We start from the raw sequence: 144,179 nt of genomic DNA, 5'->3' as shown, positions 1-144,179 counted from the left end.
CTTTATATAACTATAGAAGGCCTTGTGGTTGTCTTTACTCTCTGCTGCAATTCTCTTTTCATAGCTAGCTTTAGAGGAGTTGATGAGGGATCTCAACTTTTTGTTGAGGCTGATAAGGGAATTTTTTCAGTCTTGGGACTTCACCTTATTCCACATTAGTTTCTTCCTTCTGTTGGAGAGTTTGTTTATAGCAGGTGTCCACCAGAGTGGCTTCCTTTTATTTTTGGAGGAGAGCATCTTGATTCTATTGGGTATGGCAAGACCCATGCATTTGTGTACATGTTCATACAGTGCATTGCTGCATGATTCGGCAGCCATGCAACTATTCTCCATTTGCTTGGGTGCCGTGAAGTTAGCCACCTCTGTTTTTAGGAGTCCAAAGTTAGTTTTGGAAAAGTTTTTCATGGTGGTTACCTTTGTGGGGGGGGGGGGGGGGGTGGATTTCCAAGGTGATTAGTTTGTGGTCTGATCTAACCAGGGGAGGAGTTGACTATTGGTGTAGAGCAACGTTTTCCCATGTTAGTAATGACCAGGTCAAGGATGTTGCTATCTCTAGTGGGGGTAAGAACGAGCTGGTCCAGGGCATTGGAATTAATGAATTCCAGGAAACATTGGGCAAGTGTATTGGTACATGAGCAGTTTTCCCAGTTATTGCAGGGGTAGTTGAAGTCGCCGAGCATGAGAGTGTTAGGTTGGACCATAATATTCTCCAGGGTGCTTAGGAACATAGAGTGTGAGTCTTGGGACATGAATCGCTGTCTTACCCAATGTTAGCTGCACCTGAAGTATCTCTGATGTGTTATGTTGGGCTACCAGTCTGGAGGTGTGTGCATCCTTTATGAATATGGAAACAGCACCACCTTTGGTGCTTCAGTCCAAGTTCTGGGGCTGAAAGGTGTGGAATAAGTTATAGTCTGGTAGTGCAGGGGTGCTTTCTGCTGCCTTGAACCAGGTCTCTGTTATAGCACAAATGTCGATGTTCTCCATTTTAAGGAGTGTTTCGAGTGAGTACATTTTGAGATTTAGACTTCTAGCATTGAGCAGCATAACCCTCAGATTGCATTTGTTTTAGCTGTTATGTTGGTAATTTGTTCTTTGGAATACTGCCGAAAAAAGGCACTATAGGGGTGGCAAGAGCCTTGGCCAGTATCTGGAAGCCCAGGAGTGACAGATGCAGGCCATTTCTGGCAAAGCATCGAGGTCTGTCATTCATCTCATCCCAGGTAGACAGATACTCTATCCCCTTAGAATGACACCAGAAAAGTACAGTTTTGTACCTACCATAAATGTAGATGTTCGAAGATCCACATTGCTGCAGTCCTTACACTTGGGTAGTCCACTGTCCTCGGTCGGCCCGAATATCAAAGTATTAGGCTGACGTCGGTCAAGGCGCTTAAGACTGACATCAGGATGTCAGGGTACAAATGCGCATGACCGACGTCATATCCTCAGTCTTTTCTTGCCCCAGATGTCAGAAGACCCTAAAAAGAAAGGTCAAAACCAAAAGACAGCAAAACCAACCAACCACCCTTGCACTAATTATATGTACAATATATACAATATACACAAAATGTACAACCCAAGCCATACAACCGCCTCTAACTACAGAGGGGAAGGAGGGAGGGTAAATTGGACTGCAGCAATGTGGATCTTCGAACATCTACATTTATGGTAGGTACAAAACTGTACTATGTTCTTCATCTCACATTGCTGCAGTCCTTACACTTGGGTAGAATCCCAAAGCAGAGGTAAGGGAGGATGGCAAAACTATAAAGCAGTAGGAGCTGCCAAAATGCCCTGTAAAATAGCAGTGGCAAAACCAGCCCTAGATTTAGAGTAAAGTGGAAGGTGATAATGCTTAGAGAAAGTATGCACTGAACTCCAAGTAGCTGCCTCCAAAATATCTTTAGTTGCCACCCCCCTTAAAAGGCTGTAGAAGTGGCAGTAGCCCTAGTGGAATGAGGCCTAATCCCAGCTGGAATCTCCTTACCATGATGGGAATAACAGAAAGCAATACAAAACCCAATCCACTTAGAAATAGTTTGTTTTGACACAGGCTTGCCCTGAGAACCCAAAGCAAATGAAACAAATAACTGCTGAGACTGCCTGAACCCTTTAGTTCTGCTCAAATAATATCGCAACTGCCTGTGTACATCCAAAGTGTGCAAAATCTTTTCCCCTTTATTTTGGGGATTTGCATAAAAAGTAGGCAAATGAATAGTTTGGTTTAAAGCCACACTAGAAACCACTTTAGGCATAAAGGAAGGATTAGTACGGAAAGATAGCCTATCCTTATGGAAAATTAAGAAAGGCTCAACCGCCATAAGGGCCTGTAATTCAGATACCCTTCTTGCAGAGGTTTTGGCCAACAATAAAGCAGTCTTCCATGATAAATATTTCAACTCGGCAGTAGCTGCAGGCTCAAAAGGTTGTAGAGTAAGTTTCTCCAACACAAAATTGAGATCCCAAGCAGGAGTAGGAGCTCTACGTGGGGGTCTTATATTCTTTGCCCCTCTAAGGAATTGCTTAAACAAAGGATGAGAAAACAATGGTGGGTCACAGTCATAGTGAGCAGAAATTGCTGCAGCATGAACCTTAATAGAAGAGAAGGACAAACCTTTGTCCAGTAACTCAGTAAGATATTGAAGAGCCACACTTAAATTAGGCTCAGAAACATCAAATCCCTTTGCTGTACTCCAAAATAAGAATCTCTTCCATTTATCTGCGTACACTTTCCTTGTACTAGGCCTTCTGGCCTCCAAAATAACATTCAAAACTTGCTGTGGAAGCTGAGACCCTCCAGGGTTCAAAACAGAATATGCCAGGCTGTTAGGTGAAGAGAGTGAAGTTTGATATTGAGTAAATGACTGTTCTCCTGAGACAGCAGGTGTGGAATCGAAGGCAAAGGCCATGGAGGCTCCCGTACCAGACTTCTCAGTAATGGGTACCAGTGCTGTCGAGGCCAATCTGGAGCTATTAAAATCATCTTTGGCTTGTCCTGTCTGACCTTTAGGAGTACCTTTGGGAGGAGAGGCAGAGGTGGAAAGGCATACACATGAAGATTGCTCCAATTGAAAGAAAGAGCATCCACTTTCCAGGCTGTGGGATGAAACCTTTTGTGCAAAACTTTGGCAGCTGGTGGTTTAGTGGAGAAGCGAACAGATCTATGTCTGGAGTTCCCCATGACACTGTCAATTTCTGAAATACATGAGGATCCAATTTCCACTCGTGGGGATCCATAATTCGTCTGCTCAACACATCTGCTAAGGAGTTCTGTGCTCCGGCAGAAACCTTGCCTGAAGATTTAGCTGTAAACTGAGAGCAGTCTCCCACAAAATCATTGCTTGCCTGCATAGAGGATAAGAATACGTTCCCCCTTGCTTGTTGATGTACCACATGACAGTTGTGTTGTCTGTTAGAATCAACACCTGCCCTGGAAGAAGTAAATCCTTGAAAGCTATTAATGCAAATTGGACTGCTAACATCTCCTTCAAGTTGATATGTAGATGTTGTAGTCTGGCAGGCCACGTGTCTTGTATCCACTTTCCATTTAGATGAGCTCCCCAAGCTCTGTCTGAGGCATCTGTCGTTAGAATCTGACTTGCCTCTGGCCGGGTCACAGAGAGTCCCTTGTTTAGGTGACATTCCTGAGCCCACCACAAAAATTCCTTTTGAATGCAAGATATTATCTGAATGACAGTGTCCATATCCTGGCAGTGCTGTGTCCATACATTTTTGAAATACCATTGTAGCTTCCTCATATGCAGTTTGGCATTGGGAAGCACCAGAATACAAGATGCCATGAACCCCAAGGCTTGAAGGACTGTCCTTGCAGTCAGCCTGGACTGATGAGACAATTGATGGAAGTAAAGGGAAAGATTCTTTTGTTTGTCCGGGGTCAAAAAGGCCATCTGGGATGCTGTATTCAGTCTCACACCCAGAAAGCACATGTCCTGAGAGGGTACTAGACTGGACTTTATTTCGTTCACAGAATACCCCAGGCATCTTAGCACTGCTATCACATATTGCAAATGATGAAGAAGCTCGTCCCTTCCTTGAGCCAGAATCAGGCAATCATCCAAATAAGGATAGATCTGTATTCCTTTTAGCCTGAAGAAAGCTATCACTGGAGCCAGAACTTTCGTGAACACTCTGGGCGCAGTAGATAAGCCAAAGGGCAATGCAGAGAACTGATAATGAGAAGTCCCAGCTCGAAAACGCAGATACTTCCTGCAACTTAGCCTGATAGGAACATGAAGGTAAGCCTCCTTGAGATCCAGAGTCACCATCCAGTGATCTTTGCCCAGCAGAGGTAAAAGCTGTTGTAGCGTCAACATTTTGAACTTGGGAATGTCCAGATAAGTGTTGAGGATAGATAAATCCAAAATTGGTCTCCACGTGTTCCCCTTCTTTGGTACTAGGAACAGGCGAGAATAAAATCCTAGGCCCACTTCTGGCAGAGGGACCGGCTGTATGGCCCCTATTTGAAGCAGCAGAGAAATTTGTTTGTGAGCCTCTATTCTTTGCTGAGGAGGAACGTCTGGCATGCCTTTGAAAGGAGGCAAGGTATGGAAATAAAACTTGTAACCTTGGTGTATGATATCTAAAACCCATCTGTCTTGGGTAATTAAACTCCAATTTTCCTTGAAGAGTGCCAACCTTCCTCCCAAAGGTGCTGCCAGACGAGAAGGCTCTGGCAGCTGAAAAGGTAGGTCATTGGGCCTGTTTACGAAAGGACTGGCCCCTGCCCTCACTCGAAGACTGTGCAGGTGAACTCCCTGTTCTAGGCCTAAAAGAGCCCTGAGCTCTGCCCCTACCACGTCTAGATCTACCCCTAGACTGTGAATCATAAGAAGGGTACGTCCACCCCTTAGCAGGCCAATTCCTACTAAACTTCGGAGGCTGAACTTGCAAAAAATCTTTAACAGTCTGCATAGACTTAGCCTTGTCTTCCATTTTCTTTAAGACTGCCTCCACAGGTGCACCAAACAACACATCAGACTGTAAAGGAGCATCTAAAATCCTTGTCTTAACATGGTCAGATTAATTCTGATCCCTCAGCCAGGCGTGCCTGCAAAGAACTGACCCAGTGGCAGCCACCCTAGACGAGGCCTGTACAGCATCAAAACCACATTGTAAAGAATGCTTACCCACCTGTTCAGAAACATGCACCAAATCTTGTAATTCTTTACACTCAATACCTTCCGCCAGAGCAACTACCTTAGACTTCAATTGAGAAAGTAGATAGTTTTGATATTTCAACATGTGAAACTGGCAATTCAAAGCCCTCATAGCTAAGGTGGAAGAAGTATAGACTTTCTTTCCCCATCTATCCAAAGCCCTGGCTTCTTTATCTGGAGGAACCGGATTTTTTACAACAGAGGCCTTGACACCTTTAGGTCCCTGACTAACAGTTTCTGGGTCCGCCCTAGGACTCTTATAAAGAAATTTATGAGCTTCAGGCACCCTGTAATACCTATCCGGTTTAACAGGAGCAGGAGGCAAAGAATCAGGATTAAGTGAAGCCTCTGCAAACACATCTTCCACAACATCCAGAACAGGAGGTATAGCCAAAGGCCTATGCTGGGGTAAAAACAAAAATTCCCTAAGCCTTTTCCTGGAATCAGAGAAGTCCTGACCTTCCCACTTAAAATGTTCCCTCATGGAATGAAGAGTCTCTGAAAAAGAAAAATCCTCTGGAGGAGAAGCAGAAGGAGTAGAATCATCCACATCAGAATCAGAATAAGGAGAATACTCCTGCAAGTCTTCAGCCGAAGACTCTGAAACATCCGAAGCCTGCTCAAAACTCCCCAACTCTGGTTCCACCCTAGGCCTCTTATCAGGAGGGGGCAAAGAACCTCTAATCAAAGTAATTAAATCTTCTGCCATTTTAAGCATGTGCTTCTTGGGCACAGACCCTGATGAACTAGGAGTGACACCAACAGAAGCTAAACCTGGCCTGCCTCTGGGAGAGGCCTTGGAAACAGAAGGAGAGGTCCTAACCACCCTAGGAAGGGAGGGGAGTACAGTAACCTGAGAAGCCCCCTCAGCCTGACCTGCCTCCTGAGAGGCCACATCCTGCAATAACAAAGTCTCCCCCTGGGACTCCAGAGAAACCTCCTGCGGAACCACCGGTTCCACTGGCACCTCTAAAGAACCGGCGTCCGGTACGGACGACTCTTCTTGCCTGGGTTTAGCTGCTTTGTCTTTGCGCTTCTTCGAAGAAGCGGGCCGGAGCATCCGGCGGCATATTATAATTGCACCGCTTCCCAAAGACCAACCTGGCACAATCTAACCTTCGCAATAGTGCGCTTATTGAACCTAGCACAAAAGCGACACCCAACAACGCCGTGCTCAGGCCCCAAACAAGGAATACACAAAGTATGATAATCTCTATGCGGTATCTGTTTCCCACAAGAAATACAGTTATTCACTTTTTCTGACATCCGGTAAACCACTGAGGCAAGAAAAACTAAAATATTCCCCAACGGGTACTTAGCCAACTTTGACTCGGTCTGAAACTCGAATTCGAAAATTTCAGAACGCCGAACGGCACTTGCAACGCTGCTTCTGCATCGGACCATGCGGCAAAAAAGACTGAGGATATGACGTCGGTCATGCGCATTTGTACCCTGACGTCCTGATGTCAGTCTTAAGCGCCTTGACCGACGTCAGCCTAATACTTTGATATTCGGGCCGACCGAGGACAGCGGACTACCCAAGTGTAAGGACTGCAGCAATGTGAGATGAAGAACATCTTAGCCAGTTGTTGAAATCAGTCATTTTATGTTTGTACTGTGGTATCATTCTGGGTGAATGTAGGATGCTGCTCAGGGCTCATATAAAAGCTTGATGAATTCCAAATGGTTGAATAAACAACATTACTGAGGGAACAAATAAAGCAAGAGCTTCAAAAGTAATCCCATGTTTTCACAAAAGAAAGGAGTGAAAATTTGATCTGGATTAGAATTGCTTCATTTACTGCAAGATTTCATACCCCTTTTCTTAGGAAGTGTTCCCTTACCATAGTATATTCTAGCATACACTTGATATTAAATTTGTTTTTATTAATAGAAATGTGACAACTTCTTATAACATTATTGGCAGTCTGATCTGCTTGCAAAATTCTCCACTGTCTACTAATGCTATATATAATAGCTTCCAGAGTCCAAACTGAGTGTCAGTGTAAAAATCAAAACATTTTTTTGTCTAACATCATTAGCTGCAGAAATAAAATGGTCTTTGCCACAGTGTTGCATCCTTTAAAAAGCTCTTCTTTAACCCAAAATAGCAAACCCAGTCGTTACTCCCTTTCTAAAAATTTACAGATTAAACTGATGCATCTTTTTGAAGCAGCGTAGTGTCCACTGTTAGGTGGATAAACTTAATTAGTTGCCTCTTGAATATGTTCCTTTTTAAATACATAGAGTGCTTACTTTGTATCTTAAGTACTGTATTACTGGTAACTTCCATTCTAAGAGTCGCAGTAACTAAATTACAATAATTGCTAAAGCTAACTTTTTTTTTTCATCCAGGATGACAACCCCTATTTTGCTGTAATGGAAATTAAGAAGGATACAGGTAGTGTTTAAATGGTTCAGAAAAAATAATAATACATCAATATATTGAAAGTATCATTCTACCTATTCAGACCACTCATTTGTTTAAACATTTAATACTTCACACTGACCATAAGTGAGGTTGGAAAGATGATAAAATCAGCAAGAAAAGGAGAGTAGGATTGTTGGAATTGAATCCATCCTCAAGTCTTAGTGAGAACCTTCATGAGGTGGACCCAGTTTTTATAAAATCTCACCAAGATAACACTGATATATAGACTGTATTGATATAGCATATACAATGGACAGAAGTAGATTAAAATTAAAAAAAAAAAAAACAAACAGCTGAGTGCACAAGTTCCAGGGCAAAAAAGTATTCAAACCTGGTAAGTATATTGGTGCCACGACCAGAAAAAAAGATAATGTAGAATTCTCAAGGCATAGAAACATTCCTATAATGGGGACAGGCCAGGGTCAGGGGGAGGATGCCGCAACCCTTTTAGAAGGAAGAAGTAGCCTACATAAACCACAAAAACTGACAGGCCAAAACAGCTATAAAGATGATACAGTGGACTACTCAGGATAAGAAAGAAATTATGTATTATTACTATTATGCAAGAAGCTGAGAATTTCCAGACAAAAGATATTTAAAAAGATTAAGAGTGGGATTAGAGGAAAGAAAAATACGCACACAATAAACACTATCAAAAGCTTCAAATGCCAATTTGTGTTTGTGAATACAACAAATTCATGAAAAACATTATAGAGACCGAGAAACCTTGGGCCAATGGCAAAAAAGAAGCGAGTGAGGAAGTGTGAAAATATAATGAACAAAACCTATAGATTTTTGAAAACTATAAAAAAAGAAACATTGATATGGGAAGGAAAGAGAGATCTGATATGGCATAATATTTATGCAAAGGTGAAAGCCAAACTAATCAATACAAAAAAGCAGCTCCAAAGATATTTGAAGAGAAATACAGGTGAACTCAACCATATATAGAAAGTTTCACAATACAAAAAAATAAAATCACGATGGGTAATGCAGAACAGAAGATTAGTAAAGTAGAAGTTAAACAAATAGAAGCTGAAGTCATGGAATATCTGCAAAGTGAAGGATTTGTTGGAGAAAGTGTAACACGGGTTATGCCATAGCATGATGGAACAATGAGTCTCCAAAGTATGGAAAAAACAGGTGGAGTGGGAGACATCTGAAGAAGAAGAAGAGGAAATATGGACATGGGGAAAAAAGAGATTTAATATTGTGCAATATTTATGCAAACGAGAAAACAAAACTAATCAATACAAAAGAAGCAGTACTAGAGATATTTGAAGAGAAATATAGGCAAAGGTATCTGAATTTGGAAAATTTTACAATATAAAAATAAGAAAACAAAGAGGGAAGTAGATAAAAGGATTAGTAATGGAGAAGTTAAAGAAATAGACACTGATGTGATAGATTACCCGTGAAGGATTTTGTGTAGAAATTCCAACTCTGGTAATGTCACAGTATGATGGTATAGTGTGTCCCAAAACTAAGGGAGAACAGGTGGAATTGGAAGCATCTAATCAGTTGTCACATGAAGATACTCTGGAGCCTTCATTAGTGCACTAGTACAAAAGTTCAGTTGGAGTTGCATGGCAAGGGAATGAGAAGGAAATGGGGGCAATTCAGATGTAGCTAATGTTGTGGAGTGATAGACCAGCGAGTTCCCATATGAAAAAGCAACATATGATGCAGGAGGGTCCCTATTGCATTGTTGAAGAATTGGATCATTGAATGGCATTTTGGATGCCATTTTATCGAACATGCCATTCATCAAACCATTCTGACTGAGATTATCTTATGGAGGAGATTTGGAAATTTGCCCTTTCCCCACTGATATCTATGAGTTGGTATATATATATATATATATATATATTCCACAAGATGGGGTTCTATGAACAGTATTTCTGATGAAATGCTGTTCGATGATCCATTTCTTCAATGTAATAATATAGACCCGATGCAGGATGCTAGTGAAGAGAATATGTTATTGGAAGATGCTTGGGAACCTTCTGTAGAATGCCTGCAAGAAACAAAGAATAAAGAATGTGCCTTCAGTTTAGAAGAAAAAAAATTAATGGAAGAGTTGTTTGATTTAATAGATATGGAAAAAATTATTAAGATTGGTGAAAGATATAGATTACAGAAAGTCAATAAGACCCCACCACATTAGGAGTCTGATAAAATAAATGAATACAGTACCCAAGACTAGTTACAGAAATTCATGTAATATAACAGAAGTAAATATGATATATTACTGTGCAGGTAAATTAATAACAGATAAAGTCTTACCGCAAAAATACAGGATAATAAGGAAAAGGAAGATACCAAATGCCATCACAGAAGTTTCGAATACAGAAAACTATAAAGTAATTAAGGCATGAAGTGTCACTGTTAAAGAGTATAGAAGAGGGATCAGATCATCAAAAATACTTAGAAGGATATACATGATATAAGCTGCAAGCAGTATTAGAACAGACCAGGATCTATCGTGCACTATTGCAAATAATAAACTAAAGATATCAGCACAGGCGGAAAAACGTAAAAGATATGCAGATAAATATAAAGGAAAAGTACGAAACAAGCATTTATTTGATGACCCAGAAAAGGTTTATAGAGAATTGGGAAACAAAGCAAGAGGAACAGAAGCTCCACCAAAAAAAAAAGAAGAAGAAGAAGAAGAAATAGACACATTTTGGAGAAATATCTATGAATACTCTGTGGAACATAACAAAGATGCTGAATGGATAGAAGAATTAAAAGAAACAGTAAGAAGTTCATATGTACAGGATATGAAATGGGATGAAGTATCAGCCAGAGAAATTGAAACAAAATTAAGAAAAGCTCCTAAATGGAAAACCCCAGGTCCTGATGCAGCAGCTAACATCAGGCTAATAGTATTATTTTCTTTGCAGAAACATTTAGCCCTGAGTAAGAACTTCTTATATGCACACCTCAAGTACATTCCAAGCTGGTTAGCAACAGGAAAAACGAAACTCCTCCTTAATGGTGAACATGCAAGCTAAACTAAAAACTAAAGACCAATTATGTGCTTTCAACACCATCCCCCATTCTGGAATTATAGCTAAACTCACTAAACTAGGTATAAATCCCTATGTCACAAGATGGGTTGCTAACTGGCTCAATGACAGAACCCACACTGTGAAAGTAACAGACTCCAAATCTGACCTCAAAGCAGTGACAAGTGGAGTACCACAGGGTTCCGTCCTGTGACCTCTCCTGTTTGGTATCTACTTCTCTGAAGTACAGGCTAACACAGAAGGCCTCTGGCTAACGAAGTTTGCAGATGACTGCAAACTAGGAGCCATAGTCAAGTCCCCGAATGATGTGGACATCCTACAGAAGGGCCTCACTGAGACAGATGCCTGGTGTCAGAGCCATGGCCTCAAGCTCAATGCCAAAAAGTGCAGTGTCATCCCCTTTGGAAAAAACTCTGTACCCATGAACTACCACATAGGCAGCAATCTACTTAACACTGAATGTGTGATAAGAGACCTTGGGACCCAGGTGAACAGTAGTCTCTCCTTTGATAGTCACGTCGCCACAGTAGTCAAGAAGTCCTTCTACATAGCACACCTCATCATAAAATGGTTCTCATCCAGGAAAAAAGAGGTCATTGTTCCCCACTACTCGTCACTCATTAGACCCATTATAGGGTACAGCGCCCCTTTTGGAATGTACCTCACAAGACATCTGCAGCAGCTGGAAAGCCACAGAAGTACCTCACAAAGAGGATTACTGGCCTCAAACAAATGCCCTACACTGACTGCCTCAAAAAACTCCAGCTTTATTCCATAACATATCACCTACTCCGAGGTGATCTCTGCCTAACATATAAAGCTATGTCAAACCCAGAGCTGTTGGACATGCTACACCTAAAGAAATCCCAATCCCTCCAAGCTACATGCTCTAGGGACCTAAACCTTGTCACCACAATAAACAAGACATGTTGGAGGGATAGATTCCTGTCCCAGAGACTTCATATACTCTGGAACAAGCTACCCATCTATGTCAAGCAAATTCTTCATTAACACTCTTCAAAAAAAATCTTGATGAGTGGATGGGAAATATGAAATACACCCCGGGGATCACTTCTGTGTCTCTGCTCGACAGTGGCACAGGAAAATAACTTTCTTTGGTGGCATAAGCCATGGAACCTTGCTGGCTAGGCTTACGTAGACCCTTGGGCTGATAGCCTAGTACCTACCTATGAACCTATGAACCTATATAAACTATATACAGGAACTGATGCCGACAGAGTTTATAGCCATTTAGAAGAAAACTCAGTCATGGAAATAGATCATAAGGGTAACAAAAGAAAGTCATATGGAATAAAGGATCATTTGTTAAATAAAGTCATATGGAGAACTGTAAAAAGGGGAAGAATCTAAGTATGGCATGGATAGATTACAAAAAAAAAGCATTTGACAGATTCCCACACTCATGGGTAAAGGAGTGCTTACAGATGTATAAGATACAACCTACATTGATCAATTGCATGACAGTGAGCATGAAACAGTGACAAATCACTTTGTAGCTAAGCCCTGATAAAGGACAAATTATTATCCCAAGGATAAACATTCAAAGGGGGATATTCCAGGGTAACTTTGTCACCACTGCTCTTTTGTCTTTCCCTTAGTCCATTAAGCTGTCTACATAACAGATTAGGTCATGTTACAATTTGGCTCCCAAAATACAGCTAAGTGTAAACCTCATCTTTTTGTGGATGATTTAAAACTGTATATTTCATCAGACTAGTTGCTGGAAGCACAACTAGAAGTGGCCAAAACTTTCTCAGATGATAAGAATGTCACTTGGTCTTGATAAATGTACAATAGCAACATTGAAAGCAAGAAAGCTGCAGCACCAAAAAAAAATCAGTCTGGAAAAGGAATGTGATATAAAGGAACTTGAGCAGGAGGAAGTGTACAAGTATTTGGGAACTGATAAAAGATTGACAATAAAACATGAATAAATGTGAACAAAACTTAGCAAGAAATATTTGGAGGACTAAAATTAATACTGGAAGCAGTTTTCACATCTAGGAACAAAGTACAAGCTATAAACCAATTTGCTCTTCCTGTTCTAACTTACAGTTTTGGGGTGACTGGCCCCAAACTGTATTAGATCATTTGTACAGAAAAACAAGAAAAATGTTTCCAACTTATCAAATAATATATACAAATCAGTATATACCATGATTATATATTTCTCATTCTGAAGAAGGTATAGGCCTCTTTAAAATTGGCATGTATAGATCTGAGGTCATAGGACTGCATGCATATTTGCTGACCTCACCAGATCCAAACATAGTGAAAGTTTTAAAACATGAAGAGAACAAATCTAAGAGTTCCTTGCTTAGTTTAGCAGAAGCATATCAGTGTCAAGTGGGAATGGAAACCAAACCAGAAGTAGACAAAAAGCAGGCAGCAAGAGAATGCAGCAAAAATGCAAGAAATAATTAAGGAGTAGGATTGGATAAGAAGGCAAGAAATGTGGAAAAGCCATAAATATAGTTGCAACAACAGAAAACTCCATGAAGAGCCTTATGGCAATCAGGATCTGACACAGGAATGGTTAAGGAGAGGTGCATTTATTCCAAAAGTTTAAAGGTTAATATTAGCAGCTCAGGATGGTGGACTACATATATTATGGTTTACAAAGTCCATGTGGGAGGAACAGACACATGCAGGTTTTGTAAAAAAAAAACTGGAAACAGTTACACATATTGTTGCTGGGTGTGATTCACTAATGGCAGGCATAATGTATACTGAAAGGCATAATAATGTGGCAAGACTGTTTTATTGGAGATTGTGCAAACATTATAATATTGAAGTAGCTGAGAAGTATTGCAAATATGAGCTACAAAGCATTATAGAGAATTATGAAGTTTATATCACATGGGGTTGCTCATTACCAGCAGTTCAAAAATAAAAGTGAGAAAATCAGACATAAAAAGAAGACAAAGGTAACACTGACTATTGAATTGTTACACCCAACAATTACAGTGTCTTATTCCACCAGGATTTTCAGGCAGAAACAAGAGCAAACTGAAAGGATATCCATACAATACCAATAGCAGTAGCAGCAATGGGTCTCATAAAAAAGAATTTTCAGCCTTATTCAGGTATGCTACCAATACATGTAATGCTGTATGAGATGCAGAAGGAGTCACTTCTGGGCATATTGGGGGTGCTTTTGGTTAACATCAAAGAATGAAACAATACTAATTTCACAAACTTTAATCATACTTTGATTTAGGAATGGGGTGCATTCCCATAATTGTATTAGAAACCCAAAAGGCTTGGGGAAAGTAAGACAAAGCATAACTAAATTAGCATAGCTTGGGACCATAGTTGATACCATAGCCATGCCATATTGAAATAATTTATCCAGAAACACAAATTGTTTTCTCAAAATCAGTGATCCTGACTCTCCATTTTTCTTTGAAAAGTATTTGTGAATCCCAAATTTGGATTGAGTGCCAGAAAAGCATGATATTTTCATGGAATTTAACATCTTAGGCCAAAGCATTCATTACTAGCAACATGCATTTCTTCTCACATTTGCTACTTATTTCATGGTTGGCTTATTTTATTGAGTGTACTGGGGACAAAAATGGCTTTTCTTTTTTGCAAATATACAGATGCACTACAAAATTATAATGATTTATACTGAAGGATCAGGGAATCATGTTAAATGAAAGAACTACATCTGCATATAAATAATACAATTTCACATGATGCATTCATATCCTAATGTACTCCTCCACCTCTGGAACAAGCTTCCACTACAAATCAAGCAGAGCAGTATCCTTACTGCCATCAAGGTAAACCTAGATAATTGGATGGGCAGTCTCAATCTCTCCTGTGGTCTTCCCCTGAGATTGGAGCAAACAACAGGTCATTGGCTATTCTTGTAATCATCTGCAAACTGATTGCCTACTACTGACCTATGACCTTTTGAAACACACAACGGCCAGCAAATGATGTCCCAAAAATATTTATTTAACAAAATCACATAGGATAAAAATATCCCAAGCTCCAAACCGGTTTCGGTTACCCCTTCTTCAGTGGAGCATATAGATTAAACAGAGAGCCACCAGAAACACATGATACTATAAATAGTATCTGTTGGTCCAAGACTAACCAATCAGAGTATTGTATTGTGGTCTAATAAGACCTTAAACACCAAAAGGTTACATGTATGCATTCAAGAATGAAAATAAAAATAAAAATAAAAATAAAAATAGAAAAAACATTATTCAGAGTTAGAAGTCCTGCACATAATATTAGATAAATAACATGTGACACTACATAATATATGTATATGTATGTGCGTGTGGACACTCATTAATCAGCAAAATACCATAAATGTATAAATAGGTTAGAGATGATCATTAATACCTGGGGGAAATAATGCACCCAAATGTATAATCCAGTATTTCTCCTTTCGTGTCAAAATGTTCTCCCATCCTAGTTGGTGGCTTCTATCGCCAACAACCTGATCTATGATAGTAAACCTAAATTTGGCCGTAGGATGTTTAACTGTATGTTGGTAGAGGGCATTGGTTACTTTCTTATTTCTAATGTTACTTCTGTGTTCCCCAATCCTGATTTTTAGTGGACGAGAAGTTTTCCCTACATAAAAAGCGGAGCATTGACAGGTGGCAAGATATATGACCCAACTCATGGAACAATTCCCAAAAAACTTTAAATCATATACCTTACTGGTATTGGCACTGCTAAAAGATTTTGTTTTATTTATTTCACTGCATGACATACAATTCCCGCAAGGAAAAGTACCAATCAATTCCTTACCCGTCATTGTTAATTGTTTGTACCTGGCACCTCCACTACCATGATGTTTGTAATGTGAGAAAATGGAACTAAGAGTTTTACCCCTTCTATAAGAAAATTGACAACGTGTCCCAAGATGTTGTCTAAGAAACTCATTGGCCATCAAGATATTCCAATTTCTTTCCACAATTCCTCTGATTATCTGATTGTTTCTGCCATATGTGGTAACTAATCTTAGGACCATATCACCTTTTTTGTTCTTCTGACGGTCCTGGTATTCAAGAAGCTGGTCCCTAGTTAAATTGTCAGACCCATATTTAGCAGATCTAATATCAAACTCTGAATAGCCTCTATCAAGGAATCTATTCACAAGATCAAAACTGGCTAGCTCATAATCCTCTTTACTGGAATTAATTCTTTTGATACGGCAAAACTGAGATTTAGGGATGTTCCAGACTGTGTGGCGGGGGTGCATACTTGAGGCATGTAGCAATGTATTATACTCAGGATATTTCCTATATATTTTAGTGCCTAGTGTATTATCAGGCTTTCTATAAACATTGACACCTAAAAATTCAATGGTAGTTATGTTGCTATTAACTGTAAATTCAATGCCCCAAATATTACTGTTCAGATAATCAACAAATTCTTTAAGATATTCCGTATCTGCCCGCCACACCATCCAACAATCATCAAGATATCTACGCCAGATATCCATTTCTACAATGTAAATGTTATGAGATGTATCATATATAAGATATTCCTCCAAGTAAGCCATAAAGAGGTCTGCATATATAGGGGCAAAGGATGCCCCCATTGCAGTACCTTGTAGCTGCCAATAGCATGCACCTTGGAAAAAGAATATGTTTTTATTCAAAACATGTTCACACATGCAAATCAAAAGTGTATTAAATCCAGGAGGATATAAATTAGATTTTTCAAGCCAAAACTGAAGTGCTTGAAGACCAGCCCAATGTGGGATACTGGTGTATAATGATTTTACATCTAATGTACAGAGCAGCCAGTCAGATTCAATCTCAGTTTCTGCTATAATTTGTAAAAATTGTGTAGTGTCCTTGATTCTAGCTCTCACATGGACCAACAGTGGTTTCAAATGTTCTGTCAAAAAAGCTGAAAGTGGTTCAGTAAGTGAACCATGACCAGACACTATAGGTCGACCAGGTGGGGAGGTCAAAGATTTGTGTATTTTAGGAAGTAAATATAATATCTGTTTATTTGGATCTTTAACCGTCAAATGTTTGACAATAGTAGTGGATAGAATGCCATTCTCTACTGCACTACCCAAGAAATTATCAATCTCTTTTTTAAAGGTAGGAGTGGGGTCAATATCCATTTTCATATAGCATTTTTTATCTGATAGTTGTCGTAATCCTTCCTGTGTATAATAATCCATATCCAAAACCACTACCACCCCACCTTTGTCTGCCTTCAAAATCGCTATATCATTGTTGTTTTTCAATTCTTCAAGCGCCTGCCTTTCAGTTCCATGAACATTATCTTTGAGAATGTTGAAACCATATGGTGGAAAATGTAGGTCCCTGAGTACAGCCTGTTGAAAAGCTGTAACATGCGTATTAGCAGGAGGTTGAAATGTAGATTTTAAAAATCTAAACTCAGTAGATCTTTGAGCAGTATTATTAACATTTTCAGAAAAAAATATCTTTAAGTTCAAACTGCGACAAAAATCCAAAACATCATTGACTGTTTGGTATTGATCACAAAAGAAACCAGGTACAAACCCTAAGCCTTTATTTAGGATTGCTTCTTGTTCCAGAGTGAGCTCAGCCTTAGACAAATTAAGGACATTATGAAATACAGTGTCATCTATTTTAGAAATGCTTGAACTATTCCATCCATTGATTCCAAATCTGGACCTATTATGGTGTTTCCTCCCACCGCGTCGTTTCTTCTTACCCCAAAAGGGGTAGGTATATTACTTCTTTTTTTGTAGGGTGAGTGATCAGATGTGATACCCTCACTGTCAGTGGAAGAAGACTCATCCCCCGAGGTACTGGTATATATATGCTCTTTGTTTTTGAGAATGGGTCTGGGTCGTTTCCTTGATCTGGCACCACCCCTACCCATAGTCATATCCTTAAATCTGACTGACTTTTGTAATTCAAAAGGGCGTCCCCTAGCATAGTCATTGACGTCCCGACTTGAACTTTTTAATTTTCCTTTCTTTCGTCAGTTTATCATACTGGGTCAGTTCCTTAGATAAATTTGCTACCAAGGTACTGTAGTTGCTATTGGATTCAAATTGTTTGCAAATAATGCTAAGATCTTTGATCTCAGCAATGTTTGAATCTATTGTCCTTTCATAATATTCTGACAATATTTGCACAAACCTCATAGATCCTTCTTGAGCTGCCTCAAACCACTCATTGGTCAACCTCTCTTCAGATCTGCTGACCATGGGTTTTAACTTAATTCTAAGACCCCTAGGGACTAATTTTTTATATGAATAGGCCTTAAAAAGCCGTAAGTGCCAAATGTTAGCTCTTAGCCCTTTAAGGGCTTTCTCTAGATTGAAAAAGGCAGATTGGCATCCATTGCTTAAAGAGGCAGCTTGTTGATCATTGATATTGTTGCTTGAGATAGATTCCAGTCCAAACACCTGGATATCCTCCCTATTAGCACACATACCCTGTAAAATATTGTCGAGATTCATATTACCACAATGAACCGACCCAGTATGACAAAATAAAGATGATAAAATAAAGGTCATTTGCGTGTTGCTGTACAAACAATTGGGTCGGAAGCTGGTGTGGCGTATTTTTGGACTACATTCATCATTTGGGTCAAGCGAACTAGGACATTAGTTTTTTTACATTTGAATTCTTGGACTTGGTTGGTTGGAATTGGACATTTCTACATTTCCACCTTTCAGGTACTTTATATGGGGATACACCTAATCGTTGGTCGCTAAAGTGTTACTTGCTATATTGGGGCTTTCTTTTCATCCTGGGGCTTGGTCGATTTGATCGCTGGATGTGACTGTGTTGAACGGACATATTTTTATCTGTGAAAACAATATGGTACGAACTTTCAGGTGCTAGCACAGTGGTCTATTGGAATGGGACCATGATGGGCGTAATGAGTGGAAGAACCAGAGACTGATTTAGTACATTTTTACATTTTTGTTAAACGTGTAGTGCAAAAGTGTATTTTGGACAAGATATTAATGTGTGTCTAACATCATATGGCAGCGCATTTAGGCCAAATATCATTTGTGGTTAACTGGGTACATATGGAAAGTGCAAATTTATTATGTGATTGAGGCCTTTGTTTTGGTTCTATTACCATTTATATTTGCATTCTTTTTCATACAGTGGCCTTTGGGCGTGTATATGATTCAAACTATTAGGATTGTGGATCCACCTTTTGGTGCCTATTGAATTTTAGAGGGACATTAAGGTGTTTGGTGTTTTGCATCTACTGTCGCTAATCCTATGGAAGTATATCCTGGATTTTCATGGGTTTTATGCTATAGTAGCACATGTTTCAACAGACCATTGTATGTTAACTTGTTTATATGTGCAACTTTTCTTTATTGATTTCCATTTTCAGAGGGGCCTAGACTACTTAAACTGGATGCATCAAGATAAATGTGTTTCATATCATAATGCATTTTTGTGTAACTGTGCAAATAATATTGTATGCTTATCTCAGGCCACATTTGGTTATGCCATCTAGTTAGCTTGTTAGCCATTTTTATCTGGCCATGTTATATAATTAAGGGGTCCCTATATATCTAAGGTTTATATGTGGAAGGGGCCTTTTTTGATTTATGTATGGTTTTCCTTCTAATGTTTTTTGTACTTAACATTTATGTTTCACTATTTAAGTGGATACATAAATTCTGATACATACTTAGATATTGGGGAGAATATTGGCATTATAAAGTGTCTTACATAGGCTATTGTTTCCACATTGAATAAGTTCTCTATCATATTTTTGATCAGATCAATGATGTGACATTCTATACACTAATTAGTGTATTTGTTTGCCTTTTGGCTAAGTTTAGGATATTTTTTCCAAAACACAATTGATTTATATTTTGGTAGAGATTATCTAACTAGCTATTGCATGTCTACTTTATGCCATTTTGATATGCTATTCTATTAGCAAATAGGTGGATGACAATATTTATGTGTTGCATTATTATGCAATTAAGGTGCTCCTATACATTTATGTTTAGGATGTTCAAAGGGCTTTATTATCTGTGAAAGAATTTCCGTAATATGTTTTTTGTATTTAAGGCTTATGTTTCACTATTTGGTGGATACATAAGAAACTGGTGTTAGACATTGGTCATTATATTGGTACTCATTCAGCTATTTTGTGGTTGATTTATCTACGATATATGGGATTGATGGGTTCTCTAAAACACTATTGGATTTGACCTAGTATATTCCACATACAGTTTAGTGGATTTTTGCCATTAGATGTTTAAGGATATTTTTCCTTAACATAAGGTTGAATACCATCACTGTTTAACTATTAGTACCACTGACCCACTACTTTGGCTAACACATTTATGATTTTATATTCACTATTTATAGTGAATATAGGACTTCCTTCATACAGCTTTTTTGGGTGGAACACAGTTTTATAATTTTGGAACACATTTGGCTTCTGACATATTTGTTACTTTCCCTAAGATATTGGTATTTAATAACTAAATTGGATTTATATTAATCCTATCATTTTTTGGATAGGGTATTTGATTGGGTCCCTTTTCTCGGTTCTGGCATCGGACCACCTTTATTTTGTCATACTGGGTCGGTTCATTGTGGTAATATGAATCTCGACAATATTTTACAGGGTATGTGTGCTGATAGGGAGGATATCCAGGTGTTTGGACTGGAATCTATCTCAAGCAACAATATCAATGATCAACAAGCTGCCTCTTTAAGCAATGGATGCCAATCTGCCTTTTTCAATCTAGAGAAAGCCCTTAAAGGGCTAAGAGCTAACATTTGGCACTTACGGCTTTTTAAGGCCTATTCATATAAAAAATTAGTCCCTAGGGGTCTTAGAATTAAGTTAAAACCCATGGTCAGCAGATCTGAAGAGAGGTTGACCAATGAGTGGTTTGAGGCAGCTCAAGAAGGATCTATGAAGTTTGTGCAAATATTGTCAGAATATTATGAAAGGACAATAGATTCAAACATTGCTGAGATCAAAGATCTTAGCATTATTTGCAAACAATTTGAATCCAGTAGCAACTACAGTACCTTGGTAGCAAATTTATCTAAGGAACTGACCCAGTATGATAAACTGACGAAAGAAAGGAAAATTAAAAAGTTCAATCGGGACGTCAATGACTATGCTAGGGGACGCCCTTTTGAATTACAAAAGTCAGTCAGATTTAAGGATATGACTATGGGTAGGGGCGGTGCCAGATCAAGGAAACGACCCAGACCCATTCTCAAAAACAAAGAGCATATATATACCAGTACCTCGGGGGATGAGTCTTCTCCCACTGACAGTGAGGGTATCACATCTGATCACTCACCCTACAAAAAAAGAAGTAATATACCTACCCCTTTTGGGGTAAGAAGAAACGACGCGGGGGGAGGAAACACCATAATAGGTCCAGATTTGGAATCAATGGATGGAATAGTTCAAGCATTTCTAAAATAGATGACACTGTATTTCATAATGTCCTTAATTTGTCTAAGGCTGAGCTCACTCTGGAACAAGAAGCAATCCTAAATAAAGGCTTAGGGTTTGTACCTGGTTTCTTTTGTGATCAATACCAAACAGTCAATGATGTTTTGGATTTTTGTCGCAGTTTGAACTTAAAGATATTTTTTTCTGAAAATGTTAATAATACTGCTCAAAGATCTACTGAGTTTAGATTTTTAAAATCTACATTTCAACCTCCTGCTAATACGCATGTTACAGCTTTTCAACAGGCTGTACTCAGGGACCTACATTTTCCACCATATGGTTTCAACATTCTCAAAGATAATGTTCATGGAACTGAAAGGCAGGCACTTGAAGAATTGAAAAACAACAATGATATAGCGATTTTGAAGGCAGACAAAGGTGGGGCGGTAGTGGTTTTGGATATGGATTATTATACACAGGAAGGATTACGACAACTATCAGATAAAAAATGCTATATGAAAATGGATATTGATCCCACTCCTACCTTTAAAAAAGAGATTGATAATTTCTTGGGTAGTGCAGTAGAGAATGGCATTCTATCCACTACTATTGTCAAACATTTGACGGTTAAAGATCCAAATAAACAGATATTATATTTACTTCCTAAAATACACAAATCTTTGACCTCCCCACCTGGTCGACCTATAGTGTCTGGTCATGGTTCACTTACTGAACCACTTTCAGCTTTTTTGACAGAACATTTGAAACCACTGTTGGTCCATGTGAGAGCTAGAATCAAGGACACTACACAATTTTTACAAATTATAGCAGAAACTGAGATTGAATCTGACTGGCTGCTCTGTACATTAGATGTAAAATCATTATACACCAGTATCCCACATTGGGCTGGTCTTCAAGCACTTCAGTTTTGGCTTGAAAAATCTAATTTATATCCTCCTGGATTTAATACACTTTTGATTTGCATGTGTGAACATGTTTTGAATAAAAACATATTCTTTTTCCAAGGTGAATGCTATTGGCAGCTACAAGGTACTGCAATGGGGGCATCCTTTGCCCCTATATATGCAGACCTCTTTATGGCTTACTTGGAGGAATATCTTATATATGATACATCTCATAACATTTACATTGTAGAAATGGATATCTGGCGTAGATATCTTGATGATTGTTGGATGGTGTGGCGGGCAGATACGGAATATCTTAAAGAATGTGTTGATTATCTGAACAGTAATATTTGGGGCATTGAATTTACAGTTAATAGCAACATGACTACCATTGAATTTTTAGATGTCAATGTTTATAGAAAGCCTGATAATACACTAGGCACTAAAATATATAGGAAATATCCTGAGTATAATACATTGCTACATGCCTCAAGTATGCACCCCCCGCCACACAGTCCGGAACATCCCTAAATCTCAGTTTTGCCGTATCAAAAGAATTAATTCCAGTAAGGAGGATTATGAGCTAGCCAGTTTTGATCTTGTGAATAGATTCCTTGATAGAGGCTATTCGGAGTTTGATATTAGATCTGCTAAATATGGGTCTGACAATTTAACTAGGGACCAGCTTCTTGAATACCGGGACCGTCAGAAGAACAAAAAAGGTGATATGGTCCTAAGATTAGTTACCACATATGGCAGAAACAATCAGATAATCAGAGGAATTGTGGAAAGAAATTGGAATATCTTGATGGCCAATGAGTTTCTTAGACAACATCTTGGGACACGTTGTCAATTTTCTTATAGAAGGGGTAAAACTCTTAGTTCCATTTTCTCACATTACAAACATCATGGTAGTGGAGGTGCCAGGTACAAACAATTAACAATGACGGGTAAGGAATTGATTGGTACTTTTCCTTGCGGGCATTGTATGTCATGCAGTGAAATAAATAAAACAAAATCTTTTAGCAGTGCCAATACCAGTAAGGTATATGATTTAAAGTTTTTTGGGAATTGTTCCATGAGTTGGGTCATATATCTTGCCACCTGTCAATGCTCCGCTTTTTATGTAGGGAAAACTTCTCGTCCACTAAAAATCAGGATTGGGGAACACAGAAGTAACATTAGAAATAAGAAAGTAACCAATGCCCTCTACCAACATACAGTTAAACATCCTACGGCCAAATTTAGGTTTACTATCATAGATCGGGTTGTTGGCGATAGAAGCCACCAACTAGGATGGGAGAACATTTTGACACGAAAGGAGAAATACTGGATTATACATTTGGGTGCATTATTTCCCCCAGGTATTAATGATCATCTCTAACCTATTTATACATTTATGGTATTTTGCTGATTAATGAGTGTCCACACGCACATACATATACATATATTATGTAGTGTCACATGTTATTTATCTAATATTATGTGCAGGTCTTCTAACTTTGAATAATGTTTTTTCTATTTTTATTTTTATTTTTATTTTTATTTTCATTCTTGAATGCATACATGTAACCTTTTGGTGTTTAAGGTCTTATTAGACCACAATACAATACTCTGATTGGTTAGTCTTGGACCAACAGATACTATTTATAGTATCATGTGTTTCTGGTGGCTCTCTGTTTAATCTATATGCTCCACTGAAGAAGGGGTAACGGAAACCGGTTTGGAGCTTGGGATATTTTTATCCTATCTGATTTTGTTAAATAAATATTTTTGGGACATCATTTGCTGGCCGTTGTGTGTTTTGATAGTTTGGTTGGCCGAGCAAAGCTCTACGTGAGAGGTTTGGTGTGGTCCTATGACCTTTTGAACCTATCTGAGTAACTGAATGCAAGTAAGGATCAGGTGGAGAAAGAGGAAGTATTTAGGGATTATGAATTACTCACCCTCTTTTTCCTGTATGTGTTGTTTTGGTTTCTATATCCATATTACTTCTGTCAGTTGGATTTCAAATAATTATTCGCAAAATGTAGACATTGGAATGATGACAGGAAGAAAAGGATCATAAGGAAGAAGATGACAGAGACTCTCTGATAGGCTTATGTGAAAAGAAATAAGCAAAGATGAATGAGTTCTACAGTTTTATGTTCAATTATCTAAAGTGAATGAGCAAAATATTGGGGAAACTATGTAAGATTTTTGTAGTATTTCTCTGTTTAAAAATTACAGCCTCCAAGAAGTCATCTCTGTTATGGTTAATAGATGACTGGCGATGAAAAAAGATATTGGACTTGTATTATTCTATTCTATTTTATATGTCATTACATAAAATAAGAATTTTTTTTAATTAATGCTGGTTAATACTTAACATGTGAGGGTGTAGAGCCAAAGAAAATGCTTTCAAGAAAATGTAAGCTTATATTGAAAGTAAAGATTAAATGGTCATATTGAAAGTTATATTTGAAATGTTAGCCAAAGCCTGACAAATTTGTAGCACATGTTAATGTGGGTGGGATGGGGGATTTTAAATGTTTTTCATTAATATGTTTTTAAGCAAGCTGTAGGCAAATGCCATAGCAAAACAATCTCAGTGGTAAATGTTTGGGGATTAAAGGGTGATTTGGGGTAGTCATAACATTAACACAAGTGGAGAAAAAAATTGAAGAAAGGTAAGGTTCCTCTATGAGATTTAGGAATACTAGAAACTTGTACAGTGACTTTGACTCATAAGACATTAAAGTTATATTACTTTTTTGTGTCCTGAATGTAGTGGACAGCCTTTGATCAGTTATGGGGGTGAAGACAGTTCACTACTGTGATGAATAGCCAACAAATACTAGGGCCATCTGTTGCCAAGAGATATTATTTTTAGGACATTTTTACCTACCCAAAGACTGTTGACTCTAGTTCTTCTGGAGTAGCAGGGAGGGCAAAACAGGAGGATGGAATGGAAATAATTAAAGTATAGCAGCATGAAATGTGGAAGGAATCAACAGTCCTATTAAGAAGGAGTGCATGCCAGCAAAACTATGAAAATTCAGAATTCTAATGGGTAGGAGTACTTTTGCAGGGATAGGAAAGAAAAGTGTGTTTGTTGGGTTAGTTTTGGATCATACTATGGTAATAGACTGCCTGGAGTTGGACAGAGAACAAGGTAGGTTTGGAGATGGAATCTGATTAAGTGAGAAATGAAAATCTGTCTTAAGGAAATAGTAAATAAGTGGTGAAGGAGAATGAGGTGAAACAAGGAGGGTGGAGCTGGAAGGTATGGGGCAGTGTTAAAGGGTATGGTGAGGAAGGATATTGAGCTATTTAGGTATGCTTAACAAAATTATTAAGGGCAAGTTCAGCAGTTGGAAGGGGAATTAGGTATTCCACAGAGGAAGTTAATAAAGGGACAAAATGGAAGCAGAAAGGTGATGATTAGAGCATTAAACTCGATTAATGGATTTAGAAGAAAGGCCCATAGATGTGAAATTGGGCACAAAGAGCATAGCAAGGTAGGATTAAGGTAAATATGACATAAAAATACTAATGTGGATAAATAAGGATCAAGGGAAATTGGCCTGCATGAGGTGCAGTTAAATAGGTTTAGTGGAAAATATTTCCCACAGAAAGGATAATTTACAAGAGTTTTGTGTTTTCTGTAGTTTGCTTTATAAGATAGTAAGAGAAGAAGGGGTGTTTGTTTTAGATGATGGGATGGTCAGCAGCTTCCATTCATGAACCAAAAGCTATTAAACACTTGAAGGGGATTAAGGCAGGAAGGTCAGATGAGTACCATACTGAATTTTATAAGGTGAAAGAACAGAGGAAAATCAGTATACCCAGTGTGGTAGAAAACAGCATTATACATGCACCATATCAGAAGGAATGGTTATGGTGCTGATCATAGCAAATATTGCTCCTGATTCCTCCCATAATTGTAAAACTATTTCACTGTGTAATGTAGATACAGCCATTTTGTTAAGAATACTAACATTGAGAACTGAAAAGATATCATTAGTAGTGATAGGTCTAGAGCAAGCAGGTTTTGACAATAGACTGTCATTGTTATTTAATGTTGAATTTCATGTGCACGTCAGATCCATTTTTAACATGTACAGAGCTTTGGGATGGATGGTGAAACCATGCATCCCAAACTGAGTTCTCTGATTCTATTGTATCCACAAGAAATTTAATTTACTGCACAAATTAGTGACACACATATTCCATTTGCTATGTTTTCCCTGCTTTCTTAAGTATGAATTATTGCTTTTACTCGTTCACATTGACTTCAATGGACTGTGGTATTTGTTAAACTGTCTTTTGAATAGGGTTAAATAGTTTGTACAGGCCTTCACAAAAGGAATGCCATATGTGTGTTTTTCTATCTAACTGTGAGATAGTTTATAATGAATGTTTATAATTTAGGTCCATAGTAATTAATGTTTTAAGACTGGCTATTTTTTTAATTTAGTTATTTTTATCATTCATTTAATGTTAGTTGTTTTTTAAGCAAGAGTATCAGCTTTGCTAGTAATGCCATTTTCTTACTGACATGGTTCTGATCAGTGTTTCATTTTATAGTTTATATATTTTTCAAAATGTTTCCATTATGGTATGAATGTGTTTTATTTCATGGAGGTTGATTTAGGACAGCCATGTTCTTTTTGTGAGTTGGGTATATGTTTTATGCGTGCAGTATGTGGAGTTACTTTTTATTTTTTTATTGATGTGAATGGGAGATGCGGCCCATATTGTAATTTATATTTATCCATCCATCCACAACCCCTTCTTCCCATTTTTGCACATGGGGGTCAGTCTGTCACTTTGTTGGTGACAATAATCTAGAGCCTCACTGCCAGGTTTTCTTTTTAACAGTTTATATTTATGTTTTATTTTATTTTAAATTTGTAAATAATGTAAGGATACAATTTGGTTTTGAGGTTGGGGGGGGGGCTTTTTTACTTAAGTTATGGTGTTTCTGTGTATGGTGTAAACTTCTGACTTTAATTTTTAGTAAGACGCTTAAATATGCAAGTTTTTTGGGACTTACATTAAAAGTAATGATGCACTAAAGATGGTAATGAATGTGCAATTATTTGCCTATGATACCAAATGCTTTATGGCATAGAAAGAATGGTAATTAATAAAATGTATCTACACAGTGGACCAGATAAACATTGTTATCCTACTCCTTTATCTGAGTCTACTGTTAGGTTAAATTATTTACATGAACATCTACTGGTTTGAAATGACCTACAATTTTATCATGACATCTATAACCAATACTACTTAGACCATGAATTTCAGGTTTTGAGAGGTGTTGTACACTGTTTGTCTTTTTGGCTTTTCCCAGTTAGGGGTCACCACAGTGGAACTCCAGTCCGCTAATGACTGGCAGTAGATTTTTATGGTGCCAAGTTGCCAGCCCAACGCCCAACCTTCAGCGAAGACACTCCCATTCACGCATGTCTTTCATAGGCCACTCGACTATGAGGAGGACATGCAGACTCCATACAGAAGGCACTCCAACCGAGAATTGAACAGGAGAATCTCTTGCTGTAAGGCAACAACACTACCACTGCACCACCGCGGCTTACTACAATACAAAAAGGGTATTTATTTCAGCATTCTGGGATGACCTAGTAATGCTGAGTGGTACCTGGGCAGATGCATGGGAAGGGTCCAAAATATACAATCAAGGATATGTTCAAGCTTTAATATATAAAATTATAGAAGATAAAGCAACAACATTAGAAATGCGTAATAGTAGAATAACCCAACTGGACACAGATTACATAAGGACAGGAAGGAGATCTATAGTCAAGACGGAACACATCATGACTTTGGGAAACAAATTTAGAGACACTTGGTTTAACTCCATAGCCATGAGGTGGGAAACCATGGAAAAACTTTTACTGTGCCAGCAGTATGACAATCCCCAATCTCTTTGCATATAAACATAAAGCCAGACAGAGAGAAATGCAAATACTTATAATGACAAACAGAACGGGGTGTCTGCAAACTAGACCTCACACTATAAATCAAATTCTGGTTGATACATTTACAAAGCTATTTCAGAATAAACTCACTTATAAACGAAAGGATAAGTCTGCTTTTATTTATTTATTTATTTTACATTTGTTGACCAGGAAAGTCCAACTGGGTATATGCCCATTTTCAGTGGAGACCCGGGAGAAAAGCTCCATATATTCAGACATATGAGATTTACATAATATAAGAGTACAATCTAGCATATCAGATTATAAAAGAAAGTATAATTATAGTAAAGACACAGTTCAACAGGAGAAATGACCTAAGGGAATTTGAGTGAGTTTCCAGAGTTGTATCACTGTTTAAATAATTCTAAGTATTCAAACACTAAATGCTGGGAAATTCTACAAATAAGATTCACACACATCCTAAAAGAACACTAATTTTATTAGGAGCTGCTATCCTTAAAATGTTGGCTAAAGGAATAGTCAGATAAAGGAATAGTCAGAAAAGGAACTACTGTCAAACTTTACTGGTCACTAATTAGCAAGGTGAAGCAAGCTAGTTTAAACTGCAAAAAGGTAGAACTCACAGCCAGGCAGAGAGATAGCATTACATGCCTAGGAAAAGAACCATGGACAGTGGAAAATGTTTCAACCAATCCCCCAGATGGCATTCACATGTTACATCTATGGCAAAATTACCCTGTTAGACTAGATAACAGAGGAGGTATAGTTAGCAACAGATGCCAGAGATGCTCTGTAAATAATGCAGATTATTTGCACATGGTATGGATTCGTCACATGATTAGTGAACTCTGGATTCTAGTCATTGAAGCCACTTCATGGGTGAGCAGGAAAACAATATTGGGCCTTCATCTCCTGGAATATAGGTTACTTGGGCTAGAAATTAGAACTTTCAGACCTAACAAGGCAGAAAAACAATGGTTTAGAATTGTTAATCTGATTATGGTTGCTGTTATTGCTGCTAACTGGAAATCTGACTCCACAGACTTTGTCAATCTTTTTGGTGTGTATGAACAGAGTTTGAGCTAAACTATAGAATCATAAAAACAAACAAGCAAAAAACATATCACTTTTAAAGACTTTCACAAAATGTTTTATTTGTCTTGGTACAATATCATAGAGGATTACTAAAGGCAAATATAGATGCTATGTAACGTAAATGATTATCTTTGTATTTTTGAAGTATGTACCATTATTGGTCATACAATTTGTTGGTAGTTTAAATAAAGAAGTTGTTGCAAAAAATAGCATCACATGAATGAATAAATAAATCTATCTTTCTGCCATGGGTCTTTCATCTCAACCATATAATTATCTATTATCATATTTCCTTCTAGCTAGCTGTACCGTCACATTCATCTTTCTCTTTTCTTAATAATATCACCTCTCACTTTTCTTTTTTTTTTTTTAAACAAGTTTATTGTTTTTAACATACAAAATAAATATCATAACAATTTTATACAAGCAATTAAAATAGAAATAGTTATAACATTCAATAAAATAACCAAAGTATTTACAAAGACATCCACTACAAATCAAATCAATTGATTAAACTATAATGTCATGCTATTGAGACTAAGATTTCTTTAACAGGTTTTGTAAAGTATCCCATATAATATAATAAGATGTTTTTCTAGTAGTTCTTGATTTTATTGTCATCAATTCCATATGACACACTTCAGTCATAACATTTTTAAATTCATTAAATGAAGGAGGGGTATCTGAAATCCAATTTCTGGTTATTATTTTTCTAGCCACTGCTAGAATAGAACATAATAAGAGAAGTTTAACTTTTTTAACACTTTTAGGAACAGGTGTGTTAAATAATATAAGTGATTTAGAAACAATGAAATTATCTGTGAAAAGGGCCTGCAAAAAATCATTGATTAACTTCCAATATTCCTTCAATTTTATACAGTCATAAAACATGTGCCCAATCAGCATTTATTTCTACATTACATCTTTTACATAAGTTGTCTTTATTATTTATTTTATTCATCATTAAAGGTGTATAGAAGGATCTATGTAAAAATGTCCAAGTAAAAAGTCTCCAATTAATGGAAGAAGTAGTTTTATAAGCAGATTCCAATATATATTGTTTATCTTGTTGTTTTGGTGATTCACCATTAATGGAAATGAAATAATTCCAACAGGTATCTGAACTGTAATGAGTTTCTTCTCTGATAATTTTATGTATGTATGAGAGCTTACCTTTATCAGAAACTCTATGTTGTAAATTTAATATCAAGTAATCAATCAGTATTGGAACAGATTCTTTAACTGTTAAAGACATTAAATCAATTTTATTAATAAGATGTCTAAAAGTCTGAATTTCTAACCAACATGTTTCTCTCAAATCAAATTCTTGCTTTAAGAAGTCTAAATTTTTTACCTTATTATCAGACAGCAACTGATACCAATACTTTAGATCATTCTCTGTGACTAAAAGAGTTCTTTCAGAGGTGGTTGACAAAAGCATACCTTGTGTATACATTATAGGGAATAGAATAAAATTCCATTCCTTATACTTAGGATGCATGAATATAAAATTACGATAACTTATAATAATGTTTAATGGGTAACTAACTATATATTTTGGTGTAATGGATGAAGTACAAAATTCGTTTAGTAACCATAACATGGGGTTATTTACAATAATATTTTTATGTATTAAAGAGATTTTTATGAAGTGAATGCTAATTAGTTCCCAGTAATCTTTCCATCTTGCAACATATGACTGATCTATTAACAAAGTAATAACTTTTATACTAGAAGAGATAGTATATAAATTAAATCAAATTAAATTAAATTAAATTAAATCAAGATGCCTTCTCTACCACTGAGCAATGGATGCTAAGTAACCATCTAGCTCTTAATGCTTCCAAGACCAAACTAATGATATTTACTCCTTCTAAAGTTACTCCTTTTGATATGAATACATTCTCAATCACTAGTCAAAACAACTCACCTCTAGAAATAGTGTCACAGACTAAGTTACTTGGGGTCCAAATTGACAACCAACTTAAATTTAACTCCCACCTACAACTAAATATCAAAAAACATCAAAAACTAGGCATGCTTTACAGACAGAATCCCTACCTCACTCCTGCCACTAAAATCACTCTCTACTTCCTTCCTTATCCCCTCCCTTCTCTATGGTGCACCACTCCTAACTAATCTTCAGTCCTCTTTAAAAACACAGCTTTCCTGCTGCTATAACAAAATCGCAAAATTCGCCACTAGCCATAAGTCCTCCACCCATCATTGTTCCTCCCTCCAGAAACTTCAATGGCTAGAACTTCCAAATCAACTAACCTACACCCAACTAACTCTAGCCCATAAGCTTATTCTCAACCCTCCCTCTGTCCATCCCTTTCATCAGCCTTTAAAATGCACCAACCCAATAGAGTATTAAGGTCAAACAATCAAAACCTACTAGAAGTGCATAAACCTACACATCCCCCAGGCAAAAACCTTCTATCCTTCAGCCTAGCTTGACACTGGAACTCCCTACCACCATCCATTCGCACCACCATTAACCACTCTACCTTCAAAAAATCTCTTCACTCACATCTAACATCACAGTGGGAATGCTCTTGCTCCCAGCCTACATAACTAACTCTGTCTTCTCACCTCCCCTGCTTCTTCCTGCTTCTACTCTACTCTTCCTATATAATTGTATAGAATGGACTAGACAAGCTTTTAGTTTACTTCCCCCACTATGCAACATCCTTTAGTATGACGTTGTGCCTTTCCACAGTGTGAATGATTCCTCTCGAATTGTGTAATTGCTTTATTTGCTGTAGTATTGTTGTATATCCTTATCAATCTGTATTAATTGTTGTATTTGGACTATTTTATTTTAAATATTTTCCTTTCTCATTTGTATAACTATCATTACTACCTGCTGTACCTATATTGCTACTGTTTCATGTATATTTTTGCTTGTTTTGGAGCTTTTCTCCCCATGACTCCATTGAAAACGGGTTCTTTATGGCCCAATGGACTATCCTGGTAAACCAACTGCAATAAATAAAATAAATAAAATAAATAAATTAAAGTCTGGAAATGAAATGCCCCCTTGAGACCAGCTATTAATGCAATCCTAGGTCTATTAGGTGCCCATAAGAAATTTAACATTAGTGAATTCAATTTCTTAATAATTATTTTTGTAGGTGGGAGTATTATTGATTGTATTAAGTATAATATCTTAGGGAATACTATCATTTTAATAATTGTGAGTCTCTCTTCCATGGTAAAAAACATATTGTTCCAGCTATTGAAAAGATTTTGTATATTAAGAAGACAGGTATTATAATTATTATGTATAATAGATTTGATATCTTTAGTTAATATTATACCTAAGTAAGTTATCTGACCTGAGTTGGGTATATATTTGTTAAAATCATTAATGAGGACATTTTTTCGAGTGTATATTGGTAATATTTTAGTTTTTTCTTCATTGAATATTAAACCAGAGATATTTTTAAAATCCATCATTTTATCAAATAAGGACTGCATAGAAGAGTTAGATCCAGCTGATGTAATTAGAACATCATCTGCAAAAAGTTGAATTTTAGATATTGTATTTTCATCTATATCAAATCCTTCTATATCAGTACTGTTTCTGATCAAATTAGCCCAAGGCTGCATTATTAAAGTAAATAATAGTGGAGAGAGTGGACACCCTTGTTTTGTACCTTTTAAAATGGGTATTTTTGTGAGACATATGTTCCTATCTTAATGTAAGCCAATGCTCCTTTATATAGATGTTCAATTAGATTTACAAATGCATCTGAGAAGTTTGTGCACTTCAGTAAGATAAACAAGTAGTCCCAACTTACTGAATCAAATGCTGAACTTATATCGAGACTAATAAGTGTTAAATCTTTCTTTTTCCTATTTGCAAAATCAATTAACGTTAAAGTTCTCCTTATATTATCAAAAGTATTTCTATTTACAATAAAGCCTGTCTGGTCTATATCTATAATGCCTGGGATGATTGTCTTTAATCTATCAGCAAAAATACTCATAAACATTTTATAGTCAACATTAAGTAATGAAATAGGTCTATATGCATCTGGTTGGGTCTTTATTGGGTTTTAAAATTGGTGAAATAAATGTGTATTGCCAAGATGGGGGAGTTGTTAACTCATTTTGGGCCAAAATAAAAACCTTATGTATTAATGAGTAAGTACTTTTGGGAAGAATTTTATAGATCTCTGGTATAATACCATCATTACCCGGTGCTTTGTTTGATTTAAGCTTGTTTATTTGTGTAATAACCTCTGTATATGAAATATTTTTATCCATTAGTTTAGTCTGTTGTTTATTAAGTTTTTTATTCATGTTTGTAGCTATAAATTTCTTTATTTTATCTTTAGGCTCCATGTTAATGTTATTATGATTAATTTTGTGAAAGTGATTTCTAAATTCATCTAATATTTCTGGTAAACTAGAAACATTCTTCTTTTTCCTTGGAGAGAAAATTTCTTTGATATGATTTTGTTTATTCAACCTTTTTGTTTTATTTTTAAGTCTATGTAAGTATTTGGGACTTATTGAGTAAGACAAAAACTTATATTTCTCTAATGTTATTTTAACTTTATGAGTTAAAATTTCTTTGTATTTCTCATTTAATTTATTTATTTCTTCAATTACTTTTTTGTCCATAATATTTTCTTTATTATTATGTTTGTATGAGTCTAATTTGCTTTGAATATCTAGTAATTCCTTGCCCCAAGATTTCCTTTTATTATTATACCATCTGATACTTTGTCCATATAAATATGATTTTAAAGCATCCCAAACATAAACAATGGAGACTTCAGGTGTATTGTTTAAGTCTAAAAAATGTTGCACTTCTGAAAGTATATAATCTTTATAGTCTTTTAGTTGAGTTAAGTATGCTGGTATCCTTTTGATCTGAACATTGTAAGTACTTTTTATCATAAACTCAAAGACAATTGAATTATGTTCTGATATAGGACACAAAATGATTTTAGAATTAATTAAGTCTGTTACCATCTGGTTAGAAATAAAGACTCTTATCTATTTTTGAATAAGTTTCATATCTGTTAGAAAAAAAAGTATATGGTAATGATTTTGAATCTATCTGATTATTAATATCATTCAAATGATATAAATTAACAAAATCCTTTAAATGTTTTGCATTAGATGTAATTTTCCTTTTTCCTATAGTAGTAGTATCTTTTTCATGTAGGATACAATTGAAGTCACCTGCTAAAATAATATCTCCTATAGAAAATGATATGATCTTATTGAGATGGTGTTTCACTGTATTAATGCCAATTCCTGGTATCCAATATACATTGATTAATGTATATGTATTTCCATTAATCTGTATTATAACCATACAAAACATTCCTTTATCATCTTTATAAGACTTAATAGTTTTAGGTATGGGCATACTTTTATTCCATAAAATAGCCACTCCTCTTTTTTCTGAGTGTGTTCTGAACTAACCAAGACTGTATATTTATTAGTGGCTAATTTATCAATATCCTTTTTCAGGAGATGTGTTTCTTGAAGGAATACTAAGTTGGCCCTATGCAAATTAATGTATCTCATTAAACTTGCCCTTTTACATGGGTTATTCAGTCCATTAATGTTTAAAGAAATTCCTTTTAGAGAAATCATTTAGCTTTTATAAACATATAAAACATATAATCAGAATAACAATTAACAAAATAAATGATATTATACCTCCTCCTTTAGGTGTACCATTAATTATAGCTGTATTTATTGAAAATCTTATGGGATTTTGTATAAGCTTCACTTTTATTTGTAGTGACAATGAGTTTATAAAATGTGTTGTGGATGTCAGAACTATATACAAACAACAATAAACAGGTGAAAAATAATATTAGGATTAAACATTGCACCCAGCCTGGAGTTAAGAACTCCAACTTTGAGTAGCACATACCACTCAAGTTATCCCCTATCCTAAGCAGCAGTACCTCAGCTGCCACCATATCAATTCAATACTAACTATTATTAACTAAAGTTAATCTCATTTAATTAGATTATCTAGTAAGACAAAGCTAAACAATTTATAAATCAGCTTCATATAAACAAATAAGAACATTTAGAAACAGATCATATTACTATGTACATCTATTTTGTAAAATACACTCATAATCAAAATAGCATTCTAATAAACTTGATAATGGGAACCGAGAAGAGAGAGAGAGAGAAAGGAAGAGAGAGAAAGAGAAAAAAAAGGGGGGGCATATCTATATATTAGTTTATTAAAAGTTTGTAAAAATAAGTTCTTATGTTCATTTGGATTCAATAACTTAGGCTATTATGGTTCAGACATTACATATATTAGGGTATTCCTACTTTCTGCCATAGAAATGCAGTTAACAGTTTTAAAAACTTTAAATTACTTGCACCAAAGCTTTCGTCTCATACTTATTATTGCCAGTAAATAAAATATTTATACTCATACATATGTTTACAAATCATACTGCACAGCAATGTAAATTCCTAGTTATACATAAATCATTGTGAAGAATGCCATCTGTATTTTATATATCTGAACTGCTGCTTTAAAATATGTCACATGACAGTTTCTTCTAAGATATAATCATAATGATACTTGTGCTTGTCAATTAGATACGTCAAATGATTTATAACATTATATATGTTTAAATCATAAGTATTTATATACAATAATATGTTGCAGTCATGTAAGCTTTCAAAAACATGTGTATATATGTTTTACCTTCTATGCCTTCTAAAATATCTCACTTGCTTACTATGGCATACTGAATCATTTAAAATCATTATAACTTTCATATTTTATAAATTACATCTTAAATAAGTAAGTTGTTATAAAGAATAACTCACATTTAGATGTCATAAAGTTCGTTTTTCATCACAAAGTCGCATTTACAGCAGTTCTACTTCCTGGAACAGTGTTCTTCTTGAATCTGCGATGTGTCAGTGTGAAATCAGGGGTCAAAGTTCAAAATGACTGCATTCAGCTTCTCTGCGTGTATTCTGAGTGTTGAAGCTTTTAAAACAACTCGAGGGCACTATTCACGAGGTAACCCACATCCCAAATTGTCTCCCTTAACATTCTGGCGGGAATTTTAGTAAATGCAAGTGACTGACATTCATTTAGTAATACAAATGAAACTAAACAGTGCAAAACCTTCGCAAAGTATTTTACAAGTCATTACAGTCTCTATGACAGTGAAACCAAGCCTACAGTTATTTAACATATTATACAACTTATTTTTATATGCCCCATTTCATTTTCTCATACAAATCTTATTATATACATATATCAGTATTATCAGAAGCATATAACTGTACTTATAAGAGAGAACGAGAGAGAGAGAGAAAAAAGAAAAGGAAGAGAGTAGAGAAAAAAAAAAGAAAGAGAGAGAGAAGAAAGAAAAAAAAGGAAGCTACAAAGAGTATCTACAAAGAAATATTACTTGCTGTTTGTATTAATAAAGTTAAATATGAAACATATTACTTACAACTATTTTAGTTCTAATTATTTGCAATTATATTATAACATATTATTTGTAATCATATATAAGCAATAAAGTCATGGCATAATATTTAGCAACAGTGTTTAAACAGCATATATAGTTTTAAAGAACTAATAAGTTATTATTTCACTTTTTCCATATTTTACATCATACTTCTCTCCTTGCCCTCCCCCACCCCTCACTAAATGCATAGTTTAAAAAGAATGCCATTATTTAAAACAAGAAGAGAAAGAAAATGTATCAAATTACTAACCTTAGGTCTTTTTATCACAAAGAGAAACAAGTTGATTGATAGCATGTTATTTGTTCCTCAGAGAGTTTGACTATTTATGAAACAAAAACAGTTCTTTGCACACAGAAAAATAACTTTGAATAAATCTTTAAAATATTTGTGGCTTTCTGGAGATGCAGTAACTGTATTTGAAGAGATTAATAGATAAGGAAAGAAAAAAATATATAGAACATGTCATTTGTTTTTTAGTCTTTTTTGCTTCTCTGAAGTCTTCCAAGAAGTTCCTGTTGCCATCCTCTTTAACGAAGGACTTGCCCATTCCATATCTTCTATTTTATCTAATATCTTATTTTTTTTAATATACAGCAAAGCAGAGTCTAAGTTTTCAAAAATTCTAGGGCCATCAGGTAAAAAGATTTTTAGTTTGGCAGGAAATAAAAGGTAAGTTTTGAACTGTGCTTTCTTAAGCTCTCTTATTAATGGCAAAAAACTTTTCTTTTAGTTATTACCAAGGAAGAATAGTCATTGTCAAAACGCACAGTTGCCTCATTAATTTTAATAGGTGCTTTAGCCCATGCAGATTTTAATACCATCTCCTTGTCATAAGATGATAAAAATCTTACTATAACTGATCTAGGATACTTTTTGTTAGAGTTAAAATTAGATAAGGACCTATGGGCTCTTTCAATACCAAAATAAAATGCTTCTGACAAGTCTAAAGTTTTGGGAAGCCAAGTATTTAAAAAGGAAGTAATGTTGTTACCTTCTATATTTTCTGGCAGTCCAAAAATCCTAATATTATTGCGTCTACATCTGTTTTCCAGGTCATCAAGTTTGGATTGTAGGTGTGTTTCTGCTTCAGCAAAAACTCAATGTTAATTTTTTCTTCCTGGATTCTGTTCTCCATATCATTAACAGTCTCTTCTATGCCTGTAATCTGAGTCTTCTGTTGTTGCAAGTCTTGATGTAACAAATCCATTTGTTTTGTAGTTTTTTCTATGAAGTTATCAATTTTAGTATCCAGTTTGTCCATTTTGGTTGTTAGTTGCTGAATAGTAGATATCAGAGACTGAAGCTCTTTCTTGATGCTGGAATCCTGACTGTTTGCCTTACTGGAACTCATTTTAAACAGAGGTGATGAAAGAGAAATTTCCAAGATGATTTCTGACAGGAAAATTATTGAAATTTTCTTTCTTTTTTAGATATTATTCAAGAAACTGATATTCCAAACATATTTAGAAAGAAAATTATTTCATTAGTTGATTTTTAAAGTAATTATTTCCTGTCAGTGCAATTAAGTTGGTGGAGCTGAAGAAATCTGCTGCTATCCTGTGTTCATCCTTGGCCACGCCCACCACCTCTCACTTTTCTGGCTGCCCCATGGTCCTTGGTTAATCTTATATTAATGTTATATAGCTTTCCTACCTAATATCTTGGATCACTGTGCTCTTACACACACCTCTTGTCACAACTGCCATATTTTTACAAGCTTCAGTCATTGGACCTCTCCTCCTAAAACTTACAGTACATCCTATTAACCTAGACATGCTAAACCCATAAGATACTGTACTTCTATATCTTGGACATTGCCAGTTCATAGTTATACTGCAATTTATCAATATTACTCAAATCCTAGTATTAAACAAATTGTCTCTGTAGTCTCTAAAACTATAAATGGATTAATATAATTGTTTAATGTAAATGTAAATGTATAACGTAATTGCTAAGTATTAAGGACACATATACCTTTTGATGGAGCTTTTCTGCCCAGGCCTCTGATGAAAATGGATTTTGCCCAGTCTGACTTTTCCGGTCAACAAAGACAAGTGAAATAAAATAAGCAATAAATACCTATTTGTTAACCAGGAAAGCCTAGTGGACACACAGTCCCTTTTCAGGAGCAACCCAGAAGCATTATTTGCTTAAGCAACTTGTTAAAAGTCACACAGCAGGCAAGTGATGGCTGAGGAAATCAAACCCTGTACTACAAAAACTAAAACGCTCACCCTTAACCTCTGCAAAAAACTGCATTGTTGCTTCTATCCAATGTCCTTTTCCCTTTCCTTTAGAAACAAACTTCTCACCCAACCCGCTATAAAAAAAAAAAAAAACTTCTAAGAGACAGACACAATGAGTTCAGGAAGCTTAGACAAGTTATACATACATCTTTTCAAAAGTGCATAGGAGTTTCAAATTCAGCCGAACAGCTTACTAAAGAATGTCAGAAAGACCATGCAACATTACAGGAAATTCTTCAACAGCAGTTGCAGGATAAAGAAAATAAATTAGCTGAACTGACAGAGATTGGGAACTTTCTGCATACACAGCTAATCTGTGCAAAAGAAATATATTTTTTAATATGTTTATGTTTTGAAAATGGTTAAACATACATGGTAGGATGGTTGGATCTGATGTATGGACAAATCATTCTCAAATGTTTTACTTTCATTCAATTAAAGCAAGACACTTATCAGTAGTACAGTATATAACTGCTATTCTAATAGCATAGTCAAAAGGTACACAACACTTTTAGTATATAAAAATTAAATAAAAATAGTTACACGAAACAGTTCTAGTGCATAAAATTAAATAAAAATAATAATAAGAGTAAAGATTTAACGTCGCAAGACTGGCATGCTTGTATAAAGATATACAGATACAAGACAGACATGCATGTATGTTCTTTTCATCTAGAGTACATTTGTTTACAATGCACAAAAGCAAAAGGCAGACAACAGCAAACATAAATAATGTAAATATAAACACGTGTTAGTTAAGCTAATATCTATTTTGTTTTTTTACAGTTTTTTTTTTAATTGTATAGTAACACCAAACAGTTAAAGTTCTGAATTTTAAAAAGAAAATCACAGATGGTATTAGTCAAAACAGTTTTTGTAAAATTAATGGCAGGAAAGTTAAATAAAAAAATATATACTGAAATCCATGTAAGCTAAATGTAAAATAATGTCTATTTATGTAGTATAAATGCATAGTTATGCAAATCACAATCAAATTAAAGGAAAAATGCCAAAAGAATTAACTATAGTTTATAGAGTATAAAATGTGAGCTCAGACCTTCCTAGACTGAATGAATAGTTACAGGAAATGTTGGAAAGATAAGATAAACAACAAGACTGATTGCCAGACAAGTAGCTTGAGTTTTTCTAAAGCATCGTTGTTATTCAAACATAATTGTTAAAATGTTTACAAGCAACACTATTTGGTAATTGTAATAAAATGTCACAATTGTACATAAATGTCACTGATAATCTGTTTGCAAGTAAATGTTAAAAGAAAAAAAAACTCAGTTGCATCAAGTACAGCCAGCAAATGGGCTATAGTATACATACAGTTCAAATCAATTGTGCAGAAGGGTGTAAATGCCTACTAGTGGTAATAAACAGCAAAAGCTTTATAAAAATGATCAAATCAGACAGGGGTCTATAGTTTGGTAGCTTAGTGGAGCAGATGTGTGGCCAAAGTATTGGTCTGGTTTACATTCTAAAGCAAATAAATAATACTGTAGTATACTACAGGGGGAGGGGCACTTTCTCAGTTTTACACTGACTGTATAAGCAGTACTGTACAAGGGTCTAAAATAAAGCTACAAAAAGAAATATCTCATTCCTTCTTGACAATACTCTTTAGGGGGAGGGAAAAACGGGTATTAGTGTATTAGAAATACTGGTAAACTGGATTAAACTGGACAGTATAATATATTTTACAAGTTGTTAATAGCTATCGTAATGGTTATTATTGTATTGTTTAGTATTAAATTGTATTTACAACCTGTTAAACTATAAAGCTATACAAGAGATGGTTTAAAAAACAAGTGATGGCTTAAAATTGCTTTATTACAGCTATACAAGAGAAAGTAAAGATATGTAAAAAATTGAACAAGATTGGTCACTATTTTTAATATGTTTTTGGCAAAAAAATGTTGGTATAAAAAAGCATGAATATTTTTAATTGTTGAGTATGTAGCTTAAAATAACAGAACATATGCCTTTGGTGTCAGTTCCACTAGATATTTCTAAAGAGACATAAACATTTTCCAAGATTTTGCTTAATATTAATGTTATTAAATTTGTAAGATTAGACTAAATGTACTTTATAGTCTTTGTTTGTACAAATGCAGAAGAATTCAGTACAAATGATAGTCTTTGTGTGTACAAATGCAGAAGAATTCAGTACAAATGAAATTAATGTCTAGTAAAGAATATGTGTGAAAAACCATATTTAAAGAAAAAAATGGGTCCAGGGTACCTATAGCAAACAGTCTGTGTAAATACATACCGTACAGGATACACTGTAATAAGTTCAAAAGTAATTTGTCAAGTTGTAATATCACTGGTTTTACCCCAGTTAGAGGAAAATTATATTAAAATATTGTACTCATACAGCTAATGGACTAATATGTACATAACATTCTTTAGTGTAAATATACTAAAATAATTGCTTTCAAATATTTATTATCTAAGCCCAGTTCAGTATTTTACCAAGGTGTTAATGGGAAGTTCAGAGACATAAACACAAAGTGATGGTTAAAATGATATTGAAACTGTATATTTTCAGCAGTGTATAAATACTTGCAGTAGCACATGGTTCTTGTCTCTTATAGTTAATTCAACAGTTGCAAAGAGTTAATTTTGCAGTTCTAAGTCATAAATTAAATTCTGTAATTACAAAAGAATAAATTAATCAAGTTAAGCTAAAGCAGACATAGTTCATAATTGATAAAATATTTTCACAGAATGGTCTGCAAAAGAAAAAGTTTTAAATACATTCAGTTTTGGTAGTAATACTTAATGTCATTGTATTAACTATATAAATTGCATTTTGACTTGTATCAAAAGAAGACTAAAGGTTTTGTTTCTTAATGTGTTTTCTATATAATGTGAGCAAAAATACATATCAGTATAAAGTGTTTTGAGTACATTAAAATAAAAAGAAGGAATTGTAAGATTATGCTCAACAGGGTTTTAAGGTTGAAAGTAATTTTGTTACAAATATGTAACATAAATAAGGTAAAAAATAAAGCTTGCTTAAATGCAAAAACAGAGTTTAGTAATATGTGATCAGCATCCATACTAAATGACCGTGGCTTGGAAAATAAGGAATCTGCTGAATGGACATTTTTCTCTTATAGACTTAAAAACAGGATGTATGCAAGTGCAAAAATGCAAAATCTGCTTTTAAAGAACACTGTGACAATCTGTTTCCTTAAAAATATGTTTTTCTGCATATAAAAAGAATTGACAACATGACATGTTTATGACACTGTTATCAGCACTGGCACAAGAACAGATGTTCTTATACAAAGATCCAAATAGAATACAGGATGTTCACACTGTCAGAAAAGCTGGCCTCTTATAAATTCAGCAAAAATGTGACAAGACATTGTTAAACAAGGAAGCTTAAAAATAATATTATTAAGTCAGCATTTGTATCAGCATCTGCAACAATCAGTATTGTTTCCACAGGATGAGCAATTCTCCAAAATAGAATACCAAGAGGAAATGTATATGTATGTGCATCACTAAAATTGTATATAAAGATCTGTATGAATCCAGTTATGTTAGGGGTATTGGTAGAGGCACATTTGTCTCGAGGTAAATGTTATATCTCTCACATCATCTGTACTATATGAGAAGTAAAGTGGAACAGTACTTTAAGCTGCAACGTTAGTCCATTTGGTTTATTATAAAAAGTTATTTGTTACTGTTCTAAGTTGATGCTGTAAAGTATATTCTCTCATCAGTGTATATTCTGCAAGTTTCTGTATGCAACAAACTGTGAATGCAAATATAACCAGACTTTGATTTTAGCAGAATCCAGCCAGCAAGACTGAGTGTCTTAAGAAGACTTCAAATCCACCACAGTAAGCAGCACCATATCATTTTCCATATAATTTTTCACTACTCTTTGAGCAAAAACTAATAACTAAAACAATTGCATCTGCTTTCATTTAAAGGTATCAGTCTGAATTTACCTAGATAATACTTATCTTTCCTGCCTTGGGAACAGTACTAATCTTTCTTGACCTTGTAAAGGATTCTGGCACCACTCTATATTTAACCTCTCATTGCACATTACGTAATTGCTGATATCTATATCTCTCTCTCTCTCTCTCTCTCTATATATATATATATATATATATATATATATATATATATATATATGTGTGTGTCCTTTTCCATTACTTTATAACACCCTCCCCATAAACCTATCTTCAATGAAGCTTTTTCTCTTTTACAATTTACAGATAACTCCTTATATCGCTATCAATGAAATAACCTTGTCTTTACCTTCCCATTCCCATTTGTCCAGACACTTAGCAAATCAAATGTTCCCACCATCTTCTGGTCCACTTACTGTAGTCATGCCATTGTGTAGACTTGTATATCCCTGAATAAAAATCTTCCATCAGTCTGATACCATCCCTATCATATCAAAATGCAATATTAGCCCCCCCCCCCAACTATCAGTCTGAGGCATCAGTATATGTTATTTCATCTTCTATGCTAGCATCTTCCTTAACTTGTCATCCTGTACCAAATGAAAATTCTTCGCAGAAACAATGCCTCATTAAATCACTGTTTTTTTCTAATTAATTCACCTGTGCTTTTAATGGCATTTTCTTCGATTTTCAACTCTTGTAGCCTGTAGATTTGATTGAATTCCTTTTAATATGTTTGTGTTCCAGAGTACAAGTAATCATAAAGACTCATTTATCAACAAACAGTAGGAAAGATGATACCATGTGCAAAAAAATAATATATGCACAACTGGGAAAATAATACAGAAAAAAATAAAAAAGAGAGGACTTGATCAAGTTTTCTAAATGACACTCGTGCCATGCATACAGTCCTCCCATGGAATTAGATACAAATTGCTTGTCACCAAATTTAATCTTCCTACTATAAAGGACAGGTATGCATGATATTAATATTATAAATATCTTGCATTATTGTCAAACTTCCACAAAAAATATTCATCTATTAATATTCAAGAATTAGATTTTTTTATATTCACAGCAGATTAAGTGGTTAGTTCCAACAAAACAACAACAAATTACACAATTGTTAACTATGGCTGGGCTAAAGGAATCAAATAAGTCATTATTAGCTCCTGTAAAAATCCTATAAACAGTACTAAGTGTTTATATTTTTCTCCTTTACTGGTAATCCTAATCCTTTTAGTACACCTTTGTGACTAGCACATTTTGTATTATATGCATGAGACATCCTTTTCCAGTACTAACATAGACTCATAATTTTGCAGTCTATTTCCTAAGCTGTCATTAATGTTGCAACTGATGCTCATATTCTGCAAGAGAGATATGACCACGATAGCAGCTGGAGCAAAGAGCACGGACTCAATCGTGTAGTGTTTTTCCTGGCTGTAAATCCAAATTAAGAGATGCTTGCTTTTTTGGAAAGAAAGATTTCCAAATTAGGAGATGCATGCTTTTTTTGGAAAGAAAGCTTTAACAAATCTGTATAAAATTTTAAACAATAATATATAATAAAAATGTAAACAGCAAAGACAACATATTGTCAACAGACATCTATATAGACAAACCTGTAGTTTTCCCGGTAGTAACATATGTCTGTGAGCGGTGAACTATAGACAAGGTTGTGTGACAGAAAATTGACGCTTTTGAGCTGTGTTATTGGAAGACTTTTAAGAATGGGTGGCAAAAAAATAAAACTGGTGAATACCTAAGGAAATCAAGTCATAATTTTCACTGGAAGGCCTAATTGTAAAACTATATCTAAAATACTTTGTCAACATAATATGAAGACAGGATTTACTAGTGACTTTACTGATGCTGGAAAAGATCAAAAGCAAAAGAAGGTGTAGACAGCAGAAGCTAAGGTAGATGGGAAGCATTACTACGGTAATGAATATGAATTTGCAGGAACATAAAGAAGCTGTTCTTGATGGACATGTCTGATGTGTTAAAGTCCTGGAGGTTAGAAAGAGTTAGATTCAACTAAACAATAACAAGGAAGATAAAACCAGTGAAAGTCATGGAGGATATCATTTTAAAAGTGTGATTGCCTTTAACTATCTTGCAGTATGGCTTGTTCCTCCATTTCACTTTCAGCATATACATTAATACTGCTATTGCCAGAGTCTGTACCTGTTTGGTTACTTGCTGCAGAACACATGGACTACTCTCAAAAGAGGTTAAAGGAACTCTAGCTAAGAGTGTCATTCTTCCCACACTAGAATATGCTCTAATAGTGTTTCCTGAAATGTCTGGCAAGCTGTTTATAGGAATGGAACACACAATCTGCTACTTTTTGCAGGTGATCTACATTGGGAGCATCACTTCCATACTGTATCTTAGAAAACCTATGTTCCTGCAATGCTAAAGAGCTTAGCTACTCAGTGAGGGTAAGTGGCACATACTTCACGAAAAAGGCTTGTCACTAGCAGTTTTCCACAGGGGTGTAAACTAAGTCTTCACCTCTTCCATATTTACATCTCTGATGTACAATATGGTATCAAGGGTCTGTGGCTAATGAGGTTTCTGATAACTACAAATTCAGAGCTGGGGTGTCAAGTCCATGGGCTCAAGCTGAATAAAAGACATGCAGAATCCTTCTCTTTAAGAAAGAGTAGCAGCCCTGCACCTGCCACACAAAGAATATCCCTCTCAAGGCTGATGCCATTATTAGAGGCCTATGCACTTTCATAGACAAATAACTCCTGTAACTTCCATGTGCCAGCATTTGTCAGAAAATCTTATGATCTTGCCCAATTGATTACAAATGGTATATCTTCTCATTTCAAGAAAGCTATCTTCCCCTTATTCTTCCTTAATTATACCCATAATAGAATACAATTCTCCCGTCTTTATTTATCTATTTAAACATAGCTTGGGAAACTACAAAGATTCCTCAGTAAGAAAATCTCAGTATGAGCTTAGTAAGTTATACTGAATGTCTGTAAGCTGTATCACTGTACTCCATCTCAAACAGGCTTTTGCAAGGTGATCAATGAATGGCCTAAAGTGTTATGGAAGATCTAAACCTGTTCAACATTCTACATCTCAAAAAGATGGAAATCCCACCAATACCTGCCCCAAAGACCAAAAATCGTTATCTCAATATCAAAAAAAAAAAAACTTGATGGAGGGATGGATACCCCTCCCAAAGAATGTGATACCTATGTACATCCATTCTGTGCCAAACAAAGTAACTCAGACACATATAAACAGAGGAAGAATATAGCTGGCATTGAAGTGGCCTGGCTCCTAATGCTCTTCTGGGTTGACTGCTTAATACAAACCTATAACCCTATATGTGCCTTCATGTTCAAAGTGCTAAACCTGGATCACTGCAGTCTTATTCAAGGGCTCAAAGTTAAAATCTGGGACTAAATTCTCAGATCAGTGGTCAGTCTGCCTACAATCTGGTCATTTATTTTTCAAGTACTGCAGTGATCTTTGAAAGTTTATTTAAAGTCTAAGACAACTGTGGTAGAATTCCTTTCTTTCTGAAATTAAAAAATGTACAGATGTACTTAGTTTGAAGAAATAATGTGACTGCATTATTTAGAAAAGAGGCAATTTGTAATTGCTTAGACATAGCTACACAAGTCAAACAGATTGTAGGCCTTTAATCAGCTAATCCTCTGTTGGTGATCAGTTTAATTAGTTTTTATATCATTGCCTTTCTCAGTTCTGTTGTAGGTATACAGTGTAATATCTATATGTTATGGATTTGAGTCAAAAAAATGAAAATGATTAGCTGTAATTCTAAAAGGAAGCAGTCAAGTATTAAATAACTAATTTTATCAACAAATATGTTAAAATGTTTAAAGTGCTGATCACATAAGCCAAGGTAAAAACCCATATATAGTATTAGAAAATAATATGTATGTTTTTTTAGGTGGCTACATACAATTTGCATCCCCCAAGTGGGGAATTCACCCACAAAATCCTCTTTTACACATACAAACATACACAATCACATATATACAAATTTCACAATCTCTCAGTTACCTAACCCCGGAAAGGTCAGTAACCCCAGAAACTGTCTTATATTAAATGAACACAAACATCAATTAAGTACTTCCTGTAATATGACTTCAGTGTTACAACAGATACCCTGGTAGGTCTAATTTAATTACCCTGCTTTTTATGTATCATATGCTTCATCTCTGCCTAGATGATGAGTGTCACTATGAACTGCATTAAACTTGTGCAACAAGATGATGAATGAATAAAACTAAATAAAATAAATATATAACATAATAAAAGGGTATGTCTTGTCTTCATACCAAGGTATATAAGTCATAAATGATTTAATACATTATAAAAGGAAAATCAAAACACAAAAAGATTTATAGATACACAAGGACAAAAAATGTAAGGGCTCCATATTAAAATGTCTAGATTCAGACTTTCAAGTCCAGAAACACTAACAAAAAAAAAAAATGAAAATGCAGGAAGAGTGAATATTATATATATACCAGTCTTCTTCTTTAAACTTTTTTTTGCAGGATGCAAGCCTCCTTCTGAACTTATATATACCTACTCTGAAATTGCCATACCTCAGAAAGAAATATTCTGGGAAATGGTGATCTTGGACTTAATAGGTATAGGTGTAAGTCTGGATTTTCAGTCATTCAGTTTCCACATTTCAGGATATGTAATTCTAAGTCCATACATTTTAAACAGTTAACATCCATAAGGTATATCTATTTGCCAATAGCATTATATGATTGCTAAGCAACTAAAAAAAAAAAACTCCTTAAAAAGGTGATGGAGAATCATGCAACTTTTTTCATGCTTCCCAAGTTTATGTAATAACAAGTCATAATCAGCTGCATGAAATCTTGATTTCAGTCACTTCCCTGACTTTGCAGAGAAATACATATTTTAATAAGGGACACTTTTATGCCAAACTCCCCTAAGTTATCACCCAACATTTTTTGAAATAATACTCATATTAAAGAATTAATGGGATAATGGACAGGTTTATATAGATAACTGTAATAAAGTTCAGTATTACCCCAAAACATATATAAGGCACATGAAGCAAAAGAAAGGCCTGTCTCTTTTCATTAATGAAAAGCTAGCATAGTCTTCTCTTCATATGTTTATAGGTTCATAGGCGTACACTATGCTAATGAACACTGGGGCCATAAGCCCAGCCAAGCAACCCAATAATATCTCATAAGTTTATGTGCCTTAGAAATTATTTTAAGAGTTATGTGTAATCTAGGGCAAGTTTTACTGGCTATCTCTGTCCATTAAAGACATGGGTGGTCGTCCATGGTGTATTTATCATTTTTCATCCACTGGTCTAGGTTTCACTTGAAAAGAGTTAGGGAAGAGCTCTGTTTTAGCTGGATAGGAAGCCTACTCCAGAGAAGGGGAACTTTCTTATGTGTCCTATTTATGTCACAAACAAAGTTTAAATCCTTTGAGCAATTCTGATGTTATTTGTTTTGTGGATATGTAAAAGGTCCATCAGAGTGGGAACCAAAGATGCCTTGTATGCCAGGCATAAAGCACCTCTCAGTAATCTGTAGGAAAGAGTACAGAAGTAGGGCTTTAAAATTATCTGCATAGAACAAGTTGTCTATGCCCTGTATTCTTTTTGTGAGGAACCTCTGTGAACTTTCCAGTTGTTGCATATACATACCAAAGGGGCATTATACTCAGTGATGGGCCTGATGAGAGCTGAATGCTGAATGCAGTGGAACAATGACTTCCTTTGACCTAGGTGCCATGCCTCACTTGTATAATGAGCAACACAGAATCATTTCCTTACTACTTAGACACATGTTGGTCAAATGCCAGGTTACTGTCTATATACGTACTCAAATCCCTGAGAACTAGTTCTCGTCTTAGGAGTAGACCATGGATGAAGTAATTTCATAGGGTAGCTGACTTCCAAAATGGTGCTATCATGCATTTTTTGGCACTGAGTTTTAAGCCATGGCTTTGACGCCAGTCATTTCTCTGTGTTAGTCCTTTTTGTAGAAAATTTGTATCTTGAGAGGATTCTATGACATGACTGATCCTAGTTTACAATCATCTACAAACCTGGTCAGCCAGAGGTCCTTGATATTGGCCTTGACTTCTGAGAAGTAGAAGCCACAAAGATTGCACCCAGCACAGAGCACTGGGGAATTCCACCGGTGACTGGCCTTTTTGTAGAGGTGGTTCTATTATCCTAACTTCCTAGGTCATATCTGAGAGCCAGTTGGCTGTTCAGAACATGACATAGGGATTTATGCCTATATCCATAAGTTTGTTTACAATGTCTGAGTAGGGGCATTGTATCAAATGCCTTACCCAGGTCAATGCAGGCAGTATACGCTGTTTTGCCCTCACCCATTGCCACTGTGACTTTCTCAAAGAAGTCCACCAAGTTGACTAGGCATGGTCTGCTCTTGACAAAACCAAACTGGGTTGAAAAGAGTGTTGGAAGGTATTCTATGTCCTAATTAATCATTTCTATGCTAATGCTTTCCATGGCTTTGCATATGAGATGAGTCAGACGTAAGGGTCATAGTTCCCAGGGTCCACTGATAGCCTGCACATGTGCATAGAGATGACAGTTGCAGTTCTCCATTCATGTGGCACAAAGGCTATCTGGAGGCTATAGTTAAGCAGTGAGTCCAATGTTTCTGATAGAACAACTTTCAGGCTATTTAGGAGGCATTGTGGAATATTATCAGGGTCCATTGATACAGTGTTATTGGCCTTAGAGAGCACATCTAAGACTTGCTCCATAGTAATATCTGGGGGGGTTTGTTTGATGGTATTTCCTAAAGGGCAGATGGGGATAGAGGAGAATAAAATTGTAACTAAACATGCAGTTCGACACACTGCTGTGTGCTACCTTAGAGGCTTTGGACCTACAGTAGCTAAAGAAAGCCTTGTGGTTGTCTTTCTTTACCTCATATTTGTCTTTGGTTCACTTAATTTCCTCTCCTGGTTGTTTGTTTAGATTGATGAAATTGTTTCCCCAACTGGTTGTTTGTTTAGCTTGATGAGAGTGTCTTTATTATGCTGAGCATAGCTCTTCCTAATATTGGGTATGACTTTATTTTTTCTTTTGTTAGACATCCTGTTTATGCTGTATTCCATGAGGGTGGTTTGTTTTGTTTTACTTATTTCTAGTAGGTACATCTGACTCTATGCAGTTATTGACATAACTCTACAAGATTCTGTGAATAATTACACAGGCAGCTGTGTTCACGGGGAGGAGGATATGGTGTTCTTACATATTTATGAGTACCAGGTTGAATGTTTTCACCCCTATTGGGTGAGTGGGTGTATGAACAATCCAGTCCAAGGTGTTTGTGCTTACAAAGTAAAGAAACTCTGGTCCTGTATGTTTGGAGTCATATAATTATCCCAGTTTATAGTGGAGTAGTTGAAGTTACCCATGAATATGGTATTGGGTTGAATGGTGAGAGCTTCCAGTAAGTCCAGCTATGGATTTCTTGGGTGGCTTGCAAGGATATGAAATGTGAATCTGTCTATGGAAATATGGGAATGCAGAAGTTCATGTGCATTGTCCTGCTTGACTAGTGTTGAGGTGAGTTTGTAGTTGATATAGATGGAGACACAAGCATCCTCCAAAAGGGCCTCATAGAAACAGACAACTGGTGCCAGAGCCATGGCCTCAAGCTAAATGCCAAAAAGTGTATAGTCATCCCCTTTGGCAAAAACAAAGTGCCCACAAATTACCACATAGGTGGTAATCCATTAAGTACAGAAGAAGTAATTAGGGACCTGGGGATCCAAGTTGATAGCAATCTCTCATTTGACAACCACATGGCCAAAGTGGTTAGAAAAACATTTTATATAGCTCACCTAATCATGAAGGGATTCACATCTAGATCAGGGGAGGTCATCGTGCCTCTTTACTCATCCCTCATCAGGCCCATAATTGAGTACAATGCCCCTTTTGGGATGTACCTTACCAGACACCTGCAGCAACTGGAAAGACCCCAAAAGTACCTCACCAAGAGAATCAAAGGGCTCAAACAGATGCCATATGCTGCCCGGTTAAAGAGACTCTATCTCTACTCAGTGGCATACTGCCTACTCAGAGGCGAGCTGTGCCTGACGTATAAAGCCATGTCCAACACGGAATTAATGGACATGATGCACCTCAGAAAATCCAAATCCCATCGAGCTACGCGCTCGAGAGACTTGAACCTCAGCACTGAAATAAATAGGACATGCTGGAGGGACAGATTCATAACCCAGAGGCTCCCTTCACTCTGGAATAAAATCCCAGTCCAGGTTAGGCAGAGTCCCTCATTGACTCTCTTCAAGAGGAATCTTGCTGAGTGGATGGGAGATCGTAGGTTTACCCCGGGTATCACTTCTGTGTCACTGTTAGACAGAGGCACAGTATACTAACCTCGAAAAAGGGCATAGCAAAATTAATTTAAAATAGGTGGCGAAAGCCAAACACACTCTGGCTAGGCTTATAAATGCCCTAGGGCAGATAGCCTAGTATGAACCTATGAACCTATGAGACACCTCCACATTTGGTTTCTGCCTGTAAAGTAGCTGGCCCAAATGTGTGAATGCATTATATCCCTGCACCTCTGGGGTGCTCTCTGTAGCTTTAAACCATGTCTTAGTAAGTGCACAGATGTCCACATTCTTCAGGTTGAGGATATGTTGGAGGCAGTGGAATTTCTTGTTTAGGTGCCTGGCATTGAGCAGTAACACCTTTAGATGTTCATGTGTTGGTTTTGCGATGTTGAAACATTTGTCAGTTTATTATTGCCTAAAAATGGCACTATTGGGAAGGACAATTTATTAGCCAGTATTCAAAAGCCTGGAGGGGATAGGTGCAGACCACTTTTGGCAAAATGATGTGATCTAGTGAAAGCGGATAACATATACATACTAAAATGTCCAAACAAATTCACCTCATAGCCAATATCCTCCAACCACAAAGACACAGTTTATTTTCACAAAAAACAACAAAATGTTAAGCGCTTTCGTCAGTTGACTTCATCAGAACAATGATCCATGAAAAAACACTCACTTAAATATCTGCCATTACCCCCAATTGAAACCAATTAACCAATCATCATAGCAGAACAATTCTTAAAGAAAAAATTCTTAAAGAAAAAAATAATAAATAAATAAGTAGGTAATAGAAAATAGGTTGTAAACCTTACACATAAAAATATAAAATATATATTATATAATAATGTTACAATAAATATGATGTCAAACTTTAATATAGTAAAACCTAAAACATAGGACATATTTATTGCCTTTCACAGTTTATAAGCTCTAAATTTAAGCTCAGACTTAATGCATACGTGGTCATTTAGACCAGGTGGGACAGTGGCATTCAATTCTAATTGCCATCTAGCTTCTGCCCTTAAAAGTTGGTTATTCCAATCCCCACCTCTTATATCCTTACCTACCACTTCAAGAATACCAAACTGAAAAAAAGTGATCAGGATAAGCTTTGATGTGTTTAGATAATGTGTTTTTTTCATCATTTTTCTAAATGCTATATAGGTGCTCATAAATCCTCCTACATAACTTTCTTTCCGTCTTTCCTACATAATATTGTTTACATGGTTGGCATACTGCTAAATAAACTCCTGGAGTGTTACAAGTCCCTGTTCTAAAATTCACTTCAATATTGTAAGGTCCCAACAGCACAAAATGATGAAAAAAACACATTATCTAAACACATCAAAGCTTATCCTGATCACTTTTTTCAGTTTGGTATTCTTGAAGTGGTAGGTAAGGATATAAGAGGTGGGGGTTGGAATAACCAACTTTTAAGGGCAGAAGCTAGATGGCAATTAGAATTGAATGCCACTGCCCCACCTGATCTAAATGACCACGTATGCATTAAGTCTGCGCTTAAATTTAGAGCTTATAAACTGTGAAAGGCAATATGTCCTATGTTTTAGGTTTTACTATATTATAGTTTGACATCATATTTATTGTAACATTATTATATAATATATAATATATATTTTATATTTTTATATGTAAGGTTTACAACCCATTTTCTATTACCTACTTATTTATTTATTATTTTTTTCTTTAAGAATTTTTTCTTTAAGAATTGTTCTGCTATGATGATTGGTTAATTGGTTTCAATTGGGGGTAATGGCAGATATTTAAGTGAGTGTTTTTTCATGGATCATTGTTCTGATGAAGTCAACTGACGAAAGCGCTTAACATTTTGTTGTTTTTTGTGAAAATAAACTGTGTCTTTGTGGTTGGAGGATATTGGCTACAAGGTGAATTTGTTTGGACATTTTGGTTGAGTTTCACCTGTTCTGGCACGGATTTCTGGTTAATATACATACTAAATCTAGAGCACTTGATAATAGTTTTCAATCTTACTCACAAACACTGGCTAATCTACAATGTATGTACTGTACCTGTGTACTATGTATGTATTCTACCTATGTTCCAAATATCAGCTGTACACCACAAATCTATTAATTACTTTTATTTTTAAAATTAATATTTTTTTGTTTGTTCTCTCCACTGTAACTGTTTATGTGCCACATACTACTGTAAAAACATATCTCTTGTAATTTGTGTGTATACTGATCATGTCTAAATAACTAAATGTGTCTGTAATTTTTATTTGTGGAGCTTTTCTCCCCTGGCCTCTGCTGAAAAAGGGCCTTTTTGGCTCAGTCAGACACCCCCAATTAACAAATGTAAAATAAATAAATAAAAATAAATAAATAAATACATCTGTTGACCATATCTTCCCATGCTGACAAATATTGCACCTACATGAAATGACATGAGAAACTAAGCCAGTTATTGAAGTCAATCATATTTTGTTCACATTGTGGCATCATCCTTGCTTATGGTAGAATGCTGCTTAATGCTTGGCACATCCCATCCTGGGACGCATAACCCCAAAGCTCCATAATGTCTTTCTTCATATAGTCCAGGGAGGTACATTTCACATCATTTATAGTCAGATGGACTTTGACTTAGTCATACTGATATTTGTGGTCTAATGATTTGTGTGCATGACTGAGATGGTGGATCCTGGGTCTTGATAGACAACCAATTGTGATTGTCTCCTTATTTAGCCTGGTGAGCAGGATGCCTGCAGATTCATAGGTTAATAGCTGTGTACCAGACTATCAACCACAAGGACCTTTTTATGTCTAGCTATGCATCCCAAATCTCTGACAAGTTCTGGAACCCTTGATAAATATAAGTAGGGGTTTGGGAATATAAACATTTACAAGCAGAGTGTGGGAGATGAACCATTTACAAGATGCCTGTGTCCATTAATATCATAGGGACCAACCCAGGGATGAATTTCCTATTCCCCATCCAGTTGGCCAAGTTAAATTTGAATTGAGACAGGGAGGAACTCTGTCTCACATGGATGAGGAGCCTCTTCCAGATGTATGTCTCACAATGCAGTTTTCTATGATTAAAATATTGGGTAGTATGTCGACTTGCCTTATGGGCTTTGTAGTTGAGGCTCCAAAAGGTTTAGCTGTATATGTTGTGCTGAGTATTGTATTGGTGGAATGCTTTTGGGATTGCTGAGAACAGAGGCATCGGAAGCTGTTGAAGACTGGGGGTAGGAGGGTGACAGGCGCACTTAATTATCTAAAAAGGGCAATTTCTTAAAACTATTTACTACCGCAACATAGGTTCACTTGCAGGACAATTTAAGCTTAGCCAATTTCCCTTTTGGTCCTTGAATTAACATTTCCTGATTGGTCTTACCTATCCCATGGCTGATAATTGTATATTAGCCCTAGTGAGAATAAATGTGATCATACTATAGATAATTTGAGGGGACCCATCTAAGGGATGCAGCATTTAGAAACTCTCTCTATCCATTAGTGGCATGAGGGGCAGTCCTGGAGTACATTTTCTATTACCCATCCTTAGATCCAAGTTGCATTTGAATATGGACAGGGATGAGATTTGTTTTACTTGAATGGACAGTCTGTTCTGGAACAGTAGTAGCCTCTGTGATATATATCCATCTCTCCACAGCATTCAGTTTAGATATCTGGACTGAGTATTTCTGATGCCATTTGACTTGTTGATGTTCAGTAGGTCCATCTGTATTAGGTTGGAGGATTCCTTGTATGCCAGACATGTCATCTCTAAGCACTCTGTAGGATACTGAGTATAGTAATAATCTTTGAGGTGCTCCATGCAAGGCCTATTGTTTTGGACTTGCATCCTTTTCGTAAGGTGTCCCTGTGGGTATTCCAATTGTTGCATGGGTCTGGACAGATACATACCAAAGTAGGCATTATACAAAATTAATGACCTAATGTCAAAATGACATTTGTAAAGGGGGACAATAACATCTCTATATCTAGTAAAAATCAATTTGTTTATAAGCTGTGCAATATAGAAAGACTTTCTTATTACTCTGGGCACATGTTGGTCAAATGTTAGGTCACTGTACACACAAGTTCCCAAATGCCAGACAACTGTGTCATTTCTCAGGGGACATTGTCAATTTGGCAGTTCCCTGGAGTAGATGACTTCCCAAAGGATATGATAATGTATTTATTGGAGTTTAGTTTCAATTCATGATTCTGGCACCAGTTATTGTTTGGGACAAACCTTCCTGCATGATGGCTAAGTCATTTGGAGATTCAATAACTGCTCCTAGCTTGCAGTCATCTTAAACTTAGTCAGCCAAAGGCCTTTGGTATTTCCTTCTACTTTTGAGATGTATATGCCAAACAGAAAAAGTCTTAGCAACGAACCCCAGGGGACTCCATTGGTGACTGGCCTCTTCCCCTATTTTGATCTCCTGCATCCTGTGAGCAAGCATACATGTATGCATTCTTTGATTCACTTTCCTGATTGTATTAAATTATATTCCTTGTATAGCACAGCACCACTTGTTATAATGTGTTTTAAATTTGTAATTTGGAACAGTCTTCTAGTAAGCAATGAAACAAAATGTATGAACCAATAATGACAAAACTATCCATTTCAGAGAATGTCAACCATAAAAGGCCACTGAAACTGCTGTCATTACAATCTGCCAATATCAGTAAATATGCAAAATGTCTGCAGAAGTAAGTTATCTAAATAATTCCACATTAAAGGGATCTGTAACTAATGAAGAGGTTGCGGCTAGCAAACAACTTTAAATTTCATTGTTTCATCTACAAATAAAGTGCCTGTTGCCCCTGAAGAATAAATTGCTTATGCTACATTAAATGAAATGATAAGCTAGTAATTTTGCAATGGGGAAGGGATGGCAAACTGATAACAGAAACATAGTTACTAGATAACTCCTCCAAAGGAGGACGTTCATAAGACTGCAGCATCTATTCCCTTTAAAGTACAATACAGTACAGTATCAGCAATCCATCTACATACTGTGGGAGTAGAACCCACAGCCTTCTGCATCAAAAGCAAGTATACTACATGTTGTGCTACTAACAACACAAGCAGCTTCGGCTACGTAGCACTAAACTTCTCTTCCCCTGAAGCTCTCAGCTCCTTGTAAAATCCACTTGACACTCAACTAAATCTCTCAACTTGGCAGCACAAGAAATCTGGAAAAAGCCAACATTTATTTGGAGAGAGCAAAAGCCCAAAACCAGGGAAACATTTATATAATCTTAGAACGTTGCTAAAATAAAGTGTTTTGTGTTGCCATGTGTTTCCTGAGAGATAGGAAGACTGAAACTTAAAGGGCTATCATTATTCAGTGAATTCAGTTCTCACTGATTTGCCAGAGAACCACAAATTTTAAGAGGAACAGACCAAAAGTATGAACCAAATATTCTGTGAAAATCTGGACAGCTGAAGGCTATGGACTTAACTCCCTGACTCACAAGTGGTGGTACGGGTAGAGAATTCAGGCTCTTGTTTGAGCCTGAGTAACACTAACCACCAGGTATACACACAAACACACAAACACACACACACACACACACACACACACACACACACACACACACACACACACACACACACACACACACACACATACATACATAGGGGAGCAGCATAACTCCTGCAAATAAAAGAACAAAACTCTTCTTAACAGCATGACTCTGGCTCTGGCAGCACCAACAGAATAATGGCAGCATAACTCCTGTAACACAGCAATAATAGAACAAGAACAGCTAGTTTAGTTAGTTTAACTTCTGCACGGGAATCCACATTAGCAAGAAAACTCCACTTCATTAATTTTTTCCGACAGGTCTTGCAGCTGTAAGAGTGGAGGGCTCCCTCTCCCCCTGGCTCTATGGTTCCGACACCCATGGCTGAGAATAGTTTTTGTAGGACGAATAGGTAGGAAGTCACTGGGGTTTAGGAAGGTTACTTTTAAGTGATTCAGTATGTGTTAGTGTATGTATTGGGTCAGTACTGTGCAGTTGGTGTAATGCTTACATTATTGACAACCTGATTGTTATTTTGAGTGCTTTTATTTGAGAGACTTGCTTCCAGTTACATTGTGTAATTACATCTTTCACTTACTGTACACATTTTTCTAAGGGACCCATAGAGTTTGAGCTTTGTGGAAATGAGCCAAGAGCTGATCAAACACATCACATTTATATTCTCAAGATAAAGTGACTAAACCAACTAAAAAAATATCTGGCCAATAAAACAATCTCACTTAAGCCTCCCAGTGTGTTTCTCAACTCATACAGACCAGGCTACCTTCCTACTGCTACCAGAATTGCAGTCCTGGTCTTCTTCGTAAGTTCATAGGTTTATAGGTAGGTACTAGGCTATCGGCTCAAGGGTCTACGTAATCCTAGCCAACAAGGTTCCCTGGCTTACGCCACCCAAGAAAGTTATTTTCCTGTGCCACTGTCAAGCAGAGACACAGAAGTGATCCCCAGGGTGTATTTCCTATTTCCCATCCACTCTTCAAGATTTTTCTTGAAGAGTGCTAATGAAGAACTTTGCTTGACATAGATGGGTAGCCTGTTCCAGAGTATGGGAAGTCTCTGGGACAAGAATCTATCCCTCCAGCATGTCCTGTTTATTGTGATGACAAGGTTTAGGTCCCTAGAGCATGTAGCTCGGAAGGATTGGGATTTCTTTAGGTGTAGCATGTCCAACAGCTCTGGGTTTGACATAGCTTTATATGTTATGCAGAGATCACCTCAGAGTAGGAGAAATGCTATGGAGTAAAGCTGGAATTTTCTGAGACGGTCAGTGCAGGGCATTTGTTTGAGGCCAGTAATCCTGTTTGTGAGGTACTTCTGTGGCCTTTCCAGCTGCTGCAGATGTCTTGTGAGGTACATTCCAAAAGGGGCGTTGTACTCTATAATGGATCTAATGTGTGTCGAGTAGAGGGGAACAATGACCTCTTGTTTCTTGGATGAGAACCCTTTTATGATGAGGTGTGCCATTTAGAAGGACTTCCTGACTACTGTGGTGTGTGTATACTGTGTGTGTGTTTTTAATGTAAAAACACACTTTAGTTAGCTAAAAGTGAAAAGTTACCAATTAGCTATAACAAGTAATTCTCACTTCAAGACTCCCTGTTTAGTTCCTTTTCAGACAGACAAGGCTAACTTTCTGCTGCCTCTCAAATTTCAGTCTCAATCTTCTTAATGCAAAAAAAAATATTCTTTAGTTAGCCAGAAGTCAAAAGGTACTAGAAACAAGTCAACCAACTAGCTCCAACAAATAACTGCAATGTGATTGTAAGTCAGACAAGCCATCAATGAAGAAATCACAACTTAAGGCAATTGTAAAGCACACTAATAGACTAATGGGAGGACTGTCCTCATTATATCTGTCAGTGTCCAATAAGACGAGTACAGGAGATAAGTCTGGTAGGAGAATCCAGTGCCAGATAAACAGGAAATGAGACTGGAAGAGCTTCCAAGGGCAGATATTCAGTAGAGTCAGTTGGCTCAAACGTGTGCAAGTTTAAAAGCACAATAGGGAAAGGAAGGATAGGAAACAACAAAATTGATTCAAACAGTAAGATAAGTGCAATGGTTTAAATGTACTTTCCTGGATGCAAAATGGAGTCCAAATGCTTTGTGTTGATATTCATTTTTAGCTTCCAATAAGTAAAATAGATTGCTGCTAGTGTAATACAAATTACCAGCAGGCTGGAAATGGCTTAGAGGGTTGGGAGGATGGCCTAATGGTTAAGGTGTTTGCCTTACAAACACAAGGTGCAGGGTTTGAGTCTCACAAGGGATAATTGACTAGGCTTACAATGGCTCACAAGGGTACTTAGCCTAGTACTAACCTATGAACCAGTAGTGCTTATATTCCCAGAACTGAAGACATTTCCCACTCCCATTTGGTTTAATTATCACAAACTCACAGTCACAATTCACACAGCTGGTCAAAGCTGTTTTAGTTTGAAAAGTGGCTAAAACACAGAATTCGATAAGCAACGCTGATAATCCACTTAAGAGTTCAGAAAAATAACAATGGGTATTGCAAAAACAAAATCAGTTTATAGCTGATTCAGAGGAGAAATAGTAAAAATGCAATAAAATAAGATACTCAGAACTGATTAAAACACCTAGGCACAAAAAAGAACTTGAAAAGTACTGCAAGCTCTAAAGCACTCCAACTAAAAAAATGCTCAGGTTATTAAATTTAACTTCAGATTCACAACAAACACAAACAGGAATCACACAGAACTGATTTAAATGATAAAATCAGTGCTGCAGTTAGTTGAATGTACTTTCCTGGATGTGAAAATGAAGTTCAAATGCTTTGTTTGGTATCAGTGTTTAGCTTCCAGGAGTCCAGAGACTAAGATGGTTGATTGTTTGTATAATATAAAGTACTGTAAGGCTGGAAACAACTTAAAGCTCTAGGCAGCAATGCTTATATTCCCAGAACTGAAGAATTTTCCTACTCCCACTGAGTTTAATTACTACAGCTCACACAAATGGCCAAAGCTGGCTTTATGTTTTAGATTTGAAAAGTGACTAAACTGCAGAATTATATGAGCAATGCTGATAATGTATTTAAGAGCTCAGAAAAATAATGGATACTGTAAAACCCAAATCTCTTTATAACTGTAGCTTCAGATTCAGACAAGAGATAGTAGAGTACAATAAAATGAGAGTTCACTCAGAAATTATTTAAACACTTAGGCACAGCACTGAAAAAAAATTAAAAAGCATTGCTTCCCACTGACACCCAGTGCAATTTTTCATATTATTCAACACAGTAGAGGAGAAAGTTGTTTGGCATTTTCACATATTTCTCTATACTCTTCTTAGTGTAAACATTGAATTATTAGGTTTGTTGACTCTTACAGACCCACTTGGAAAATGTCAGGGGCTGCCCGTGCTATTGGACTGCCGGACTGCAGCCCCCCCAGCTGTAAAATAAAGAAAATAAAAGATAAAAAAAATTAAAAATTCGCAGACTTTCGTGCATGCGCACTGCTGCTGAGATAGTCTGGAGCATGCGCAGACTGTTTCAGCAGCAGTCCGGACTGGGAAACATGAAGAGCAGAGCTCCCAGAAGTCTATGCAGTTTTAACTGCATAGACTGTCACTGGAAACGGATCGGACTCGGACTGCAACGTCGGCAGGCTGGAGTCTCGTCGGGGATCTCGCGTTGTGGATGTGCTCCAGGAGTCTCGTCAGGGATCTCACGTGGTGGAGGATGTGCTCATTTAATGGCCCAGATATGGAACAAAGGGATGGGATCTACATCGCGCTATGGAATGGACGTAATGGAATCTACAGCTATGGAATGAAGGGATGGGATCTACATCGCGCTATGGAACGGAAGGTAAGAGGGACAGCTATGGAACGAAGGGTGTGTGTGTGTGTATGCCCCAGTTGCTATATACTGGTGGCTAGAACAAACTCATGGTGGTGTGGTAGGGAATACCTCAGGCTTGAACCCTGTACCTTTTATGCAGGTGTTAAGGACCTGAATTCCCTACCTACCACCATTTGTAATAAAATTGCAGATTTTTGCCTCATATTTGATATGATATGTTCCTCATAATATCTGTGGTTTCTAAATGTTGCAATGCTTGATATTTGATGGTGCAGTGGTAGCATTGTTGCCTCACAGTTGCAGGTTCTCAGGGTTGATTCTTGGGTGGGGTGCCTTCTGTGTGTGGTCTGCATCTTCTCCCTGTGTTTGTGTGGGTTTGCTTTTGTGTCCTCCCATGTTACAAAGACATGTCTGTATTATTTCTTCTTGGGCCTCTGCTGAAAATTTTTTTTTTGTTCCAAGTCAGACTGTCCTGATTAAGAAATGTTAAATAAAATCGGCACGCATTTGAATTTCAGACTTCAGGTTTCTGAATGTTTAATTCCTTACATATTTGATGGTACAGTGGTAACATTGTTGCTTCAAAGCTCTATGTTTTCTGGTTTGATTCTTGGCTGGGGTGCCTTCTGTGTGTAGTCTGCATCTCATCCCTGTGTTTGTGTGGATTTGCTCTGGTGTCCTGCCATTTTACAAAGACATGTGTCTGCAGTATTTCTCCTTGGGCCTCTGCTGAAAATAGTTTTTGTTCCATCAGAAGTAAAATTGACAGGCATTTGAATTTCAGACTTCATATTCTTCAGAAAATACATAGTAACACAACCTTTTATTCTAGCAATTTTCTAAGTTTATAAGATGAATATTTGAAATTTGTCCTTATTTCTGGGACTGTATTACCCCATTATTGGCTTTGTCCAGGTTTTTTGTCCTAAAGTTGACAGCAAGAACTGAATTCAGTGAATATGTTTGAGGGCTGTATTCCCTCATTACTGGGTTTGTCCAGGTGTTTTGTGCTAAGAGGTTGACAGCTGTGGTGAGAACTGAATTCATTAAATGATAGCCATTTAAGTTTCAGTCTTCCGCTCTTTCACAAAGCAGCTGATTTGGCGTAGTGGTATGTTGCTTTGACTGTTTTGCACAGGGACATTGTTAGTAAAATGTATGGTGGTAACACAGCATTTTTCTTTCACAAAGCAGCTGATTTGGCATAGTGGTATGTTGCTCTGACTATTTTGCACAGGGACCTTGGCAGTAAAATTTATGGTGGTAACACAGCATTTTATTCTAGCAACTTTCCAAGATTATACAAGCAGTGTGTCCCTGGTATTTGGGCTTTTGACCCCCCCCCCCCAATAAATTTGGCTTTTTCCAGATTTCTTGTGCTGTGAAGCTGAAATGCAGTTGAGTATCGAGTAGATTTTACAAGGAGCTGAGAGCTGCAGGGAAAGAGAAGTTTAGTGCTGCTTATGCCAAGTCAGCTTGCGTTGTTAATAGCACAACAGGGTGTGTACTTGCTTTTGATGCAGACGGTTGTTGGTTCTACTCCCACAAGGGGTGAATGCTGCCGTACTAAAAAAGTTAAGATACTAACTATGAGCCTGCTATCAGTTTGCTATCCATTTCCTATTGCAATATTACTAGCTTATCATTTTTAATGTAATATAGGCAATTTATTCCTCAGGGGCATCAGACACTTTATTTTTCGATGAAACCATGAAATATAAAGGTGCTTGCTAGCAGCAACCTCTTCATTAGTTACAGATTTATTTAATGTGGAATTATTTAGATGACTTTTTTACTTCTTCAGAGATTGTGCATATTTACTGATAATGGTGGACTGTAGAATTGTGCATATTTACTGATAATGGTGGACTGTAGAAGTTTGACTAGACTTATGATGGAAATGTTCTGAACTGGGCAGTTTTGTCATTATGGGTGCATGCATTTTGTTTAATTGTTTACTGGAAAGATGTTCTGAATTGGGCAGTTCTGCCACTGGTAAAATGTATTTTCTTTGAATGTGGGTTTCAATGATGTTTCAATGAATGTGAGTTTCAAGGGCAGAGAAGTTTTAATGATAAGTTTGTTTAGCAGATGTCTTAGTATTTGTGCTGTAAAATGCAAAATAAAACTTTCAAATGAAGTCCAAATCATCATAGAAGTAAATCAGTATGCACATTAGTGTTTATGGTAAATGAAGTGAAATAGCCAAGTAATGGATCATTGGAATGGCTGCAGGGGGAGGCTCCATTCGACCATGATTTTGTGAGGGGGAATGGCGGCAAACTTAAAGGCAGCCCCAGCTGAACTATACCTCCCAACTGTCCAGATTTTCAAAGAATTAATAGATTTTTGCTTCTTATTTTTGGTTTGTTCCTCATAAAATGTGTGGTTTTCTGGCAAATCATTTAGGAATTAAGTCAGTAAATAATGACACACTGAGTTTCAGACTTCATAACCTTCAAAAAAATGCATGCTAAAGTAAGACCTGTTGTTCTATCAACTGTCTCAGTTTATACAAGAGCAATGTTTAGTACTGTTTATATGTTCCCCAAATATATTTGGCCTTGTCCAGATTTATTGCATTAACAGGTTGAGAGGTACATGCAAATAAATTGCTTTATAGATTTAGGCATAGCCAAACCACTCAACTGTCCCTGATTTTGGCTCAAAATGTTGCTCTTCCACCTAATAATCCCTCCACAAAATAGCAATTTTGGAAGAAAACATGGAGGGTTTACAATTAAGAAATAACTGTAATAATCAGTTATAGATTACTTTTATTTCAGAAATGCATGTAGATTCTTTTACTTTGTCAGCTGCTCAGGTTAGCAGTACTAATATTAAAGTGTCCCTTCTTTGACAGGTTCCCAGCTGTATTGTGTGGCTATTTTATATTTTTACATCACATTTTTGGTCCATTTTTCATAAAATTGTGGGTTTTTTTTGGCAAATTAGTGACAAATCATTAAAGACTGAAGTTAGAAAATGACAAACATTTGAGTTTCAGATTTCATACCATTCAGAAAATTCATACTAATGCAAGACCTATTCTATTATCTTTCTAAGTTTATAAGAGCAATATTTAAAAATTGTCCTTATTTTTGGGCCTTTGTCCCACTTCTTTGTATGGCTTTGTCCGGATTTCTTGCTCTGAGGTTGAGAGGTAGGACAAATGTGTCAGGGCCATCACAGTCAGCCAGAGACATTTCAAATTGTGACATACTTGTTGCACCCCACTCCCCTATGTAGTGACTCTGGATGTGTCGAAGCATGGCAAGGAGTAGTTATGCAGTGTAAATGTGCAGAGTATCCCCCCCATCCAAGGTAGACACAAGTACTAGAGTGGCTTTTCATCTGTCATTGATTTTTGCAGAATGGTCTAGTTTCTGTCATATTTTTTTGTACTGTTGATTTATGCTTATTACTCAAAGTGCCTGTTGCTCTGTGTTTAAGTAGCAATACTTTAATGGCCATCAGGTAAGCTTGGCTGAGATCGTAAGGTGCAAGCAAGCTTTAATAGGCATACTGTTAAAGAATTGCCAACACTGAAAGCCTTTCTGTTGTTGCCATGTAGAGAATACTTAAATAGTTAATGTATAAGCTTTGGGTATTGAAATACATATGACAGTATTTGTAATAAAGGACAGATTACATTATTTTAAGAAGCTCATTACACCTGGAGATTTCCAGTCATCTCTGCAGGCTTTACCCATAAACTAAACAGAATGCCAATTGTGTGGTCCATAACCTGTACAGTAATCCTTTTAAGCAATGTATCTTGAGCTTATTTCTTGTTTGCTTTTCATTTTTTACTTTGATCATGTTTTCCCCATGAAACAAGTAGATAGTTGTCAGGCAGCAGGTCTTTTTTTGGATAAGAAACATTTTTACAAGTGGGGGCATCTACTTTCAGCATGTTACTTGGTACTTTAATAAAGCTGAATATAAATTATAATTAGAACTGCAGTGCAAGAAGTGGTTTGAGTTGAGTGTTGCTTGTTTTTCTTATACTTGATTTTGACTGGCATTCCATTAATGTATTTAAAAAGTAATTTATTTTTTCATGCCTCACAACCTTTTTGTTTCCCTCTAGATACTAAGTAAGCTGTCATGCAGCCAATGCATTGAAATATTTTTATTCTTCTACACTTCATTTTGTCTTGATTGGACTCTCATAATGACGGTCTGGCATCCAGGGCAGTGTATTTAGTTAGTTTTTGTGGTTTTGAGCATAGCTCTTCCCCTTTCTAGTTGGCCACACCCCTTCCCATTGACCCCACCCATTTAGCTGTCTCCTGCAGCCCCCCTTTGATTTGAAATCACCAGCCACCACTGGAAAATGTTATATGCCTCTTTAGTACTGTCTATGCAGAGCACTGATTAAAGTCATCCCAATATTAAAGTACTTTGAAATTTTCCCACTATTAAAGTATTGTATTTTCATAACACTGTCCATGCAGGGGTTTTGCTGGCTACCATTTGTAACCTAAGAAATCATTGGTGACGACAGGGCCCGATGTGGTAATTATAAGAATGGAACAACTAATGAGAGAATAACAGCCACCACAAAATGAGTGACACTATGTTAGTCATCTCCAACATTATGGACTTTCAAAGTTGCAGTCTTTTACAGGCCATAAATAAAAAAGTTTTTTTTTCAGTTCATTAACACATTGGTGAAGGTATAAGCTAGTTCATTCAAGTCATCCACATATTTAGATTTTTGTACAAGCAAATGCGAGAAATCTAATATATTTGTCTGATTAGATTGATGACCTTTTATTCAGAATTGCACAGCAACAACACAGGAGGCCCCTAGGGCCATTAGCTTAGTAACCTCCTACGAACACAGAATTCATAGTAAAGCCTCATCCTACTGGTGGACAGAGATGTCCTGAATACATTGCAAAAATCATTCTAAACACCAGACAGATGTCTAAAATGGTTGTGAAGACATCAGAGCAATTTTAAAGAGGTACTGTGTAATATAAACAGACATTGGAATATATTTTATAACATTCCACAACTGGTAGAATACTGGACAGGCACATATGATTTATTACACACCATCTTGCCATACAGCATTATTATTCAAAGTTATTTGTGCCATTAAGTTATCAGGCTCAGTATTATATTTATCAATCTTTGCACCAGTTAACATTACTAACTCAAAATGTATACTTCTCTAGTTCAGCTATATAATGGGGTAGTTTATGTGCAGAGTCTGCATTCCCTCCTTGCATCAGTGTAGACTTACACAGAGTTTCTGGTTTCCTTCCATGTCCTTAATACATGCTGTAGTTGAACTGCCAATTCTACAGATTATCTGTGTGTGTGTATGTGTGTTGTGTGTCTGTGTGTGCACGTGTGCATGTGAGCTTGTGTATGTGTTTATGTCTTGCAAACAAATTGCTACTTTATGTAGAATACATTTCTCTTGTGCCCATTGAGTCCCAGGATAAGTTCAGGCTCAATGTGATTCAGAACCAGGTTAAGCAGGTAATCAGAGAATGAATCAGAGAATTTCTCCACATAGTATAAATGCCACCCAGGGTCTCCTATAAGAAGAGGCCATTAATCTAATGGGACTAACTAAGTTAACAAAGAAAAAAATTTTTTTTTTCTGTTAAGTGCAGCAGTTATATATACTTCAAATGTACAGAAATAGGACAATGATGGCATTCCAATGTTCCAGGTTTTTGTTTCCAAAAATTTACTTTTTTCTGTTTTCTTTTTTTCTGCTGCATATTCCATACACTATACAAACCTTAACAAAATATATGTAAAATATGTATAATCCAGGATTTATGAAGAACAAAACTGAGTTTGAATTCCATATTTGATATGTTCCCAGTTATTATCGTTAATAGACTTTTTCTCACAAACATCTTTATTACAGCACCATCAATTAATTGACCTCATAGTGAGTTACTTCCTTGCCAGTTTATTAGAATGAATCTGACCCATACTGCTTGCACATCTATTAACTTTTTCTGTCAAACTTCCTAATACACGATAAAAGCATGTGATAAATTAGTGTGGAATTCAACTTTCAAGTTTCATACATACCCCTCAACTGTCTAAATTGTTGCCTCATATTTTTGGACTGTTGCTCTAAAATTTGTGATTTTCTAACAAATCACTAATGATTGAAGTCACTAAATAATTACATACATTTGAGTTTCAAACTTAACATCCTTCAGAAAATGTACATTAACACAACTCCTATTATTCTAGCAACTATCCAAGTTTATGAGCAAAATTTAAAATCTGTACCTATTTTTTGGCTGTTCTCCCCAATTATTTATCTAGATAGCATGCACTAAAAGGTTGAGATGCATGGTTTCATTCACTAAGCCTCCTTTTTCCAATCATTATCTAGTAAAACAATACAAACAATCCCAATTTCATTTTCATGTCCTTTGTAATATCCTACATATAATGGAATTCAAAACTCTTAAACCTGTAATGCCTGGACTATGATATTTACTTAATGTGTTATACAATGGCATCACCTCTACCTTCTTCTATCTGCCATGTACTACTCTTTGTCTTGATTATGAAATGAGCCATTAATACACATGTTCATTTATGACAATAAATGTCTCTTGATACTCCCTTAGAAGTAATCTGTGTGTTCCATTTGCCTTCTTTGTACTTAATATATTGCCATACATTATGCGCTCTATTAATTTGAATTTAAATTTCCAATATATTACATCCAGCACTTGTTTACAGTCTTTCATCATTCTCAGATGAAACATTTAAAAGAGCTATCAATCTGAAATGAGAAACATGCTACTGTAAAGTCCTATATTTTCAAAAATATCCATTATTCAAATAAACAAATATGAATTTTAAAACTTGCTGTTATATGTTTGAAGATGTTTGCATTGGAATTGACTGTCCAAAACTCCCTACTGGGGGCAAGCTCTCCTACACCCGTCATGTGGGGGGCTGCACCTCCACACCCCCCTGCTAATTATACATACCAACTCCAAGACTGCACAACAGTGGAGAAAGGGCAAATTCCATCCTTCAGTATTTTGAGTTTTCAGTATTTTGGAATTCAGTCTTTTGGTCTATCAATATTTTGGGAGTCGGCTTTTGGTATGTCAGTCTTCTGAAGTAGACTTATATATATATATATATATATATATATATATATATATATATATATATATATATACACACACACACACACACACACATATATATATATAGCTGTAGGGTTCCTATTAAAGGATCGAAGACACATTCTTTCGAATGTGTCTTGATTGAACCTGAAAGCAAGAAAAGGCAAAATAACGAAACAGCATATAAGAGAATTCTTTCCCTGGGAAAGAAATCGCTTGGCTGCTTCCATTACTTTGCCGTTTTCATGATTGTAGTGCGATCTTGAAGTTGATATATTTAAGTAGGGGGTGTGTGGGGGGCACAACTCCTCACTTTATGTAATGCTTTACAATTTTTTTTTTATTTTGTGGAACAGTGATTTTTTTCCCTTGGAAAAAAATAGCTGTTTTAAGCTTTCGAGATTGTAAACTGTCGCTTACATGGATTCGATAAATCATAGTTCGCTTTTTTATGCATTCGATGATTTAACATAGACCCTAATTATATATAGATAGATAGATATAGATATAAATATACACACACAGATACACATGTATACATACACACAAATACACGTTCATTAACATTTCCATTTCCTGTTTTCCAAAGCTGAAATTATAATCCTCAATATTTCAAAAGCCCCCATTTTGAAACTGGTGTTTGCATACTCAACCAAGCTTCCCCTGTCAATTAACTTTAAGAATTTCTTACTTATTCTGTCTTCTATCCTTGTCACGCATGTGTAAAAACATTGCTGACATCTCCTATTTACCAACATATTTGCATTCTTTTTTTCTCATTTGCTTTCACCCTAGTTATCTTCTTATCTTTAGTTTCTTAATAGGAAATACTCCATATTTTCTTTCTTAGCCTTCCTGATGTACACGTGTTTTCTATTTCAATGATTCTGCATTTAATATCTATATTAAACATTACCAAAGGGATATAAACACTTTATTGATGAGTGCCACTTTTAAACCCATATCTTAAAACTTTCTGGTCAACATTAGGACTTTCAATAATACCTTGAAATGTAATCTGAGTCAGTATGAACACACATGCAATGCAGCATTAGTTCATTTCTCTAAATGCAAGAGTTCAACTTTGCTGCCTTCCGTCAGACACCTCAGTTTCATTCTCTTTCATTTTTACTTTTTGAACTATTACCTTTTAAGCATAAGCCATCACAGATACAAAAGAAGATGAACTTCACAAAAATGATAATTTTCATATGTTAATGTCATGTCAATGTTAACTGATGCCAGTGTAAGTTTATTTTTTTATTTGATTATGCTTTGTAAATCTGTTGTTATAAAGCTATTAATCATTAATAAAATTCTTGACAAAACATCTATGTTGCTCTATTATAAACTGGCTCTTAAGAAATTTACTTTCTTTTTTTACTGTAGAACCAAGCAAAAACAGTGATACAATATTTAAAGATTTAACCATTTGATAATGTTTATAAGATCATAGGATCATAGGAAGTTACTAGGCTAATGGCTAATGGCCCTTGGGCCCTTACGAGCCTAGTCAAGTTCTTACCCTTATTTCCATGACCAGCACGTATTCTACCTGTCCAAGAGGGACACAGGTGGAACCCCTGGAGTGAACTTACAGTCACCCATGCAGTCATCTAGATTGCGTATGAAGAGGGACAATGAGGTACTGTGTTTGACATGAAGTGGGAGTCTTTTCCAAAGGTGTGGTAACCTCTGAGAGACAAACCTGTCCCTCCAGCAGGTTTTATTAATGTTACTTACCAGGTTAAAGTCTTTAGAGCTAGTAGCCTGTGTACCATTTGACTTATGGAATTGCAGCATTTCCAATAAAGCATTCAGAGATTGCCTTGTATGCAAGGCAGAGTTCACCTCTGAGTAGTCTGTATGAAACAGAATAAAGTGATGGTGATTTCAGATGATCCCCATAGGAGAGATGTTGAAGACCTTGAATTTTTCTTGTACGGAATCTTTGCAGTTTCTCCAATTGCTGCAGGTGTTTGGAAAGGTACATACCAAAAGGGGCATTGTACTCAATTAATGACCTAATGAGGGAAGAGTTCAGGGAGGTTATAACTTCTTTTTTCTGGAGGCAATGCCCTTACTTATGAGATGAGCAATATAGAATGCCCTTCTTACCACTGTGGAGACATGGTGGTCATAGATAAGGTGGCTGTCAACATGTGTGCCCCGGTCTCTCACCACTGAGTACACACTTAAGATGTTGCTATTAATGTGGTAGTTTGCAGGAACATCACTTTTACTGAAAGGAATAATAATACATGTTATTGCATTCAGTTTAAGGCCATGACTTAGGTGCCAATCATTTGTTTGTGGAAGAAGCTCTTGTAGGAGGCTGACATCATTTGGAAATTCTATGACCGCTCTCAGTTTGCAGTCATCGGCAAACTTTGTCAGCTACAGACCTTTAGTTCTTGCTTGTACTTCAGAGAAATAGATTCGAAAAAGTAGAGGTCCCAGAAATGATTCCTGTGGAACACCACTTGTTACAGGTCTGCTAATGAATGTGAATTCCCCTATTTTGACTATATGAGTTCTATCAGTGAGCCAGTTAGGACTCATCTAAGGATATAATGGTTGATGCCTAATTGGATGAGTTTCTCAATGATGCCTGAGTTGGGGACAGTGTCAAACACCTTGGCGAAGTCTAGGTAGGCTGTATGCATCTTGAAGAAGTCCACCAGGTTTAATAGGCATGATCTTCCTTTGAAAAATCCAAAGTGAGTAGGGTCAAGTGTTTGGAGATCACCTATGTTTTTGTTGATAAGGTCCATGATGATTCACTGCATGGCATTGCAAATAAGGCTAGTCAGGCTAATAGTTCTATAGTTCCCGGAGTCCGTGGAAGCACCACCTTTGCACAAGGGAATAACAGTGGCTGTGTTCTGTTCAGCTGGTATGAAGCTGCTGCTTAGACTATGATTAAAAAGAGTACCCAATGGTGTTGCTAATTCATGTTGAAGCCAATGTAGGATGCAGCCTAGGATGTTATCAGATCCCATAGATGCTGTGTTTTTGGCCTTAGAGTGGGCAAGGTAGGCAACAGGTGGTAGGGATGTCATCGGGTATGTGTGGTAGGGACAGGGGAGCGATGTTTTCACAGAACCTGTCGGCCAACAGGTTAGCTATGTTTACAGGCTCAGTATATGTGGTATCATTAACTACCACTTTAGCACAAATCAGGGCCTTTGTTTTTAGGTTACGGATGTAACTATAGGATGACTTGTGGTTGTCATTTATTGAGAAAGCTAATTTGGACTTGTAGTTTGCTTTGGAGGACTTCACAAGAAGTATTATTTGCTTGTTTAGGCTGAGGAGGGAGTGTTTCCAGTTTAGGAGGACTCGGCCCCTCTTACTCTTAGACAGCAATTTCTTCCTCTTATTGTAAAGCCTGTAAATGGCAGTTGTCCACCAGGCAGGTTTGTTCTTCCTTGAGGAGCTTTTTTAGTCCTAACAGGTATGGCTGAGTGAATGCAGTTACACAGGTGTTTGTATAAAGCATTGGTATAGAGCTTGGCATAGTTACCAGTTACATCTGAGGGACGAGATGCAATGAAGCTATTTATACCATCCTGTAAGAGGTTATAATCTACTCTGGAGATGTTTTTTTTAGTTTAGCTGCTGCTAGCAGGACAGGTGTGATAGCTATATTAAATGAGACTGATTTGTGGTCAGATCTCACCAGGGAGGACCTCACAGTGGAGGTGCTACAGTGGTCCCCCATATTGGTAAGCACCAGATCAAGGATGTTGCCACCCCTTGTGGGGGTGTCAACCAGCTGATCTAGGGCATTAGAGTTAACAAAGTCAAGGAAGCTTTGGGCAAATGAGTTTGAGCATGAGTAATATACACAGTTAATGGATGGGTAGTTAAAGCTGCCCAAAACCATAGTGTTTGGATGTATCTTGATGCACTCAAGTAGATCTTAATAGGCAGAGTGGGTGTCCTGCTTAATGGAGGGGTCCTGTAGCTGGCAATGACTTGAATAGGTACCCTATCAACAGTTAATTGCATCTGAAGTGTCTCTAGTGAATAATGCTGTTTAACCAATCTAGATATGTATTTGTTTTTAATAAATACTGATACACTGCCTCCTTTAGTTTTGATGCCTTCAGTGTGAGGTCTGAACATGTGGAAGAAGGTGTAACCCAGTATGGCTTGGGTGATCTCTACAGCTTTGAACCAGGTCTCTGTGACTGCACAAATGTCTGCATTTTCCAAGGTCTGGACAGCTTCCAGTGAGTGCTATTTCATGGTAGCATTTAGCAGCATAACCTTGAGGTTGTTTTAGATGGAGTTTTTACATTGGGAATTTTGTCCTTGAGACACTGCCTAAAAAGGCACTATGGGGTGGCAAGAGCCTTAGCCAGTAGCTAAAATCCCAGGGGTGGCAGATGAAGACCATCTCTGGTAAAGCATCAATGTCTGTTGATAATGTCGTTCCAGGCTGACAGATAGTGGATCCCCTTAGAATGACACCAGAAGCTAAGCCAATTGTTGAAGTCAATCATTTTTTGTTTGTGTTGAGTTATTATCCTAGGTGAATGTAAAATGCTTCTTAAGGCTTGGGACATACCTGCCTGAGACACATAATCTGAGAGCTCAGTCATGTCTCTATTCACATAGTCCAGAGAGGGACATCTCAAGTTATTTACACCAGCATGGACTATGATGGAGTCATAACTGTACCTGCTGTTGAAATACTTGAGTGTATGTGTGATATGGCGTATCCTGGCACCTGACAGACAGCTGACCATGACCTTTTCCTTATCCACCCTGGTGACAGGGACATCAGTGTGTCTCATGATGGAATTGCCTATGACTAATATGTTTGATTTTATGTTTTGCCTTAAGGGTTTGACCGGTGAGACACTAGTGTGTGAGCTATTATGTGTATTGTGTTCTGAGGAGGAAGTATTATGTGTAGCGTGCTTGTGTTTGTGTTTCTGATGTCTCTGGTGTTTAGGTATGATTCTGGTGTGGACCTCCACATATGTAGGTATGTGTGATGTGGGTTTGGGTGGAGTAGGAGGTGAGGTGTGCATGCTGGCAACCCACTCATTGTCATGTGTACTGACTGTTGTGTGAGAGAGCATGGATTTAAGGTTCTTAATATAGTTGCATCTCTCACACGTTGTGTTTGTATGGACTAGCAGTAGAGGGTTGTCAGTGAACATGAGGCAGCTGTTACGCTGACTCAGGATGCCCATGTCGACCAAAGTGGCTGGAAAAACTATGTGAAATTGTCCATCCATAGTGATAGTTAAGAACTTAGAAGTACAGAATCATAATTTTGAAAAGTAATAGCATCAGCTTAATCATGTACAAAATAAGAACTCTAGTAATTAATTAAGGATAATAATGACTGCAAATATTTAACAATCAAAAATATATAATTTTTTTTCCAAATGCTTGACACGCTATACTACCAGTCACAAAAATGATTGTTATTGGTTCAAGTCCCTATTATTGGAAAATGATTCAGTATCTCAAGAATTTCCATTTTTATGAAGATATTTCTGCAAGACCATAACTGATAACATATCTGGGAGTTTACAGAAAGATGTAATATGCAACCTTGTAACCACTGCTACATGACAGATCCACAAATAATTATTAACCAAGAGAATTATAAAAGGTGTTGTACACTAATATTTAACATTCAAACCTGCACTGTATATTTAGATGAGAAACCATGTTAACTAATCTAGTTACTTCATCCTAAAGAAAGAAATAATCTCTTCTAAGCATGAATCCTTGTAAAATCTTCTTGCCAGAATTTACTATAATAAAGTATCAACATTTTGTGAATGTTTGAATGAAGCTTAACCCAAAATACAAAGGGGAAGAGTCACACAGAGTGCACATATCATTGGAAGCAGTTGATAACAAGGATAATGCCACAGGAGTTATAAGAAAGACTACCAATTTATTACTACCAGTTTATTGCAATTCACTCTTAAGCCAGATATTTCTCCAAAATTCAGTAGTAAATCCAATATTTTATTTGCATCCTAAACATGATTTTCAATCAAAATCATGCAGCCTTCTTGTATAGCTTTAGAAATATTAGCATTATTTACCTGAGACTAGCATGTGCTTATCTATATCTAATTTGTTAATTAAATAAGTTCATTGGGCAAATGTATCCCTTTTCAGGAGCAACATGGGAACACTGTCTGGATAATTGGGTTACTTAGAACCAGACAATAGCAAATCAAAAAATTGGCTACAAGAAGCTGTTAATAAACATCTCATACCCTTAATCCTGTGTATTAACTGTCAGACAAAGCAACATTTTCTTTCTAGATTTTCACTGATAAATATGTACCATTCTACAATAATAATTAAATAGTGTTTTAAAGACATCCAGCTAAAAAAGCCAGTCAGTAAATAAAATCTAGCTGTTTTTTTTACAAATGACATAGAAATAGATTACTAAATCACAAAAATACCAAAGACATCATACAAAGCAACATAAAAAGCACCACAATGGATGTACTCTAAACACACCATGAAATATTTAAAGGAAAACTCCACCTTAGAACTAAAAAGATCTATTATTCACACTATCGCTATTTTCTCAGTTATTTTAATATCTCAAAATCACCCTGACTGCTTTCTATAGAATTTTAATATTTTTTCTGCAAAATGGCTGTCAATAGGGCTTGACATATCAACATGATCTTATTTTTTTCAAGCCTTTCCCTTTCCCATAATCCATTTCAAGTCTACTTTATATGAGTCATGCTAGATTTAAGGAAGTAGTAGTGAATTCCCATCCTATTAACAAAACACCAAAACCACTCTCAAAAGTTCTGGGCAGGCCTAAATCAACTTCTACATGTAGGTCATTCTACCACCCCCAACCCCAGCTAACCACACCCATAGCTTCCCTGAGACAATAGCTGCCGCTTATAATAACTTTTTCACTGAAACAATCCAATCCCTAACAAATCAATTAACCCCCACAAATCTAAACCACATCCCTAAACTACCCACTAATCACCCCCAATTTAGCTTCCAACTGATATCCACTAGTTTTATCAAAGCACTTATAAAAAACTAAAACCTACCACCCTCGCTGCTGACCTCCTCCCTGCAGAGTACCTACAAATAGCGGCAGATGCCATTGCATATCCCATATCTATCCTAATCAACAGAACCTTATCCGAAAGTGCTATCCCCTCCCACATCATCCCACTCCACAAAGGTGGATGTTCTTCTGACATATCCAGCTTTAGACCCATTGCCATTCTTTCCCCACTAGCCAAAATAATGGAGAAATGTGTACACAAGCAACTAATGCAGTACCTTACACAGAATAACTTAATATCCAACTCCCAGAATGGCTTCAGGCCACACCATAGCACCACCTCAGCCCTCCTCTCCTTTACTAATGCCATAAACCAAAACAGGAATAACAATAAGCTATCCTCCGCCCTCTTTCTTGACCTATCAAAAGCCTTTGACATGTCAACCATGAACTTCTCATTCTCTCTCTCAAGTCTATTTCCTTCAATAAGCACACAATCCAGTGGTTCCAGTCCTACCTGTTTGGTAGACAACAGGCGGTATTATGGCACGGCAAACTCTCCAGCCAGCTACCTCTCACACTTGGTGTCCCTCAAGGCTCCATACTAGGTCCACTACTCTTCTCTATTTTTATCAACAACCTTCACACTGCTATCCCTAAAGCTACCTATATTCAATATGCAGATGATTCCACTCTGATCTGCTCAGCCACCTCCCCATCCAAACTACAAATCCTAAACCAAAATACATTCAGCACTATTGAGAACTGGCTCACCAAACAACGCCTACTGCTGAACCCCAATAAAACTAAACTTCTACTCTTTACCCCCACTAGGAGATCAGTCACACTTTCATTCTCTGTCATGTTTAACAACGGTACCACTATCTCCCCAGATCAACACACTAAGCTCCAAGGGGTTATCATAGACAATAATCTTACATTTGACCTACAGGTCAACAAAACCATACAGACCATCAATAAGAAGCTTGGATCACTGTATAGAAACAAAACATTTTTAACCCCACTAGCTAGGACTGCAATCATCTGGTCACATCTACTCTCTACCCTTTTATATGCCTCGCCAGTACTCTCAAACCTCAAAAAATCCAAACTAGGTAAGCTCTCCCATAGCTACAACCATATTCCCAGATTTGCCACTGGCTCCACTTATAGAACCCACCACTGCCAGAACCTGAAACAACTAGAGTGGCTAGAACTGCCCAGCTTAATTCAATTTAATCCACTCTTAATAGCACACAACATTCTGTACCACCCTGAGGATAACTCCTCACTTATAAATATTATTAAGCCATATAGCAACCTGAGATCCTTACAGTCAGCCAGCAAACTACTGGTCCAAACCCACAAAGCTAATAATGCTGCTGGTGAATCCATACTTTGCCAACTTTCTTGGCAAAACCTGGAATTGGTCGCCAAGCTATATAACCTTGCAATCCTACATAGGTCTCTTCAAAAAAAAAAAAAACTCAAACAGTATCTAAAAGAGAACTGGCTTTGCCCGTGTACTAACCCTGATTAAGTTATAAAATGAAAACATAATCTGTATATATCGCAACATGTAACTACTTCACCAAGCTATGTATCCAATATGATGTCTCTTGCATTTTAAATGTGTCTGACCAAGTGAATTGTGAGTCCAAGTTAGGGAACACCAATAACCATTGTACATAATCACTTGTTTTATACTTTGTTTTATACTTTCTAATATTATTTATGTAAGTTTGTCTATTTGGAACTTTTCTCCCCGGACCTCCACTGAAAATGGATATACATCCAGTCAGACTATCCAGGTAAACAAATGTAAAATAAATAAATAAAATAAAATATAATGCGATGTGTCAGTCAATATCATCTTATATACAGTCTGTAACAGGACTTTTTCTTTTATTTCTTGAATGGCCCTCATTTGTGTGTGTCTCAGGGCTTGTTTTACAGTATACTAAGGAATTATACAGCTGCAACCAATTAAGTGCTAAATTAAATGCCTTTGTTCAAATTATGTTTTTGTAGCCCAAGATAAATTGACAGCCCCTCCCCTACACTTGGTAAATGTGCTGATACTTTACAAGAAAAATATTTTCTGACTTTTCTGTAAATGTCACAGTCATTTTTGATACTACAGTCAAATCACCTTAAAATGTTAAGTAGTATAAACAAACAATTTAAGTTTAAAGCTTAGCATTTCAATATTGTGATGCTGCTTACATAAATCTGTCAAAAGATATGGCAACTGTCTTTGAACCATTGACTGATCTAATTTGCTATGAAAGGCATAGTTACATTGTAAGCAGCTGTGAATCAGTGTAAGTTCTTCTCTCTGCAAATAAAGACAATGGAAAACAGTTTCACACCTCTCTGTCTTATTTCAACAACCTGAGCTCCTGACTACAAATTTCTCCATGCCTGTGGTATATCATTTAGTTACAGACAAATTCCTCTGCAACACATGTGAGAAGTTAGCTTAAACAAAAAATCAGTGGTCTTTCACTTCCTTTGAAGCCAAAGTGAGGAAATGACAGTTTTATAAAATGCAAGCAGGTTCTAGCTACCTACACAGTGTTGGAATCATATTGTAGGGAAAAAAGCAGCCTATGAATTGTGTTAAATTGTAGTAGAAGGTGGAGTTTTCCTTTAATACTGAGTATTTCATCCATAAAGACAGACTTCTTCAGAAGAGTAAAAGTACATCGGATCCACATTCAAATATCCTTGATTCTCCAATCCTCCAATCAAAAACTATTGATGTCATATGATTTTCAAGCACTGCATTCTTAAAAAATTGCCTGAATAATGTTACATATTAAATATAAATAAAATATATATACAAAACTATCATCATTATTAACTCCCTAACATGCTTACATTATATAATAAAATAGTTTTAATGTATCATGGTTATGCTTCAAAACACTACTAATAGACATAAAGTCATTCAAGCTAAGAGGATGATATGCCTCCAATATAATTTGCCAATAGAAATATCTGTAAAATAGCTGACTGCACCAATCACCTCCCCTTTTACCCTGTTTAATGTTGCAAAACAAAAAAAACATAAACTTATTAAAACCCTTACATGCATTTTTATTCTTTGCCAAATCATTGTTTAAATCATTTTCTTAATGGAATATTCATGCTGATATACTCTCAAGTTTTAATTTATTTTTATTATTTCCTATATAGAAACCAGAGCAGGCTGTACAACATGTTAAATAATCAACTCCTATACTATTATAATTGAAATGACATTTAGAATAGTGTTCTCTCACCTACCATAATGAATTTGCCTTCATATATATATATATTCATATGTGTGTGTGTGTGTGTGTGTGTGTGTGTGTGTGTGTGTGCGTGTGTGCGTGCGTGCGTGCGTGCGTGTGTGTGTGTGTGTGTGTGTGTGTGTGTGTGTGTGTGTGTGTGTATCCCTCTCTGTCTCTCCATGGTTCTGTCACATCTTTCTGTGTGTGTCCCTTGCATTTTTTCCACTGTCCAGCAAGAGCATGACAGAACCATAGAGGGACATAGCCATAAAGCCAACTTCAATAAAAAGTACTTTAAAAAAGACCAAAACTATGTCTTTGTGATACAGCAAAAACTTACCCAAACCACCTCTGATTAGATAATAGTGAAATTATTGAAACTGTACAATATATAGGGATCTGGTTAGGCCCAACACTGACTTTTTAGGACTTCACTAAACTTAACTTTGAGAAGCAACTTTTTCTTTTAGGTTTGGAAAATCTCTCACCTTCTATCACCTGCTAGCAGGGCAGCCATTCATAAAGGAGTACTGCTTCCACAGCTGGAGTATGGGGTTCCAATTATTGATAAAAGCCATCAAAAAAAATGTCTCCACTGTATAACCCATATAAAATAGCATCTGCAGATTTATAAAACTAGCACTCAAAGGAGAACATCATTGTTCCCCATCTTTTAAAAATAAGTGGTTCCCTATACCTCAGAGAATAACATTCCTACTGAGAATCGTAATTTTCCAATTTATCAGCACAGAAACAACAGACTCATATATTGCAAACAGACACTCGGAATGATCACCCCCACCATTCAAAGGCCTCTCTCATTAGCTATCCCAGTACTATAAATTCCACAAGACACTTTTTTTGCATGCTTGCTCCCAAAGTCTGGAACACCACTGCAGACCAAATAACGTTCACAACCTCCATTAAAATCTTAGACCACAACTCAAAAAGCACCTGATCAAAGAGGGAAAATGATATCTTAATAGGGAAACATCATGGACAGCTTTCTGGTAGTACTAAAGGTTAATAGTAAGCCTTTATGCCAGATACTCATTAGACTCCTTATCCTTCTAACTATATTATTTTTATACTCACTCTGCTCTGCCTTTGTCCCTTACTCCAACTAATACCCTGTTCTACCACATTACCCTCTGTTTTCATTAGAACTTCACTAATTCTGTTCTATCTTGCCTGTGGAAAGGATTTTGTGTATATTGTATATATTTAAAGATGATGCCATTTCTGTGAAATTTCTAATGCTTGATACTATCTTGTTTAGTGCAAATGTACCCTGTCAGGGCATTACTGTTTTATATAGTATATATAGTTAAATGCAATGTAATTTCTTTGTAAAGTCCCATGTTGTTTTGTTGCTCATCAGAATTTGCATGTCATTTATCATTTGTCTTTTCCAGGGCTGAACATAAAAGGGTCCACTGGATTAAAGCTCTAGCCTGGTTGACGCAAAGAAAGAAAGAAAGAAAATACTGTTGTTTTTCTAACATTACAGTTTATTCATATTGATGGACCTATGCCACATAGTACAAAGCATTAAAATGAATCCATTATAACTGAGTCTGAAATACAAAAACCCACAAAGAAAAAACATATAATGGTATATTTTTCAGGGATTCAACCCCCTACACTCCAGTGTGGGATGTCCCCCCCATAATTCCTTTTTTTATACATAATAACTCAGATAATGGAAAAGGAGCAGATACCTAATAGACATGAAAAACTGTGACCGGGCTACATTTCAAGGACCTCACTCCTAAATATATATATAATTTGGTGGACCATCAATTCTCTTAAGGCATGCCTTTGGGATTTGGAAGAAAACTGCAGTACCCAGTGAAAAACACATTAGCACAGCGAGAGCTTTCAGACTCCATGCAGGAAACACCCCACCTGTAGAATGATGAATTTGTAGCAACAACAACTAATTGATATGAAATATTATTAGCACACAGTAGTCACATTGTCCCTCTTATGCCATTTCATTTTGTTGTCTTTTCCTCCTACAGAATAGTCTACTAATAAAACATCCATTGCCATAATCCGTTCATTAGTTTCCATTCTATGTACCTCCAACCTCACCTTTTTTGAGGCTTGGCTATTAGCCTTCTCGGTGGCATTATGGTTAATGTGCTGGCCTTGTAAGTGCAAGGTGCAGGTTTGAGTCTCACAAGAGACAATTGGCTAGTCTTAAAATGGCTCAGAAGAGCAGTTATCTTAGTATGAACCTATAAAATTATTTTTACCTGCTCATAAAACACAATCCCCTTTGTCCTTTATAGGTTCATAGTTTCATAGGCAATTACTAGGCTATGGGCCCAAGAGCCCTTATAAGCCTGGCCATATTTAACCTGCGTTCCCAATTTTCAATAGCTAGCTGAATGAAGTCTACAGAGGTATGAGTCTATGCAGTGGTATCTAATATTGACTGATTCTGTCCCTGAGGGATACAGGATCCACCCCAGATGTAAATTTACAATAACCCATCCATTGATCTAGATTGCACTTGAAGAATGTCAATAAAGGCTTTTACCTTACATGAATGGGAAGCTTTTTCCAAAGAAGGGGTGCTCTCTGAGAGCTGTATCTATCTCTCCAACATGATTTATTTATGCCAGAGGCTATGTTAAGTTCCTTGGAATGAGTGACCCTTGTGCATTTTGATTTTCCATATGTTTAAAATTTCATCAGAGCTGGATCTGAGACTGCCCTGTAGGCCAGACACAGATCACCCCTTAGTAGTCTGCAGGGGAATGAATACAGTGACAGAGCTATCAATCTTTCTGCATAGGACTTGTTTTTTTATAACTTGTATCTTCCAGGTGAGAAGCATCTGGGGTCACTCCATCTGCTGCAGATGTCTGGTGAAGTACATTCAAAAGGGTGCATTGTAGTCAATTATTGCTCTGATGAGTGCCAATTATGATATAATTATAACATCTTTTGATTGGGGTGCCATGCCCTTACTTATGAATTGCGCCACATAGAAGGACTTTTTCATTACTATAAACATATAGTGGTGGAAGTTCAGATTATTATTAACCTGAGTACCCAGATTACATACAACTATGTCTATTCTTAGATAAGTGTAGTCTATATTCTAATTAGCTGGGATATCTGCTTTCCCAAAGGGAATAATTATACACTTATTTGCATTTAGCTTCAATCCATGGCTCTAGCACCAATTGTTCTGGGATTCAGTGATTGCCCCCAGTTTGTAGTCATCAGCGGACTTGGTCAGCCAAAGGCCATCTACATTTGCATTTACTCCTTAGAAATAAATACCATGCAGGATAGGACCTAGTACAGAACCCTGGGGTATGCTGTTGGTGACTGGGCTCTTACTAGAATTGAATTCACCCACTTTGACAGTATGTGTCCTGTCAGTGAGCCATTTGGCTACCCAACTGGTGACATAGGGTTTATGCCAAGTTGAGAGAGTTTTTCTATAATTTCTGACTGGAAAATTGTATAAAATGCCTTGGCCAGGGCAAAGTAGGTGGTATGTACAGTCTTTCCCTTATCCATAGCCTTAGTGGCCTTCTCAAAGAAGTCTACCATATTTATCAGTCATGAATGTACCCTTAACGAATCCAAACTGGGTTGACTCCAGAGCCTGGAGATTACCTATTTCCTTGTTGATAAGGTCCATGATGATTCTTTCCATGAGCTTACAGATGAGGCTAGTCAGGCTTATGGGTCTACAATTCCCAGGGTCAGTTGATGGTCCCCTTTTGTGCAGAGGAATGACTGTTGCTGTCCTCCATTCTGCCAGAACATAGCCCGTCTGGAGGCTGTTTTTATATAGGAATCCAAATTGGTGTTTAAGTTATTTAAAAGGCAACCAGGGATGTTGATGCTGTGTTTTTAGCCTTAGAGAGTACAGCAATGACCTGCTCTCTTAGGTTCATAGGTTCATAAAATGTTACAAGATTATTGACCCGAGGGTCTTTACAAGCCTAGCCATTAAATCCCAATACAATACTACATGAGAGATATCGTCTATGTCAAAGGGTTTTCTAGCAAAGACTACCCATGTCATGGAAAGAAGCCAGGGCAACCCCTGGCAGAAATGTATTGTTTCCCATCCAGTTGTCCAGATTGCACTTAAACAGGGTCATAGAGATGCTCTGCTGGATATGGATTGGAAGCCTATTCCAGAAGAGTGGCAATCTCTAAGAGATGTTATCTCTCTCTCCAGCAGGTCCTGTTTATGTCACAGGCTAGACTGAGGTCCCTGGAACGAGGGACTCTAGTCCCATTTGACTTACAGATGTGTAGCATTTCCATTAGATTTGGGTTAGAGATAGCCATGTAAACCAGACATAAGTCACCTTTAAGTAGTCTATATGCTGCTGAGTACAGTGACATCAACATCAATCTGTCCATATAAAACATGTGCTAGAGACTCTGAATTTTCTTAGTTAGAAATCTCTGAGGTCACTCAAGTTGCTGCAAGTGTCTGATATGGTACATACCAAAGGGAGCATTATATTCAGTAATAGGCTTGGTGAGGGACATGGCAGGAGAGTTATAACCTCTTATGCTCTTAAGACAATACCTTTGTTAATCAGGTTAGCAACATAGAATGCCTTCTAAATGACAGTAGATACATGGTGGTCAAAGTTGAGGTCACAGTCAGCTTGTGTTTCCAGGTCTCTCACTACTGAATTGGTACTTAGGGTTTGTTTGTGTCTTTCAGCTTTTCCTGGTTAGGGGTCGCCACAGCGGAAATCTGGTCCGCTAATGATTGGCAGTAGATTTTTACGTACTGACTTGCCGGGCCTAACACACAACCTTCAACGAAGGAATGCCCATTCACGCATGTCACTACACAGAAGACGCTCTAACTGAGAATCGAATGGGCAACGTCTAACTGTGAGGCGACAACGCTACTGCAGCACCACCACCACAGTATACTGAAGCTATGGCCTTAAACTAAATGCTAAAAATTGCATCATTCCCTCTGGCAAAAATAATGTCCCTGCTGATAATAAAATAAACAGTAATACCTTAAGCACTGAATTGGTACTTAGGGTATTACTGTTTATTTTATAATCAGCAGGGACATTGTCTTTACCAGAGGGAATGATGCAATTTTTAGCATTTAGTTTAAGGCCATGGCTTTGGCACCATTCATTGGTCTGTGTAAGCCCCTTTTGACGTATGCTGACATCATTAGGGAATTCAGCAATAGCGCCTAATCTGCAGTCATCCACAAACTTGGTTAGCCACAACCCCTCTGTTTTGGCCTAGACTTCTGAGAAGTTTATGCCAAACAAGAGGGGGCCCAGTACTGAGCCTTGTGGGACCCCACAGGTGACAGGTTTGCTGGTAGAGGTAAAGTCTTCCACTTTGACTGAGTATTGTCAATTTGTGAGACAGTTTACAACCCACCTGATAACACAGGGGTCGATATTCATCTGTGTTAGTTTGTCAGTGATGACTGAATGTGGGATAGTGTCAAAGGCCTTGGCCAAGTTAAGATAGGCTGTGTGCATGGCTTGCTCTCATCTATGGCTCTGGTCATGTTCTTGAAGAAGTCCACCAGGTTTAGCAGGCATGACCTGCCCTTGACAGACCAAACTGGGATGGAATCAGGGATTGGAGGGCACCTATATCCTTATTTATTATGTCCATTATTATTCATTCCATTGCCTTACAGATGAGGCTGGTTAAACTTATGAGCCTATAGTTAACAGGGTTTGTTGCCAAGCCGCCCTTGTGGAGGGGTTTAGCAGTCTCTGTTTTCCATTCAGTGAGGACAAGGCCAGTACTCAGGTTGTGGTTGAATAGAGTGCCTAATGGAGTAGCTAGCTCTTGTTTTAGAACATTAAGAATGCAGCCTGGAATACTATCTGGCCCCATGGAGGCTGAGTTTTTAGCCTTGGAGAGAGCACTGATGACTTCCTCTTTGGAGATGCAGGGAGGAGAAGATGATGTAGATATGGCTTTGGGTGGATAGGGTGATTAAATGTTCGCCTGTCTGTTAGAAGGTTTGCAATTTCCACAGGCTCAGTGTATATGATGCTATCCACAATTAGTTCAACACACATCTGAGTCCTATCTTTTATGTTGCGGACGTAGTTGAAGAAAGCTTTATGGTTATCCTTGGCTTTAGTTTCTAAATTTTTTTCTAAGTTGCTCTTTGAATATTTTATGAGTTGTCTCATTTGCTTGTTTAGTCTGAGGAGGGTGCTTTTCCAATTCTAGGATCTCACTTTTGTATTTTTAGACAACAGCTTCTTTCACTTACTGTATAATTTATTAATGCTAGACATCCACCAGGATGGTTTATTTTTTCCTTTGGATCTTACTTTAATCCTATCCGACACAGCTGTGTCTATACATTTTTGTAGACATTTAAACAGGGCAACATTGTGTACCTTAGTATAGTTGTCAGTGCCATCTATGGAAAATGGAGCTTGGAAGTCAATTATACCTTTCCTTAGGATATATTGTTTTTCTTAGGAGCTTTGGTGAAGATTTTTAGCCTGACTCCTCCTTTAGTGAGGTCTGGTGCTATTGCTATTGCTACTTTAAAATGTACTCAAGGTACTTTAAAATATTTCATAAATGACAGATTTGTGATCAGATTCAACCGGTGCGCCTTACACTTGAGATATTGCATCGGTCACTCATATTGGTGAGGACCAGGTCTAGAATATTGGAGCACCTTGTGAGGTGGAGCACTATTTCCAGGGCATTTGAGTTAACAAAGTCCAGGAACTTTTATGTGAGTGAGTTTGGGCTCATATAAGTTTCTGTAAAACAAGGAAATCTGCAAGTACGGCAGGTGCATGGACTAAACCACTATAGTCAAACAACAAAAAGTGTCCAGCACCAAGGGTGAAAATTATTTAAGTTTAATGTGGTGGCTCCAAAGTAAAAAATAAACAGCAGACCAGTTTCGGCCAAAAGTTAGGCTTTCCTCACTGTTATAGCAACCAAAAACCTAGAGGTGGCAGGTGAAGGCCATCTCTAGCAAAGCACAGTGGTCTCTCCACCATGTTGTCCCAGACTGGCAGGAACTTGATCCCCTTAGAATGACACCAAAAAGTAAGCCAATTATTTATTTATTTATTTATTTACATTTGTTGGCTGGGAGTGTCCGACTGGACGTAGGTCCATTTTCAGCTGAGGCCCGGGGAGAAAAGCTCCACAGTTAAGATAAACAGACAGTAGTTACACTGGATTACATAGCGATTAACAATTTAACATAGCAATTAATTACAAACATATTTACAGATGAAGAACATAGTGCATCAGTAGACAACTAGAATCTTTATCTGTGAAGTACATAACAGACATTAAAAATGTTACAATAAGAAGTTCCTGCTGTATAATTAGTTCTAGGCTTATGAGCATCTGAGCTTGCTATAATCAAGGTAGTTAGTGGGGTGGAAAGAAAGGTAGTGGTTGGATGGGGTGGGTGATATTAGAGTGGGAGTTGCAAGGGCATAGCCAGCATGTTTTTAGGTGCACTTTTAGTAAAGTTGTGAAGTGTGTGCATGATGGTATGGAGGTAATTGTGGGTGGGAGTGAGTTCCATAATTTGGCTATGGCACAAGAGAATAGTGCTTCACTAGCAGAGTTATTGGCTTTAGTGATCTGCAAGTGATTTTTGTTGCTGGATCTTAGTGGTCTGGTGGTGCGATAGGGTTGGAGTAGATTCTGGAGGGATGGGACATTTAGTGGATGGTTTACTAGTTTGTGGGCGAGTGATAGTTGATACCATTGAAGGAGGTGAGGGAGTTCAAGCCAGCCCAGTTCAGCAAGTGAGAGACAGTGGTGACAACGGTAGGATGCCCCTGTGGTGAATTTGGCGATTTTGTGGTAGCAGGCCCCTAGCTTGTTTAGATCGCATTGCCTTAGGTTGGTATATATTGGAGAGGCATAAAGTAGGGTGGAGATAAGGTGGGAATTTGCTATTGAAATCTTTGCTGCTTTGGTGAGAAGTTACTTATTTCTGTATAACGCTCCTAGTGTTTTGTGGACTTTTTTTATGGTCATGGATATGTGAATGTCAAATTTTCGTTTATTGTCTATTTCCACTCCTAGCAATTTGGTGTGTTCATTTGGGTATATAGTGATGTTGTCTTTTGCTGTGATGTTAAAGTGAGAGTTGTTTTGAGTATGTTTGGTGGGTTGGAAGATGAGTAGTTTAGTTTTGTTTGGGTTGAGTATTAATTGGGCATCGGATAACCAAGTTTCAACAGAAAAAAAGGCTTCCTGTGTGACTTTTTGTAGTTTGGGTAGGGACTGGGCTGAGCAGATGATGGTTGAATCATCTGCGTATTGTATGAGTGTGCCATGTTTGGTGGCAGAGGCTAGATTATTGGTGAAAACAGAGAAGAGTAGGAGTCCAAGGATGGATCCTTGGGGAACCCCTATGGAGACAGGTAGTTGGGGAGATATGTCATTCTGCCATACAATGGATTGTTGGCGGTCAGACAGGTAACTCTGAAACCAGTTGGTGACTGATTGAGAGAAGGATAGGTTATTGAGGACAGAGATGAGTTGTTTGTGTGGGACCATGTCAAATGCTTTAGATAGGTCTAGGAAAGTAGTAGAGGAGAGATAGCCATTGTTTTTATGCTGAAGGATAGAGTTAGTAAAGGAGAGTAAGGCAGTGGTGGTGCTATGGCTTGGTCGGAAACCATGCTGAGTATTGGAAAGGAGGTTGTTAGTCAGGAGGTAGTCTGAGATCTGAGAATGTATGCATCTCTCTAGTATTTTGGAGAGTGGAGAGAGAATAACTATGGGGTGGTAATTGGTTAGTTCTGTGGAGGGGCCGCCTTTGTGGAGGGGAATTATATGTGATACTTTCCATAGTGTGGGAACGTAACTTTCTGACAGAGATTGGTTAATCAAGATGGATACTGGGTGGGCCAGAGCATCATCTGCAATTTGTAGGTATTCACTTGGGAGGTTGTCTGCTGCTAATTTGGTGGGCTTAAGTTTAGTTAAGAGTTCTTTTATGTTGGAGGTAGGTCCAGGAGAAAAAGAGAAGGCAATGGGGTGATTACTAGTTGAAAGTTTGGGTTGGAAGGGATGAGGGTTGTGTTGTTTAGCTAGTGATAGTATGGTTTGTGTGAAGTGTGTGTTGAATGAGGTAGCAATATTTTCGGAGGAGTCCGGGATGTTAGGAGGAGGGGTACTGACTTTACCTGGGTGGAGGATGGAGTTCATGGAGGACCAGAATTGTTTGGGGCTGTGTTGAGAGGAGTCTAGGGAAGACTGGTAGTATTGGAATTTGTCCTGTTTTATTAGCTTTTTAACTCTATTGTGTAGTTCTAGGAGTTTCTGTCTAGTTGAGTTGGTTTTGCGCCAGCTCTCCCAGGCTTTATCCCTGTTTTTCATTTCTGACTTAGTGGTTTTCTGTAGTCATGGGGTCAATTATTGAAGTCAATTATTTTCTGTGTATATTGTGGTATCATTCTAGGTGAGGGTAAAATGCTGTTCAAAGTTAGGGACATATCCACCTAGGTCGCATATTCAGAGAACTCAGTCATGTCTCTTTTCATATAGTCCAGAGAGGTATGTCTCAAGTCATTCACACCAACATGAACTATGATGGAGTCATACCAGTTCTTGCTGTTGAGAGACTTGAGTGCAAGTGGGATCTGGTGAATCCTTGCACCAGACAAGCAGTTGACCATAATCTTCTCCTTGATTGACCTGGTGAGTAGGACGTCTGTATGTCTCACTATACAGTCACCTTTATCTAAAACATTTGGAATAATTGTACATTGCCTTGAGGACTTATTTGGTGAGACACAGGTGCTAGTGGTTTTATGTTTATTGGGTGCTTTGGGTGCTGTGTTAGGTGTAGCATGTTTGTGTTTTGGAGGTCTCTGGTATTTAGGTAGGCTTCTGGAGAGTACCTCTGCAAATAATAGGCTGAGGAATAGTGGCAGCTATACTTTGGGGAGTGACCCATGAGGGAATGTGTTGAGGTTTGCTCCATATCTGTCAGATAGATGGTTGGCTCTTACCTCCATTTGAGTATAGTTGGTACCATCCACAACCAGCTCTGTACATAGCTTAAGCATTCCCCTTAAGATTTTAGATATCATTTAAAAATTGATTCTTGGCTAGGGAGGCTATTTTTGCCTTTGAGTACTTGACCAGATCTCTAATTTTGTTAGTTAGACTAGTGAAGGATTGCTTCTTCTGCTGAGCCTGTCTCCCTTAATTTTGGGCATTAGTTTCATCCCTTTGTTGTATAGACTGTTTATACCAGGATCCACCAGGGTGGCATGTTTTTCCGATAATACCTGGCTTTAATGTGGTCCAGTTCTGCCAATTCTATACAACTGCTTAAGTGGCTATACAGGGCATTGGTGTACACCTCACCTCCATTAATCCATGCTGTACATACCATACATTCTGACTTGATAATTAACTCTTATTACCTTTGAAAAATATCTGCTGCTATCACTCCCTTTTCTTTCCTTCACAACTGTTCATCATTCACAGAACAAAACTACCCTCCCCTTTTTCCCTGTAGAGTTATTAGTCTTACAGATGGTATTTCCAAAACATGTTCTCAACCACATTTTATTTACTGATTTAGTTAGTTAGTTAGTTATTGACTCTCTCTTGATCAGATTCCTTGATGTCCATGCCGGATTTCTGAGGCCGATCAAAAATATTAAGGGTGTCCTAGGGGCTCAGCCATCTGTGCTTCTCTCTAGTTGGGAGATATTATTTTATATGCCCTACACACTTCTCCCTTTCCTCACCCCACATGTTCACTGGTTGTGTCCAAGGGTAACTCCCCTATTTAGACCACACCTCCATTTAAGGAGCATCACATGTGAGTGTCATCTCCTTGGATGGGCACACCCATACAGGGCCAGCCTTTGCTCAACTGGTGTCCTAGGCAAAAGGGCTCTGCAGCACCTCCCCCACACTACCCAATCCCCCATCCTGGTCCAGCTACACTATCCAGATTACTTTTTCTTTATTTTTATCACAGTTTGTCTTACTCGTCTATCTTTCCTGTATTCATTCAACACATTTTAAACAAACTTTTTCGTTACTACAAAAAATAAATAAAAACTGAAAAAGTGCCCCTGCTAGAATTGCACCCTGGGCAGCTGCCTAGTTGGCCTATGCCTAAGGCCGGCTATGCACCCATCCCTCCCTGCCTCAATATCAGTCACCCCGACTCTAACTGAACCTGGTTCAGCTTGGTCATAGTTAAAACTTTATCCCTCTATGTCACCAGAGTGGCACAGGTCTCACCCACATTTTTATCTGTCCATGTATAAGATACACCTTCTTCTGCACTACACTACATTCTCCCTTGACCCTGCCTTCCTTTATAATCATGCCTAAATAATTCTTTATTTCCTCTACTACTTTTCCTCCTTCAGCATTACTCAGAAACCTGTACTCAGCAATCTTTTTTTGCCTTTTCTTTGGCTAATAGAATGTCTTTAAAGTTTAGCTCCTACTGATTTTTACTGATTTTTCCCTCCATTTCTAGAAACAATATCTTGACATATTTTACTAATTGCAGCATTACTCCACCTTTAGTAACTACCCCTACCCTTTCACATCATTAGTACATCCTCTTACATCGGGCGGCCACGGTGGTGCAGCGGTTAGCGTTGCTGCCTCACAGTAAGAGGTTCTCTGTTTCAATTCTCAGCTGGGGTGCCTTCTGTGCAGAATCTGCACGTCCTCCCTGTGGTCATGTGGGTTTCCTCCAGGTGCTCCAGTTTCATCCCAAAGACATGCAGTAGGTGGATTGGATGCTCTAAATTGGCCCAAGGTGTGAGTGTGTTCCTTCTGTGGAAGGTTGGGCACCAGGCTGGCAACTCAACACTGTAAAATTCCAATGCTAATCATGAGCAGACAGATGATCTGCTGTCGTGACCCCTAAGTGTACTAAAAACCATGAAATTAGTATATTAAAGAATTCTGGATTTTATCTACTTATTTATTCATTGCAGTGCCGTGTTGCATACCTATTTATATGAGCTGCTATTTCTTTTTATTAATGATAAACTTTTCAAGAAAGCTTTCACATTTTGCCAAGTTATGTATGGTTAATGGTATTTTTGGAATGTCTCAGTTTGTATTCACGAAAGTAAAGCAGATGCATACATGCACATATGTACTGTACATGGGCATGAGTGCTTACACACACACACACACACACACACACACACACACAAACCTTTTTTTTTCCTCCTCCTGTATTAACTCATTACAGCCTGGTGTGCTTCCAGGTGTTTCTGCAGTTAACTCCTACTGACACCTCTAGGCATCAAATATTGCTTGTTTGTATTTGCATTAATCATTCCAAAACCATGCTACATACAAGGTATTTGAATATTTTATCTTGAAACATACATGATGACAAACACAATTGTATTGATATTTGACCTCTGTCAGTCAATGGGAATTTGTTAGAACTGTAAGGTGATTATTTCTTTTTTTTTTTTTTCAAGGCTCAAGCCACACCCACTAGGAGTTAAAGGTATACACTCGAAAGAGCTGTACTGGAGGGAATGAGTTAAGTATTATTACCATTGGGTCTCTATTAGTCTGTATTAACTTCTCCATTGTTCTAAATCATTCCCCACCATGCTTTGTTCTGCATACCAAATCTTCCTGTTGAGCTATTACACTTCTCGATTCTTCATTTTTCTTCCCTATCTTTGCCCCCAGTCTTCTAGTACCCATAGTTTTTTGGGGATTCATTCAATCAAATTGTATGCATCCCATTTATTTTAGTGCTGTGTCATTCATGTATTTTTGTCTTCCTCTTCCATAAGCTCTTCTGCTTAACCTTCTCATCTTTTTCGATCCAGTGAATTATATTGCATGTCAGTGCATATGTTGAGATATGTGGGAACCCTGAGCCCTCCATTTCCTATTCACTCTCATTTTTCCCTGCTCACTCTTTCGCTTTACTTTTATTGATCCAGTCCTCTAGGTCTTTTGCATTTGCTGGAGCTTTTTGTCCATGAGGTCTGTTTGTATGTTATGTAGAAGGAGGATTATTGGTAGTATCATCATCCTTTCTGCATTAATCCTTCCAATCAATGTATGTCAACCCCCAAAGATTACCCTTTTTTTTCAAATTCCATTAGGTCTTTTCCTATAATTTACTATAACATATACAATCATTTGCCCTCTGAGGCTATTACAGCAACTGCGGTATTACAATTATTGGTTTATATCATGATGTGTTTTTTGTATACACTCCTTCACTTAATCAACCCAAAACCGAGAGATTAGTGTTGTACTTAATTTTTTTGATATCATACAATCACCTTGAAGCAGGTTGCTTTTAGACAGAGTATTGTTCACTAGTATTTCCTAACGGTGTACCTAATCTTCACCCTACTGTACACAGACACAGTTCATGTACATGGTGTTGCTTTATTCTGTGCTGCAAAACATCTAATTCAATAAGTTATATACCAATGTGAAGTGATGGTGCTATTAACAGTTGTTGTAATTAGGTGTAGCTGGAATTTGTGATGACAATGGCTAAATGCAGCCAAGGCACACTTCCTGTACAGTGTAGTACTTTAAATCTGTTTAGGAAGAACTTATGCAGATGAAGCACTAATGACATATAAATGAGAAACATCTGCAAATTATGGGGCTATCTTATTTAAATGTGGCTCTTTTATGCCTCTGTGCTATTCATAATTGCTTTTTTACATACAATTGTGCTGTACACACAAGCTTTATGAAAAGGAAAGTTGCTCCTTTTCTATTTACTTTGCACTTGGTGAAGATGCCTGCTTTAGCTATTAGCTTGACTGTCTTCTGTTATGAGCTGCTTGTTTTGGCAATGCCAAAGCTACAGGTGTCCAGCAGAGCCCACTGGCAGAGAAGGTGAAGATACAGACAAAGACTGACTCATTTTAGATTGGCTGACCAAAAAATTCTTCATAGATTTAGAGTGGATAGAGATATAGTACAGACTTTTGTGAGTTTGTATGGCCCACAGATAAGGGTTGGGGGATGAATAGTATTTTTATACCTGTGGATATCAGGATATGTATAGCGCTCACAATACATGCCCTAGTTACCTTGGAGATACTTTGGGTATTTCTTAGGCTTCAACCTTTTGAATACTTCACCAGTTCCTTTACATACTCTTGGCCAGTGTGGATCAGTATATTTGTCTGCCAGTGTTACTTCAGGACCAGTCAAAAGCAAATGAATCTGGCATGCATCTGCCAACTGTGGAGACTGAAAGTGATATTTGTCAAAGTACTGTGTGGTCAGATAGCCCCACACATGCTCTAATCTATCAAATGACCTTGCCATAGTTGTATTTCTGGTGGTCTAGGTGATACTGGGTGATTTAATCTTTAGACGCCATTGCATGATTTGTTTGTTTGTTTGTTTGTTTGTTTATTGGTTAGCCAGATAAGCCCACTGCACATATATTTCATTTTTAGCATAGTTTATACTGGCAGGAGGACACATTTTGTTAAACCAGTGAGTTACTAACAAGCTTCATCCTGTAGTTTTGAAAATTTCCTGTCAGTTTCTGCTTGTATAATGTATGAACATGCATGAGTCTGGCACTAATGTCCAACTCTGTTGGCACTCAGATTTTAAACTTGACTGTGTGCTTGTGACACACATCTGTAATTAAATCGCAGTAGGCAGCAGTTTGGGAAGTGAGATGGGTAACTGCTGGCCTGTTGTAAGATCTTGATGGGCAATGATGGGATTTATCTGCTTGGTGACCAACTTACTATGCAGAGGAAAGGAAAAGGCATTTTCTGCATAGAGCATACTGATTGCTGCAACCCCCACAGCTGGACATCACTGCCTATAATACTGATCCATGAAACACCAAACAAAAAAATCCAGATCTCTTTAGTTCCTAAATGGATCAAGAAATTCCCAATGTCCCATCAAATTTCTTTGGCTTTTCAGAGCAAAATCCTGGGTAATTTAAGTTGAATGTTTTTAGAGAATTTGGTGATTTGCAGAAAGCATACCAGGGGCTATAGAAAAAAAAAAGACTTACGCATACAAAAGTAATACATATATGACCATACTCACTCATAATAATGTTACCATTTGACACATGACCCCACTTTTGCAACCTTGTTTAAGTCTAATGTTATTGCTTATAACAATGTTTTATAATTTGTTCTATAAGAATTTATAACAGATGACCCTTGGGTCCAAACGTCTTTCCTAAAATTAAAATATATAAATTTGTTAAGAACGTATGGCTAATTTGTCTCCTTCATGTAACTGTAAATTTAACATTTAATGAAGAAGATTGTTCCATAATGAAATGCATATCCTGTTTAATGTGGGTGGGGAGGATGAGATTCAAAGCTGGAGCCATAGTAGGCAAGGAGGTATATCTCATGGGTGCAGATGGATAGGAGGCATGTCTCATGGGTGCAGTGAGATGGGGGTATGTCTCATGGGTGCAGTGGGATGGGGGTATGTCTCATGGGTGCAGTGGGATGGGGGTATGTCTCATGGATGCAGTGGGATAGGAAGTGTGTCTCAGGGGTGCAGTGGGATAGGAGGTATATCTCATGGGTGCAGTGGAATAGGAGGTATGTCCATGGGTGCAGTGGGAAAGGAGGTATGTCTCATGGGAGCAGTTGGATAGGAGGTATGTGTCAGGGGTGCAGTGGGATAGGAGGTATGTCTCAGGGGTGAAGTGTGATGGGGTATATCTCAGAGGTGAAGTGGGACAGGTGGTATGTATCAGAGGTGCAGTGGGATATGAGGTGTGTTTCAGGGGTGCAGTGAGATAGGAGGTATGTTGCGGTGGTGCAGTGGGATAACAGGTTTATCTCATGGGTGCAGTGGGATACGAGGTATGTCTCATGGGTGCAGTGGGATAGGAGGTATGTCCCATGGGTGCAGTGGGATGGGGTATGTCTCATGGGTGCAGTGAGATAGGAAATGTGATTCAGGGGTGCAATGGGATAGGAGGTATATTTCATGGGTGCAATGGAATAGAAGGTATGTCCATGGGTTCAGTGAGATAGGAGGTATGTGTCAGGGGTGAAGTGTGATGGGGGTATGTCTCAGAGGTGAAGTGGGACAGGAAGTATATCTCAGGGGTGCAGTGGGATATTAGGTATCTTTCAGGGGTGCAGTGGGATAGGAGGTATGTCTCATGGGTGCAGTGCAATAGGGGGTATGCCTCATGGGTGCAGTGGGGTAGGAGGTATGTCTCAGGGGTGCAGTGGGATAGGAGGTATGTTTCATGGGTGCAGAGGGATAAGGGGTGTGTCTCATGGAATAGGAGGTATGTCTCAGGGGTGCAGCTGCCAAAGTATATGTAACCATTTCAGGTGTTCTAACAAATAGTTATTTTTAAATGCATTTCATGAGGTGGTCAGTCAGGTTTTACAAGACATGGCTCACAGAACTGCTGTCAGTGTGCATCATTTTTAAAAGTTTTATTTATTTATTTTTTAACAGTTACTTGGACTGGTACACCACCCACTTCACTCATGATATAGGCCAGTGACATAGCAAACTGCACCAAATTCTTTAACTCTTAATTCTGTAACATTCTTTACATAGTGTACAGAGAAGAAAGCAAATTGCTAGACAAATATATCATAATATAAAAGAAATAAGCAATATTGATGAAAACATGCGTAATGCACTGCTAACAAAGGTCTATGTGCAAGATGTGGTGTTATGTTATAATTCCCACTATTTCAAAATAAGCAGCAAAAAAACAACAAGGAACAAGAGAGTTAAACCCATAAATTTAACTGTAAAGCATAAAAGATAAGTGTTTTCAGACAATCCCTTCATCAGGTCAAAGAACAAAGTGCGTTCAACTGTTTCAAGTAACACTTGAACAATACAGACTCAAATGAACCAAGGAGGACTTTTATCCTTAATTTGCTGATCAAAGGTGGACTTTCATCCTTTGTTTGCTGAACCAAAGTGGACTTTTATCCTTTGTTTGCTGGGTTTTCCCCACTTATACTATTTCAAAATAACCTGACTAGCGCATTCTATGATGATCTGCAAAATCTAAGCATTACTATGATTCCCACCCATACAAATGAAAAGAAATGTAAAATGAAATAAAGTAATTAAATTTGAAGCAAAAGACATCCATTATGTATTATATATTATTGCCGCTTTTGATCCAGTTTCCATTTTGGTGGTGGATGTGGCTCATGGTGCAGTTGCAACATTAAGCAGTGCCCATTTTTTGGATTTCAGTTCAGAAATGCATAATAGTATCCTTCAGAAAGTCATCCACCACTGGAAGCTATCATATTGACAACACAACCCTAAGAGTTGACCCAGTAGTCAGGGGCGTGGGTACACATATAGAAAGTAATCTAACCTTTGACCATCACATGTCTACAGTAGTGAGGAAATCATTCTATGTTGTGCAGCCTATAAACAAAGGTATGGCATCTAGGTCTAAAGAAGTCATTTTGCCACTGTATTCAGCATTCATCAGACCTATCATTGAATACAAAGCTCAATTTGGTATATACTTAACCAAGCATATCCAACAATTGGAACGTTCAAGAGGTTTCTCACTAAAAGGATACAGGGTGTAAGTAATATATCCTATGCAGATGGCCTCAAGGCCCTAACACTGTATTCTGGCTCCTATAAACCTTTGAGAGGAGATATCTGTCTGGCATACAGGGCATTATCAGAGCCACTCTGATGGACCTTCTGCATATCCACAAAACAAACAGCACCAAAATGCCCCATTCCAATGACTTAAACCTTGCCTGAGATATAAATAGGACCTACTAGAGAGACAGGTATATGTCCCAGAGACTACCCCTTCTCTGAAACAGGCTCCATTTCCATGGGAAGCAGAGTTCCTCCCTAACTAATGCAAGTGTAACTTGAACAATTGGATGGGGAATAGGAGATTCATCCCTGGTTTGACAGCTATGTGTCTAATGGACACAGGCAGTCTGTAAATGCTTCATTTCCCACCCCCCTTCTTGTAAATGTTTCACCTCCCAAGGCCCTGCTTACACTTATCAAGTGTACCAGAACTTGTCAGAAATTTGGTATAAATGGATAGGCTTACAAAAGACCCTTGTGGTTGTTAGCTTAGCACACACCTATGAACTTATATGTGTTGTATTCATAATGTATCTACAGGGTAATGTTTTGGGGTCCAGCATGTTTATATGATTGCATTAGTATTCTGGTTGTACCTTGTAGGTGCTAACTTCATTTGTGAAAGACTGTCAACACTGAATGCATGGTTAGAAGCAGTTCTGGGAAGAATAAGGTCTGATTAACACCTTCCTGCTGCCACAAGTGAGAATATTACTATGATGTCTCCTCCTAAATCAATGATAATGGACTCATTGATGGCCTCACAGTCCATGCAATGAGCCCAGTTGTAGTTCTAATGCACAAAGTGGGAAGAGAAATAACCCAGGTAGCTACAGTTGTATTAGTGATGGAACACTGGATTTTGTGAATACAAATGTTCTATCTTCTTCTTTCGTCTTTGTCGCCACAGCGGATCACCTGTCCGCTCAAGATTGGCAGTAGAGTTTTACAGTATTGAGTTGCCAGCCTGGTGCCCAACCTTCCATGGAAGGCACACACGCACACCTAGGACCAATTTAGAATACAAATGCTCTATATGAAAGCAAAAAACATGTTTTAACTTAACAGAGGTATTGTTGATCAAGCTTCATTCAGCTCTGTCCTTTGACACTGTCCCTCACAGGGTGTTGATAGAAAAATTAAAGTGTATGGACATGGGAGCCAAAATGGTGATTGGCTGGAATTAAAAATGGCCTAGTCAGACTTCCTCAGTAAACAAAGACAAGTAAATAAATAAATAATTCAAAGAGTATGTAAACCATTTATGCAGTCACAAAAGCAAAATATGTAAAACACTTCAAAGCAGAACCAGACTAAACTGGTATGAAGGGTTATTCTGACTAACACATAAATGAATGTTTGTGACCATATACGCATGTATTATATTAGGTACTTAATGCTTCTTCTGATTGCTTGCCTAGTATTGTTCCTATGATCCTAGCTATTCTACATTTTATGAACTGCATTACAGAGCAGGGTCTCTCCTATTTTTAGCGAAAACACATGCACTTCACATAAAAATATGACATACCACAAAACGTTACAACAGTAGTCCAATACATGCATACGATATAAAAAATATCAGTTAACCATATCTAGTTATCACATGACAAGTACTCATAACACAGGTATTTCTAAGGAAAATGTAACAAGACAAATATATGATATACAGCAAAATAGAATGAAAGAAAATAACAAGCCTAGGAAAATGGAACAGTCAGTTGTAAGTCGATGACAATTCATAAAAGCAGATAAGCAGGAAAAATATACTAAAAGCTCAAAAGAAGAAAAAGAAATACTGTATGCAAAATTCATTTCATCATCCTACCAAATATACTGTATGAGTAGCGGATTGAACTAAAGGAGCCACAAGAACAAATAAAAGGGGTGGCATATGATATTAACACAAAAATCAGGAGAATAACAAGTCTTCCAAGGGCCTTTTATTTATTTAACAGACTTCCTGACCTACATGAATTTTAGCCCTCAGAGGAAAGATCCATACCAATTTTGTAGTCACAGATGGAGAAAAATGCAGAGGAAATTTTTTTCAGGGCTGGAACAAGAAGTAGAGGGCAGACAACCATGAATGTAAAGAAACGAAAGAAAGCTTTGGAAGGCAGGATAAGGACAAATAACTTCACTGATACTTTACACTTGTAATTAGGGTAACAGGATAAATAGACTATTGCATACTACTGCCCGACTGAAAGAACTCCAGCTCTATTCAGTTGCTTACCGCTTGCTCAGAGGTGACCTTTGCCTAACATACAAGGCCATGTCAAACCCAGATTTGATGAATATGCTTCACCTCAAAAAATCTAGATCCATCAGAGCCACAAGGGCGGGAGACTTAAACCTCGACACGGCTATTAATAGGACGTGCTGGAGGGATAGATTCATCACCCAAAGACTCCCTATGCTGTGGAACAAAATCCCAGTATATGTGAGGCAGAGCACCTCGCTGGCCTTGTTCAAGAGAAATCTTGACCAATGGATGGGAGAGCGCAGATATACCCCAGGGATTACCTCAGTGTCACTGCTCGACAGAGGCACAGCAAAATAATGGGTATAGTTCCCCATACTAAAGGGGTGGCGTAAGCCACAAAACGATGGGCTAGGCTTGTAAATGCCCTCGGGCAGATAGGCTAGTATGAACCTATGAACCTATGAACCTAGGTGTGCAAACAGGGTGGAGGAGAGTAAATGTAAATGGTGTTTCTTTGAAAGAAGTTACTTGATATGCCTTATTTTTCCCTTCACTGATACCATGACCATCTGCCAATAGGATAATCAGCAAGCGGTTCCATATGTAAGCGCAAGCCAGCATGCCTGAAATGGTAGGAAATGGAGTACCCAGAAGAGGTGTAGGCTGGTGAAAGGGCAGAGTAAAACAAACAACAAAATAGAATATAAAAGAAGAAAAAAAGAACTGCGAGATTAAGACAATAATAGGAAACAATCAGAATAGAAATGGATTATAAATATCTTAAGGTAGGATTATGTCTTTCTTTTCTAGGGATATGACAGAAACAGTGAACATTTTAAGTTCATCAAGAATGCATTAAAAGTAAATCAGTATGAACAGTAAAGTAGAGGATTCAGAGCAGTAATCATCGTTTTTAGTGCAGAGCTGTACATATAAAAGTAGTAGTAAAAAATGATGGGTATCAACTGTTTTGCATTTTTCTTTGGAAGCATGTTGATCAGTCAACAACCAATCTACTGAATGCCAGTAGATTGAAAAAACTGTATTCAAACAACTTTTAGCATATGTTGTAGGTATTTTTATCTATTTATTTATCTATTTATTTATTTTACAGGGGCAACTTCCATGTGGTGGAGACCCCCACCAATCCATCCATACACACCCTCTTTCAGAATTTATTTATATATATATATATATATATATATATATATATATATATATATATATATATATATATATATATATATATATATATGTGTGTGTGTTTCCTATCAAAATGTTGAATCACAAAACAAAATCTATTCAATTGCTCAAACTAACATTTCCAATTTGGTAATGCCACTTTTACAGAATGTCAGAAATCATCACCTGAACATCCACATTCAAACTTATTCAAAATGTCAGGAGGTGACATCAGGCTCTCCGGCAGTTCTGCTGAAGCTGGCATAGGAATTGTAAATCTACAGCACAAGTTTTTGCAGTTTTGCAGCAAAGCAATCCTCCCCCTACATCCCCTATGTGGGGGGCTGTGCTGCCCACACCCCCTGCAAATTATATATTCCAACTCCGAGATCGCACTACAGTAAGGAAAAGGGTAAATTCCCTGCTCCTCACTGCAGTGCAATCTCCAATCAGAACGTCAGTCTCATATTAGCAAATGTACACTATCATTTGCTAATGTGACTTCGAACATTTTCAGAACAGCATTACAGAAACTAGAAAACATGCATTCCACCATCCCAGTTTTGATTAAGTGCCATTCCACATTTTGATAGTAAACCATGTATATATATATATATATATATATATATATATATATATATATATACGTTTTTTTCTGCTTCCAACATATAGGCAGTCAATGAAATGATTGTCAGGAGACCATCTGGCTCCCATTTCTGTCAGATGTATTAGTTATCCTATTTTTAAACTATTCAGGTTGCTTATAGATTTCTCTGTCTCTCAGTCAGCATTATGGTTGGTATAACTTCTTTTCCTTGTGGACTGGTAATATTTACTGGCAGGAGTTTTCTTCATCTGTACACAGTATTTTTTTACATTGCTTTGCATATGAGAAATGGCTAAAATGATCCTTAATGATTACCAGTCAAACGTATACAGAAGTATTACTTATTATTAAAATTTATAACATTTATAAAGCATGCACATTCATCTACAAAATATAATCAAAACTACAAAACTGGAGTAAGACACCACATAATTATAACTGAAATTTTTTCTCTAATGGCAATACTGCAAACAACGGCATCCAGCTAGGCAGAATCAAACTGACGTGTCTGGTTGATATCTATAGTAAGCACACAGAGAGAGTTTGATTGTATTAATGTCATAGGAAAAATCCCTACGAACACCATGAGGGTTTGTGCTTACCTTTGTAGTAAGTACATTTTCCATGAAAGTAGTAATCAGTATAGCTCCTCACTTGCCAAATCCACATGAGTTATGCATTTGTACATGATTCTGGCAGCTTGATAGCCTGTGCAATGCAGTACAAAAATTGGGAACGTTTGTACTACCCTCCATTTTGTGATGTAGTATCACTCCATCTTCTCAAAATTATCTCCTCATATAACCTCCAGTCCTTTTATCTTCCTATTCTACATTGACTTGTAATCAAATAAGGTGGTAATCACACCTCAAATCCATATATGGTTATATATGAAAACTATGATAAAACCAAAAAGTGACACTAATATGTATTTTTATTTGGTATGTTCACACATTAATTACCAATAATTACAGTCAATACTGTGAGCATTTTCATCCTAAGAATGGACTTCTTCAGACCACCTAAGTCATTGAAGTTTTTCTTACCAGCATCAACATTTTTACCCACCAATAGATTACAAAGTGGTCTGAAAAAATCTATTTTTCAAATGAAAGTGTTCACATTACTTATTGCAATTTCTGATAATTGCTGAGTTTACATAAATTAAAACTGGTGCTGCTTTTTTTTAGTTCTCATTTCTGCTCAATGTAATGAAGTCAGCAATTCGCTGCCATATGTTGTGTGTGTGTGTGTGTGTGTGTGTGTGTGTGTGTGTGTGTGTGTGTGTGTGTGTGTGTGTGTGTGTGTGTGTGTGCATATGCATGTAGCACATCAGAATGCTAGCAGCACTGATTTGCTCAAATAAGTGATGCATTATTTACTCTACAAAGCATTATAGCATCAGATTTATGTTTTATGAAATGTCTGCTTTGTATACTTTGTTATTGTATAATTTTTGTATTTGTGTATACATTCGAATTTTATGTAACTGTTTTGTGGAGCTTTTCTCCTTGGGTCTCTGTTGAAAAGGGGTCTCTACCCAGTCAGACAAACCCGGTTAACAAATGTCAAAGAAATAAATAAATAAATTGTATTGTCAGAGTTTGGAAATAAATAAACTTATTATGCAGTGTAGAACTTTTTTTTTTTTTTTTTTTTTTTTAAGAAATACCTATAGCAAGCAAAAACTTCAGAAGAAACAAATACTAACTGACATAGTGGATAAGACCTGTTATTCCAATTACTGCAGTCTAAAATGTATAAGCCCCATCATTTTCATATGAGAGAATGCTAAATATTCAATACCAAACTAATTAGTTCTAGTGACCAATCCACGATTGGAGGTAACATAATTAATATGGCTTATTCTGTAGTTCTCTAATAAATCAGCCCCATATGCCAATTGCCATTTCAAAACCCGCCACCATTATCAGGGCAGACTTTATGCCAACATGGGAACCTCACACATGGAAATTCTTGTTCCAAGGAATCTTTTTCCTATTAGTCTGTTCCTCTACCAGAGTAACAGGATGAAAAGAACAAATAAGGGCTGTTAGTTTATTTACAAATTCAAATTAAAAGCTTTAACAGCCATATTTCTAATACATGGCAGCCTCGCCATTCACCTCATATACAATGTGTCCATTATATGTTTTGTTAACAGTTATATCCAGTTATGCACAACACAGATAGTGCCAATTAATCCATAATTGACTTTTATCACAATAAATTCTCCTTATTGTCTAGAAAAATGGCCCTGACTCATCAACTATATATATATATATATATATATATATATATATATATATATATATATATACATATATATATCAGCCATAAGTATACATTATATACTATATACTTTGTATTTTGAGCTTCAGTGTAAAATATAATTATATATTCATCTAATCATTTATTCCCATCTGTTCATTTTCCCTAAGACACATTCCCTTTCTCTCAGGGTATATAAAAGTGAAAAATCCATAGCCATGTAATCTCAGTGGCTGTGTTTGTGAGGTGAAAACTGATTTCTAAACAGCTGGGCTTAGCTGTCTTCAGTTAAAATTAAATAAATGCATATAAACATACAATTGTGCACACATACATAAATAATTACAGTAATGAATAAATAAGAAGACATAGTAGGCAAATGATAGGTGGAAGTCCCGAAATGGATGAACATGTTAGCCAGAATCTGAAGGTAGGCATTTGCTCCATGTTTGGTTGAGTGACTTATGTTAAGTAATGCATATTATCAGATTGTCTAATTAAACTGAACAAAATGCAAATAATGGTTCCAGTAATGGATGGGAAAGGGTATACAGGCAGAGTAATTTTGAGTGACAGGACATTACTAGTAGGGTCTATATTATATCCTCGAATGCTTAAAAAAGCAAACGCTGATTGATCGAACTTATTTTCGCGAAACTGCAAAATATCAAAGCAGCAGAAACTCAAATTTTTTCCTAGGGAAAGAATTCGGTTGTCCGTTTCTCTTGCTTCGGTATTTTCAGTGTTATGGTGGAAAGTTACCGGTCAGATTCAGGTAAGTGTGCGATTGTGTGGATGTGAGTGTTAGGGTGATTTAGGTGAGTTAGGGTTAGGGCTCAGGTTAGGTGTGTGTGCGATTGAGTGGACATGAGGGTTAGGGCGGATTTAAGTGAGTTAGGGTTAGGGAGCGGGTGAGATGAGTGTGCGATAGTGACAGACCTTAGGGTTAGGGTTTGGGTTAAGGTAAGTGGGTAGTTAGTGGTGTGTGCATAGTTTAGTGTAGGGTTAGGTATCAGATTTTAGGTGTATGTGTGTGGATTTCTGTTTGTTTGGTGTGCTTGTGTTGTGTGTATGTGTTTTGGATCAGCGATTTTCTTCCCTGGGAAAAAAATCGCTGATCTGACAGTTCGAGATTGTAAGCTTTCACTTAAATTAGGTTGATCAATCAGTGTTCACTTTTTTAAGCGTTTGATGATATAATATAGACCCTACTAGTATTACATCAGAACAGATGAGCAGAATCTTACTAAATCCCTGAGACATCATAACACAGTATACCGTAGAGTCTGTGTCAGTTAAACTGAAAGTGTGTCTTAGTTTTTATTTATTTGTTTATTAAATTATTGACATTTGTTTACCTAGAATGTCTCAATGGGCAGAATTACGCTTTTTCAGTAGAGAACTAGGGAGAAAATTTCCTTTAAAGTTAAATGAGATTACAGAATGATTAATTAATATAACCAATGAAAAACAAGTACTACATCGGCATATAAAAATAATAATTTGGTATATACCTATTGTGAAGCTAAACTTTGGTAAGGGACATAGTCATTGCAACAAGCTGGAGAGTCGCATAGTTTAAATTCAAATGCAGAAATGACAGCATGAATATTGGGTAGTCAGATTATAGGTACAGTTAATAACTTCAGACTGAAGAACAACAACATGAAAAAACATAATACATTTGTGAATACAAAACAGAATGCCAGGTTAAAATTTTATATTTTTTGAAAAAAATATTTTGTTGGATGGGAGAATGATTACAATATTTTGAAAGAGTGTATATATGTAAGATATTTAAAAGTGGTAGACTGAAATAGTTAATAAAAGCAAAGGTGATGTGGAGGGGAACAGGGTAGAGTTGGAGATAGTGAAAGTGAGGAAAATTGTATATTGATGATATTTTGCCAAAAAAAAAACAGAGCGAAGGGCAGACGTCAAGTACATAGGTTGTATATTATGGAGAAGTGCTGATGGATGTGAGATGCATTGGTTGTGAGACTGGGTGGTGGGTGCAAAATATAATGTTTTTTTAATGGATAGTGATACACTAGGTTTCCTCTGGGTGCTCTAGTTTCCTCCCACATTCCAAAGACATCTCTATAAAACCACAGGTCGGGTGTAGGTGAATTGGACACTCTAAATTGGCCCTAGGGGTATGTGTGTGCATGTGTGTGTCCTCTGTGGAAGGCTGGGCACTGGGCTGGCAACTCGACACTGTAAAACTCCAGTGTCAGTCGTTCTGCAGACCGTTGTTCCACTGTGGTGACCCCTAATAGGAAAAGCCAAAAGGAGAAGAAAAAGAGGAAGAAGTAGTGATACAGTAACAAAGGCATGCGTTAGATAGAAATGATCTTAATGCTGGCCGGAAGATCTGTAAGTTATTTCACTGACATCTAGGGTACTAGAGTTTGAGTTCCAAGTTAGAGTTCAAGGCATGTCCAGCAGATATTTGAACTTTGATAGAGAGAAGTTTTTTCATTGGCTCAAAGAGATCTGTTGGGGTGATAGTTATAGAAAAATAGTAACTTTGCCCCTGACATATCTTTTAACAAGTAAGGCAATTCCTCACCATCACTGAGACTGCAGCAGTAATAAATTACTAGAACATGTACTGTACGATCTAAAAACAACTATAATGAACCATATTCATCAAGTCAATCAATTAATGCAGCAGACATTTAAAGGTTATTTAAAGCCATATAACACTTTGAAAAATACAGCTTCAGTAAGAAAAGCAAACAAATGCAGCCTGTTTTGATCTTTCCAATACACTCCAATTACAGAGAAATGAAAAATGAAAAGTTCTAACCTGAGCAGAAGCAAATGTAACAAAAACGATGATGAGGCATGCCAAGATCAAAACTACTTTAATTCTCACAACCATTTTATGCAGTTGTCCTCTGGAATGTTCTTTTTTCTGCCTTCTTATATTTTTGCACCTGAGTTCTGAGCTTACATCTATCTGCACCTGTGGTTTTATAGATAAGTGTGACACCTTACTTAATTTCAAATCCTATATAACCACAAATAATTCAGTTTTATTTTATGTAACCCACAGCTTTACCTTCAAACTTGAATTACAGATAGTAAGATTCTTTAACTTCTGCTATGCAACAAGCACACTTTCTGTATTACTGGAATTAAAACAAAAATGAAAAAAAGAACATGCCATAATTACCAACATGTTTGAAAGTGATTCAGGCCAAGAAAAGATATCAGAAAAACCTTCACATACTAAGTTTTGGATCTGTAATACATATAGGCCAAGCAGCCTTTTGATTTATACGTTTTTTTTATAGAATCTACAGTTTTATCTCATGTTCTCAGAGTGTATGAACTGTGAGCCGATTACCCTAATAGCAGTGATAAAAAAGAGAGACAGTATCCTCAAGGAAAGAATGATAATAGTCTTATAATGTAGAACAACATTGTTCAGGAGAGCAACCAACATAAATTCATGACCAGAAAGTCTTATTAGTCAATTCTGATCCAATTTTATAACTGGAATACAGTAAACTCTCAGTTAACTGGCACCCATGGGGATTAGTAGATGCTGGATAACTGTAGCTTCTGGTTGCTTGAGAGTTACTATTAAAAATAGGCCTGACTAATACTTTACCCTATACTATTTCTTTGGTTTGACTTGTTCTTAGGTTGGGGAGAAAGATAATGTATTCCTATCTTCCTTTTTAAAACTCTAAAACTCTAAAAATGTAGGGAATGTTTCTGCGGGGGAAAACAGAAAGTGCAACACATGACAATTGTACTGTATTTCTTCGATTTTTTTTTTCTAGTTGCTTGAGGGTTCTGGTTCCTTGAGATCCGATTAACTGAGAGTTTACTGTATAACTGAACTTGGCTGAGCAGTGCCAGTAGAAGTAAACCTAGGAAATGGATGATACCAAGAATAAGAAAAGTGACTATTGGATTATCACAGGGAGTTGTTCTGAGTCCAGTATTGTTTACTGTGCTTGTCTAAGACATATCTGAGAGAATGAAGATTGGAAGACTATAATTTCTAAAGTTCAGCTCCTATTTCTCTTCGTTTGACATTCCCACAGAAAAATCACTTTGCATACCTATTTGCATGGCTCAGCCACTACAACACCTTTAATATCATATTAACCAGAAGGCAACCACTGTAAGTTAAAAATGAATACTCTTCACCAAATGCATCACCAAACTCTTAGACATTCGGACCTCCTGATCATATCTCCAGTGACCATCATGCTACACTTTGTGCTTTAAAATAATGGCAAGGTCCCCTAAAACAAAGTCAAGAGGTTAGGTACAAGCTCATAGGTCACCCAGTGGATAGCCAACTGGCTCACAGCAGGACCCAGGAAGTTAGAACTGGGGAGTCCACTTCTAGAAAGAGGCCAGTCACAAGTGGAGTGCCTCAGGGATCAGTCCTTGGACAGCTCCTTTTTTGCATTTACTTGTCTGAAGTCAAGGCCAGTGTCAGTGGTCTCTGGCTGACTAAATTTGCAGATGATTACAAATTAGGAGCTGTCATTGAATCCCACACAGACACAAATGTTCTCCAGGAGGGGCTGACACAGACAAATAACTGGTGTCAGAACCATGGGCTAAAATTATATGATAAGAAATGTATAATATTATCCTCTGGGAAGTCATCCATCTGTGGTAACTATCGCATTGACAACACACCCCTTAGAGTTGACCCACTAGTCAGGGACTTATGGACATACTTAGATAATAATCTAGCCTTTGACCATGTCATCATTAATTTTATATCCTGAAAAAACTTGAATCTATTTCAGAATGTTCCACAACACTGCGCTATCCTCTTCTGGTTTTATCAGGTGCTAAATAATATTGTCTACAAATAAAGCCAACTTTTTCTTGATTACTGTAACAATTATATCATTGAATTTTCTTTGCCAATAGCTCTAAATAAAACACAAATAACAAAGGGTAAATAGAACACCCCTGCTTGGTTCCTCTGTTCAGACACAGCATATGAGTGAGGAACCCTCATACCTTAATTTATGCATCAGATCCCTCATATATCCTCCTAATTAATCTTATTATTATATCAGGGTAATGGAAATGCTTCAGTTGCTCTACTTATAAAATCCCAGTTTACTCTGTTGGCTGCCTTTCCCTAAATCAAAACCCAACAACAACAGTGGTATTTTCTTCGAATGATGTCAAATGTTTGCTTCCCCTCCACAAAACTGCATTGAGCCGTATCTATTAATTTTGGCAACAGCATTGCCATTTTTTAGCTATTATAGACATAAACACTTTACAATCTTGAATCCAAAAGGCAAAGGCTTCTGCTTTCATCTATAACAGACTTCTGTTATAGAAAAAAGCATGGAATTAAAGTCTTTGTACGCTAAAGTTTATTAGATTTCCAGTTTTTATTGATAGGATCCCTGGGTAGTTTTCTTTGTATAGGCTCCTTAAGTTTGGCAACAATCCCTTCTACTTTATGTTGCCTAAGTCATTGTGCTAAGAGTTCTTATGCTGTAGAGTTATTATCAAAAAGAGTTGCTTAACAGCAATCTTTCTAAATGTATGTATATTATCCAGATGCTAACTTATTTTCTCCTTAGCACTTTGTAGTTGTACCTCTTCTTGTTCTGTGAGATTCCCCTTATTCTGCAATAACTTAAACTTTGTCAGCTCCTCTAAATAATTCTTGTTACTTCTTAAACATACCTCTTTCTTTTATTTCTACCCTATTTTTAAACTCTACTTTCATTTTATTCCAGTCACTAGTTATAACTTTTGAAGAAATTTCTATCTTCCCTAATAACATTTGAATAATGTCCATGACCCATTCCTCAAATTCCTCTTTATAACAGGTAGGTGGGAAGTGCCAGTGTCTCATTTATTCTTCATTACCTTACATTTTTTATGTAAGTTTTTACTGATGCATGATCTGAAATATTTTATTATTTATTTATTTATTTATTTTAGTGGAACTAAGAAAACTATACCTTAGCTGAAGCTGGTGGAACCTCTAGTGGACCGCAACTATACTTGATAATTGTTATGTGTAGTATTTTCCAGCCCTACAACCTCAACTTAACCACTCCTTTCCTAATTTTCCCTTCTGGTCTTTCTAGGCAGTTCCCTTGTGACTTGCCCCTCTAAGTGCCCAGAGTAGGAAAGACTGCCATTCCCAGCAGAGATTTAACAGAACAAGGCAGTATTATATTCAGCACGGCAACTTCTACCAAAGAGCCAAAGTGGATCACAAACTCTATACTGTATTTCTGTGAGATTGCTGACCGTGGGTCCAAGGTACACTAAACTAACTTCCCTCACGTACCTGATTCCCTCCCATAACCTTAGTTGAATACGTTAATTCCAGCTACTGAATACTTTATTTCCAGCTAAAAATTTTACTTTCAGTTCTACCACCATGCTTTACAGCCAAATTACTTACCTTGCTGAGCTGTAAACTGCTTAATTTGTTTAAGGAGTAGCCCCGCTCCGTTCGCTCCCCTCCCTGCCCCCGATTACCACACACCCCCACTGCATCTACATTTATAACCTCTTAGCCACGCCCACACCACTCTGCCCCAATCACCTTTTTACTTCACTAATTATCTCTCCTTGTTCACATCACACCTACTCATACGGCTAAACTCCCTCTAGTGGATCGCAACGATACTCTAAATCCTACCAGCCTCTCTTCCTCAAACCTTTTCTTCAACTACTGATTGTGGACTATTAAATCACTATCCCTACAGCCATGTGGTACTCCATTCTACTACCCATCCTACTAGCCCCATATCTCCTTACCTTATATGAAACACAACCTCTCGGAGGACTTCATGCCTCATATGGTCATACCTGTAATCCTGAAACCAAACATACCCACTTTATTCACATCAGTAATACCAAGCCGTCACTCACATCATGCTCCCATTCTCAGCACACTCACCCTAGCAAAATCAGCCCTAGACTCAAACATTACAGTAAAATAATAGATAAACTTATGAAACTTATCTCTAAGTTAAGACTCAATCTGTTAATTGACGAGGACATACACCCCAACCCTGGCCCTAACAACATAAATAAATCCTCTCTCTCTATTAGCAACCAAAGCTACACCCCTACAATTCCTCATCCACCTAACTCTCTCTTAACCTGTCATCTCAACATCCGAAGTATCAATAACAAACTGCATGAACTTCATGCACTCCTTGCTGATCTAGCCCCTGATATTTTGTGTCTCTCAGAGACCTGGTTAAAACCCTCCACTCCAGACAATGAAATACTTCCCCCTGGGTATAACATACACAGGCTGGACAGAGCATCCAGAAAAGGGGGTGGGGTTGTGGTACTATACAAATCTGATATGATTGTAACTACCGACATTATTCAACCGCCTCAGTCCAATAACTCTGAAATCCTAGCTACTAAACTTGAAACTAAATAACAGTAAACACATCTACATAATCTGCATGTACATTCCCCCAGGTAATAATATAACCACACTTGAAGATATCCTATATTGGATATCCATCCACTACCCCCAAGAGACCATACTTCTCGGTGACCTTAATATTGACTGGAGAACTTGTTCCTCTGAATCCCCTACCACCCACATTAACTTGCATTCATTCAAGCAAGTTATTAACACTCCGACTAGAACTAGCAAGCCCAACCAGAAAGAAAGTATACTTGATTGGGTGCTCATAAACAACCACCCCAACCTGTATACATACGGTACCCTCTCTGATAGTCTTAGTGATCACCATCTCACATATATAATCAAGCAGAAAATATCTAACCACAACCAATCACTAGTAAGAGTTGTCAGAAACAAAAAAAATTTTGATTTAACCAAGTTCCAACTTGAACTAAAATCCTGCAATTGGTCAATGCTTAAAAGCCTCCCCTTAGAAGAAGCAGTACTGTATTTTAACAAAAAATTTCTGGAGATTCTTGACCTTCATGCTCCCATCCGCTCTAAAAAAACAAAGCCAAAAACTGCACCATGGCTCTCAAAAGAGACCAGGCTCAAAATTAAACTCAGAGACAAAGCTTGGGCTCTATGGCGAATCACCAAACTCCCTCAGGATCAAATATTATACAGGCAACTCAGGAATGAAACTAAAAAACTTGTACTACTTGACAAAAAAAAAAACTTCAGTAATCTATAGTCCTTTCACCAAAAAAACCCTCAAAAATTCTGGGCTGGACTAAATAATCTAATACACCCTGGTAAAAAGACTACCCCTGTACCTGAGGCCCTCACCGACAAACCATTAGAATTAGTTGCAGATAGGTTTAATCGCTTTTTCACTGAGACCATCCAAACCCTAGCACGCAACTTGCCACCTAGCCCCTACAGTCCAAACAGCTCCACCTCTATTAATCATCCACATTTTAGCTTCCAACCTATTGCTACCTCATTTATACACACCCTACTCAAAAAACTAAAACCTACCACTCTTGCAGCTGACCAACTTCCAGCTGAATATCTACAAAAATCTGCTGACGCCATTGCCTATCCTATCTCAGTACTTATAAATTGCACACTAATTGAAGCTAAAATTCCTAATATCTGGAAAATATCTTATGTCATCCCTCTCCATAAAGGGGGAGGCTCTACCGAACTATCCAACTATAGGCCAACTGCCATACTCTCTCCCCTAGCCAAAATAATGGAAAAATGTATCCAAAAGCAGTTTATGAACCATTTAATAAACAACCATCTCCTGGCAGATACCCAACATGGCTTTAGACCTTACCATAGCACCACTACAGCCCTATTAGCCTTCTCTAACACCATTAATTCCTATCGTAATAATAACCATATCTCTTCCGCTCTATTCCTGGACCTGTCCAAAGCTTTTGATATGGTGGATCACCAACTATTAATCCACTCCCTAAGATCACTCTGTCTAGAACTTAAATCTCTTCAATGCTTTGAGTCCTACCTAAGTGGTAGACAACAAGCTGTACTCTGGCACTCAAAACTTTCCACCTTATTAACAACTAACCTGGGTGTTCCACAAGGGTCTATACTAGGCCCTTTGTTATTCTCCATCTTCATAAATGATCTTCACACTGCCATTCCTAAAGTCAACTGCATTCAATATGCAGATGACTCAACTTTGATACGTTCAGCCACATCCCCTGCAGAGTTACAGCTAAGCACCCAAACTACCTTTAACACGATAGAAAACTGGCTATCCAACCACCGCCTACTACTAAACCCCAAAAAGACCAAAATGCTTATATTCTTACCTACACAAAAGTCCCCCCCCATAAACTTCATAATTAAATCCAAAGATGGCACAATTATCTCTCCTGACCCTTCTACTAAACTTCTAGGTGTCACCATTGACACCCACTTAAAATTTGACCTACACGTCAACCAGTTAATCAAACCCATTAATAAAAAACTAGGTCCACTGTATAGATTAAAGAACTTTCTAACTCCCCTAGTCAAGGTAGCCATTGCCCGTTCCCATCTTCTCTCTTCTCTTCTGTATGCGTCACCTCTCCTTCTAAATAACAACAAGTCCAATCTAAATAAACTTACCACCTGTTATAATCACATTGTCCAATCGAAATAAACTTACCACCTGTTATAATCACATTGTCCAATCGAAATAAACTTACCACCTGTTATAATCACATTGTCCAATCTAAATAAACTTACCACCTGTTATAATCACATTGTCCAATCTAAATAAACTTACCACCTGTTATAATCACATTGTCCAATCGAAATAAACTTACCACCTGTTATAATCACATTGTCCAATCGAAATAAACTTACCACCTGTTATAATCACATTGTCCAATCTAAATAAACTTACCACCTGTTATAATCACATTGTCCAATCTAAATAAACTTACCACCTGTTATAATCACATTGTCCAATCGAAATAAACTTACCACCTGTTATAATCACATTGTCCAATCGAAATAAACTTACCACCTGTTATAATCACATTGTCCAATCGAAATAAACTTACCACCTGTTATAATCACATTGTCCAATCGAAATAAACTTACCACCTGTTATAATCACATTGCCAGATTTGCCACTGGCCTCCCTTTTAGGACACATCACTGCATTAACCTAACTCAGCTTGGTTGGCTCGAACTTCCTAGTCTCGTGCTATACAACCAACTGATCATAGCCCACAAAATCATTTACACCCCTGATAACACTCCTTCAGTCAAACACCTAGTCACCCTGTATAACAATGCACGACCACTTCGTTCTTCCAACAAGGTGCTCATCCAGACTTACAAAACCAACAACCAAGCCGGAGACTCTCTCCTGTCCAACTCCCTAGGTAAAGCCTGGAACCTTTTACCCCCAGAGATAACCTTAATTTCTTCCCTGTATCACTTCAAAACCAAGCTCAAACTATACCTGGGCTCTAAATGGTCCTGCTACTGTACCAAACCTGGCTAATCCTCACACTACTCTATAATTTAGTTATTAACGTCCTCCCTCTAAAACTATTAATCTTTTATGATAGTTGCATATGGTTCCTATAACTATATTATTAGTGTCTTCTGCTGACTTCTTGTTGTAAATGACATATTGTTGTAAAATGTATTTTTTACTTTTTCAGGCAACCCAAACTTTTGTACATTTTTTGCCTTTCTTTATGTTTTGTATTTACTACTCGTGGAGCTTTTCTCTCCGGGCCTCCGCTGAAAATGGACATATATCCAGTCGGACTATCCCGGTTAACAAATGTAAAATAAAATAAAGAATAAAAAATGTGTCTACAGCAGTAAGGAAATAATTGTATTTTGCACAACTTATAAACAAAGGTATGCCATCTAAGTCCAAGAAAGTCATTGTTCCACTGTATTTGGCATTCATCAGACCTATCATTCAGTACAGTGCCCCCTTTGGTATGTACCTAACCAAACATATCCAACAATTGGAATGGCCACAGAGGTTCCTTCAATAAAAGAATGCAGGGCATAAGTAAAATGTCCTATGCAGACCACCTTAAGGCCATATTCCTGTATTTTGTCTCCTACAGGCTTTTGAGGGGAGGTCTCTGCCTGTCATAAAGGGCATTGTCAGACCCCACTCTGATGGACTTCCTGTATATCCACAAAACAAACAGCACCAGAATTACCCATTTTAAAGACTTAATCCTTGCCTGTCATATAAATAAAACCTGCTGGAGAGACAGGTATGTATCTCAGAAACTATCCTGTCTATGGAACAGGCTCACCATCCATGTGATGCAGAGTTCCTCCCTAACCTAATTCAAGTGCAACTTGGACAATTGGATGGGAAACAGGAAATTCATCCCTGGTTTTGCACCTATATCTGTAATGGACACAGGCAATCTGTAAATGGTTCATCTCCCAGACCCCTGCTTGTAAATGTTTCATCTCCCAAACCCCTGCTTACACTTATCAAGGGTATCAGACCTTGTCAGAGATTTGGGATGCATAGCTAGGCTTAAAAAGCCCCTTGTGATCGTTAGCCTAGTAAACACCTATGAACCTATAAAAACATCACCAAGCTCCACATTTGTCCCAATAAAACTGGCAGATACCCCACAGACTGGAATGCCACTGTATTTCAACATCGAATACCAATAATCTCCAAAATGGCCAGAGGTCAATTCCTTGTTGGTCAGATCCAACCACAAGCTAATCACCCTAGACATCCACATCCCGCCCCCACCCCCAATTAGGGAAACCACCGTAAAAAACTTCTTCAAAGCCAACTTCACACTTCTTAAGACAGACGTGGCAAACTTCATGTTACCCATGCAGACGGACAATAGAGGTACGACTGCTGAATCCTACACAAATGCACTTTATAAGCAATTACACGAGTGCATGGATCATGCTATCCCTAATAAAACCAAGATGCTATCCTCCAAAAAAAAAAAAAGAAGCCAATCTGGTCTGCCATAAACAAACTCTACAACAGAAGATAAAAACTGTTGCAAAAACAGTAAAATCCCATGACTGGAGGAACTCCCTAGTCAACCTCAGTAAGAAACTGAGATCCCTCATAAAATCCTCCAAAGCTAGTTATGAAAACAAAATTGCCACTGACTCTAAAGACAACCACAATGCATTCTATAGCTATGTCAAGAATCTCAATGGCAACACTCAAATCTGCTCTGAGTTACAGCACAATGGCACTAAATATACAGAACCAACTAATATTGCCAACATCCTGGCAGATAGGGTCAGTGCTAACTTTACCCCCCCCCCCACCCCCTAGAGGGCCCATCTCTACACCAGAAGAATGCAAAGTTCCTGTAATCACGGCTGCACAGGTAAAAAATATACTCTCCAAAGCCAAGAACACAGCATCCATGGGACCTGACAATATCCCAGGCTGCGTTCTACATGAACTACAGAATGAACTGGCACCCTACCTAAGTACCATATTCAATCATAGCCTCACCTCAGGCTTTGTGCCCACTGAGTGGTGCACTGTGACGATTATCTCACTCCACAAAGGGGGTGCCACGACAGACCCCGGGAACTACCGCCCCATTAGCCTGATGAGCCTGGTCTGCAAGGCCATGGAACATATCATCATGGAACTCATAAACAAAGACATTGGTAATCTCCAAATTCTGGACACTACCCAATTTGGGTTTGTAAAAGGCAGATCATGTCTCCTAAACCTGATTGACAAGCAGTCAACAAAGCCATAGATGAGGGTAAGGTGGTTCACACAGCTTATCTAGATCTCGCAAAAGCTTTTGACACCATCCCCCACTCTGTAATTATAGATAAGCTCACTAAACTAGGTATAAATCCCTATGTCACAAGATGGGGTGCCAACTGGCTAACAGACAGAACTCACACTGTGAAAGTAGCAGACTCCAAATACGACTTCAGACCAGTGACAAGTGGAGTACCACAGGGCTCAGTCCTCGGTCCTCTCATGTTTGGTATCTACTTCTCTGAAGTACAGGCTAACACAGAAGGTCTTTGGCTAACAAAGTCTGCAGATGACTGCAAACTAGGAGCCATAATCGAAACTCCTAATGATGTGGACATACTACAAAAGGGCCTCACTGAGACAGATGCCTGGTGCCAAAGCCATGGCCTGAAGCTCAATCCCAAAAAGTGTATCGTCATCCCCTTTGGTAAAAACTCTGTACCCATGAACTACCACATAAGTGGTAGTCTACTTAATGCTGAAAGTGTGATAAGAGACCTTGGGACACAGGTGGACAGTAATCTCTCCTTTGATAATCACATCGCCACAGTGGTCAGGAAATCCTTCTAAGTGGCTCACTTCATCACAAAAGGTTTCTCATCCAGAAAAAAAGAGGTCATTGTTCCCCTCTACTCATCACTCATTAGACCCATTATAGAGTACAATGCCCCTTTTGGCATGTACCTCACAAGACATCTACAACAACTGGAAAGGCCACAGAAATACCTCACAAAGAAGATTACTGGCCTCAAACAGATGCCCTAGACATACTGTGTCAAAAAACGCCAGCTTTACTTCGTCACATATCACCTACTCAGAGGCGATCTCTGCCTAACATACAAAGCTATGTCAAACCCAGAGCTGTTGGACATGCTCCACTTAAAGAAATCCCAATCCCTCTGAGCTACATGCTCTAGGGACCTAAACCTTGTCACCACAATAAACAGAACATGCTGGAGGGATAGATTCCTGTCCCAGAGACTTCCCATACTTTGGAACAGACTACCTATCTATGTCAAACAGAGCTCCTCATTAGCACTCTTCAAGAAAAATCTTGATGATTGGATGGGAAATAGGAAATTCACCCTGGGGATCACTTCTGTGGCTCTGCTTGACAGGGGCACAGGAAAATAATTTTCATGGGTGGCGAAAGCCAGGGTACCTTTTTGGCTAGGCTTATATAGGCCCTATGGCTAATAGCCTAGTACCTACCTATGAATGATTACATATGCCTCACTATGCACCACAGACTCTTACAGTTCAATTACTGACCACAACTAACAAAAAATCTAGCTCCCAAAATATACTCTAGTTCAACAAGAACCTCAAGCCTGCCTTATTCACTTTATTTACTCTCTGTAGTCATTATGCCTGTAGAGACCATTCCTTCTGCTTTGATGTAACCATACTTTTGTACTTACTTCTCTATCAAATTTGTAACCTCCCAATATTAACTCCTTTTGCAAAGTCATCAAAAGCCTATATTGTTTACCATACTATTTCCCCTGCTGTACTACCTTCCATCCATCCGTCCATCCATCCACAACCCCTTATCACCACATAATTTCTAAACGTGCTTCTAATAAACAAACATCAACCATGTATCCAATAATATTTCATGAAAAGATTCTGATTCAAAAAACCCTTAATAAACAAGCTCATCTGAAGTTCTAATGGAGCATATGTAAAACCAACGTTTTCAAAACAAACTTGTGAACCAAAAAGAAAATGCTGACAGAAGGACCACAGCAACTAAAATGTTAGATAAACTAAATCTTCAAATAACCATCTGGGAAATGATCCAAAAGAATAAATACAAAAGCACATTTATTGAAAAAGGTTTAGCATTTTCATCCCGAGCAAGAAACTGAACTTCAGCACCTACAAACACACTAATACTATTCTTTAAATATTGTCACATGTGCATGTGACTGAGATAATTCACATGATCAAGAATATTCATAAAACAGCAGCAGCACTTAAAACTCTTTAAAAGCTGATGTATGTACCAAATAGCCATAAAAAATCACACATAAAAATGAACAAATGTATATATAAACACATAAAAAAATGCATGAATAAAAGTCTTTCAGCTTTTCCCGGTTATGGGTCGCCACAGTGGAACTCCCACCCGCTAATGATGGCAGTGAATTTTTATGGTGCTGATTTGCCAGCCCGACGTCCAACCTTCAAAGAAGGCGCACCCATTCATGTCTTTAACATCACTCGACCATGGGGAGGACATGCAGACTCCATGTATGAATACATCTCAAAAATAGCTTTAATAAATATCCCACAACTAGTTCATAGGTTAGTACTAGACTAACTGCCCTTGAGGGCCATTTTAAGCCTAGCCAATTATCCCTTGTGAGACTCAAACCTGGCACCTTGTGTTTGCAAGGCAAGTACCTTAACCATTAGGCCACCCTCCCAACTTTTACAACTTGTAGTAACTGAAGTAACTATACAACTTCTTTTACACAACCTAATGATAAGTAAGCATCAAATACATCCATAATCATTTTTGAGCATGGCAGCGGTTTCTAGGATAACATAAGTTATATAAATAATAAAATAAAATAAAAAATACAAGGTATGAAGAAGTACTGATTATACACACCACTTTAAGATCACAAAGCTTATAATATCAGAATAAATGTAATGGAAGAATACTCACTCCAATCACCACCTCTACGGTTAACATATACTTCTTATAGCACTTGAAGTTAAAAGTGTGATCAGGACATAATAAAATATGGCTCCACAATGCATTCCTACTATTTTAATTTTCAGTGCCATGAAGATATTCATACACACATTCCTTTGAATTTCATTCAGGTTTGCCAATATACAAAAGCAGAATACTGATTACAGGTTGCAACAGAAACAACTCATTTTGAGTCACGGTTATAAAAACCTTGACCTCTACAATAAAGTTGGCCATTAATTCTATTTTCTTCTCCTTCTTTTATGCTACCACATTGTTTGGACCTACCATATTTGTAGGCTCCGCTGTTTTTGCCAGTTCCCATTGGTAAATTCACTGTTGTTTTCCATCAGTACCTTCAGGTTCACATCCTTTTTATGAACAATTTTTAGCTATAAACCCACTGAGTTGATTAAATTACAAATTTTAAATAAATTCCAGTTTGTACACATGACCTACTTAATAAGGTTGCTCTGTGTAGAATAAGTCATAACCACAGCTTGTGTGTAGTAGTTATTAGGAGAAGCAGTAGTATTCAAAGAAATTTCATTTTCAGTAATCCATCTACCTAAGAATGGGGTCTCATCCCTATTCTTAGCAATTACTTCACTTTGAATATTTTCTAACAATCTATCAGGATAACTCCTCGTCTTGAGCATACTTTCAAGGTTTCTATCTCATCACATAAAATTGTGCCACCTGATACCATTTGAGCCAGCCTGATCTTTTGTCCCCTTATGAAAGAGTCTTTTCTGGTGATAAGGATGACAACTGTTATAATGCAAACAAGGGCTGGAATAAGTTGGTTTCCAGTAAATGCTAGAAATGAATCTGTTGTTAACTATCTCCTTTGTTGGTAATATAACACAACAACTGAAATAACTTCATAGTTGTATATAGCCACAGAATACAAATATCATCCAAAAGTCTAGTATATAGTTTCCAGCGTCCTACATAGTCTGTGTTATACATGGTTTGCTATCTTTACTGCGACCTGCATTTTACTGACAAACAAATGGTAGAAATGCATAATATCGAACAATAAGTCGCATACCACAGAATAGCGACGTTAAATTATGGGAATCAGCACTGCACTTCATTCTTCCGCATTCGAAGTATAATTTACAACAAAATGGATGTGAATAAAGTGATGCTGGTATAATGACGTGTTATAAATGCATGAACAGTAAACCACGAATCTAGAAGCCACAGAAGTTGGGATTTTACATAAGGGATATAATACAAGTACTAGATTTATTTAAACAACTATTAGGTAAGTGAAATATATTACAAAAGTATAAGTCTAGTATGTACAATGCTGGAAAGAAAGCTAAAATGTACTTTACATTTCTGTGTAGGAAATTGGAATTGTGAGTACTGAGAATACAGACACCAGTCCTGGTATAATAGGATTACAATATGATAGTGTAATGTCACAAAAAGGAAAGAAAATACTGTGCATTGATGGTTATCAATATTATTATGCAGTTGATTGCACATCACTGTGCATTTTAGAACGAACTGCATTTACTTGAATATTATTTAATTTCTTTCATTTGAATGCGCGTGAAAACTGCACTTGTTCAACAGGTTGTTGGGAGCATGACTTGATATATTTTATCTACAAGATATCTGCAATGTTTCATTATGTGCCATTTTAAGTTATAATGCCATTAAAATACATTTAATATACGTTTGCACTATCAGAATACTGCACAGAGTGTTACTTTCATCACAGGGCACATTTGGATGTCGAAAACAACCATGTAAGGTCGAATTCACATAATAACATGTGGATTTGACATTTTAAACATCATACATCATTTTCAGTATAACGATTCAGTAATGTCACATTTCATACTTCCAAACTTCATAATTATGATAGTAAACCAAGGAATGTATGATGGGATCAAGCAAGCCTTCGGTCCATCACAAAGGAAGCTCCCCCCAATTAAGTTAGCTACAGGCAAGGTTCTGAAGGACAGAACCAACTAGATGGAATGCTGGATGGAACAATACTCGCAGCTGTATGGCAGAGAAATCATAGTTGCAGAAAAAGCTCTGAATGCCATCGTGCCTCTGCCAGCTATGACTGAACTTGATGCTGAATCCACCTTGGAGGAACTCAGTGATGCGCTAACAGCACTGTCTAATGGAAAAGTCCCCGAGAAAGATAGCATTCCCTCAGAAATCCTTAAATGTGCCAACAGTACCCCAGTCTCAGAGCTGCATGCAGTACTTTGCCAATGCTGGAGAGAAGGTAGTGTACTGCAAGATATAAGGAATGGAAGCATAGTTACTATCTATTATGAATAAGTGTGACAAAAGTGATTGCTACAACTTTCATGCATCTCCCTTCTCTGTATCATGGGGAAACTGTTTGCATATGTTGTCCTGAAGAGGCTTCATGTTATTGTAGAGTTTACCCCGAGTCTCAGTGTGGGTTCAGAGATGGATGGTCTACCACAGACATGTTTTTTTCTCTTTTAAGCAACTAAAAGAAAAGTGCAGGGACCAGAACAAACCTCTGTATATTACCTTCATTGATCTGACCAAGGCATTTGACTTCATCACTAGGAAAAGTCTGTTTGTGATTCTGGCAAAGATCGTTTGTCCTCCAGTACTGGTTAGCATTATCAGAGCCTTCCATGAAGGCATGAAGGGAACGATCATGTATGACAGATCCACATCTGAAGCTTTCAAGATTCTCACTGGAGTAAAGCAAGGGTGTGTACTGTCCCCAACATTGTTATCTTATTTTCAGTTCTGTTGAAACTTTCTTTCTGAACTGCTACAGAGGGTATCTTTCTCTGAACCAGAATGGATGGCAACCTCTTCAAACTATCAGGGCTTAGATCAAAGACCAGAGTGCTTATGAAGCATCTAAGGCAGTTCTGCTCACTGATGATGCAGCTGTTGTGGATTACACTCAGCAAGAACTTCACTCACTCGTGACTCGCATTGTGGATTCATGTACGGAATTTGGCCTCACAATCAGAAGACCCAGGTGATGGGCCAAAAGGTGGACAATGAGCCATCAATTAGAGTGAGGAACTTTGAGCTAGTAGTTGTCCATGAGTTTGTGTGCCTGGGCTCTACAATCTCTGACAACTTGTTGACTGATAGCAAGATCAACAAGTTCTTTGGAAAAGCCACCACAATGTTTTTCAGGCTAACAAAGAAAATATGGGCTAATAATAAGCTCATTGTGCACAATTGCACACCAAGGTGCAGGTTTACACAGCCTGTGTTTTGAGAACATTACTGTATGCCAGTGAAACATGGACTCTGCACTCAAAACAGGAGCAGCAGCTCAATGTATTCCATATGTGCTGCCTTAGGAGTATACCTGGCATCTCCTGGCAGGACAAGATCCCCAATAGCACAGTGTTTGAGAGAACAGGCACTACCTCCATGTTCACCATCCTGAAACAGAGACATATGCTCTAGTTGGGTCATGTCTCACACGTGACAAATAGCCAAATTCCAAAAGACCTTCTTTTTGGAGAGCTGGAGTCTGGAAAGAGGCCAAAAGGGTGACCCAAATTGCTCTACAAGGACATATGCAAGTGTGACCTCAGTGCTCACTCCATTAGTGTGAACACCTGGTATTCTCTCACATAAGACAAGATTGCCTGGAAATGGGAAGTGAAGAAAGCTCTCAAAATGTATGAAGCCACCTTGGCAAGGACAGCAGAAGATAAGAAAGCCCTGAGGAAGATCCATGGCCATGATACCAGACCAAGATCTGCCTACTGCTGCTCAGAGTGTGGAAAGGGCTGCCATTCCTGAATTGGACTGCATAATCGCAGAAGACACTGCTCAATCAGTCCAACAGAAGTGCAAACCCATGCTCCTTTGTGATAGAAGGATGCCTACCATGTCTGTAAGGCAATAAAACCCCTACTCCTTTCAATAGGTGCCATGGGATCTTTTACATCTACCTGCGTTATTAACAACTCAAGCAGATGGGATCTCGGTTTAACATCTCATCCAAAGGACGACACACTCAAGAGTGCAGCACCCCCCCCCCCTTATGTTGCACTACAGTGTCAGCAATTGACCTGCTTGGTGTGGGAATAGAACCCACATCCTTCTTTACAAAAAGGAAAATGTGTTGCCTGTTGCTACACTGACACTGACTACAAGTACAATGTCTTCCGGTATCAATACTCATCAATTAAAGTAAATGAGTTATTATCAGATATGCCACAAGGAATGGCTAGCAAAACCAACCACCAGTTCATAATTACTAGGCATGTACTTCAGGAGACCATTAAGAAGCCTAGCCCAAATTCACAATTGCCCCAAAGCACTGTCTGATTAAGTGACTTACTCAAGGTCATAGAGTAGGCAAAAGGAAGGTAGAAAGATTCAGTCCCGTCACTCATTAATAAATTGGAGCTTTAGTGCTATGCCCTAACTGCCAGAGTAACAGTTTTTAACTAAATACAGACATCATTTACAACCTGATCTTGTAGAGATTGTCACAGTAATATGCAACAATGCCTGCATAATGGATTGTGAAGATCAGGCAGTTCTGATCATCACGCCAAATAATGCAAACTACTCACCTGATCTAAAATCTTTCATCACAGAAAAACAATTATTTTAAAAAGTTGTAGAAATCATCAGGGTGCTTCATGTGATCTATAAGGTTGCCTAAATGTTTAAATGCATATTTTCAGTTTCTTTTCTAGGTTGAATATCTGCCAGTTTCTTACCATGTCAGATAATTATTTACACCACCAAACTTGAAAAAAAGACAGTTCTATGCATGGACAAACTGACTAATTTACTAACATACCTAACAAGATGAACAATCTAACAAATGTTTTACCTCAAGTTGTCTTAGTCACAGGCTTTTTAGAATACCGCTGCTCTTCCTCAAAACCAGTATAGTACTTTTATACTGGTTACAGTTAAACGCCTAGAGACAGATAATAACATCCAGATCATTTAAGTATCAAGAAACACTTTAATGACCAGTACAATGCAGTGACTCAAATGGTTATTAAGAAAACAGCAAAGCACAGTACAACCACCATAGCAAGCAGTATAAAAATTCAAGGAGACTAAATAAGACTGTATTTAATAAAAACCAGGATAAGCGCTTTCACATAAAAATGCTTCATCAGATCCTCAGTATACACAAACCATCAAGTACATTTAAAAAGCACATTCAAAAGGAAATTACCCTATCAAACAGCTGGGCCAATTAGTGATGTACTGGCCTCGACTTCAATGCTGGCTTTAAAGGAACATTGTAATTTAAGCCTGGTGTTCTATGCGCCTGTAGTGTGGCAATCCACCTCATCTCCACGCACTCTGTTCTGTTGACTATGTCCCCACCTCTGGCAGGCTCTGGTATAACCTCTATCACAGTGAACTTAAAAGAATGTCCACTGTGATCTTTAACATGTTTAAAAAGGGCGCTTAAAAACTCATTCTCCTTATGTCCCCTACATGCTGCAGGTCATGATCCTTCAGTTTCTGACTAGTTTTACCCACATAGTATGACTCACATTCATTACAAGTAGCAAGGTACACTAAATTAGCTGTCCTGCAGTCAGCATGTACCTTAAAAACATAGTCCTTAACAGTTATAGGATGTACAAATGTATGGCCACGTTCTGTTACCAGACAAGTAACTGTGGACAAAATAATCTATGCTCTAGTACTGATCCAGTCAGAGAAATGACTGATACAGTTGAAGTTGCTGCAACGGAAGAGATGGAAGATCAACCAGAGTTGGGGTCTTCTGGAGAGGTAGGAGCTCCTAATCATGAAGAGGCAGTAATGACCGGTAGCAGAAATATACAAGTTCATACCACTGATGGACAAGGAGGGGCTAGACCCAAACAAACCATGAATGGGTCCTTTACTTCTACAACTTCTTCCTTTTTGCCATCTGCACTTCCAAATTTACTGTTTCCCTTCAAGCTGCCGATAAACCAATCAGCGATACGATCTGTGAGCAGAGGACGCAAATGGCAGAGGCCATCCCTCAAGCAGAAGGGGATGGGAGCTTGGCAGAAGCAACAAAAACGCTGATAGTGAATATTTCAAAATTCAAAAAATATTTCAAAAGTGACTATTTTAACAGAGGCTTAACAACATGTACTTGAACAAGGACTCTCATTTGTAAGATCAGCACAGGTTAGTGATGTGTTAATAGAATTTTGCCAGGGATGTTGCACTTAAAACTATATTTCATGGGAATTCTCAGCCCTTTGATGGGGGTTTAAGGAAGCCTAGCTCTTTCAATCCCCAGCTTCGACCTGTACTTGAGACCTTTGTTAAGCTCTGTGAGAAAGATATTTATGGTGCTTTGATGTGTCCAGGTGGTAGAAAGTTTTATAATTTCACTGAAGGAGACTTTATGGCTTTAGAACAGCTTAAATTGAATCTGGATATTTGTATATGTCCTGCCGATAAGGGTGGGGTGATTGTAGTAATGGGCACTATTGAATACTTATCTAGTTTGAAGGAACTTTTGAGTCAACAGGATACCTACTTACCCATTACTAGATATGAGATTAATGACTTTATTAGCAATATGCATATTCAATTGCATGAGTTTTTGATGTCAGATAAAATAACTAAGGAAACATGTGACTTCATGATGGTTGAACATCCATTGATTCCATCATTCAATGGCCTACCAAAGATACATAAGGCCAGGTTTAAACCACCCATGAGGCCAATTGTAGCCGGCAAAGGTTGGACCACTGAGCCCCTTTCTATGTTTGTTAGACACGAACTAAAACCTTATTTGACAAAGGCGCCAGCGGTCTTGAGAGACACAGAAGATTTTCTAGTATGTTTTGGTGAATGTACTTGTGGATTGGACTTGAATGATGGGACTTATATACTAGTAACATTAGATATTAATATGCTATTTACAATTATACCAAATTTGTTTGGGGTTGACTCAATTAGAAGTATTTTAAATAGAGTTACTGCTTTAACACATCAGCGGATTGAGCTTATTTGTGCTTTACTTGACGTAATATTGAAATACAATGTGTTTACATTTGATGGTAGTTATTATTTGTAGGCACAGGGTGTTGCCATTGGTGCATCTTGTGCCAATAGTTATGCAAATTTAGTGCTAGTGGATTGGGAGTCCAATGTGATTTTTTCTGAACACTTTTATAAATCACATTTGATTTTATATAAGCACATTGTAGATTATATTTTTATTTTGTGGAGGGGTACAGATGTTTTGCTACAGGATTTTGTCAATTATTTAGAGGGCAGTTGTACATGGTTTAGATTCTCTATGCATACTTCCAAATCCAGTATAGATTTTCTTCACACAACCATTTCCATTAATGTCACCAGAAGGGTTGACTCTTTAATGTATAGGAAGGAATGCAGGAAGAATAACTTGCTTGATAGGACAAGTATGCACCCCAAGAAGGTTTTTGGAAATGTTTTTGGAAATGCTATGAAAGGGCAATTCCTGCATACATCTAGGATGCACACACAGGAGGATGATTATGAATGGGCTAAGGATAGATTGGCGAATGAACTATCAGATAGGGGATATCGTAAAGGGGAAATAGCGCAGAGAGTAGAGGAGGTAGATAGTCTAAGGGATACAGTGGGTACCCCCTTTTTGAATAGGGATGCAACGTCATTGCATCCTAAGGTGAATAATAGACCTACATCTAGTTTTTGTTTGAAATACAGTAGTAATATTAACTTAGTTTGTGATATTGTCAAACAGAATTGGACTATACTGCATTCTGATGACACCATCTCCAAGGTAGTAGGTGATGGCCCTAAATTCGTTTACAAAAATAATCTGACTCTGAAAAGGGAACTATGTTATAGACCATTTAGGAAATCATATAGTGTACACCTGAGGTTTGGGACATTTCCATGTAGGTCCTGCAAAGCCTATAAATATATGTCCCAAACCAATACATTTGTACATCCTATAACTGGCAAGGACTATGTTTTTAAGGTACATGCTGACTGCAGGAAAACTAATTTAGTCTACCTTGCTACTTGTAATGACTGTGAGTCATACTATGTGGGTAAAACTAATCAGAAATTGAAGAATTGTGTCCTGCAGCATGTAGGGGACATAAGGAGAATGAGTTGTTTAAGCACCCTTTTTTAAACATATTAAAGATCATAGTGGACATTCTTTTAAGTTCACTGTGATAGAGGTTATACCAGAGTCTGCCAGAGGTGGGGACATAGTCAACAGAACAGAGTGCATGGAGAGGTGGATTGCCACACTACAGGCACATAGAACACCAGGCTTAAATTACAATGTTCCTTTAAAGCCAGCATCGAAGTCGAGGCCAGTACATCACTAATTGGCCCAGCTGTTTGATAGGGTAATTTCCTTTTGAATGTGCTCTTTAAATGTACTTGTTGGTTTGCGTATACTGAGGATCTGATGAAGCATTTTATGTGAAAGCACTTATCCTGGTTTTTATTACAGTCTTATTTAGTCTCCTTGAATTTTTATGCTGCTTGCCGTGGTGGTTGTACTGTGCTTTGCTGTTTTCTTTATACATTTATTTGGCACAGTTAGACCTTTAGTCGTTGGTGTTGGTTTGGTCTACAAATGGTTATTAACTTAGGTGACATAAAAACAGGTAATATCAGTGTAACACTTGTAATAAAACAGAACAGGCAGGAGCAAGTTATTGGCCTTGGCATTCCAGATAACCATACCCTTTTCCTGGAAATGCTACATTATTAATTTGTGGCAAAGTCCTGTCCTATGAAAATGACTAGTTATGAGGTTTCTAACATCAAATTAAAACACTGAGTTAATCACTTAAAAAATAAATAAATAAAATAAATTTGCCAAATCCCATGTCACAGTATCTACAGTATCTTAAGATGTTTGGAGTACGCATTGCAGATAAATAGTGAATGGTCCAATGGAAAAATCTTTCACTGCACAAATTATACAGATTTTTTCACTGCACAAGCTATCCAATTGGCAATTAAAAATTCTTCTGCTCTAATTTTGTTCTTAGACAGCCTTTAGAATTTCAGCACACGGAAAAGCTACATAGTTCCTCAACTCACCTTGTGCTCTTTTGCACTGTTTGTAATCTTATACCCAGGATATATTTTTCTGTACTTCCTGCCACACCTGCCTTCAAGGACAAAAATTATGTGAGCAGGGCCACTCTGGTTACATTGAAGGATAAAGCCTTGTTACCCAGTAGACCCAGGTTCAATTAGCGGCTCAGGCAACTGGCAGAGCAGCAGGGGAGAGACGGGCATGCCCATCTCAGGGGCAGGTGGTTTCTGATGATGCTACCTGAGAGCAGGAGTGGTCAAATGAGGGGAATAACCTTTGGACAAAAAGTCAGCAAACACAGGAGAGGGTTGAATAATGAGTAGGTAATTAAGATCCCCCCCATCCGCAAAAGCAAGTCAGCCAGATCCTCCAGGATGTGCTTATATTCTGGGCTGACCTTAGCCTTAGAAGGTACGTCTGAGATAAAACGAGAATGGCAGGTAAACCCAGAGATGGACAGAGGCACCGGGCACTCACACACATGCATGCACACACACACACACACACACACACACACACACACACACACACACACACACACACACACATACACACACACACACACACACACACACACACACACACACATGCACTGCCAGCAGAAAAATACACCTGCTCTTTTTGATCTACATACTTATTGCAGATGGCACCCCATAGCTGTCTATATCTCCCTATTGTCCCTGCTGTTGCACCATCCCAAGTGATTTTTGAATATAAGTGGATTTACTTTCCACCACTAACTTACAGAGGGAATTCCACTACTCCACAACCCATTTCATCATACCCATATATGAATATGTGTAATTACTTTCCACCACTTACTTACAGAGGGCATTCCACTATACCACAACCCATTTTATCATATCCAGCTACCGTCTGCTGGTTGTACGTTATTCTATTTCACTTTGATTCCTTCACAAGGCCCACCAGTATTACACCCTGTTTTTTCTTCCTATTTTTTTAAAGAAATATAGACCCCCTAGTTGTTTATCGTCTCCTCTTACATCAATTCCTGCATGTCAGTGGGGCTTGGGCAGCTGGGTGAGAGTGAATCTGTGTGTGTGTGTGTGTGTGTATGGGTGTGTGTGTGTGTTTGTGTGTGTGTGTGTGTGTGTGTGTGTGTGTGTGTGTGTGTGTGTGTGTGTGTGTGTGTGTGTGTGTGTGTGTGTGTGTGTGTGTGTGTGTGTGTGTCTCTGTATGTGTTAGGAATATAAGTATACCTCCTTGCAACAGTCCATCCTGACATAGTACTTTTTTGTCTACAACTCAGGGTGACTTTTTTTTAGTCTTTATCTTTGGTTGAAGGGGCACCAGCTAGGCAATTGCCCAGGGTGCCACCTAGCATAGCTACAGCTCTTTCTGTAACTGTGCTGGAGACATTCCTCTATATTCTTATTTTGTTAATGAAGTAAAGCTACTTGGTACAAGTACCTGTTTTCAGAGACCACCATGAAGCACTGTCTGGTTAAGTAACTTGATCAAGCAGATCACATAGTAGGAGACCAGAGACTGACAGAATCAAACCCACAACTAAATGACAAAGCTCACCTCTGCACTGAACTGCTAGAGCAAGTCCAAGAGGAACTCAGACAACTAAAGAATTGCTAGTTTCACTTCCACTGGAAGGAAAATTACACATGCAGTTCTGATGGTCTGGCTAGCTGACTTGCTAAATGCTAATTATGTTATAGATTAGAGGCAGAGCAGACACATGGGTTCTGTCAACATAACTGACTGCCAAAATATTATCTGCTAACTCAGATAGTGTCAATAAGTCACCTTTTCAGAAGCTCACAGTATATGGTAAATGAAAGATCCCACAACTTCAGGAAATCACACACTAAGAGGTCCATGTCAGGTAACTCCTATGTATGCCTAACCAATTGCCACAACCAGTTGTGTTGTTAAACAGGAATAATCATAAAACATCAAAAAAATATGTATTTCCAAGCTAGTGCTACCTTCAACCTCAGTCTCTTTAGGACTCTAATTTTGGGAAATAATCCTCTTTTCAATGCTTAGATACACCACCTGTTAATACAGATAGCAGGCCAAAACCAAATAAATGTAGAAGAGTTAAACAAATAATCTACTATTACCTAATCCCAAACAAAAATAAAAAGTCCAAGACTTCCCGCTCTTCTCAAATAGTCTGGCTTTATTCGTCTTTGATAAACATAATCTGATCTGATGAAGTCTTTGGATTAAATACTTAACTAAGATAAATTAGATTATTTGAGAACAATGAGAAACCTCAGACTTTTCTTTTTTTGGTTAGATTCCATAAAGTTTGTGTAATCTGAGTTCCATGCAAAACTTGCAGCTGACCAATTAATATGCAAAATTGCCCAAGTCTATGGAGAATAACACAGAGTAAAACAGACATAATCAGCAATGTCAGTTGTCACGTTAAAGCTCTGCACCAAGAAACCTTGTTCATAAAATAAGATACATATATATATATATATATATATATATATATATATATATATATGTGTGTGTGTGTGTATTACCAATGTAAATTTATGGAAATTATATAACTCAATGGAATTTACAGCAATAAGTGGAAAGTACTAAAGGAAGAGAAATGTGCATCACTCAGTCTGAAAAGTGACAAATATCCACAAACAATTATAGGTTTATAGGTCATAGGTTCATAGGTGTTTACTAGGCTATCACAACGGCCTTTTTAAGCCTAGCCATGTATATCAAATCTTTGACAAATTCTGATACCCTTGATAAGTATAAACAGGAGCTTGGGAAATTAAACATTTACAAGCTAGGGCCTGGGAGATGAACCATTTACAGGTTGCCTGTGTGCATTAACAGGATGCCTGTGTCCACTCAATGTAGTGCAGTGAGATCATTTAGGTAGGACTACCCCCTTGCTTCTTTGACTTTGAACACTCCTCACTGTTCTGTCTTATCAGCTCAGCGTACTAAGTAGAGAGAGAGCATTTGTGAAGGCCAACCTACTTAGTTCCCTAATCTTGAACTATCTTCTGTTTCCTTCCTCTCCACCCAAAAAAAATTGTACAAATTATTCAGTTGCTTTTACTGTAATTGTGTTCTTCATACTTTATTACCTTATTTTTGCGGTGTGCTCTTAAGTCTTCAAGTGCTTTTATTCTAGTGCATTTATTACTGCTTGTTAGTAGCCTAATTATATTTAGCTGTTATTCTAAGCATTTTTAGCTTTGATCTCAGCACTTGTGCTTCATGCCAGTTACTTTACATTTAAGAAAGTTCTTATGGTCTACATTCTTGTGGACAAACCTTTATCAAAACCCTCTCTCCATAAGTCCACCCAAGCATTCAGAACACGATGTCTGGACAATTCCCATCACTTTCTCCTGGCAACCTGGTCGACATAGGCATACTGAGACAGTGTAGCAACTGTCTCATGTTTACCGACAACCTTCTTCTTCTAGCACATAATTCTTCCACCTGTGAGAAATGCATGCACATCAGTAACCTGGAGTCCATGCTCTCTCACGCCACAGTCAGCAATCCTGACAAAGGGGAAATTGCCAGCACAAGCACCACACCACTCACATCACACAGCTAAGCACAACACACACACCTATGCAAAGGTCCTCAATAAAAACTTACCTAAACAGCAGAGACCTCCAAAACTCACTCACAAACATTCCACACACAACACCAAACACATCACACACAGCAGACAACACACTAGTGTCTCACAAACACAGACCATAAGGCAAAACAATAAACCATCACAGCCCACAAGACATAACAATAAACCAAACACACTAGTCATTGGTGACTCAATTGTGAGACACACCAATGTCCCCCTCACCAGGCTCGACAAGGAGAAGGTTGTGGTCAGTTGTCTGTCTGGTGCCAGAATCCGCCACATCATGCAAACGCTTAAGTCTCTGCGCAACAAGTACAAGTATGACTCTGTCATTGTACATGTTGGTGTGAATGACTTCAGACAAACCTCCCTGGACTATATGAAGAGGACATGATTTAACTCTTGGAGTATGTGTTCCAGGCAGTTATGACCCTAGCCCTAAGCAGCATCTTGCCTTCACCAAGAATGATATCACAATACCAACATAAAATGACTGACTTCAACAATTGGCCTAGTTTCTGGTGTCATTCCAAGGGGATCCAGTATCTGTCTGCCTGGGATGACATGGTTGAAAGGCCTTGATGCTTTGCCAGAGATGGCATTCACCTGTCACCACTGGATTTCTGGATCCTGGCCAAGGCTCTTGCCTCCCTCATTGTGCCTTTTTAAGCAATGTCCCAAAGACAAACCTTCCAACTTAAAAGATCTGTCAAAAAAAAAATTGAAGGTCATGCTGCTTAATTCTAGGAGCATTAACCTGAAAGTGGACTCACTGGAGGCCCTCCTTGCACTGGAAGATGCTGATGTCTGTGTGGCCACGGAAACTAGATTCAGGGCTGCAGAGAGCACACCTGCCTTACTAGGCTATACCTCATTCCACACATTCCAACCCCAAAATGAGGTCGGAAACACTATTGGTGTTGGTGTCTCTATCTTCATTAAGGTCAGACACACCTGCAGACTGGTTTCCCAGCATGATGCAGTGGAACTACTTCAAGTACAACTGATAGTTGGCAAGACATCCATCCAAGTTATAGCTAGCTATAGACTCCCATCCCTGAATCATGACACACACTCCTCTTACCTGGATCTACTTGACTCCATCAAGGTACCCCCTTACACCCTGATCCTTGGTGACTTCAACTACCCTACCATAGACTGAGTGAACTATTCTTGCACTAATGCACTCTCTCAATGATTCCTCAACTTCATCAGTTCTAATGCACTAGACCAGCTCATATCATCCCCCACAAGTGGAGATAACATTCTGAACTTGGTTCTTACCAACATGAGTGACTGATGCACCACTCCTTTAGTATGTTCTTCCCTGGTGAGATCAGATCGTCGGACTGTCTCATTCAAAGTTTCTGTCTCACCCAACCCCTGCCCCCCAGCCATAATCAAGCTAAAACACTTCTCAAAAGCTGACTACAACCTCCTAAGGGAGGATATCTGTGGCTTCACACCACCGGTCCCCTCAGAAAATGCAGACAGCTATGCTGAACAGTACGCCAATGCAGTATACAAGCATCTGTTTAACTGCATGGACTCAGCCATACCCAATAGAACTAAAACCTGCTCCTCAAGGAAACACAAACCTGTTTGGTGGACATCCTCTATCAACAGGCTTTACAATAAAAGGAAGAAACTGTGGCCCAAGGGTAAAAGGGAACAAATTCCAAATTGGAAACCCTCCTTACCTTCAACAAGCCCAATTATGAATCAAAACTAGCCTCCATAACAAAGGGAAACCATAAAGTCTTCTTCAGTTACGTCAGGAACCTCCATGTTAAAGCGCAGGTTTGTTCTGAATTAGTACTTAATAGTATCACTTAAACTGATCCTATTGACTTAGCCAAACTGCTAGCAGATAGGTTCAGCCCAAACTTCATCACCCTGTCACCCCCAAAGGCCCTTTTGACATCCCTGACACATCCCATAATTCACATCTCCTTAGATCAAGTGTTACAGGCCCTATCCAAGGCAAAGAACACAGTTTCCATGGGACCTGATAGTATCCCAGGATGTATTCTGCGGCATCTCCAGCAAGAACTGGCTTTGCTATTGAGCACCCTATTCAACCATAGCCTAAGTACTGGCTTCATTCCAGCAGAGTAGAGAACTGCCTTTGTCATCTCCTTGCACAAAGGTGGTCCCACTACTGACCCTGGAAATTATCGCCCCATTAGCTTGACAAGTCTGATCTGTAAAGCCATCCAGCACATTATTATGGATCTCATAAACACGGACACAGGCAATCTCCAGACACTTGACCCCACCCAGTTCAGATTTGTCAAAGGCAGATCTTGCCTGTTGAACTGGTTGACTTCTTTGAGACTGCTACCAAGGCCCTGAATGAGGGAAAGTCAGTACATACAGCTTAGATTGACTTGGCCAAGGCCTTTGACATGATCCCCCATTCAGGCATCATCGAAAAGCTAACACAACTTGTGGTAAATCCCTATCTCATCAGGTGGGTGGCCAACTGGCTCACTGACAGGATCCTCAAAGTCAAAATAGGCACCTCCACCTCCAATAACAGATCTGTCACTAGTAGAGTTCCCCAGGGATCTGTCCTGGGACCCCTACTGTTTGGCATCTATTTCTCAGAGGTCTGGGCAGAGACAAAAGGACTGTAGCTGACCATGTTTGTGGATGACTGTAAGTTGGGTGCTGTCATTGACTCCTCAAATGATGTTAACATACTGCAAGAGGGTCTCACAGCAACTAATGACTGGGTCCAAAGTCATGGCTTCAAGCTAAATGCAAAAAAAGTATCATCATATCATTCGGCAAAAACATGACCCCTATTGATTGCCACAACAATAGCAACCCCCTAAGCACACAGCCTGTGGTGAGAAAACTGGGCACTCAAGTTGATAACCTCACATTCTACCATCATGTAGCAGGAGTGATTAGAAAAGCCTTTTACTTGGTTCATCTCATAAGTAAAGGGTTTGCATCCAGAAAAAAAGATTATTACCTCTCTATACTCCTCCCTCATTAGACCAATAATTGAGTATAATGCCCCATTTAGGATGTACCTCTCCAAACATCTGCACCAACTGGAAAGGCCACTGAAATACCTCACAAAGAGAATCTATGGCCTCCAACACCTGTCCTGTGCAGATAGGCTCAAATCACTATCACTCTACTCAATATCATACAGATTGCTCAGCGGTGATCTGTGTCTCACCTACAAGGCAGTCTCGGACCCTGCCCTACTAGAGATGCTCCATATCCATAAGTCTATCTCCTCATGCACTACCCACTCAAAAGGCCTGAATCTAATATGTGACATCAACAAAGCCTGTTGGAGAGACAGGCTTGTCTCCCAGAGGCTGCCCTGTCTCTGGAATAGACTTCCCATACATGTCAAACAGAGCACTTTGCTGACCCTCTTCAAGCGCATCTTTGATGAGTGAATTGGAAACCACAAATTTGTCCCAGGGGTTACACCTGTGTCCCTTATTGACAGGGGTGACAGGTGCTGACTGAGGTTTCTTTTTGGAGATAAACTCTTAGCTAGGCTGGGAAGGGCTATAGGGCCATTAGCCTAGTAACTTCCTATGATCCTATTAGAGACATAGGTACCAACCCAGGGATGAATTTCCTGTTCCCCATCCAAGTCTCCAAGTTGCACTTGAATCGGGTTATGGAGAAACTCTGCTTCACATGAATGGGGAGCCTGTTCCAGAGATGGGTAATCTCTGGGATACATACCCGTCTCTCTAGCAGGTCCTATTTATATCACAGGCAAGGGTTAAGTCTTTAGAATGGGTAATTCTGATACTATTTGTTTTGTGGATATGCAGGCAGTCAATCAGAGTGGGGTCTGACAATGCTCTGTATGTCAGGCATAGATCTCCCCATCAAACGCCTGTAGGAGACAGAATACAGAGACAGAGCTGAGAGGCGGTCTGCATAGGACATTTTATTTAAGCCCTGTATTCTTTTAATGAGGAACCTCTGAGGACATTCCACTTGCTGGATATGCATGGTTAGGTACATACCAAAGGGGACATTGTACTCAATGATAGATCAGATGAATGCCGAATACAATAGAACAATGACTTCCTTGGACTTAGATGCCATACCTTTGTTTATAAGTTGCACAACATAGAATGATTTCCTCACTACTGTAGAAACATGATGTTAAAAGCCTAGATTACTATATATGTGTGTCCCTAACTCCCTGACTACTGGATCAAATGTAAGGGGTGTGTTGTCAATATGATAATTGCCAGGGGTGGATGACTTCCTGAATATTACTATTAGGCATTTCTTCACATTTAGTTTTAGTCCATGGCTCTGACACCAATTGTTTATCAGTGTCAGCCCCTCCTGGAGAACATTTGTGCCAGTGTGGGATTCAATGACAGCTCCTAATTTAAAATCATCTGCAAATTTAGTCAGCCAGAGACCACTGACACTGGCCTTGACTTCAGAGAAGTAAATTCCTAAAAGGAGTGGTTCAAGGACTGATCCCTGTGGGACTCCACTTGTGACTGGCCTCTTTGTAGAGATGGACTCTCACTTCTAACTTCTTGGTTCCTGAATGTGAACTATCCACCAGGTGACATATGAGTTTGTACCTAACCTCCTGAGTTTGTCAACAATGCCCGAGTGGGGTATTATCTCAAATGCCTTGACCAGGTCAAGGTAGGCAGTGTAAACGATTTTGCCCTGATCCATTGCTTTGGTGACCTTCTCAAAAAAGTCCACCAGGCTGAGTAGGTATGATCTTCCCTTGATGAAACCAAAATGGGGTGGGTCCAGTGTCTGGAGGTTTACTATATCTCTATTGATCATCTCCATGATAATTCTTGGAGGTTTACTATTTCTCTATTGATTATCTCCATGATAATTCTTTCCATGGTTTTACATATAAGACTAGTGAGACTTATGGGTCTGTAGTTTCTAGGGTCTGTAGATGGCCCACCTTTGTGCAGAGGGATAACTGTTGCTGTTCTCCATTCATGAGGCATGAAGCCTGTTTGGAGGCTATAGTTAAATAGCAATTCCAGAGACCCTGATAGGTTATTTTTCATGGTATTTAGAAGGCATCCTGGGATATTGTCTGGGCCCATTGATGCATTGTTCTTGACCTTAGAGAGAGCATTAAACCCCTGTTCACAAGTAATAGGTTGTCACCTCACAGTAAGATGTTGTCCTGTTTGATTCTCAGCTAGAGCGTCTTCTGTGTGGAGACATGCGTGAATGGGCGTACCTTCGTTGAAGGTTGTGCATCAGAGCTGGCAACTCGGCACGTAAAAATCTACTGTCAATCATTAGCGGACCGGAGTTCCACTGTGCCGACCCCTAACAGGGAAAAGCCAAAAGACACAACAGCAGCTATAGTGGGAGGTTGGCATAATGGTTAAGGTGTTTACCTTGCAGACACAAGATGCAGGGTTTGATTCTCACATGGGGTAACTGGCTAGGCTTAAATAAAATGGCCCACAAGGGCAATTAGCCTAGTACTAATCTATGAACGTTTCTTTAGGTTGAGAGGGTGGCCTAATGGTTAAGATATTTGCCTTACAAACACAAGGTGCAGGGTTTGAGTCTCACAAGGGGTAATTGCCTAAGTTTAAAATGGCTCAAAAGGGCAGTTAGCTTAGCACTAATCTATGAACCTATGAATAGCAGCGAGAGTTATATTTGATGGTGTTTGCTGGGGTGACAGGGGTAAAGTTGGAGCTGAATTTATTTTCCAGTAGGTTTGCTATATCTTTTGGCAATTTTAATTTCTTCAAGTCTTTTGAGTTTCTAATACCATGATGGGATTAGACCCCATTCCTAAGTAAACGTATGATTAAAGTGCATGAAATCAGTATTGTTTCAATCTTTGATGTCAGCCAGAAGTGGTCTTCCTGCTCAGTATAGGTGGCTCCATTTACAATGAGCTCTGCACAAAATTGAGTATTGCCTTTGAGGCTGCAGATATAGGTAAAGAATGCTTTGTGGTTGAACTTGGCCTGAGAGGCTAAATTCACCTCAAATGTTGCTTTTGTAGAATTTATTTGTCATCTGAGGTGTTTGTTTAGTTTGATGAGAGTGTTTTGTTTTCCTACAGGATGCTGCACCTCCTAATTTTTGCTGTGATTTTTTTCCTTCTGTTATACAGCCTATTGATTTTGTGTTTCCACCAGGATGGCTTGTTTTTTGAGTTACTTCTGTACTTTTTCCTGTTGGGCACAGCTGCTTCTATGCAGCTATTAACATGCTTGCACAGGGTTTCTGTGAACAGGTCTGCATAGGCAGCAGTGTTCTCAGGGTTTATGGGGGCTTGAAATGTTGCCAGGTTATCACTTAATAGCAGAAGGTTAACCTTAGAGTAGTTCCTGAATTTTCCAGGTGTAGCTGGTGGTCTAGGTTTTATTTTTACTTAAAAGGAGACTATTTTGTGGTCTGACATTACCAGGGAAGACATTACAGTAGGGGGTGTGCAGCACTCTCCCATATTAGTGAGGACCAGATCTGGTATGGCTGCACCCCCCCCCCCCATCAGTATATTGACTAGCTGGTTCAGGGAGTTTGAATTTACAAAATTCAGGAATCTCTGTGCCTGTACGTTTGGTGTCATATAGGATTCTCAGTTAATAGTGGGGTAATTAAAGATGCCCATGAATGTAGTATTGGGTTGGATGGTTAGTGCTTTTTATAAGTTTAAATACATGGTATGGGTTTCCTAGGTCACAGACGGGGGATCTATAGCTGGCAAGAAAGTGATATTGGAGTTTGCCTATGGTGATTTGAACATGGAGCAACTCAAGTGCATTGTCCTTTTTGACAGTTGGGTATCATTGTAATTCATAAACAGACATATATAAATACACCCATTACAATTTGCAAAATCCAACATAATCCACAAACTTTCTAATGCAAAAATGTATTAAGTATGGCAGAGGGCAGTCACGGCCATTTCGCTATGACTAACAGTAGCTAACAATGGGTACGGAACATGTGTAGGGAACACAAATATCACATACCCCCAGGGAAATAGGGTGATAGAAAAGAAGATGTTGGGTGAGGGTGAAAAAGAGGGACACAGGAGGTGTGATGGAATATGAATTTCGTAAGGAGAGGCAGAGGAGCATGGGCATTTGTATTTATTTATTTGTTTGTTTTTTCGGAATAGGTCCTATTTTTTTGTTTTTGTTTTTGGTGAATAAAAGAAAAGTAAAAGACATGGAAGGGGGAGGAGGTCAAAATAGCAGATGTAAACATATAAAAATGTGTCACAAGACATGACAAAAAAGGTTGTAAATACACATAAAGTTCAGGTAAGGTACACAGCCAGTACACATACAGGCTATAAAACAAGGGGGAAGGAGAATTGACAAATAGGGTAGAGATGCATATCAGCAACAGTGCAACACAAAAATAAATAATGCTTAGTGATGGAATCAAACCAATTGCCACCACCTGGAATGCATACGCCTTGCATGTGTGTGATTTCCAAAATGATGGCACAAGATGATGTAGTACTAGTACACCTACAGGGCAATTATGATACCATATAGCAAGATAAACATACACATTACATATGTAAGGTATATGTGAAACATGTAGGCCAAAGGTATAAGGGGGAAAAGAGAGAGGAACAACACAGGCCTACATCAGTAAGGAAATGCCAACAAAGGAAAGTAGACATAGACTAAAGCAGGACAGCCCTAGTTAAGGAGAAACAGTGCACATCCTTGTCATCACAACACAGGATAGACTGCAAGTCCTCACAAGGTACATTGAATAAAATGGGCAAAATATGACACATGGGCATAGTGGATTGGTGATGTCTATAAATACGTCTGTGTACAAATGGCACAAATGCAGTAATGTGTGACAGTTAAACAACAAGTGGCATAAGTACACAACAAAAGTACTTTTGAGTCTGGCGTATACATATATACTACCATGAAAACATAATACAACAGGTGCTATAATCACTTTTCTTGATATAAATAGCACTGTTCATGTGTAGGACTGATCAAAGGACAGTTGTTTGTAGAAAGGTACAGCACAGAGAATTGGAATAAGTGTGTGTAACCAGTCACATATTACACGGGCAGTTGTGTTTTGATCGTAAGTTGATCAAAAGTAAGATGGAATTTGCAAAACAGAGCAATAAGTCCCTCATTAGTATAAACAAGATGATCAGAGAACTAGTAAACCTCTGAAAGCTGATTTGAGGTAAAAAATAGCTTCCAAAGCTAAGGATAACCATAAGCCATTTTTTCAGCTATGTCCACAGTCTTAAGGGCAACACCCAACAATGTGCAGAATTAGTTATCAACGGCATCTCCTATACCCAGCCAACAGACGTAGCAAGTTTATTTATTAACATTTGGTGACCAGGAAAGTCCATCTCAGTCAGAACCTCATTTTCAGTGGAAGCCCAGGGAGAAAACCTCCATCAGTGATTACAAATTAACAATGACAGCAAACACATAACATCAAATTTTTAACAGTATTGGATAGATGCAAGAGGTATAGAATGTACATCATTTACAGGTTGGGCAGAAAAATTTACATCCATAAAATATATGTATTTTTTTACAACATATAAGAAGTAGGTTGGAAAAAAGGTGTTGGAAAAACACAAAAAAAATTGATGGTTCTGGAGTGGAAAAGTAAGTCTTAAGAAGAATAGTGAGAGGCGTAAAAGGTAGAAGTAAACGTAATGTTTAAAAGTAGGGAAACTGTTGGAGACATAGTGTGATGTGTTATATTGTGAAAAATAATTAGTGGGAAGGGGATGTAGGAAGAGAGTGACAGATATGAGGGGGTGAAAGGATATATTAAGTTAGTAGAAGGTTAAGAGGATAAGAAGAAAGATGAGAGGGGATAGACAAAGTAAAATAAGGAAAGGTGGGGGTTAGATGTTGGTTGTAGGGCATAAGTAAAATCTGCTGGCTGATAAATTAAGCTCAACCTTTACTCCCTTGTCACCCCCTGTTCTTCCCAAAAATAGCCTCTGCCACTTCTCCACTAATTACCACTACAGAACAGGTAGCCACAGCACTCTCTAAAGCCAAAAACATGGCATCAATGGGGCCCGACAATATACCAGGTTGTCACTAAATAATTTAAATAGGGCCCCATCAGGCCTAACTGGATCTTTATTCATAGCGTCCACACTGGCTTTGTTCTGACAGAGTGGAGAACAGCTACAGTCATCTCCCTGTATAAGAGTAGACCATCAACTGATCTGGGAAATTACAGAACCATAAGCTTGACTAGTCTTGTTTGTAAGGACATGCAGAGAATAATCATAGACCTGATAAATAAAGACACAGGAAATCTCCTATCACTGGACCTGCCCCAATTTAGTTTTGTTAACGGCAGGTCATGCTAACTAAATCTGGTAAATTTCTTTGAGAAAGTCACTAAGGCCATGAATGAGGGTAAAACAGTGGATACAGCCTACCTCAACCTGGCCAAGGCATTTGACACAATTCCCCACTCAGGTACTAGAAGTAAGCTCACAGAAGTGGGCAAAAATCCCTATGTCACCAGATGCATAGTCAATTGACTCAAGGACAGGAAATGTGGTCAAAGTGGCTGATGCAAGTAAAAGCAAGAGGCCTGTTACTAGTGGTGTGCCACAGGCCTCAGTCTTGGGACTAATCCTGTTTGAAATGTATTTCTCAGATACCAAGACCAATGTACAAGACCTCTGGATGACAAAGTGTGCAGGTGACTGTAAGCTGGGGGTAATCACTGTATCCCCCAGTGATGTAGATATTCTTCAGAAAGAGCTAAACCAGGCAAATGATTGGTGTCAGGACCACAGCCTGAAACTAAACATGAAGAAATGCATTATCATACCCTTTCGGAAATCAAATACCCATGCTAACTACAACATTAACAACACGGACCACTAAGAGTGGATTCAGAAGTAAGGGATCTGGGCACCCTAGTTGATAGTAGCCCAAACTTTGACCGTCATGTATCCACAGTGGGAAGGAAGTCATTCTATGTGGCCCAACTTATAAGTAAAGATATGGCATCCAGATACAGGGAGCCATATGTATATATATATATATATATATATATATATATATATATATATATATATATATATATATATATATATATATATATATATCACCATATGTGATATAGTCCCATTGCAGTCAACCTCATTAGACAAAGAACTGAGTATAATGCACCATTTACAATGTACTTGACCAGACACATACAACAGCTGGACTGACCTCAAAGGTTCCTCCTAAAGAAAATATAGGGTGTAAGTAGCATGTCCTATGCAGACAGACTGAAAGCCCTTTCCCTTTACTCTGTTGCCTATCAACTATTAAGAGGCAACCTATGTCTGACCTACAAGGTCCTCACAAACTCAGCCCTGATGGAGCTGCTGCATATCCACAATACAAGCAGCACAAGGGTCACCCATTCCAGGGGTCATGATCCTAGTCAGTGTGCCAAACAGAACTTGCTGGAGAGACAGATATGTGTCCCACAGATTGCCACTTCTTTGGAATATTCACTTTTGTGTCCTGAAAGAGGTGACCCATTAAGTCCATCACCTGTGTCTGGAAGACATCTGTCTCTATGTCCCAGATCTGTTCCTGAAAATCATTTATGTAGTGTGGTGGCGGATGTCTTCTATGATGAGCAGCAGGAACAATGGCACATGCAGGTTCCAATCTGTTATTGACATAATTGTCTCCCTGTCATGGTTATCATTCTGGCCCTTGGTGGCTGAGTTGGCTGGCAGTGCTCTGGCACATCGCTATTTTCGGCATTCAACTGGTGAGCCACCATGGGTCCCACACTCTGTCAAAGTTCAACACAGAGAAAAAACATTATACATACATAATAGGCATTCACCAAAAATTGATGATTAAATAACGTCATACAAACTTACGCAATCTACATGTGGTAACTATTATATATGTGATATTACAATACTGTATGACCTTATCCAGCTGGAACACCATATGTGGGTCTATATCAGAACACCGAAAGTTAATTCTTTCGAATGTTGTTACATCGAGCCCTAGTCAGTGAACGCTGAAAATAGTGAAACGACATATAACCAATTTTTTTCCTAGGGAAAAAATTTGGTTGTCCGTTTCTGTCATTTCGCTATTTTCGGCACTGTGGGGGAAAGTTACGAGTTGGATTCAGGTAAGTGTGCGATTGGGTGTGGGTTAGGAGAGTTAGGGTTAGGGCGCGAGGGAGGTATGTGTGCGATTGTGTGGATGTGAGGGTTAGGGTGGGTTAGGTGAGTTAGGGTTAGGGCACGGGTGAGGTGAGTGTGCAATAGTGACGGACCTTAGGGTTAGGGTTTGGGTTAAGGTAAGTGGATAGTTAGCGGTGTTTGTGCAGTTTAGTGTAGGGTTAGCTGTAAGATTTTGGGTGCATGTGTGTGGATTGCTGTTTGTTTGGTGTGCTTGTGTTGTGTGTATGTGTTTTGGAACAGCAAATTTTTTCCCTAGGAAAAAATTTGTTGTTCTGAATGTTCGATGTTGTCAACGTTCACTGATTAGGGGTCAATGTAAGAACATTCGAAAGAATGAACTTTCAGTGTTCTGATATAGACCCCATATGTGATGTAAGGCTTGAATTCAATCTATATTAATGTACAAAACAATGTGTAATATGCATTACTGTAATATTCCAAACATCTGTAATAAAATACAATCAGATTTGCCCCTACATCATTGGAAAGGGAGTATATGATATGCAATTATCATCATCAAAACATATGAGACAGGACATGTAAAATGTTTGTTCAACATATATCACAATACAGTACATTTGTCATTACATCATAATTGTCAGCAGATATGGCCCATAGGGTTTATTGATACACTTTATAACAAAACACACAAAACTGTGATAATAACACATGTACTGTCATGATTATGCCACATTGTCAATTTCCTAATATCCATATACTGATGATATGAATAGAAGGCCATGTATGGGTCAGTGTGCCCATCACACATTGCCATTATGTTACTCCAGAATGTTACAAGCTATGAAGTACACAGTTTATCAAACATGATTAAGTTATTAATGTGCTTGGCAAAGGATTTTCTTTTATTACATCTGAAAGAGCAAACACTGTTGACCTGATAATAGATTTAAAACCTTCTGTTAGGAAAAAAAATTGAAGTATATTTTACATAATATGTCCAATTACTGACCCAGTAATGGTTATAGAAGCCTAGTACCTGAAATCTAATATTGATGTCCAATTTAAATGCACTTTCTGACATCTGTGAGGTTGACTTTTGACATTTAGTCAGTGACAAAGCTAAAAATAGATTTTATAATTTGAGTCAAGCTGAGTATGAAGCTTTATTATCTTTAAAGAACAACAATAATTTTAAATGTATGAAAGCCGACAAAGGTAACAGCTTAGTCATTATGGACAGTCAGGATTACAAAGTTAGTATGTTAGAGCTTTTGGGTGATGTGAATAATTATATTAAACTCAGTAAGGATTTTGTGAGATGAAGTTTTAAGAAATTAGATGATGCTTTGCTTGATTTGTTAAATCAAGGATACATAGATTGATAGACTGTGCATTATATGAATATATGTCAAACAACCACAAATGGGATCTATCTTTGGTATTCCAAAGATACACAAGCATGCTAAAAAAACACCATTTAAACCTATTGTATCTGCATGGCATTGTAAAACAGTTGATATAGCATAATATTTAGACACCTTACTAAATCCAGTAGTCCAGAAAACTGATTTTTTTATCTTAAAGACTCTAGGGTCTTTTTAGATTTGTTATAAAATTACACATTTTGGGGTACAGAGTAGTTTTTAATTACTATTGATGTGATCTCCTTGTATACCTCTTTAGATCAACAAAGGGGGTGTTGATTTTATTAGAAATTTTCTTAGTCATTTCACGAGTTTTGACAATGTTTTAATTAATAATGTCTGTTTCTAGACATTGTTTTAAATAATTTTTCCTATTTGTTGGGACAGTATGCCAGCAAAGATCAGGGGTGCCAGTGGTAGGTAAAATGACCCCACCCTTTGCAAATTTCATTCTTTATTGATTGGAGAGCACTGTATTAGGCAAAATTGACAAGTTCAAATTTGTTTCTTTTCATAGAAGATATATAGATGACTTGTTTTTTTCTCTGGACAGGTAATCATGAAGAGATTTGATTTATTTCGGGGTGAAATTAATTCTAGTATTTAATGGTTGACCTTTGTCCTAGTGACAAGGGATGTACAGTTAACTTTCTGGGAGTGAGTATAGAGATATATTTGGAACATAATTGTTTCAAAAGTAAGTTATATACAAAAAAACATTTAGTCAAAAATATTTACACTTTGGTAGCCAACACCCCTGATTTATGAAGTGGAACTTTATTAGAGGTCAGATAATATGACTGAGTAGATTAATCAGTGATGACAATCATTTTATAATTGAGGTGGACAACTTAATCTTGATGTTTTCAAATAGAGGATATCCGGACTCAAAGTTACAACAAATTAAGATCAATGTTATTAAGTTAAAAGAAGCTAATTTTTCTCTGATTTTGAATTAAGGATATATTCCAAGAAAGGAGGAAAGGGGTAAATGTCAAAAGATCGACAGAAGCTGTTCATTTCCAGTTCCTGTTGGCGTTTATTATGATCACATAAGGAAAATTAAAGTTGACAACTAGAAAGTAATTTTTGAGAATTCTGAGCTGGCTAAGATTGTGGGAGATCTCCCTGTTTTTATTTACAAGAAGGTGTCTTAACATCAAAAGTATGCTTGAAAATAAAGTGAACCATTTTCAACTAGAGGGGACCTAGTTTGGGTTGTAAATATTGTATGTTCATATATTCTACACACACTGTGCCTCAAATTTAATAAACTTGGTGCAGGAATAGTGTAAGTCTTACACGGAGTGTACTGTGGCCATGTCTGCAGTGCCCCCCTGGCAGCGTGTCTTGCATATTAATGAAAGCGCACTACTGAGAGACAGCCATGTAACACGATACAGAATCAGTATAGGGGTGTATTACAGTGTCCGCAGATGAGTAACACACCCCCTGCACTGTTAAAGTGCTGGATAGCACTTAAACAATAAAATAAAGCATGTTTAATTTTTTTATTTTTTAATGTGTTTGCATGGCGCGGCGCTTAGCAATAGTCACTTGTCAGACATCTAAAAATAGAAAGTGGATGCATTTAATTAGTTAGGAAAGGTCATGTTTAAGCATAGCTAAGTGTGTTTACTTGGTGCTGCGAGGTGCTCACCAATGCTTAAATGTATCTGAGAGCTATACAGAAATGTATAGCTCTAATCACCATATCCTCAGTACAGGC

This window comes from Protopterus annectens, chromosome 1.part1, assembly GCF_019279795.1.
Source record: "Protopterus annectens isolate FY-2018-M chromosome 1.part1, PAN1.0, whole genome shotgun sequence".
Lineage (NCBI taxonomy): Eukaryota > Metazoa > Chordata > Ceratodontiformes > Protopteridae > Protopterus > Protopterus annectens.
This window is presented reverse-complemented; position numbering follows the sequence as displayed.